Raw genomic sequence first — 132,387 nt, forward strand, 5'->3', positions numbered from 1 at the left:
GCCCTGTGTGGAGCCAGGGAAGATCTTACAAAGGATATCCGTTCTGCTCTGTGCCTTGCAAGAGGCTTTGCTAGACAGCTCTCTGCCCTGAAGGCAGGGAGGGTGCGAGTGTAGCTGGCGTTGGCACAGTGAGTAAACAGCCCTAGAAATCTGCCCCAGGATACCTCACAGTTTTCTCCTATGGGACTCCAGCCACCACCAAGTTTAACTCAATAACCAGCACTAGGCAACAGTTCAAGTGCAGATGATCATAAAAAATATATTAATCTAATAACTCCAGTCAACATGCACAGATCTGTCTCTTAAGGCAGGAGGTTGCTTAACAGTAGTCATTTTATAATGGTTTCTCTGCAATATGTTGTATCCTGGCCCATCCAGGACTTGTTCCTGTATCAGGGCAGTCTTCTGAGCAGCAGCTTCTAGGATTAAACTGATTTTGTTTACTCTGTCTTCTAAGAGGCATTTTTAAGCTCACAGAGCATCTCTGCTTTTATTCAGGCATGCTACGAACTCTGTGCATCACTGTTTCCATGTGGAAAAGATCTGCACCAGTTCTGGCCCTTCCATGTAGTTTGCAGTAAATCTCCAGGACCAGACAAAGTCTATTTCAGATTTCTGGAAGGAGTAAAGAAAGAATTCAGCTGAACTCCTACCAAAATATGCAGGGAATATTATTCAAGATAGCTACTTCTCTGTAAGAAGAGCACAGGAAAGCTGTCATTGCACCCATCTTTTTAAAAAGCACAGGCACTGATTGCAGGGATAACCAAGCAGTAACTCTCCCTATGCATCAGGATCACTAATAACAAAAACTAATGATTAGCAGACCAATTGGGCAAAAAAGCATCAGAGAACAAGGAAGGGAGAAGGGAGGGGTAGGGACAAAGAAGAGGGAGGGTAATGGCAGCGTAAGGAACAGAAAATCAAGTTGGTGATGAGGGCAGCAAGGAAGGCAATCCAAAGAGCTAATGCAGTAGAGGTAATGAAAACAGCAGCAAACAGGCGTTGCACAAGGTGAACGATAGTGGACCGGGTGCCCGACAGAAGTAGGACTGTTACTTTTGGGTTGTGGCTCAGAGGGGAACACACAAACATTGGTGTCACACTCCAGCCACCCCTGCCCCGCTCCAAAGCTTGTTTTACGTGGCACTGTAATTCTCACACCCCAGGAGCTGGCTTCCCCCCAAATCCACAGCTTTGCTGAGCTTTTCCAGCCGCACCCACGCACAGCCTCTCCACCCCACCCCCCCCCCCCGCTTTACCAAACTGCTGAGGTTATTTTGGCTTGCCCACGCACTGCTCACCCCTTCCCACGCATACCAGCCTGCCCAGGTCACTGGTACTACTGGGGTACTTGTAATGGTGGCTGGTACCAAAAGCAAGGAAATGTCCTAGGTTTCCCTGTAGTCTGGGGAAAGAGGGTTTCTCACCCCCTTTCTCCCCCCCCCCCCCCCCCCTTGGAGCAAAAAAAGGATAGTAGCCTGCAAATGAGTTTAGCTCTAATTCCTGCAACTTTCAATCAGCAGGGCCAGTGAGCCCTAGACTAGCCGACTCACTTGTATCAACTAATCAGTTTTTCAAGACCTATGAGATCTATCTGAAGAAAAGTATGAAAAAGTAAAAGGCTGACAATATACTCATTTACACAAGATGAAATAAGAGTCAAAGAATAACAATAGACTTTTGCCCCTTGTGTTCTCTAAAGTTAGTTATTTTTTTCTTTTGGAAAGCAGTGATTTCATGTGCTTTTGTTACAAATTCATGTTTCTGAAGGTAAGCACTTAGCTTCTAAAAAATCTACTGATGTCATGATTTGATTGTATTAAAGTAGTGCTCTTCAAATAGAACACTCTTTTTTTACCCCCTTTTTGTTCAAATACTTGAGTAAATCTGAAACTTTTACATGGACAGGTTGTGTCCAACATTCACTTCTGTTCACAAAAAATCTTTAGTTTTGCTTTAGCTTTGTGTTATGTGTGCAAAAAACCCCAGAACTGGAATGTGAGACTATTTTAACATATCAGTCTCCATTGCTTTTATATATGCATTTCTGTGAACACAGAGCATGTGCTCATCTAACTAACAAAATCCTATTAGAAAATGCGACAACTGTAAATAGCTAGCACTGCAAATAAACCCAGTTAACGCGCTCTGTTATCCTTGTGAGTGTTCAAACAACTCCCACTAATGCTTACATGCTGAAACTCCATAGAAGATTTTCTCCCTTGAATGCCTGATCACACTGAGGGCAGAGTCTAGTTCAATAAGCTTTAAATAAATTAACATTAATTAGAGTCACATATTGAGCATGGAAACTCTGTTCTCCTTGCCCTCTCTTCCCACCCCTCATTTTTAAATGCCTCATTATAGGTCTCAACTGCTCTTTATGCTCCTTTTTTTCTGATGTGTAGCCTGTATTACCCAATAGGACAAAATAACTAAAGATTCTTGTGTTAACAGAATTCATTTACAAGTTAATTATAGTAAGAGGAATCAGAAGCTAACATTTTCCTCAAGAAATAAAGCATACTGCACCATGAAAATTATCCATATATATATATATATATGAAGCCCTGCTGTGACTTGACTGACTGCATTTTCTCCTCAACTTTTCCAATTTTTGTGTGACTTGGTTAGTCTAAAAAATACAAGGTTGTTTTTTATTCATTTTAATTATTTAGCTTTCAGGTTCACCTTCTGTATCATATCAGCTTTCTGTTGTGTTCTTGCATTTTCCACCCTTGTATTCACCTGTTTCCGTCTGGCTAGCTATAACATCTCAACAGACAATGAAACTCACAGATTCTGAACAACCAGGAAAACTCTGTTCTTCCTTCTTACAAGTACGGATCATCAACAGAATAGTTCAATTCTTATTTAAGAATGATGTTAGGAATGACTTTGCTGCACCAGGCAGGCTCTTCCAGTACCCTGTGAAAATGGTAGCCACTGTAGGCTAGAGAAATGCCACAACAGGCAATCTGGGATTGCCTCTTTCCGGAGTTTCTTTTGTAGCTGACTCATGGATAAGAGGAAAGCCTCTTTCACCTCATGAAAACCATATCAGTTGATATGGGGTAATCATGAAACTCTGCTTTCACTGTTGATGTTCAACAGAGGTGTGCACAGTGTGTCAGAAGATAAGAAAAGGCGTATGCTCATTGAGAAAAACTGCCAACTTAGGTGCTGCATCTCTGTCTGTGTAGATATTAAGCAGTTCACTTTAAATTTGAACTTTCTATTTTATTAAGCATTTTGGTTTTCCTATCAGGAGTTCCAGAAAATTAGGCAAGAAGCAGTGGAAAACTCTGTGGCTTCCTAGTCCTTTGAAAATGAGAGAGGAATATCTACAACTAATCATAAGCATGTCAGTCTGGAAGAAAGAATAAAAATTTTATCGGGTTCTCTGGTCACTATTACTGCCTAAATAAACGCTGTCTGACTAATGCTGCTCATCTGCACATAGTTTTGGGATGAAGAAAGTTAAGCTTTAAAACAGCTGCTGTTACTGAAAATAGTCTCTTAACAAGAAAAGGCTAGTATCTGTGAATGCAGTCAATCTGCCTCTCTAGATCGATCTCTTTCATTTAGCACACACACAGTTAAAATGTAAGTGGAAAAGGAGGTGAGAAATTCCACCGACCTCCCAACCACACTTCAAACACAATTTTTCATTAGCAGCATTTATAAAACAGTTAGCACTCCACCAGAGCATTTCTCAGCCACTTCTGATACATGTGCAGAGCTTGAATTCACAACCCAATTTTCTGCCAATCTGGAGCTACAGCCTGCAGCCAGCTAGGCCCTGACTCAGTCTGCACCTAAAGCCAGTTGGCTTCCAGTCCAGTTACCTTTAGCAGTTGAACCTGCACTGTTTATTCACTTGAGAAGTCTCACCTAAGCAAGGAGCTGTGAGATTTAGGCTACTGATAGACTTAAAGTTAGGCACATGTCTTAGTGTCCTGCTGAACTGGAAGCTCAGGTCAGCTTTATTAACCCACCCCTCTCCCTTCCAAATAATTGGTTAAAGGGTAATACTGATACAGAATTAGTCATATTAAAAGTTTCTTTTTCCTGCTCTAAGTGTCACAGACCCCAGGGGCAAGAAGTAAGGGGAGCTTGTCAGGAAAGGTTGTAAACAGGAGTGGAAAGTTGAAAATACTGTCACCGGCTTAAGTACAGAAAATGTCTCTGCATCACTCCTCTTACACTCATGGCGAAGTCAAATGTTCTTTGTCAAGATCTAAACACAGAAATAAAGCATACTAATTTATCACTTGTGCTTCTCACGCTCTTCAGAGTTATTTTTAAGGAAATGCTGTTGACTTTGTTGAGAAACATTGACCTAGCTCAAAGTATATCATAGCGTCCCTGTAACAAAGTACCAGATGTCTTTTGCACACAAAGTTCTTTACACAGTCAAGACAAATGTAACCAACTAGAATAGAAAGCGCTTCTCTCAATTTCACTGAGGTTGTAAGAGGTGATGTTAAAAACCCACAGCTACTTTCAGAGCAACGTTTTGAGCACTTTAGCCTACAAGTGTTGCAAATGCTTCTCTGTGGCAAATTCGGCTTTAAATAAAAGTTATTCTAATATTAACTAGAAAATGTCAAAACAATAAAAAGTTTTGCCTATTAGCAGGAGTTACTAGTTGTTTTGAATGTCATGTGCAGGAAAAGCTGTGCTGAGGTATTTCCCCTATTTCTTCTTTCCTTACTGAAGTAAAAAAATTGTCATAAAAGGCAAAACCCAAAGTCTTTTCAATTACCTTGTGGGCACACACATTTCCTGAGGAATCTGTGACCACTGAGGCTGTGTGCAAGTGGCCAGAAATCTCCAGGAAATGCCATCACAAGTAATCTTTTATATTTAGGCTCAGAGCTTTAAAAAAATTACCATTGCTTCCAGCAGCACAGTACTGGGGGGACACAGCTATTTTTTACTTGTTTCTACTGTGTATCACCAAAGGTTTTTGTACAAGAGTCCCAGATTCCAAAGATCACTCAAGAACACATAGAGACAGACAAGTAATACTACAGGGATGTTCACCCATTCTGTGCCCCAAAGTCTAGGATATGAGGTTCACACAGCTCTTCCGGACAGCTCGCAGGCAGCTAAGCCCAATACATCCTGCTCTCCCCAGTGCTGCTAAACTCTGGTTTGTAACACCCCTGTTGTTCCTTTTCTGATGCATCTCCAGACGGACATTACAATGCCACCTGCTAAGATCAGCATTGCAAGACTCTTTTTCATTAAGGCAGTTACTCAGACCCTGTAAACATCCATTACTATACAGACCTGGGAGCAGGAGTCACTATAATGCATAGCATGCTTCAGAGGTAAACAAGGGGCTGGGGAGCGGGAGGGATTGGAAATGTGAACCAAACTGAATAATGACTTGGAAGAAGATAGAAGCATTCAGAAATTACACTGAGGTAATTTCTGCAGCTGAGATAACAGCCGAATTTCTAACGATAGGGAAAGAACTGTGCTTAAAAATCTGTTTAAACACAGTGTGGACATTATCTTCAACACAATTAATGCCACAGGTGAGTTAACAGGAACTAAACTTTAGTAGCTGAAGACTGTATCCTCCTACCACGGAGGCTGGCCCTCTAACATATCAGTGCTGCAATTTTGTTTGAACTGCTTTTCACATAGTTCTGCAGTCAGCAAACATGAGATTTTAAGGATTCCTTCCCTTCTGGTAGGGAGAGAGAAGGATCTCCCTCCCCCTCCTCTAAAGACAGGAGCTGAAAAAGGAGTTGGAAGGAGAAAAGGAAAGCAAAGGAGCACTACTACTGAAAAGAGATATTCCACCCCCCCAAAATACTCCCACTATTCTGTGCATGCAGAATGGTAGAGATAGCCCAGTGACCTGTTGCTTCTCTCAGCTGAAGGCTGCAGAGGCAGCGGAAGATCACCTCCCACTATTTAGCTGTGGGAACGTTCAGAGAGCAATGCAAAGTATCTGTGACTGCTTAGAGGTAGAAAGAGTGATAAAGAACCTAAGATGGGAGTGTGAAGAGGGGCAAAGAAACTAGTTATGATGAAACTATCAAGGCGGAAGATTAAAGGTAAGGAAAAATCCAATGAGAAAGAAGGATGAAATGAAAACACGCTGAGGAGTTAATGAGGGTGTACGGCCTGGGTGAAAACAGATGCTGCGGAAGAGGGAATGAGTTCACCTGAGGGACTCCTCAAATGACTACAGGAATTAATCAGTTTCAGTGATACTCACATACAAATGCTCCAGAGCAAGACAGCTTAACTCCAAATGTCAGCTAAAAGATAATCTGTCAATCTCAACATTTTCCTTTAAAAATGGACTTTCAGGTATTCAATCATAGTCAGTTCGGTTACATGAAAAGATCTTGAGTGCCATAAATTAAGGCAAGGGGAGCCTTTGCATACCCCCCCTAATATATCAAGCAAGGTTCCTATCTGAGCCCTCACTTTGGATGTCATTCTGTGTGAAGGAGGTTTGTAAATTGTATGACTTTATTCACCACTCCTCTTCATCATTTTCTGATAGTTGCTTTCTCAGTCTTATGTTTCTAAGGTAACTGACCTGTGACACAAAGTCTTAATTAACAGTCTTACTGCTTTTTCCGTAATCATGACATCACAGCTTTAAAAATGCATCTTTCCATGCTGTGGATGTTTTGTGACCGGAACCATCTGAGAAGATCTGTTTGTAACAGATTAAAAAAGACTCACTCAGAGAGCCACCTGTGGAAGAAGTGCTTTGTCATACACACTACTAAAGGTTTCAGGTTTTCCACCTTCATCTGAGTTTTCCTCTCACACCTTCATCTCCTCATACTGATTTGAGGTACTGAAAAAAATTCTATCCCAGGTGCACCAGTCCTTTCTCTAGTATTTTGCCCAATAAATCTGACAGCAAGTTTTTTATTAACAATCCTAAATAGTGTGTTCTTGGAATTTGCAGTGAAAAGCACTAATGACAAAAATTACTAATGAGTTACAAGCACGGGCAATAGAGTGTGACATACCAGTGTCCTCCAAGTGACAGTTTACTCTCATGATGGAGTTTAAAGAGGACTATGAAGTATCATTCCTCAAAGGCAAAGGCACACACACAAAAAAGAGTGGGGTTTTTTTTGTTGTTATTTTTAAATACGTAAGTGCATCATCCAGGGCAACTTTTTAAAATCATATGTGACAACTGTCTTAGGCAGCTCTGATTGTTTAAGTGATACTTTCAGTATTTCATCTCAAGTAAGCACGTTTCTGTAGGGAAAGAGGTCACGGTAAAAGATGACAAAAACATGAACGGATTCTTGGTCTGCCATTCCCATAGGATAGCTGTAAGGAAGGCATCCTTTTTCTGTTTAAAATTGAGAATGGTTAATTCACACTCTTTCTTACACCCTCTAAAACCCCCAAACTTTGAGCTGTGTGCCTTTTTCGTCCTGGACAATTTCTACAGTTTCTGGGTCATTTCTTTTACCTTACCAAGCACTCTTTATCTCACCCTACATACTGTATCAAAGATTAGAGTCGGGGAAAAAACCAAGCCCTATGCAAACACCAATCCCACTTTCCCTATCAAATCCTTTCAAAATGCTACGTTTTAAGAAGGCACCATAAATATACCTAAAATTAATTTCCTCTTCAAATTACTACTAGTTGTAAAACAAATAAAAGAGAGGTGTGTGACCGGAAAACAGTACCCGTTTTTCAGTTTGTTTCCATCAAGTTCAATGGGGGCTGGGACTGTTATATTCCACCTGGCAGAGCACAGCCATGACTGATGTCCTCAACAATGTGAGACTAGTAACGGATGGTAGTTTGGGTATTTTGAATTTTGCAGTTTTCTCTACATATAAAGTATAGTTCTGCACCTATAAATGTAAAGTATAACCCTGCCATATTACCCAATTAGAACTGTGCTTGATTTACCTGCATTTAGGACGAGAGGAAATGGGCTTAGGACGAGAGGAAATGGGCTCAAGCTGCGCCAGGGGAGGTTTAGGTTGGAAATTAGGAAAAATTTCTTCACAGAAAGGGTGGTCAAGCATTGGAACAGGCTGCCCAGATTGGTGGTGGAGTCCCCATCCCTGGAAGTGTTTAAAAAACAGGTAGATGTGGCACTTCAGGACATGGTTTAGTCTAGTCTACCCTTGATTGGCTTGGAGTAGACTTGGTAGTGTGGGTTAATGGTTGGACTGGATGATCTTGAAGGTCTTTTCCAACCTAAACGATTCTATGATTCTATATGAATAGGACTACGCTTTCTGCTAGAACTTACAGCAAGTTTTGTCTCCTCTGACCACATTTGTGTACCTGTGCCTACCTCCTCAATCCATTCCTGATGGCTGAACTCTGGAAAAAACTAGCACTTCATCCTGTACAGTCTCAACAGGGAATTGTGACGCGAATCCTACAGTATGGGGGGGGGGGGGGGGGGGGAAGGCACGCACTTTTCTATGCAGGAACACTGCTTTTTAATCACTGGTCGACCTAAAACGTGCATCGTGCCTTTTACCCGAAACGCTTTATACACAAGCAGGCGGCTTTCTAGGCACAGCCGAAACGCTCGGGTGCACCCCGGGGGCAGCACCCTGCCCGAGGAGCCGCGCTACCTACCCGCGTCCGCGGCAATCGCCTCCCCGCCGGCCAGCGGCGAGAGGCAGGCGGCGGGAGGCCGGCCTCTGCCAGGGCACAGCCGGGCAGCGGCAGCAATTTCGGCGCCTCAAGGCGTTTCGCTTCTCCCGGCCCGCCTCGCCTCACGCAGCGCGGCCGCGACGGCGGGGCGAAAGGCCGCTGGGCGCTGCCGGCGAGGCGTCGGCGGGCCCGCCGCGCTGCCCCGGGGGCTCGACGGCGAGCTTCGCCGCGGCCCGGACGCGCCGCCGAGGGGGTGGGGAGCGGCCTCGCCGGGCCGGGCCGGGCCGGGCCGGGCCGGAGCCCGTAGAGCCCCGCCGAGCGCGGCAACGCGGCGCGGTCGTTTGCGGGCGGTCGCGGCCGCCGCTCCTCCTCTCCCCTCCCCCGCGGGCAGGGCGGGTGGCGGCGCCTTGTACCTGTCCCGGAGGAGGAGGAGCCGCAGCCGGGGAGGCAGAGGGACAAAAGTTAACTGGAAAGTTTAGAAGGGACCGTGGGTGGGAAGAGAAAGGAGGGGAGGAGGGGGGAAGGTCGCTCCCGCGCCGCTGGCCGCAGCCGGGGACTCCCCGAGGAGGAGGCAGCGGCCGAGCGGCGGGGCCGCAGGGGACGGGGAGAAGCAGCGGCCGCAAGCTCTCCGTTCCCTTCACCGCTGGGCACCCCCCACCGGCACTTGGAGGCCTGCGGAGGTGACCGGCTCCCGGGAAGGGGACACGGCCGCCTCCTTGCCCGCCTCCCTGGGCGTTCTCGCCGCCGGGCTGCCAGGACCGGGCACCCCGCGCTCGGACGAGCTCCCGCGGGGCTGCTGGCGGCCCAGCCGAGGGTCCTTCGCCCCCGGCGCCGGGGGTCGCATCCCCCGCTTGGCTGGCAGCCGGTGCTCTTTCTTCCCTGCGACCGGCGGCTCCCATGGCTCTGAGCAAAGGGCTGCGGCTGCTCTGGAAGCAGGAGCCGGGGCCGAGCGCCCTGCTGGAGGCGCGCAGCCGCCAGGACTGCCTGCTGCTGGAGGCCGGCACCGTGGCGGCGCTCAGTAAGTGCCCCGGGCCGGGCCGGGCCGGGCCGGGCGGCTTCCAGCGCCGTGCCTGCGGGGGAGGCTGTGGCGTGGGGAGGTGGCGTGTCTGTGGGTGGGCGCCTGGTGCCTCTGCGGTGCCTGCCCGGGACTCGTGTGGTGCAGGCGGAGGGGTGCCGGGGTGCGGTGCCAGCGGCCGGTGCCCAGGTGGTTTGGGCACTTCCCCTGAGGCGCGGAGAGGGGACGGGGAGGGCGCAGACCCGGGCCCGGTGGGACGCTGGCCTTGGGGAACTCGCTCACCTCACTTGGCACCCCGGCCTCCGGCATGGCCGGCCCACTTGCTGCCGGTTTGGGGTGACCCCCGGTGCCCTGCCATGCGTGGGGGGTTGGCCAGCAGCTCCTCGCTGCGCGACTCCAGGCCTGATCCATGTCCCACCGTCTGTTTTTCTGCTCCGGATGCCTTTCGCCTCCTCACCAGCAGCTGGGGTGGAAGAAGCAGCAGAGGCCACCTGCCTGCCGGCCTGCCTGCCTGCCTGCCGGTGGCTGCGGGGTCTCGGCACAGGGCAACTTTACTGTGCAAGCCTTGCGCTCTGCAGCCTGTATCAGCCTGACCGACAGCAGGGCAGGGTCCAGTGCCTCTTGAAGGAATTTCTGTTCAGCTACACTGGGTGCCAACCACCAGGTGTAGACATCCATTTCACAGCAGAGTTTGGTTTGGGGCACTGACTTGAGATTCATGTCCCGTAAAGAAAACCCGGCTTCTTGCTGTGGTGCCGTACCTGCCCTCGTGGTTTGCACTGTAGATGGTTACTTGAGTGTCTGGCTCTTACTGGAGGAACTGGAGCCTTACCCGGGGCAGTGGAAGTCGTAAACATGCTCAGGGTTGTCTCATCTTGTGTTTTGATACTTGCAACCCATGAGTTAATGCAATGCTAATGTTGAGGCAGAGACAGAAAAATGAGGTGACTGAGAATGTAAGGTGCAAAAAGTAATGCAGGGGAACGCGTTGTGCTTGTGCTCTACGTTCCTAAAGTGTTTAGTGTGTAATACTTACCTGTTCCTGCAATCATGCAACTGTTCGCAGTGTTGTACGAGTCCATATTCAAGCAGCTCAACGGAAAAAGGGAAGACTTAAACTGTGAACTCTTTGTAGTAAGAACTGTATGTATGTTGTGGTTTATACAATGTCAGTCACAATGCCAGATCAGGATCCGGGCCCACTGAGCTGAATCTTCCATGGTATACGGTGGCAAGACATCCAGACTAAAATGCTTACTGTTCAGGTATTGGGGACTTTATGAATGAAGCAAGCCAAAAAGGTCTTCATCTGGCAGCTGGTTTTCACAAGAATAGTTCAGATAGTGGAAAAATTTTCACCTGTCGTGAGAAAGGTATGTCGTTGCCACACTGTGGTTTTGTGGTTTTTTAAATTTTATTGGAATTTTATATTGTGTGATACTTCGGGGGTTCAGTTTCTTGTTAAATTCATTGGCAATAGTGGACATGAATGTGTTACATTTTTCTAGGGGGGTCTTGTGCCAGTTTTTGGTGAACTGACAAAGTGAAAAGTCTGGTACTACTGAGCAGCATTTTACTCGCTTTCCCTAATTCAAAAAACTGTTGACATTAATGCTCTCCACTGATACTGGTGGGTTTTGGTCTGTATTTCTTTGTTCTGATACAAATCTAAAGCAGCTCCGCTGCCTAAAGCCAATGTGCATGAATAAAATTGAGACACCAGTATTCATCTAGCCGACCCCAAGCCATTTGTATGACCAGTAGTTGGAAAGATTATTTGCAATCTCAATAATTAAGGGAATCATCAATTTACAATAGATTTTTCTCCCCCAGTGTTGCCATCCCCCATTTGAATTGCTATAGCTAAAAATGATTGGAGAATTTATATAGTCTCTTTGAAAATGTGTGTTAGAAGAATTTTGAAGTAGTAATCTGTATAGTGGCTGGTGTAAAAGCCTGTTTGCCGTGCCTTTTGAAAGTCCAACGTCACCTCTTGAGATAACTGTAATCATGCATGTGTTGGCATCCAGCCCACTCTGTGTTAGTAACTTTGTCATTTAATTTAATTTGGTTTCTCTTTTCCTGCCTGGGTTGGTTCCTATATTGTAGGAAAAGCTAGTTTATCCAGTTGAGCCTGTTTAGTTTGTGTCTTCTGTTTATGCAGTAAAGGACCAGAAAAGGAGGGAAAACCAGCAGTAGGTATTGTGATGGTAAATTTAGAATAATTGTGAAGAGGAAGCTCCGCAGTTAGGGTGGTAACAAACAACATTAATTCTGTTTTGTTTGACTGGCCTTTAGGTTGTTACTAACCATAGAACGCTTCAGTGGAAGGTTAATGCTTTGCATTATGTGTGGTTTCAGATATACTAGCCCTAGGATTGTGTTAATTTTGGCTTCTTTGTCTAATTTTCCATTTTGAAAATAAAGTTTTTAAAAAATAGCATGCCTGTGGTGAGGAGGAATTACGCAGCTGTGCCTTATGCAAACTTCCACACTAAATAAAAGCAGACATGTATACCTGGAGCACTTACAGTTTATGCAGTTTTGCAAATAGCAGCCTTGTGTCAATAGAACTGTAGAGAGGAATAATCATGGATGGGCAAGAAGGCCTGAGAACAAATTTTATTCATTATTCTTCTTCCATCATTACCAAGTATCTCTTTGCCCTTGAGCAGGCATCATGTCTGCATGTTTTTGAAAGTTCAATTGCTTCTATAATACTTTTGTACTAGAAGAAACTTAATTGGTGAATTTAACCTAGTTCAAGAGGCAGAAGGGAGTGAGAATCATCATAGAAGAAATGGTGTTACAAAAAAGATATCTGAAAAACTGCACACTGGTATAGACACTGGGTTCGTACAGGCCATAAGCCTCTGGCAAACTCATAATTAAAATAAACCCTTTCAAATATGTAAACAAAAAATTTGATACAGTCTTGTGAATGGATGACTTTATACTTTTTCCTCTGTCAGTACATTATAAAGATCATGATGACATTTTTAGTCATAAATTTGTTATATTTCAGAATTTCCTTATTGCGTATAGACATTTATTACTTTTAACTTGAAAAAACATGAAAAAACTTGAAAAACATTTGACATCAGTAGTGGGAAAGTATTATGGAGATCTCTAATTGTCTGAGATGTGAGCAGTTTATAAAATGAGCGTACTTGGGCTGTAATGGCAACCTAACCAAAGAAACTTCTGGAAAACTCAAGGAATCAAAAATCACAGTGGGCAACCTAGCTACATAACCCCAAACACCTTAACTTAATATTTGTAGTGATAAACAGAACAATTTTCTATCATGACTTAAATAGTATTTTTGAAGATGGAAGTTTTTCTTCCTCTTCCTATGACGTCACTGTAGGGTGGAGGGTAAAACTCACTGTTTTGAATTTAACAGCACATTTTGCAAGAGGCTTTTTTTTGCCACTGGCAACCCTGAAGCTTCAGTCATCTCCAGAAGGATGGGTGACAGCCTGAAACAATTCTTGCAGGAATTCTCTGAACTAGAACATCAATAATTAGATTCTATGGGAGAAACTTAGGGTCATGAAGGATGAAGAAAAATTGTCATAGATTTAGAAGTTTTTGCTTATACAAGAGGGAGTATAGATACAAATGCTATTCCTACTTTTAACACATTATAGTTTTAACGCTTTATAGATGAAGTGAACTCTACAAGGCAGTTCTGAACAGCTGTCAAGGCAGTCACTGAACTAAACTAAGGCTACAGTGCTGAAAATACAGTTATTTAACTTTATTATAGCAGGTAATCTCAGTGAAGTGATGTCAATAGGAGTACTCTGTTATTGAAATTCAGCATAAACATATGTTTTTGCAAGGGCAGAGCCAAAGGGTGCACAGAATTATTATTTTTGTTTGTAAGCACTTTGATTCTGCAATTGCTTTCATTAAAGGAAGTTGCAACACCTGTTACAGTGGATCCTAAATGACCATGGTCTTTTGAAAATACTGAAATTCAAAGCTGATACAGTGCATGTTTTTGCAAATTTGGCTGAAGTTCTTCCTCCAGACTTTCACCCACAGATCTGGGAAGTAAGCCTTTAGTAGAGACAAACTTGCATAGAGGTAAGGGGTGCGTACACTCTGCAGAGTAGTTCTGTGCAGGTATGTGTGTGGTTCTTTGCGGCTGAGTGAAATCAGGGTATAGCTTTGCAGCTGGAGGGATGCAAACCCCGGAAGTGGCAATTATTTATCCAAGTATCTTTTTTTGTACAGAATGCAGTTTCTGTGCTGTATGTACATTCGCTGTTCACAGTAAGCTTTAGTTTTGTATTGAGGTGGATGAATATGCCACTGAGTGGGGTATGGAAATCAAAACACCAATACTTCTGTAAATGCATTGTGAATGTCTTTCTAAGCACTATACACTATCCAAAACATTGAGCCCTACAGCATGCCTCATTTTTACTCTTATGCCAGGATATTTATATAGCTAATCTCCCTATTCTATCTGTATTCCTAAAAATTTTTGTTTAAATTAAAAAAAAAATCAAGTAATCCAATTACAAATTTTTATGAAGTTTTCTGTAGTTTAGTGGTGTTCAAACTTTCTCCATTTGTGGATCCTTACAAAACTTGTAGTGGAAGTAATCTATGTAGCAGAAACCTTGCTTTTCTTGGTTACGCTGGCAATGGGCACTTGCAAACTATGGTTTCTCAGGCTGAAATTCACTGCTATAGGTTATAGGAACAAGTGTGTGTTACAGTTGCTTTGCTGTTGCTGAAATGGAAATTGAGCACACAGAAGGGGGAAGGTGTATTGGTATAAATGTAGAGTGTAGATTACAAGGCTCGTTATCTCTTCTATGAAACTGTTAGTGGTTGTGAGGTATAAATTCCGCTTGGTGGTTTATATCTGTAGTGACTACAAGTTTCTATGTTAATATATGTAATATATGACAGGAACCACATAAAGATAATGGTCAAGCACCAGAGAAATGACTTAGAAACTTATCTTTTATCTTGACTGCCTGCAGACCACAGTGCTGGCCAATAGAAACCTGGTGGTTTTATGACTCCATTCTTCTGCAGATGTGGATGAAAATATGCATATATACACATGCGGCTATGAAAACATAGTCCCTTGCTAGAAACAGAATGTTTTCAATCTAATACAGGAAGCCAGTGATCTGATCTTTCCTAAATGACACTTTCTTGATTTGTTTTTTGTGTTTTCAACCAGAAATACCACTTTATAGAAAAGTGGTAAATATATTGCTTAACGTTTTGAATATCCAGATACTCTTAACTGTAACTCTGACCACAGGCCTCTTGCCAACTCTGTATTGCTTGACCTATATGGTATTTCAGAATACAGTATGACTTGTATAATGCCTGCGTAGCTCAGATTGAATGTGAACAGAAAGATTTTAGTGATGAAAGATAATGAAAATAAGAGAAAATACAACAAAGTGCTTTAGGCCTGTCCGAGAAGGACAGAAACCAGAATTTGGAGGCAAGTTAATTATCTAAACTGATATAATACCAGACATTGGACATATTTCTAGCTAAGACGCTAGGTAGTGTATATATTTTTTTTTGTCACGTGTCTTCTGGGTTTTTTTTGTGTATGAAATTTCTGTTTGATTATAGATTTGCTCTTTCTAAGGAAAATTCACACCTATTTCCCCAAAATGCTAAATGGCACAAATAAAGGAAACAAGCTATTAAGGCCCATCACATCAAATCTATATTTCTAGAAGTTCTTAGAAATGCTTCAGAATATATACGTATAGCAGCACCTACAGCTAAGCCGGTTTCTATTTCCAGAATCAGGCTTAATAATTAGAGGGGAGAGCCAGAATCTGTAACCTGGTCCCAGACTTTTTTCTTCAAGAGCTCTTTCTTCAGTTTTATATTTAAGTTGTAGGTATTACTGTGTCTGTCCTTAATGTTGGACTTGGAACTATGGTGCCTTCAGCCCTCTCCCTCTGGTCATTGACCTTTCTGGACACTATATGTTTGAGAGCCGTGTGGGTTCCTGCTGAAGTCTGGGGGATCAGCCCTAAGGAAGGGTTGAATAAAGGAAACTGCATACATCTGGCCAGTTTCTGCTAGCCGCTAAATCAAATTTGCAGCTTTTACAAGCAGGAAGTCACACTTGGATAGGCCATGTGGTGCACGCAGTTGTGTGTCTTTTCATGGTGTTTTTCTTCGGCTCTAAAATATTTTACACACGGAAAAAGATCACTTTTAATTGCATTTATTGTAGCTTAGTTTCATTAAATTATTGTGTGCCTCTTATTTTGCAAGGGTTAAAATTTTGAGCTAACATGCCAGCTGTATGCATGATTTACATCAGCAGCTTTTACATAATTGATACTAAGAAAAGTGCTTGAGGAATGCAGACAGTGTGCGGATCTGTAAAGCTGTTATGAGTACAACACAACTGTAATTATTGCAGAGGGGTGGATACTCAATTGTATGTTTAGTGGAAGGAAGGATTACTAAAACTATTAATGGAAAGCTTTAGTGGAGTTTGATAATGACTATGTGTGCTCTTTAGTACCTATAGCTGCTATTAAGTAGTAAACAAATGCACTACGTATTTGCAAACTCAACTTGTTCTTCAAGTAGAAAACTTATTCATTAGTTTATTCAACTTCTGTAGCAGTATTGTACATTAATTATATATGTATGTATGTATGTATGTATCTCAAGCTGTCTGGCTTGCAAAAGGAGGGATTTTACATGTGAGCAGAGTATAGTTAAACATCCAGTCCTTGTCCTAGGTTTTTGGGCAGACCACACTCACTGCCTCTGCATTCAGAGCTTTTACAAAAGCCATTGCAGAGTAAAAACTCTGACTTTGGAACATTTAACAGAGAAACACGGAAATAATTTTCACGTTATCGATTAGAAAAAGTGTTATGTCTTTGGACATATCTAGCTGTCAAATGTTGTTGCTAAAACAGTATTTTCAATATTGTTGAAACTTGTCAGACATGGTTTATATTTTCCCTGTTCGTCAACAATCCTTTAGAGTTTTGTAGTAATTTTTCCCTTTAACTCTCTTCTTCATCCAGCAAAGGTGGTAGCACATCAGTGAATTTTGTTCTCTGTCTAGTCATTCTCTTCCCGATTCTGGCTCTTGTGTCCTAGTACTGTTGGCAAATGCTCTAGGAGATGTTTCAGATGAGGTTTTGATGACAGTTATTTGAGATTTCAGTAAGAAATTTTTAAGACTTATAAATACTTCTTTTTACTAATAAGATATAAACTTGGCTCAAGCCCTCTGCAATAATGTCCTTTTAAAGTCACGCTTTAGTCATCCTTTCTATGTATTGCTTTTCATAATGATCGTTGGGGATTCTTTGTCCTTCTCTCTCACCCACTCAAAAAAAAAAAAAAAAAAATCCATGGGGTGTGTCAGAATCCAGCTAGGACCTCGCAGTGCTGGAGGGATGACACCTGTATCCTCGCTTGCTCACTGGTAGGGCATGGAGCGAGACAGCACAGTGGTGCTGGAGGCTGTGAGGGGCGAAGGATGCATCCCCCCAGTTCACGAGGGCCCTTACGGAGGTGGTGCAGTGTGCGGGAGCTGCTGCCTGACCTCTGCTGCCTGAGGCCCCTGCCCTGGCCCACGCAAAAAGATGGTGCTCACAGTGCATCTCAGGAGTTTGTGCAACATGGAGGAGTATAATGGGACAGTAGACTTCAAATTCCATCACTATCTATAACAAAGGGATTCCCCTCCCCCCCCCCCCCCCCAATTTGGTCTCTGTGCACTAAAATGTTCTGGCCTGCCCATTTGTGTGACCCACCGGCGTAGCTGTGTCTGTTTGGCATGTCTCTTCCCTCTTGGACTATCCACAGGTGAGGTCTTAGAGAGTGCATGGAGATGTCCCGGAAAGATCCGTTTGTCGCTTTTTTGGTTTCTGAGTCTAAATTGCTTCAGGGAGCAAAATGAACCCTAGAATAAATAATATAAAATAAAAAAAAAAAAAAAATCTGCCATGTGGTAGAAGTTATTGGCAAGTTGTTAACCAGCCAAGAAGAGTGGCAATGCAGCCCAGAGTCCTCCTGGAGCTTTGTGTTCGGAGCCGGCTTCTGCCTTCCAGGCAGCTCTGCTGGTACTGATGCCCTGGCTGGTGCTACTGCGCAGGCAAATGTTCTGTCAAATGGCCTGCCCAGAATGACGGGGTATTTCTGTACCACTGCTGGCAAAATTCCTCCGTGCATTTGGAAAAGTCCTGTGCCAGGAGCTGATGTGCGTGTGATGCCGCTGGCTTGACATGGGAAACTTTGGTGGCTTCGGCACGTGCCAGCGTCAGGTGCATCTTGCCGTTAGCAGCATGAACTGTGTGTTGCTGAAATAAATTCCATTCTTTTGGATTGTGCTCTTACCGGACACTTTAACAGCCAGCTTTTCAACCCGTAATTCTTTTTTGAAGAGTATTACTGTGCTTCCAAGATGTCTTTTAAATGTTTTCAGGTTGTGCCTAGCCTGCAAGTTTGCCAGCTCCTGCATCAGTCTGAGATCTGAATCTCTTGCTATTTCTGTTGCTCTCCATGTCTTGTTAAAGGTGGAATATTTGGAGCAAGAGTTTTGTTTATGGTTTTTCCTTTATATTTTAAAAGGAATGAAGATAAGCTTTTAAGGCAGAGAACAAATTTAAGAAAAAAGTCAGTATGTTGTTGCTGCTTTTTTCTAGTGAATGTGCAATGGAAAGCAAAATGTCACTTTTTTAACCTTTTTTTTTTTTTTTAATATATAAGGAAGGCCTGAGAAGGACTCTTTTTTAAAAAAAATGAAACATTGTTATAGTTTATCTAAACTGTTTTTGCTGAAGTTTTTTTGAAGTGCCAGAAAACTGAGCTTCCAGACCCTCAGCTCTTAAGGGGTGCTGACACTGAATACTTAAATTGTTGCTGTCCAGAGGTTTACCTTACCCAATAAAAAAATCCCTTTATCTTCTTTCTGTTGCTTATGTTTTGTTTCACTGGTGTGTGTGCTATCAATGTTTTACTAGTTTTTATAATTCATTCAGTGTTTGTAAGAAAGCAAAATAGGTAAGTTGTGAAATTCTGATGTCAAAAATAAAATTAGGAGAAAATTAACAGGTTTTCTCTATTTGTCATGGATGCAAAAATTGAGACAAATGTGTTTTGATTTCCGCTGGGACTTGCCTCTACTAAGGACTCCACAAGAATTATGCGAGTGGAAGCATCCTTCCTTTCACTTCAAAATGTCAGTGATATAAGAGATATTTATTTGTTTTCCATGCTTCTCACTGAGCTACTTGCCTCTTGAGGTTTATAAAGAGAAGTCTGTTTCTTTTTTTTCTGGTCTATCATCCATTGCAGTCAGTTCAGTTTGTCCTTTTTATGCCTGGAGGTTTCAGATTTTTTTAACTGCTGAAGTTTATTAGGAGCATAAGATTCTAAAGTATGAGCTAACTTCCAGAAGTACCTTGTTGTTGTTTATCTGTGGTTTGAGAAATAAATGGACGTTTGAGGGTTGCAGCCTGCTTTCCTCTTTCATGAGGCTAACCTTGCTCCTCATTACGAAATATATACAAAACGCAGACTTACTCATTCAGGAAGTGCTTTGGTTTTACTTTAAAGTAACCAGTGACAAGTTTGAGCCATGTCCTGGCTTAATACCTAAATGTTCAGTTTGTGCCCATTGAAGTCAGTTGTTGCAGAAATACACAAATCTAACATCAGCATCTGACCCTTTAATTTATTTATTTTTAAACAGCTAATTCTTACTTCACTAAAATATAAGTTTAATTCCTCTTGAAATCAACATCTGATGTGTCTACATCAAGTTATGTTATCTTGCATAAAAAAATTCTGATTATGTCTGAAATTAGACTGTGAGAATCTGGAAATGGAAACCATCTCTTTTTGTACATTAAGAAAAGTTATATTACATTTTAGCTTATGGCCAGACAAATTATTATTTTTGTTCTTATTTTAGAGTGGTGTATGGTTTACATCTGCCTGCACATTCCTTTACTTATTCTGAAACTGGTGTGGCATCTTTACCATAGAATAAGGACATTACTAATGATCACGTTGTTTGGAAGGGTAGTTAGTGCCTTTCTTTCTTCTAGGCTGGTGTGTGGAGAGGCTATGTATTTCTGTCCCATCACTTTTTTCATCACTGTATTCTTACAGTGTTTTAACCCTACCTTTGTACTGTGGTTTTGTTTACTGAGCGAAATCAGCTGGAAAGCACTTGTGTAGGCTGTAGCAATCTGAAAATTTTATAGAGACTGAAAGACTAAGGTTTGTTGCCTTTCATTTTGTTTTTCAGCTCCAGAAGAAAAGGATGCAATTAAAGGACAGTATGAAAAACTCATGGATGCTTACGGCTGCTTAGGAGAGCTTCAGCTTAAATGTGGTAAGTGACCATCTGCATGACTGAGATTATAAAATGGCCAGACAATACCAAACGACAAGAAGTGGCTAAAGTTGTCTGATTCCTTAACTCATGAAAGCTAATTGCACCTTGTTATGTTCAGTCTGGAAAAGATCTATTTCTTTTTCTATGCTGTGTCAAAAGCATACTGCCAAGTGATAGTCTAAGAATTTTGGATTTTTTCTAACTTGTTTTGTCACATTCTTAGCTGCCTGAAGATAATTGTCGTCTTTTTTTTCCCTACCACATTTGTCCAAGGCAAACTGTGATGTCTTACTTCTTTTTGAAGGATCGTGTTTAAACAGTGATTAATCATGGTCATCTGAGACTGCAGTACTACAGATTCCCAGTCCTTGCTATAGTGCCCAAGTGCCTTTAATTGGGTAATTCACATGGATAAAGATTTGCAAAAGCATGCCTTTAACTTCAGCTAGGATAGTAAGGAATATTTATTGTCATTGCTGTAAATTTCTGTACAGTTTGGGAATCTTGATTTAGCAAAGGACTTGCTATTACACTGCCTGCAGGAATGTTAATGGAAATAGCATGTTTTAGGAAAAGAACTGCACTGATTTGAAGGTAATAGTACCTTACACAGCAGACTTCAAATTCACTGATGAAAAAAGTGTGTTAAAACAAAAAGCACTATATGCCTTGTTCCTATGGTCTTCTTACAGTAAGCCTTAATTTTGACTTGGAGGAATGACAAGACTGTTTTCCATATAACTCAATGCTTGGTCAAGGAATCTGCCAAAGGCAGTGGTGGTGTGAGCACCGGTGTATTTAGTCCAGTAGATATAAGTGTATCTTTTTATAGCCCACTTACCATTTTATGGCATGAATAATATGACTTGAGATTGATCTGAAGAGGCAACTGCCATCTGAAAGGTTTCTGTATCATAACAAAACTGTAGGCCCATCCAGTCTTTTTAAATGAATGTGGGCTTTTTGTTTGTTTTGTTTCTTGTGGAGTTAATTAGGCATTTCTATGGAGATTAATATCAGTTTTTTAATGTAATTAAAAATGGAGGGCTTTTGATTAGTTTTTCTTGGCACTTGGACCTGTTTTTCTTCATAGGAGTCTAATGAATCCTATTGTAATAGTGAAGGAATGTAGCTATTGAATTCAAGCTCTTCAAGTTACAGAGAGGGTAGTTTCTTGTACGTGATGGGAATGAAATATATCCGATTTTAGTCTTCATATTAAAAGGTGAATGATTTCAGATGGGGTATGAAATATTCTCAGCCTTATTTTTTCTCTTTTCTCCTTTTATTTGTCTGTTTCCCATGCCCTTACTTCTTTTTGAACGACACCTGCTTAACTTCAGTGCCCTTAAAGTGTGAGGTTTTTCCTCTCTGAGCTTTGTCACTGCACCTCTGTCTTGTTCTAGCATTAAACTACAAGTCCTGGTACAGGACTTCCTTTGGAAAGGATTGTTAAAAATTTTATTGGTAATTGGATAAAAAAGTTAACCACTGGAGGCAAACTTCTAATTGCGATTGAGTGAAAAGTCAGGAGGGTCATGCTGTAATGGTAAGCAAGGGTAAGCAAACATTTTCTGCTGCTGAACATGTTTAAAAAACTAAAGATGATTGCGTGCCTTCTCACCATTCAAGAGGTAGCCCAGTTTTTTTTCACAGTCTTACTTAGATCTTCCGTCTTACATATAAGTAAGTTCCATCCCTTTAGCTATTGCTTACATAAAAGATTAACACTAGAAAGGAATGCAGTGTAACTTTTTTTTATATAATGTATTGTAGCAGCTGCAAACAAGGGCATAATTGGCCAGCTCTTCACTGAGCATCAGCAATTACATAGACTTTGTTCAGGAGTATGAGTATTTTTTTCTTACTACTGGAATCCTGCAGACCATAAGTACTAAATTAACTGAAAATATTTGTGAAAGTACATTCCACTGGGATATTAAAAGAGTATATTTGTAGAGCAGAAGGGGAGACTTTTTTTTCAAGACATGAAAGATGTCTCTGAGCACTTTAATTAATCTGTAAATATCACTACTTAGGAATCCAAATAAATCACATTGTATGCCTGCCAAAGTAGATCGTGCTTTTCACAAGAAAGTAGATGAAATACGTGAAACTGACTCACAAAGTTAATGTTTCCCACCAGTAATAACATTCACTTCTATGTACTTATGTCTGTTAACATGACTCACTAGGTTCTTCTGCTTTCTTTTGTGAGATGGATGGCAGCAGGACGAATTGTACAGTGTTTCTGAGCTGTATCTCAGCCAAGATTTTGCTGCCAAAGAAGATCTAGCAAATACATCTCAAGCAAAGTGTTATAAGAGCTGGCTTTGCAGTGTTTGATTTAGACACTGTGACATCAGGAAGGGGTCCATACATAAGGATTTATTTTGACACCATCACCATGTAGGTTGTTTAGTTTAATACAGCTGCTGTATTTGGGGAGGCATTCTGAATTAATTTGACTGTGTATATACTCTTGCTCGTGCACATATACAATGTGTAGTTGAAAGGAAGAAGTTTCAAAGGCAAAAAGGACAACTACCTACCTGTTTTCTATTCCTTATGAACATTTCCTAATGTGTAATTGTATTTAGAAGAGGGAGGAAGAGTATCTTTGAGACTAAAACTGTAGTTTGGAAAATCTTGGTTCTTTTCATAATTTGCTATAGATTTCTGCAGAGATTTTCAACTAGATGCTAATTTTGAAGGCAGATAATACCTTGCAAATTGCCTTTCAGTGGACTATAAAGTGAAGTGGAGGTATGTGTGGGGTGGAGATGGAACAGGCTGAGGGAACATAAGGCAATGGCATGACTGTGCTGGAATGGAGAAAGAGGAAAAACTGGAGTGAATTAATTTTTAAAAGGAAAAGGCAGTCTTGGGTGAAATATTTACAGTTAAAAAGGACAAAATAAGAATTGGATATCTCCTCCTTTTCACTGCAGCTCAAAATAAGCAACTCTGAAGTCATCCCATAAACTGCAGGGGAAACAATTGCCTTGAGTCATGTAGACAGGTTAAATACAGAAACTGCAGCTTATTGTTGTGGGGTGTGACGTACCAGAACCATGTTTCCTGTTCAACTTGGATTAAGGCAGTGGGTTTCACAAGAGCTTTTGAAAAAATGGATGCAAGTTATTTTTGTCTTGATGCTATGCCAAATATTCTCCATCCTCCATCTCCCTTGTGCAACCTGATAAAAGGGCATTCAGCACATCGCTGTGAGCAAAACATTTCTTACATTTCTTTGAAAGTGTTCTTTACAGACGGTTGTGGTGATTTATAGCTGTAATGGGGCAAAATAATGATCTTGGTCATGATGCATGAACATTTATACTCATCTATCTGAGATCAAAATTTGGTCCATAAGCTTTGAAAGACTTTTTTTTTCCTGTAGTACTTGCTTTTTCATAGATGTGTTGCTGTAGAAAGCATGACCAGTAAGGACCACTTCACTCTTGCTCTAAAATTGTTTCAGAGATTTCTTTAAAACATTACAGATTGCATCCTAAGGAAACGAGGGACATTTCCACAGGTATGATTGTCAATTGCAGTTCATATGTTCCTAAATCACTTCCATCTATGTGTAAAATTTAGAAAGGCTAATATAAAGCAGAATTGCACATTAAACTACTTGTAAAAGTTTAAAAAAAAAAAAAAAAGTTGTTTTCTAAGGTGGGGGACCCGGTAAATAGTCTGCAGCTGATGTGAGGTGTAAGAGCCAGAACTGGAGCCTTGATTACTTCACAGAAAAAAGTTTTTCCTTTTTTTCAGTTGCTTTTTATTGGCCCTGGTGCTGGTCCCATTCATCATGCATTTTGCAGCTGTCAGCTGAATATAACATCCTTTCTGTTACTGTACTGCACATGAAATCAAGGGAAAATTAGTATAAATTTTCCACCCAGCATACTTCCATTAATTACTTTTTTTGATGGGAACTGTTGGGCTCCTGTTTCAAGAAATAAGACTGGAGTTTGGCCTGTCCCCTACTCCAGATACGCAGGGAGCTCTTGAGAGCAGGAAGCCTACATAGGCTGGCTGCAGTGGTAGTACTGGCAGGGCCACTGATTTTAGGGAATTGATTTAGTGTTAATTCTCTCTTTGATCTTGAGGATGCACTGCCAGCGTTTTAAAACTTGGCTTCCTGACTTATTTGAGCTTACACTTAAGCAGTGACTGCTCATTTCATGGCTTTTGTATTTTTTTTCCATGTTGCTATTGATGTTCTGGACAGAAGAAACATAAACACCTTGAATACTGTTTAGCTCCTTTCGAAGGCTGTAACTCCATAATATGCTTCCTGATGATGCTGCCAGGCGGATTTGACTGGACTATCTGATGTATTTTTGCTGTGATGTTTTGTGGTGTTAGTCTGGTACTTCCAGTGTGGCTTGCATAAAAACAGTTTCACTGGAAACTTAAAAGGAGTGGTATATTTAATATAATTACAGAATTGGAAATGGTAGTGAGCTGCAGTTTTGAAAAGTTAAGGCTGCAGGGATTAATGGAATAGTCTCGACTGTTTTAAGGGGAAATACCTTCTAGCTTTAAGGAATGTCTGGGTGTTTCAATTTGATCTATTTCATTAAAGCTGTGATATTTTCACAGTTTGCTCAGCAAAACCAATTCAATTAAAAAAATCCTCTCTTTCTTGTGCCATGGCCTCACAAATCCACTCACCATAGGAAATTCCATGTCGTGTTGATAGCAGGATTTTTTGGGGGGTTTTTGTTTGCTTGGGTTTTTTCTTGTTTGGTTTGGTTTTTTTTGTTTTGTTTGGGTTTTTTTGTTGGGTTTTTTTCTTTTTTTGGAGGGTGGGTGTAGTAAACCAGTGCAACTTCTTGCATTCTTTTGTGAGATTTACTGGATAATAAAAATGAATTGTTTAGGAACTAAAAGAATTTTTCAGTAAATTCTTGTCAGCTAAAAATGTTGTTTTCCTTGCAATGAATGAACAATTGCCAAATAACTTGGTATCTGCAATTTTTAGAAATGGAGAAAGTTGATTTTAATTTTGCTTTTTATAAAAATTACTTGCTGCAGTAGCAGCATACATCCTGATTGAAGCAATTGAAGCAATTTCTACCCTTAAATTTAAGTGCATTTAGGTAGGGTTGTGGTTGATACAGCTGTTTTCATGTTAAGTATCTATTTTCAACAGGAAAGATTATGGCTTGTTGACATCTACATGCCAGAAAAGAAACCACATTGACTTTTTGAAGTTTAAATTTAGAAGTAAATGGACTGATTTTTTGCTTTAATATATCCATAATAATAATAATCAGACTTTCAGTAACTGGCAAATAAGCAGCAGTGTTTTCCCTGTGGCTGGTATGTTAGGTTTCTGCCATATTAGGTACTATTTGAATATGTAATGCTTTTGGTTTATTCCTTGGAATAGCATTTTCAATTTAAAATGCCTAAGTGAAAGCATGAGTGGAGGTAGCGCAGTTATAATTTCCATCACAAACTTGTCCAATGTAGTTATCAATATATTTAAAAGCACTGGCAGCCTGGGTTGAGGGGAAACTGTGAGGAAAAAAGGTTTGGGATTGAAAGAAGAGATTCTCAGACGTAAGCTGATGCTGCTGGCAAAGAAGGGAAGACGGGGAAAGCTTTGTTTCACTGTGTTTAGCTGTATAGCTTAGTGGTAGGTAATTTCTTAGACCTTAATTGGAGACATGAGTAAAAGAGGAATAGCGGAGTAGTGTTTTGGTAGCATTAATTTTGCCATGTGAGGTTCTAAAAGGGTGAAAGGCTGATGGGAACCCTACCTCTGTTCAGGACCCTGGGGCTACATCTGTGCTATGAATAAAAATGGGGCAGGGCACAGGCCTGAGCGCTGTCAATAGCATACTGTGATTAGCTTGCTCCCTATGCCAAGAGTGGCATGCGCATCGGGCAAGGATCTTCATCCCCCAGACAGTGCAGTGATAGCCTAGAGCTGATTCCCAGCAACACAGTCCAAATACCACCTGGGATGAAGGTGATATTAGGGGATAGAGCTTGGGACTTTTTTCCAAGGCACAGTCAGAGATATTTGTGTTAAGCTGAGTCTCTGGTGTTGTAGGGTTTCTGCATTCTGTCTGTTTTGTAGCATATCCTGAGTGATTTTAGCAAAACAGAGAGGTTAGAGTTGATCTGAAGACCACCTCAGTTCACAGAGCAGTCTAGGAGGACAAAGTAGCAAAGCAGGCTAGCTTTATTGTAGCTTAAATCTATTTGTGTCTCTACTTCCTTTTTCTCCAATTTACTTACCTGTAAGTGTGATCTCCTTTGCCAGCCTGCCTCTGTTCAAAGGCATCATGAAAAGTGCATGAAGGATGAAGGCTGCTCCAGAATTTGGAGTACTGTAAAGAGACTTACCCTGTGTATATACAATTATAGAATGGTTTGGGGGTTTGGGTCAGAAGGGACCTTTAAAGATCATCTAGTCAAATCTCCCTGCCATGGGCAGGGACATCTTTCACTAGATCAGGTTGCTCAAAGCCCCGTCAAACCTGACATTGAAAGCTTCCAGGGATGGGGCATCCACAGCTTCTCTGGGCAACCTGTTCCAGTGTCTTACCACTCTCATCGTAAAAAATGTCTTCCTTATATCCAATCTAAACCTACCCTCTTTCAGTTTAAAACCATTGCCCATTGTCCTGTCACTACAGGCCCTGGTAAAAACTCTCTCTTTCTTATAAACCCCCTTTATATATTGAAAAGTTGCAATAAGGTCTCCCCAGAGCCATCTCTTCTCCAGGCTGAACAACCCCAACTCTCTCATGTGGGGTTTCTGCACAGTGGCAGGAAAGAGTATTACAGCTTCAGAAAGCCATCAGTCTCCTGATGCTTCAGGGACAATGCAGTAGCTTCTTAGCTGTGACTACTATTTTTGAGCTCATTAGCTAGTAATTTGGGGGAGTAGAGATGCTCTGGTGGAGTAGAGATGGACCTCTGCATGTGTAGATGTGTCTCCCATTTTGGGGGTGAGTGGTTGAGTGGAGGAGGTAGGCTAGAGTCTCTGCTAAGGGATAGCAAGTTTCTAGGTAAGGCAAAACTGCGTAGTTTTGATTTGCTTTTCTGTCATGATTTATTCTTACTTGTTGTCGTCTTAAACTAAAGAATTGCTCTGTTTACATCCAGTTATTTTCTGCCAGTTACAAGCTCCTCAAAGGATGGAACCACAGATAAAAAGCCCACTGTTATTAAAATAGCCAAAAGGAACAAAAAATTAATGTTGACTTTCTCATTTGATCTCTTCTGAACCCTTTAGGAAAGTCTAAGGTCACTGAAGCCAATGAAAGTGCTTGTATTCTTTGCCTCAGCATCCCAGCCAGCCAGCTCTCAGAGTCTGTCACTATTGGTTTTCTGTCCTTGGAGCTGACTGATAAGGGATAAGGCATATTAATAGTGTTTCTATACATTGCTTCCAAATTCTCATGAGTGAAGTTTACTTTGAGCTGATGAGTTTTGCATGGTTTCAGCAAAGTCACAAAAGCTATTAGCTATCCTGAGAGACAGCTAACTCCTCCTAACCCCTTCTGGGGGCTGCAAGACAGTATTTAGTCAAGTATGAACTACCGTGGTGATAACTGATGTATGTCCTACTCTTAATCCTTTATAATTATGCACGCTTGTGTGCAAAGGAGGAATAAACTGTCAGGTTTTATTTATTTCTGTACCACCACTACAGTGTCATCTAGAAAAGTACAGAAGACATACTTCTTAAAAACACTCAAGAAGGAGAACACAGCATACCCTTGTTACAGAAAGAAATGTGATGAATGGAGCTTTTTAGTAAATACCACCTACACTGGCCTTTATGCAAAACTGGAATCAGCAGAACAGAATGAATAAGATCTAATCTCCCACCTAGTCCTGCCATTCCAGTCCCATGTGCCTACACAAATATTCTGGCCTTGCTGCAAACCACCCCTGACTCAAGTTTCTGTGGACAACCTGCGATCTGGAAGCAAGGACTCCCCTGCTGGTGTTTCAGAAGAAAAACTAGTTGTTGCATGAGAGTTGGTCTGCGTTTTCAGACAGCGGGCACTGTGGGGGGTTGAAGATTAGTCCTTTAAAGTGTTCCCTTTTGCTGTCTGAAACCATACTGTCCCAGATTGTTACTGTGCCCATAGCTAATTAGCTTGCTTTTGGCAGGTCAGCTGTTGTTTCTGCTATGCTAGAGCAATAAATCTTGGCTCACTCCTACCTTTTCTTACTAACTGGAGTGAATAGGATGACATTGTCTCCATTAGAGGCTAATTGAAGTGAATCAAACAGTTTCTTCCTAGCAAAACCAGTGTTTCCAGACAATTGTTCTACTGTTTCTTAATTACTTTATCATTTCAGAGAGATTGAGCAGAGGTTGAAATCCTGCTGTGTATGAGAGTTCTGATTACAGTGGTGTTCTCAAGCTTCAGAATTTATCTTTTAGTTTTGGGGCCCTGAAATTCAGCTGCTTCATGATTTCACACTTTGCTTCACAGCCATGAGAGCTGGAATTCTTTTTAGTGATAATTGAGGTTGTCATCTAATCATGTACACTCTTGTGACATAAAAAGCAAAATCTCAAGAATTGGTAATACAGAAACTTTCTGAATGGCTGAACACACTCAGCTTCATCTGAAGCCAGTAAGAAATCTGAATGCTTCATGCCTTTAAAATTCAGAAGTCAGCTGAAAAATCCATAGTGAGGAATACACTTTATCTCATAAATGACCGTCTTTCACCTTTCCCTTCAATCAAATCCAATGAAAACTTTATGTTCTCTAGAGTGGTGCAGTTTGGTTTTTGAGTAGTGTCCCACCACCAAGGTCATTGCACTTCATAAAGTCAGTGGGAAATTCTAATGCAGCAAAGGATGGGAATGTATAAGTATTGTGGAATATTATGCAATAGCGCTCACTTACCTGCAGTCAAAAGGAATTCAGAAATGAGAATGAACATAGGCCGTGTTGTGTCATTTGTATTTGTTTTCTTCTGAAGCAAAGATACTGGCCTCTGCTGGAGCCCTGTCAGCATTGCATACAAGACTGATGCGAAATGGCATAGCCTGTGTCCACCTGTAACCCTTTTGTAACTATCTATCACCTTCTAGGTAACACTCGGCTGCACTTTCTGGTCCTGGTGACAGGCTGTACGTCAGTGGGAAAAATCCTGGACGCTGAAGTTTACAAAATTACTGCAACAGATTTCTGTCCTCTCCAGGAAGAAACCAAGGAAGAGGAGCGTGTTACTGCCTTGAAGAAAATACTGAACTCTGGGATGTTCTATTTCTCCTGGCCTAATGCAGGCTCAAACTTTGACCTGACTGTGCGGGCTCAGAAGCAGGGTGATAACCACTATGAATCTGGTAACTCGTTCTTCTGGTTAGTACTGCGTGTTATACCAAAGTCTTCTGTCATCCCCACCTGTATCTTATTGGTCAAACGTTATCAGAGGGAAATGAACATATGCATTTCAGGTGCACCTCCTTTATTTCACTGTCATGTCATTTTGCAGGGCACGTGGCCTTAGTGAATTCATGGTAAACCTGGGTCAAACAAGTAACTTCTGTTTAATTAAACAGAATCTGAAAGTGAAATGCAATTCTAATAACTAGACATTTTGTGTTTTTAAGAAGGAAACACAAGATGTATTGCTCACACTACAGAAACTTGTCTCTACACGTCACAAATAGTTTCCCCTGCAGTTCTTTTTAATAATTGGCTTTAAAAGTTACCTAACAGAAACCTGCACTTGAACTGTTCATAAATCCTATCATCCGTGCTGAAGTATCTTCCATTTCTTGAAAGTGTGTGTGTTTAAAGTCTGTAGTTTAATGTTTCAATAATATGCCCTAGTTTCTATGTTGAAAACATCAATATTAATATGTTTGCAGCTCAGTGTAAATGTGTGTTGCACAGAAGGAAACTCCTGTGATACTCTGCTCTGTACCTCTTACTTTCTAATAAAAAGAATTTCTTGTTGTGGTAAGTATTGGTTGAGTGGAAAGGAAAACACAGAGATGATGGGTTTTGTCTTCCGTAGGTGGGTTCACCATTGATGTAATTCAGTTTGCTTTATAAGTTCTGGCAGAATGCTTGAATTCCTGTACCCTCATTTTTTTCTTTTTAAACAACAAGATAGTCACACAGGGAGCATAGATGTACTGGAAATAAACAAGGGTTATATGCTGTGAGTGGAAAATAATTGGCAGAGTTAAATGTGGGTGTGCTGCTAGAATGTGTGATAAGTCTTGTCGCCCAAAGTAGGTGAATATTAAATAAACAAAAAAAGTTCATAATGGATGATAAATAAACATGAGAGCGCAGTTCATTCAGGCTAAATAACCTTTTTAGCTGTGATGTGACTTTGACTGGTAAGATCTAGTGTTTTAGTTTAACTCAGAAGAGAGATATATAAAACTTGCTTTCAACTGTGCTAATTATGCATTCCTCTCAAAAAACTCTCCAAGCATGTCAAGTTAGACACATGGCACAAATGAGCTGTATTCCAGTGATAAAACTCCTAAGGGGGCAGTATCCCTTAATAAAGAAACAACCTTTAAAGCAACTCTTTTTACCTGTACTGTCTTGAAACTTTTCTTCTTGGAAGATAAGTATTTGAACTTTCCTCCTTTGTTGCTTCTGGCTAATCTAGAAGTAGCCTTTGAAGAAGTTCCATTCTCTTCTATGTTGTAGAACAGGGATCAATGATGATAATATCACATTTAGGGCAAAAAGATGTGCCAAAGAAAATTTATCCTGAGGCAGTTATGTGATATGGGAAATGTCAGACCAAACAATAGATTCTTGAGAAAAGTAAACAATGGGATAAATAGTTACATGATGAAGAGTGTCAGGCGATCTTAGTTATAAGCAACATAAATTGCCTGTTAAATGAACTGCAACAACAACAAAATTCTACTGAAATTTGCCTGAGTGAGGCCTTCCTCTGTGAGTAGAGCTAGGAGAATGAGGTGGAAGAGATACCAAAACTTGTTTTAGAGCTGCTTTTTCAGTTACATATATAGTTTAAAAATGTGAGAATGACTTGCACCTTTTTCAGAAAAATGCTGTATTCTAGAAGAACAATTCTTCAGGGGTTTTGCTAGATATAATAAGTCTTATACAGGTCTGCTGTTGAGCAATAATAAATGATCATAAAAGGGATTTTCTTAGCCCTCATCTGTGACTAAAGGCACATTTTGAAAAATGAAGTGAGGAAAACCATCGTAATAGAAGAGACTAGCATAACTGTTAACCAGGCATGATAGGTTTCTTGGGTTGTTGATCTTAAAATAAATTGAAGCTTAAAACAGACATGCCTCTTAATTTTAGTAGCCCTTTTTGCAATATCTCCATTGACTTCTGGTCCAGTTTCTGCTTGGAAAAATTTTCCTGAAAATCCTGGTGGGTTTTAAAATGGCTCTTCATCCTGTAGTGTATGCTAAAGTCCGGGCAGTACTGTTCAAAAAGTAATTAGCTTGACAGCACTCTAATTTATGAAAAAGGTTACTAAATATAAATGTGTTTCTGGAGCTGAAAGAAGTGCCATTTGCATCTGAATTTATAAGACAGAGGTACAAGATATAAGGATGGCACTTTGGTGGTAGCTGTGCTATTAAAATTTGCCATGTTCTGTTCACTGTAGTAGTTCACAAGGATTTCTTCCTGATATTTCCTGGTTTTGTATAAAGTAAAGGTACAACAGAAAAGGGGTCACAAAACATTAATTGCTTAAATTCGTGATTGTTGTGGGGTAGCACCCATGCCTGTCTTATTTTATTCAGTAATGTATCTGTATGTTGTTGAACCTTTCAGGAACCAGCTATTGCATATGCCCTTCAAGCACTACCAGGTGAACTGCTCTGACTGGTTGCTGAAAGTGATCTGTGGTGTAGTGGACATTCGCACTGTTTATGCGTCCCACAAGAAGGCGAAAGCCTGCCTCATCTCTCGCATCAGCTGTGAGCGAGCTGGTGCCCGGTTTCACATTCGAGGGGTCAATGATGATGGACATGTGTCTAACTTCGTTGAGACAGAGCAGGTAAGCGGATATATCTGATAGCTTTGAATAATTTAGTCCACTCAAGTTTAATTGGGGCAGAGTTTCCAACAAGAATTAAAAGAGTTCAGCAAGTGTTTTTTCCAAGAATATTTAAAATATTATTGCATGACAGATCTATTTGTTCTTGCCCATTAAGTATTTCTTTGTGATCCATTCTTTTTCTGTGTTTCTGACTTTTCCATGCACACAGTTTTCACTAATGCTTTTGATTTTTTTTCCTGAATGTGAAAGTCTGGCCATTTGATATTGTAGTGAGATACAGACATGGCTTTTTAAGCCATCCAGAGAGCTTTGTGTGTTAATTCATGCAAAATTGACATGTGTAACAATAAGTTTCTCAATTGCATGAAACTTGCTTAGTATTATCAGTCATGACACCCATGTGTTAAACAAAAGAATGTTTTGAAATGTGTCCCAGAATAAATGTAACACTTCTATACATTCTGCATACGTTTTAAAGTACATTTTTTTCCTAAGATTTATGATGTTTCCTATGCTATAGAATGTTGGAGAAGAGCTAGTTTGAAAGATTTTCTATAAAGTAATGGTCTCTACACTTCATTTCATAGAATCATAGAATCATAGAATTGTTTAGGTTGGAAAAGACCTTTAAGATCATCTGGTCCAACCATTAACCTACACTACCAAGTCCACTCTAAACCAACCAAGGGTAGACTAGACTAAACCATGTCCCAAAGTGCCACATCTACCCGTTTTTTGAACACTTCCAGGGATGGGGACTCCACCACCTCTCTGGGCAGCCTGTTCCAAATCTTGACTACCCTTTCCGTAAAGAAATTTTTCCTAATTTCCAACCTAAACCTCCCCTGGCGCAGCTTAAGCCCATTTCCTCTCATCCTATCGCTAACTACCTGGGAGAAGAGACCAACACCCACCTCACTACAACCTCCTTTCAGGTAGTTGTAGAGAGCAATAAGGTCTCCCCTCAGCCTCCTCTTCTCTAGGCTAAACAACCCCAGTTTCCTCAGCCGCTCCTCATAAGGCCTGTGCTCCAGACCTTTCACCAGCCTTGTTGCCCTTCTCTGGACATGCTCCAGCACCTCAATGTCTTTCTTGTAGTGAGGGGCCCAAAACTGGACACAGTATTCCAGGTGTGGCCTCACCAGTGCCGAGTACAGGGGAACAATCACCTCCCGGCTCCTGCTGGCCACACTATTCCTGATACAAGCCAGGATGCTGTTGGCCTTCTTGGCCACCTGGGCACACTGCTGGCTCATGTTCAGCCGGCTGTCAACCAACACCCCCAGGTCCTTTTCGGCCAGGCAGCTTTCCAGCCACTCTTCCCCAAGCCTGTAGTGTTGCATGGGGTTGTTGTGCCCGAAGTGCAGGACCCGGCACTTGGCCTTGTTAAACCTCATACAGTTGGCCTCGGCCCATCGGTCCAGCCTGTCCAGGTCCTTCTGCAGGGCCATCCTACCCTCCAGCAGATCGACACTCCCACCCAGTTTGGTGTCGTCTGCAAACTTACTGAGGGTGCACTCAATCCCCTCATCCAGATCATTGATAAAGATATTAAACAAGGCTGGCCCCAAAACAGAGCCCTGGGGAACACCGCTCGTGACCGGCCGCCAACTGGACTTAACTCCATTTACAGCTACTCTCTGGGCTTGGCCACCCAACCAGTTTTCTCTTTCATTCATTTTAAGTATCTCTGTTAGTCCATACCACCAGGTTTGCTGGGCTAGCCATTGAAAGTCCCTTGCACTACAATGGCATCACTGTGTCTACACTGATGTAAAAGAATTTGGTTAGGGATGCTGGGAGTGATTTTCAGCAAAGACTAAAGGTGAGATATGCTTTTGGCTCTAAGGAAGTCACTTAGAATCATATAAAATGTTATTATCATAAATATTCATGTTTCAAGTCACTCCTGTCTGCCTTATTCGATTGAAGCCATCACTTCTTTGTACAGTAAGTTTTTCACCTATAAAATGAGGGTGATTATTAACTTCCTGCCTCACAGGACTTTTGCAGACTGGTGAGGACAACATTTATAGAAGGCAGGTAGTGTATGCTGTGCTATTGTCGTGGTTTAGCTCCAACCAGCAACTAGGCACCATGCAGCCGCTCACTCACTCCCCCTACCTTGATGGGACGGGGGAGAGAATCGGAGGAGTAAGAGTGAGAAAAACTCCTGGGTTGAGATAAGAACAGTTTAATAATTGAAATAAAGTAAAATGGTAATGATAATAATAACAATATAATAATGATAATAATAATAATAGTAATATACAGAGCAAGTGATGCACAATGCAATTGCTCACCACCCGCTGACTGATACCCAGACAGTTCCTGAGCAGCGATCGCTGCTCCCTGGCCAACCCCCCCCCCCCCAGTTTATATACTGAGCATGACGTCGTATGGTATGGAATAGCCCTTTGGTCAGTTTGGATCAACTATTTTGTCTGTGCCCCCTTCCAGTTTCTTGTGCACCTGGCAGAGCATGGGAAGCTGAAAAGTCCTTGACTAGCATAAGCAGTACTTAGCAACAACTAAAACATCAGCATGTTATCAACATTCTTCTCATACTAAATCCAAACCACAGCACTATGCCAGCTACTAGGAAGAAAATTAACTCTATTCCAGCTGAAACCAGGACAGCTATGGTGAAGAAGTACTCTCAGCACTCAAATATATCATTCTAGTTAAGAGGAAGCTGCCCAGTAAAGGACCTGTGTTCGCTGGGAGTCGAATCATTTTTGGCTAGTAAAGCAAATGGAGAAAAAACACCATCTTCTCAGAGTTAGGCGAATTCCAGTGCAACTCGTTTTGCAAGAGACTTTGCTTTATATTCCCCTTTGCTTTGTGGGGGATTCTCTCCAGTGAGAGGTAGTATGACACAGTTTTTATACATACGTGGTAAAACCCTTATTTCCAGCTGATGCTGAGACAAAATATATGGGTGAAATGCGTTCAGGAGGCTCCCTTGATTGACACAGCCAAACAAAATAACACAAGTCAGTTGGTTTTATTACATGTGGTTTAGGTTACTACCTTGAAAGTGAGGAATAAGCAGTGGACCCTGAAGAATCTGAAATCTTCTGTGCCAGCTGAAATGAGTGCTTTCTTGTTCAAGTATGATTACCTTTTCCTTTTTGAATAGAAGTAGTAATTACTAGCAGTCAGAACCATCATACAGAAATGGATGTCTCTATAAGCAGAATAGATAAATGGCTGGTAGTAGTTATCAACAAAGGACAAGGATCTGCTCCTAAAATTTGGTGGTTTTCAGCATCTTCTGGGCAGATCTACAAAACTGTATGTAGCGTAGTTTTTTTATGTGTATGTATGTGTCTATATATATGTAGGTGCACATACAATGACAGTAGATTGCTTAGATGATGCTCATAAGGGGACGCTGGTGAGACATCTCTACGTGACACAGTGAGTGTAGCGTAGAGATACTTAAGCCAGCTGTGTCATTACTTGTTCCAGAAGAGTTATAGCTGTGTCATTGTAGGACTGTGCCTGACTGCTGAGGGTGGCATCCCCCCTCAAAAGTGCCCATACTTTAGCACTAGTATTTCCTCCTGACATTGTGTGAGTGTAGCAGCTCACGCTCAGTGCTGTCCTTTCTGTTATCCCACTGCATGAGGTAGGCATGCCTTCAGGCACCCGTTAGTCCAAAGTTCAGCAATGTTTAGGCATTTTCAAAACTTCCTCTAAGATGTTGCCTTGATGGTACAGCTTTAACCTCTTCACCTGGTTCTGTCTAAGGACACATGTAGAGCTGCCTTAGACTTGACAGTGCTGCGTTGATCAGCAGAAGGCCTGCAGGAGTTGCAGACCAGTATTCTCCAGTCTGCTGGTGAGGTTTGATCCCCAAGACATGCTCAAAACATGCATGATGTTACACATGTGACTTTCTGCCCAGTGGTCAGAGTTCTCATCGTGGATGTGGGTGGCTTTTTGCTCATGTCCCTCCTTTTCCTGGTTTGCCTGCATTTTCAGTAGGCTGGCCTGGCAGCTTTCCACTTAGTATTCAGGCTTCCACAAATTCTGCTTGTTGGATGCCAAACTATTCCCCTGCAGTGCTTGGGTCTCTAATGTCAGCCTCTGAATTCTCTGCTAATAATTCTCTTTTGTGCCTCTGCTCCAAAGCAACTGCAAGTCAAGTCCTGCAGCATCTCCATCTTTCTAGAAAGTCTGTCAGTGCATTGGGAGATGCAGATAGGTTTGCTCACCGAAAAGCAGAATTTTCCCCTGGAACTTGGGAACAGAAGAAGGGACATATGCCATTTTAAGTAATGACTTCATACAGTCTGCTATTTTAGTTGAGTGCCTTCTCATGAGCATTAGTGCAAAGTATGTTACTCAGGATTTGAAGAATGTTCTCTTGCTGAAATGCAGAGGAAAGAAATGTTAGAAGGGTTTGTCAGCTTGCCTTCAGATCAGTCTCACATTTGCAGCACTGCACTTAGCAGTTGTCTAATCACGGGAAATAGTTCTGCTATCCTGCTCACCAGTTGGGTCAGAAGTAACTCATTCTATTTAATTATATTCCTGGAGTACATTATGTTGCAAATGATTAGCATGAAAAACAACATGGCCTTTGCATCCCAGCAGAAAACCTGGGGATTGGCTCCTGGTGAGTGGCTCATGCTTCCCTTAGTTGGGGCTGGGTCAGGGGGGCTCTTCACAGGAACTGCTGTGCTTTGTCCCTGTTCAGCCAGGGGCTGCCGTGAAGTGGGAGGACTGAAGGCTTTTGAGTATTTTGCAATTGGGTAAGCAAAAGCACAAGAGTGAAATGGTTATAGGGTGAAAGGCTCGAGTAGGTTGAAAATTCTAACAAGGGTTTGCAGTTTTAAAGGATTTTTGTGTTTTTGTTTGTTTTTTTGTTTTTAAAGGAGAAAAGAAGGTTGCTGTTGCTATTGGTGGTAAACACTAGTTTTACCAAACTGCGTATCCTAAGAAAGTGAAGTTGGGCTAACCACTGGGATGCCTGAGATCCAGTTCAAGCTGGCATCCACTTACCATTAGGAAGGAAGAGTCCTAGAATAAACTCTCTCCTACTTTCATAGTAGACAACTGACTAATCGCCTATGAGGTAATATCTTGGCTGAATAACATTTTGTTTCCATTTGCTGCAGCCTGTACAGTATAATGGCATGCTGGCTGTGTGATTTCATGGATAAATAGCACCCTAGGATTTTGAAAAGCCAGGACTTTTCCCCCCTTTATAGGAATTGCTTCTAACATTTTTCTGTTTTTAGAAGAGGGAGAAACAATTAGCCTTATCACCAGGCAGCTCTTTTATGCATAGATGGTGTGCTTTTGTCTCCCACTGAGTTAGCCTTGTGGCATTTTAGCTCTGCAATGAGTCATTTTTTTGTGGGCTCACTTAACTGCTGTGACTCACAGTGTTTGAGAAGAAGGGGGGAAAAAAGTTAAATATCTCACTTCACTTTTGCTTTTCAAAAAAAAAAGCTACTAGTAGATCTTTCAGATATTTGATCATTTGGCTTGCATCTTTACAAAGAAAAAAGAGGAAAGAAAAAATGATAGGAAACACTTAAGGAAAAACAAAACATGATGGGAAGAGAAAAGAGGGCTTTTTTGAAATCTCTCTAATGTGTACTTCCAGATTTGCTGCCAGTATTTTGTAATGGGATGGCAGCCCTTTCTATTTGCAGTGTTGCAGTTAATCCTCAAGTAGTTTTAAAATCACACTGTTTCCCAGTGGTAGCTTAAATGTTTCCCTTCACCCTTTCTTCCTCTCCTACTAATCCCCTAAAGTTGAGACTGTATCGCATTCTTTTAATTCTTTTCTGCTGATAGTGTTGGGAAACAAGCATGCTTTCTTCATTTAGTTTGTGTGCCTGTTGCTGTTTACATTTCAGCTCCTCCCCCGGTTATCCTCCAAAGAGTTGTGCTAAACTCTTAATATCTTAATATGTGACTTATGGGGAACAACTCTAATTTACCGAAGAGAAATTAATGGTTTCAGTTGTTTTTCCCCTTCATGGAACTGTTCAGTAAAGAAACCTTGACAAGGCATTAAAAGGAAATGCCATGAATTTGGATTAACCATCCTTTTCTTCCAGTTTATGAAAAAAATGTTGGGCATGGATTAAGACAAATGATCCCTATTTCACAATAACTCCTAGACCATGTTGGATAGCTCTCCAGGAGAGGAATGGATGCAATCATGTGGTTAATTTATTTTCTGTATCAAGTTTTAGTATGGCCCCAGGCGGGGCAAAGAGGATTATTTTGGCAAGTATGTCCTTGGATCCCGTGGTCTGAGTTAAAGGGACTCACAGAGAGGTATGTTTAGGCCATCTGTTATCCGTGCTCTTTGTGGGTTGTGTTGCAGAGCTGGGGATCCCAGAACAAGCCATGTGAGTATCCATTTCATCATGGACTGTGTCTCTGTGCCCCTTGAGTCTGTAATGAATTTTGCCATTTGAAGTTGTAGCTGGATAATTATTTCCTTCTAATGAAGCTGAGTGGTGGAGATTAGTGAATAAATTATTCCAAGCGATGGATGGGAGCAGCATGCTGGGATTAGAACACCAGCTGGTTGATGTAGATGTTTGCTTCTTGCTCAGAAGCTTGGTAGCACCACCTGTGCGTGAAGCTTGTGTTACCAGGAAAGGTCTTTGGATCACAGTGGCAAGGTCTGGCCTTATGCAACAGGAGAGAAAGATTGAGAAATGACCTCTTGAACTGTCAGCACTATCACCCTTGATCCTGGAGTTGGAGAAAGAGACCACAAAAAGAGTCTAAGACAGCAGAAGTTGAAAGAAAAGCATGGCAAATTCTAACACTAGAGGTCAGAGGATAGGCAGTCAAGGCGAAGAGGTCCTCCACATGGGTTAAGTATCCAGTTGCTATTATGTTGTCTGATGGGAAACTGCAGGAAACGTGTCTGAAAATCCATCCAGCTAACTGGGTTGGATTGTTCTATGGGCTAGACCCTTTGATATTAATAAAGTAGTCCTTGAGTGTTTTGAGGATTTGGTAGGAATGGACATTTTCCCTGTGGCAAGTAGGCAACAACTTGCTGTCATTTTGGATCTAAGACAAAAGATAAGACTCCACAATAGTTTTATGAAGCCCAAAGACAAAGATTTAGCAGTATGTATCAACCCTAATGACAAAGTGTTGTCCAAAATGTAACTGATTGTTGTTGAACTGTTAGAGGAAAACTTGTGTGGTCTTCTTGGATGTATTTCTTGTCCATGAGTTAAGGAAAATGGAGGACAGGAAAATTCTGGTAATAAAGTGCTTTATAAGAAGGAATAGTTTCTTTTCTTAAAGAACTGTTTGTCTTTTGTGCAGTGCCTTAGAATAAGAGAAATGGATCTGCTAGAGGATGGGGTAATAAAATCAAAACTAGAATGACAAAAAAGTGGGACAAGTATGTGCTTGTAGAAGACATGACATTGTGAACAAAAGATTATCAAGGCTTGGAAGAATATGAGAAAAGAAATTCTGTACTTAACCATGCATAAAGGCTGGAATTATATAAGTAATGAAGTTGGAATCTTTTGTTTATGAGTGTAATTTTAACCTGGAGGTATTATCAGTGCTTATTTAAGATTTTAACAACTATGGTTTCTTATAGTGTATATGGATGTTAAGATTATGTCTGTTCCTGAACTGGAAAGTTGTCTTAGTCGCAGTCTTCCAACCTGCTCACTTAAGACGTCTGCTGGTAGGAAGGCTGCTGCCACTATTATTGTAATGTCAAGGGGCATACATAGTAGAAGGCAATGTCAAGATCAGTGTCATGTTCCTTGGACTGGTGAATGAAGGAGAGTGCTTATTGCTGAAATTCAGGGAAGATTTGCACAGTTGTTATGCTTAGTGAAATGGTTACAGTCTGTTTAGGAAGCAATGACTGGCAGAAAAGGGTGTTACTCTTCCACTCATTAAAAAATACTAGGTCTTCTTCCAACTCACTGGCGGCTTTGAAGAAAATAATTTTGGATTCATCTGGGTCATGAAAATGGGGTGAGAGGATTGTGAAAGACCACAGAATTGCTCCAGAGAACAGAATGATGAGCCCTGTAAGTGAAAAGAAAAAAAAATATGTGCTAATGTGGAGAACTTCCTTGTGAATGACTATGTTGCAGAGGCCATGCTCACAGTTCAAATACATCTGAATTTCTAAAAGCATAAAAATGTCAGTTTCTTTAAAATGCCCTATCATCATAGGGGATTCTGTATTAGACCTCATCCTGACAGAGGATGTCCCCAGCCCATCACATCAGGATGTGGGCATCCTGTTTGGATCACAGGAATGATCCCCAAATAGTTTGAAATTTTTTTGTTGTTGTTCAGTTCTCCAAATGGACAGCTTAATAGAGCAGAAAACAGTTAGAGGAGGTAATGGGTGAAAACCAGCGTATAGAAAATGTGAGTGATAGTAGTAACAAACATCTGTTAACTCTTACAATGTTGAGTCACTAGTAAGTGGAAACATGAGCATCTGTTAATGCAGAAAGGCAGAAACGTTTGGTCATTTTTTTTCTTCTGTATTTGGCATAAAGAAGGCAGGTTATATATTCACCGTCTGTAACTGTGATGAAATACTTTCCATTTAAACTGTAGCTCAGGAAGATGTTAAACTGCAGGTACTAAAATCGGAATTATTATTATTATCTTTTAATCAGTGGGTCTAGAGAATTTGCTGCTGGGACTTTTAAAAGAGCTGGCCAAGGAGATACTTGAGCTCTCAGTTTTTCAGTTAGTTATGGAAACTAGGATGTTCCAGAAGATTGTGAAGAAAACTGATCGTCTGTAGCAAGCTGTTTGTGCGGTCCAATTGTAGTTCATATGAAGCTTTGTCTGTAATCATCATCGCTAGATGTTTCGTTTCAGCTCATCGCATCACTAAGGCGATGATTCTTGTCAAATTTTGAAGTGAGCCAGTCCTGACTCTTTTTTGCATAGATTCAGGACCTGATCATCATTTAGTGTGAGTCAGGATAATGCTGGGGCCGTCAGTGGAGCTACGCAAATTTGCTTTACATTAGAATTGTCTCCTCTGGGTCCATGACTGTGAGTGAAAAGATGATTCAGTGTTTAGAAGTCCTTGACTCATCTTGGTACAACCTGTCTCAGTGAGGATGTGATAAAGAGGAAGAAGGTGGGCCTGCTCACTCTTCCTGTAGTCCAACTGCAGGATGAACTCTTCTGAGCACAGAAGTGTAAAGAGAGGAGCACCCGTGTGTTGCCATGGTAATTAACTCCTGCACTCAGATACTGGCAATGTTCAGAAAACTTTACTGGGAGAGTGTGTTTTAGAGCCAAGTTACTCAAGCTGCGAGGCAGGCCTTGCAAGGAAGGTTCTCTGAGCAACCCCCTCTCTTGCAGGGGGTTGTGCTAGAATGAGATGCAACAGAGAAGGGTCCTTAATTCATTGGTGTGAGGCTAAAAACATCAAAACATACAGTTTTGCACTACATCTGGGCTAGACATCATTCTAACACTGACCTTGTGTCCTTGACGAAGTTCATCTTAGTGAAATGGGGATAGTTTTAAGTGCTCTGCAAAAATATTGTAAAGATTAGTTAGATAAAACCAGCGACAGACTATTTAAATACCTACTTCTCTGGTGTAGCTATACTTCTTCTTTTCACACGTGTCGCTCTAAAAATTGTGCGTTGGTAGCGATCATAAAGATGAGAGGTCAAGGTAAACGAAGGCACTTCCCCTGAGCCACCCAGCCAGCACATCTAGTGGCAAATCCAAAAGCACAAACCACATTAAAGCCCATAGAGTAACCCATTTTCATGTTCTTTCCTATTTTGGGAGCTACTAGCCAGCTGGCAGCAGTTGTGCTAAATGATATGATGCGGTTAGAGAAGCAGCTACCTGGATGACCTGGATACCATTCCTCTGCAGGGCTGCAGAAGACTCATTGTCATGCATGAGATAACGGACATGTGTATCATGTGTATCATGTATCCCCCATGGAAAACAGCCAGGATTCCACTGCTAAGTATAGGCCAGGGGAGTGAGCCGGGCTTTGCACAGTTGCTCTGTGGTCGTACTGAATCTGAAGATAGTACCTTTTGTGCTAAGTTAACATATAATGTAATGCTTTGCTTGGGAGCTGGCGGAGGGGGAAATCAGTCTTGGTACTTCACATAGATTTGACTCAAAATCAGCTTGTTAGCAGTGATCATAAGAACAGGTATTAAGGGAGAGTTTGAGGTCTGGTTAGGGAAGGAAACGGGGAGTTTGGAGCCTCTCCCTCCTGGAAAAGCAGTAGGTCACATGCTGTTCACTGTCTCTCAGAATGGGAGTGGCGAAGCTGCTGGTTTCACTGAGATTTATTTGGACACTCTGACAAGGCACAACATGCAGTGAAATAAGAAATAGTAAATAAAGCTAGAGATAAGCTTATCCCACACCTGACATTACCCATCATCAGTCACAAGGAGCAATGACATTTTGCACAGTTAAATTTTGTGAGAGAGACAGAGGGAGGGTGTATGTCTGGTCTTCCTAAGTGTCTCCACCAGATGAAATCCATCTTCATTTTGGATGAAAGATTTGTTTTTTCTTGCCAGTGGTGGTGTTTCAAATTTTCTCTTATTTCTGGTGAGTAGTGAATTGAATCTGCTGTGATGACATGAAAGCAAATACGCTGTGCTTTGTTCCGCTGCCTCTGAGACTATGGAAAAGTGGCTGAGCGGTAAGTGGATACAGTGAGATACATGGTTTACTTTTTTTACCCTTTGAGTTCAGTGTCTTAAACTGTCACCTGATGAAGGGGTCATGGACTGATAGATCTAACTGCAGAACTCCTTCCCTTTATTTTTTTGCAGACAATTTACTTGGATGATGACGTCTCTTCCTTTGTGCAGATCAGAGGTTCTGTTCCACTGTTTTGGGAGCAACCGGGGCTTCAGGTAAACAGATAACCAAAAAGCCTATCTTACTTATCTCTGTTGTTACCTATAATTTAGAAGTTACTTTATGGGTTTTTTAAATGAGCTGCAAAGCTCAAAATGCTGAGCTCTTTCATTTTAGGTTTACCTTGTAGGAAATTTTGCATGTTTAGATAAACAGAACTAAACCAGGCAAATGGCTATAGTTAACTGAAGTTTAACATTTTCATGTATTCATGCGCCTCTACAGGGAAGTATTTGTAAGGGACTGTGTCTGAGTGTCCTAAGCTGAAGCTTACAGCAATATCTCATAACGTGTTCAATTTGATTTGGAATAACCTTTCCTTCTGAAATGCCTGGTTGGCTTGATGATGTTGACCTCCACAATAAAACTGGAGTATCTACAGTTACCAGGAGCTCTATAGGAGCGTGTTACCTTGAAACAAAGTATCATGTCTGGATGGTGTGCTTGCTAGATTTCAGTCAAAAAGGTGATGATTATCAAATCTGATCTTCTGCAAGGTGGAGATGTAGGATTTCATCAGATGATTTCATCAGATCAGATTACTGCATCAAGCCTAGTGGGTTACATATGGTCTGTGACTTACAGTTTCTATACAGTTACAAGCTCAAATAAGAATCATCCTAGCACTCTTTGCATTCTATGAACAGAGAGATAAGCAACTGGAATGAGTATGCACATATATACATACATGTTAGTAGAGAGAATACATAATAGAACTGGGTTTTTAGATTCTTTAAAAGACTATATGATACTTTTTTATCATTAAATCTAGCACCTAGGTACCATTCAGAACTATTGGATTTAGCACAAAAGGAAGATGACTAAAGGATCCATGTTGTTGTCTGTTAGCAACGTCCAGTGCAATACTTGCTTCTTTTTATAAAGCAGGTCTGCCCGTATGGTTGTGCACACATCCTGCCCATGCTGTAGCTATATCCAGCACTGTTGTTCTGCATGTTATGAAGCCATAGAGCTTTTCCCCAAGTATTTTCGGGTAGTTTAACTAGCACCTCTAGTTAAACAGAATTTTCAACTTTTTAGTAGGGATACAGTCTGCTTTTTTGCCTAATCTGGATTAGATCATGCAGCTTTCACTTATGTTGGTGAATACTCCTGACTCTTATTCCTTGGATGTGACTGTGCTGGCACTGGTGTTAGAAAGAATTGCAGAAACCAACCTCATGAAAAACAAAGGAAGATGGTGAAGTACAGGAAACAACATATAATATAAATAATTAGCAGTGTAGTTTTTGGAGAGTAAAGAAACCCTCTGCATACTGTAATAACAGTAGCTAGCATTCAAAAGGAGCTTGAGGCTACTATTGTTGACATCCATATTAAAAGTCCTATTAGATTGATGACACAGGATTTCATCCTTCATGTTTTCAAAGGACGGTTCTGATGCTTTTTAGTTTCTGTAATGAAAGATGAAAGAACTCAGGACACACAACCCATGGAACTGGCATAACTGCAGCCTTTTCTGCCAAGGGAAGGGCAGGAAGAATGCTGGGCATACAGCATGCTCGTGTGAGGCAGTGTGGGATATTTGCTAGAGGAAGCTGGTGAAGGGATGTGATTTGCTTGGCCCTAAAAAGATGTGTAGGTACCCCTTGGCTTAATGATAATCGTGTTTTCACTTGTAATTGTAAATGTTGTTGTGTAATAAAAGCTGTGGCTTTTGTATTAAGGATATTATGTGTGTGGGTGTGTGGAGTCTGTTAGAGGTGTCTGGTGCTGTTAGAGAGATGTTTTTCTCTGAAGGAAAAAGGGAGACATCTAGTGATTTAGGACTCTAGCAATTTAAGAAGTTATTTCTCTCTTCTCTTTCCAATATTTTATTTTAGGTGGGTTCTCATCATCTAAGGCTTAACAGAGGTCTGGAAGCTAATGCTCCTGCCTTTGACAGGTAAGCTTCATTCCACTTTGGCAATAGCACAGCAACCTGGCATTTAACCAAGATTCCACAACTTTATGCCTTCCTAGTAAATCCTGAGGGATGTGAAATATCTCTCAGATGATGTTGCCAATCCCCCAGGTGTGGCAGGATTATTAAGTGGGTTTACTTTATTTATTCACTTATTTTTGTGGATTTTCCTTTCTGTTTTCAGTGGTAATTGAATTAATTTGATCTCCTGGCTTGTTTCTGTAAAAGCTAAGAAATACTGAGTGGTATGCAAAAGGAAGGTCTGTGTAACCCTTGAGCCAATAAATGTGAATTTACACTTGAGGTACACAGAACATATGTTCTTTACCACTGTAACCCAGTAATTAAAAAGTAAACACTGTAAGTAACAGTGTCTTATTCTATGATCAGTATTGTGTGATGCTGTCATGCTGATGCTTTTCTACTTTACCCAAAGACTGGCTTGTAAACCTTTTTAAACCATTAACACTGTGCTTGTCAACTAGAAACTGTAAAAGAAGCCATACACTTGCTTGATTCCTTTGAATGTCTGACTATGAAGTGCTATCCTTTAAGGGCAAAGTCCCATGGACATCACTGGGGAACATTGCCTGAAAAGGGCATGAAAGGTTTGGCCTGTGGGAAATTTTCAACTTCAGAGTGCCAGGCCATGTGATTAATTTCTATTTTGATTTGGTTTTGGCAAATCAGAGTTTATGTTAATTTTGGGTAAGGCCTGTTAATTCCTTGATTTCCTTTACTGCAACTGTTAGCAAACATGACATAAGCGACTGTTAATAGTTTTGCAGCACTGAAGACCCCAAACAGGGATTAGAATCTAAAGGGACTATGTACCATAGCAGTCCCTGCTCTGAAGGGTCTTAGCCTACATTCTCCAAGCTTTTTAAGGCTCTTAAATCCTACTGAGTTCAAAGCCTTTGAGACTCATTGTCTTGTGCTCATCTGGTGCCATGATAACTTGCCCTGTCAGTGTCCCTGAAGCTCCATCTTAGAGGTTTGCATTCCACAACAGAGATAATTTATATAAGAAGAAAACAATAACTTACTCAGCATCCTCTTGTGCTGCCCAAGAAATTGAGAGTACCTCAGCAAGGAACAACTCTGTAAGACCATTTAGCTCAGAGAATCTTTTCTCCCTGACCCTGATGCAACCGGTGAATAGCTTTCTTGTAAGAAACATGAACATGAGGATCAACTTGCACTATTCTTTCTTTCCCTTGTGCTCAGTAAAGTCTTTAGCTTAGATGAAGTTAGGGATCTCTGCAGATCTTACAGATCTGCAAAAGACAGTCCTTTGAAAATGGACAAGAAATAAGTGACTGCTTATGTGGAAAAAGACGCTGAAACTTAACAACCTGCTACAGCTTTTCTAAGAGTGTTAGCATGGATTTAGCCTGTTACATTTTCCCATCTGATAGGTTCATGTGTTGAGAAGCAAATGGTAGTCTTGTTAGTGGATCTTTTTTGTCCCCTCTCCCTGAGAAGTCCTCGAGGAGCTCTGCTTAGAGTACTTAAGCAGGTGACCTGAGCTCCAGCAGTTTTGTTTTAAGGAAGCAACATTGGCAGAGAAGTAGGATCTTGATGCTGGGATCAGAGGGGTGCAAATGCATGGGAAGAGTTGGCGTACAGAGAACTGGTTGCAGAATCAGGAACATAAATGGCACCAGAAAATATATTTAGCCATGTTTCTTGAAGGCCACGCTGACAACTTTTTCTTTCTTTTCTCCGCTTGCATGGTTTTCTTTGTGGCTTATTTCTGGTTATAGGTGTTAAAGGTGCACGCCAGAAGATGAGTGCTTGCTGTTTTTCTGACACTTTGCATTGCATGTTGCTTTGCAGCATGTAATAGCTTTTCATTTGTGTGAGTGTTTATTTTATTTTTCTTGTCTATTTCTATCCAGCTTCCTCTTAAGTACTACTACAATGTTGTTAGGACATGATGGAAGATGGCTTTAAGATCTAATTGTTTCTTGATGAGCCAGCACAGCTCCTGTAGCACACGCATGCCAACTTGAAAAAAATTTATTGAGGGGAGAATGGGTGCCTCTGCATCTGGCTAAAAGCTCTTGACTTGCGAGTCCCTAAATGTCAGGCTTTGAGAGGTTGGGGATATATGCCAAAAAAAATACCACTTTATACTTGTCGTATTTTGTGTTTTTCCTGAAGAATCTGGGCCAGGCCACTTGGCTAAAAGAACCTTTGGTCTGATCCAGCGCAGCAGTTCTTACGATTACTAGTCTTCCTGCTTAATTTAATTGAGAGTGAATGTCTCAGTGTTGCAATAGCTCAGAGATGTTTGAACCCTGTTGCCTGTGATGTGTGTTTGTGCCTCTCTGGCCTTGGCATGGGAGTCCTAAGCCCCATTGCTGCTGCTGACTCTTTGTAGGCTCAGCCTTGCAAGATGATGGGCAATTCCTGTTGAAGTGTATCATGTTTTCCTCTCTTCTTGTCATTCCTATGGAGTTCCCAGGCTGACAGCCAAGAGATGGGAGTATACAAAGGGCAGTATCAAAGCTAACAGTGACATAAAAGATCTGGGGCCTGTTTCCTAATATGCTTGCTTCTTTAAGTTCAGTACAAAATACTGTGTCCATTAATTGTGTACTTTCACCATTTGTACTATTTAATAATTGCTTGCAAGGAAACTGAGGAAGATGTCTGTAGCTGTGTCTTGGTTTTGCGTGTCAAAGTTTCAGTAGGGGTGGGGCTACAGGGGTGGCTTCTGTTAGAAGCTGCTGGAAGCTTTCCCTATGTCTGACAGAGCCAATGCCAGCCGGCTCCAAGACGGACCAGCCGCTGGCCAAGGCCGAGCCTGTCAGCGATGGTGGTAGCGCCTCTGGGATAACATATTTAAGAAGGGGGGGGAAAAAGCCTGCACAACTGCAGCCAGAGAGAGGAGTGAGAATATGTGAGAGGAATGACCCTGCAGACCCCCAGGTCAGTGGAGAAGGAGGGGAGGAGGTGCTCCAGGCACCGGAGCAGAGATTCCCCTGCAGCCCCTGGTGCAGCCCATGGTGAGGCAGCTGTGCCCCTGCACCCATGGAGGCCCACAGGGGAGCAGATATCCACCTGCGGCCCAGGATGGACCCCACGCTGGAGCAGGAGGATGCCCCTGAAGGAGGCTGTGACTCCGTGGGAAGCCCATGCTGGAGCAGGCTCCTGGCAGGACCTGTGGACCCATGGAGAGAGGAGCCCGCGCTGGAGCAGGTTTGCTGTCAGGACTTGTGACCCCATGGGGGACCCACACTGGAGCAGTCTGCTCCTGAAGGACTGCACCCCGTGGAAGGGACCCACGCTGGAGCAGTTTGTGAAGAACTGTGGCCTGTGGGAAGGACTCACGTTGGAAAAGTTTGTGGAGGACTGTCTGCCGTGGGAGGGCCCCCACGCTGGAGCAGGGGAAGAGTATGAGGAGTTCTCCCCTGAGGAGGAAGGAGTGGCAGAGCCAACGCGTGATGAACTGACCGCAACCCCCATTCGCCGTCCCCTGCGCTGCTCGGGGGGAGGAGGTAGAGAAAATCAGGAATGAAGTTGAGCCCAGGAAGAAGGGAGGGGTGGGGGGGAAGGTGTTTTAAGATTTGGTTTTATTTCTCATTACCCGACACATGTTCTCATTCCTCTCTCCTACTCAGTTTTGATTGGTAATAAATTAAACTGATTTTCCCCAAGTTGAGTCTGCTTTGCCCATGACGGTAGTTGCTGAGTGATCTCCATATCCTTATCTTGACCCATGATCTTTTTCATTTTATTTTCTCTCCCCTGTCCAGTTGAGAAGGGGAGTGATAGTGTGGCTTTGGTGGGCACTTGGCATCTAGCCAGGGTCAAACCACCATAAGCTACTGTGGCTGAAATTTTCTGCTGGATGGAACAACCAGTGATCTCTACTTCTGTATTTTGAAAAAGGTAGTAAGCAACATAACATGATTGTGTTCAGTACTTATTATGGTTACTTTTGCTGCAGGCATATGATGCTTCTGAAAGAGCAGTATGGAAAACAAGTGATCGTTAACCTGTTGGGAAGCAGAGGAGGGGAGGAGGTGCTCAACAGAGCTTTTAAGGTAAAAGCAAAAATTTTATTTTATTTTAATTTTTTTTTAAACTGCTGATTTCCTCGGAGCCCCCATGTTCTTCTGTTTCCCTTCTGGCCCAGTAGGTGATGAATAGCATATCTTAACAAACGATGTTATCTCTTTACTAGATGTTACATACTGAGAGAATAGTGCTTCATAGTCTCATGGCGTAATTTCCAGCACTGCCTTCCTGCTTATTTCTTCACACATTTACGCACATTCTCTTTAACCAGACTTTAAAAAAATTGCCCTAATTCTCCTAAGAGTAGTTTACATTTGCAAAAAATGAATCGTGGTCAGCTTTGTCATAGTATGTAGTCACCTGTGCAGTCAGGTGCCTCACGGGATTGCCAGAACTGCTTGGGGGCTAGGCCCTGACCCCGACTCACTGAGTGTAAGCAAGTTGTCTTGCTCTGACTGTAATGGAAAACAGCTATCTTGCACTGATTGTGATGGGAATTGGCTGCCTGAGCACCAGATGACAGTCTGGTGTACAAAGAGAGAGGTTTTCCTGGCCCCTACATGTCCCTAGGCACAACTAATACCTGAAAGCATCTGGGTTGTGCTTTCAGGATGTCAGGCATTGTAGAATTAAAGCTGTGCTGAGTTCTAGTGCAGTATTCTCATGGCCAGATTTTAAAACTAATGTGTACTTGAAGCCGCGATTGGCACTGAGCAGGGTTTGCAGCAGTGCATAGCTGCCTGTATCTGGCTGGAGGCTGATGGAAGTGTCTGTTGCTTTAGAAATCTGGCAGAGGTACTTTGGAGTATATCTTCCTAAGAATAATATGAAGAATGGTTTAAGTACACACCAGTAGTAAGTGGTATGTATTTATCATTGGTAAAGAAAGACAACAGTTCTGAGATCAAATGATTACTGTGTGAAACTAAGCAAAATGAATATTGTAGTTACATAATAGTTCCTGATTTGTTTCCCTTTCTATTGGAATAATGTACTTGAGACAAGGAGTGTCTTGAGTTTTTTGGCAGTTTTTCTGTGTGACAATTTCCTTCTCCTCCAAAAGAGCTGGGGAGGATTGTCAGCTTCCCCAGTGGACAGCGACAAAGTGAAAGTCTTCCCCTGTACAGAACATGGCCAAAGCAAGTCATTATGACTAAAGCTTGCAAGGTAATGAGGAAGGTACAGAAGTGAAGTCTGGTCCTAGCTTCTGTTTTCAGCTTCTTACTGAATTTCTGCATGACAGAGATAAGCTTCTATAATCTCTTGATTTCCCTATCTTTAAAATAGTTTTTATAGTTTATTTTGCAAAAACACTGAATTTAGGGGCAAGAGGTGATCACCTGCAAAATGCTCAAATAACTTAGGACGATACAAATCTGACTTTTCTTGTTAATTTAATACTGATATTTTATCAAACACTTAGATTCTCGAAGACAGCGTTCTGGCCAGTATCATACAAACAGAGGTTATGTCAGAAACAGGGCATCTCTGGAATAAAGACCTTGCATTCATTCATTTATTTTAAATAAAGATCTGGTTTAATTGTTAAACGTTATTGATATTTAAAAATAAATCAATTCTGAAAGCAGTCTGTGAGCTGAAAGAATTTAGACTGACAGCACTGGAAACTGAAGTTTTGTATCCATTCAAAACCACCACCTCTTGGTCTTTTCTTTACCTTTGTGTTTTAATGAATGGATGTTTGGAAAGAATATATAGTTAATTTTTACTTTGATTTTAAAGGGCTTGAATTAAAGTAATTCATAGGGGAATGATTAGGAATGAAAACTTTTCTCCTTTTCTGTCATTAGTTTATTTCCTTGTTTCTCCATCTTCCTTTGCTTGTATTCCTTCTTCTTCTCCCAACTCTTGCTGCAATCTTAATAATTCTTACCAGAGTTGGTTCAAAATATTCTTGTAAATACTGCTGCTGGGTTTTCTTGATCAGACTATCACTGCTACCATTCATTTATGCAACAGGAACAAATGAAAAACTGTAACGGACAAACTTACCTTCAGCTGTTACCTGAATCAGCTGTTACCAGACCAAAAATCAATACTGTTCCCAGTAATGCTCTTCCTCTCGTAAGCATCCCCTGTAACAGATGTAATTATGTGTACAGTAAAAGCAATGCTGTAGTGTAGAGTTACAAATACTCTGACAATGATTTGCACTGAGGGAGTAGGTACATATCATCCTCAAGTGCATTACTAGTGCCAGCAGCTGTAAAGGCAAGTTGAGGTGTCGACAACAGAGAAGCAGATACCAAGTGTTTTGGCTTTTGTGACAGTGTAGTGAAATGTATTTTGTACGTCTCTCTCCAAACACCATGCAACACCTTTACATTTATTTGTTTCTGTGGGGAAGGCTTAATGGCTTACTTTATACAATTATACTGGTGTAACTGCTGCGTGTACACTTTTACCATAATATCAGAATTGTTTTGTTCAGTTTGTGTCACAATCCAAGTGGAGTAAAGTATCCATCTCTTGAGATGAGAATGTGCAGGAGGGAAGGGAATAGACAAAGGCTTGCATAGCTAGAGTTAATAATGTAACGGTTCTCTCTGGCTTTGTCATGGAGAGCAGGATGTATTATTGTCATATCTATTACAGATACCTTAATGAAATTTGTGGTGATTACAGAAATGCATGTGAGGTCATGGAAATTGGAGATGAAATAATGAGGCTATTTGTGCCTCTTCTTTCACTTTTGTGGTTTGCCACAAACATTTTATAATACGTTTCCTGGGACATTTCTTTCTTACTTCCTTCCCAGTCACCCTCTACCTAAATTTAGGGCCACATTTTCCCATGTCTTGGCACTTCAGAACAGTTCAAAAATACACCCATGCACTGTTACGCACCTGTACCTTAAGCAGCCTTCCCATTGGGGTCCTGGTCCTGAGCCTGCCCAGAGCATCACTGTTGCCGTACACCCGCGCACACAGAGGTAGCAGCCCACTGCTGCAGGGCTGCCACTAGCCAAGGTGCAGAGAGCAGCAATCCTGAGGTAAACTTTGCAGTTGCAGTTGAGTTCCCCTGCAGAAAACTTCGTCTGACAATCCAGTTCGCTTTTGGAAAGAAAACAAACAGGGAACTTCAGATACTTTTTTCATGTCTGGCCTTTCAAAATTCCCTATGAACTTCTCAACATTAAAAATGTGATAAACAGTCAAAGTTTAGTAATGATAAGAGCATGCTGGTATCAATCCTTACAGTGGGGCTTGAGCAGGATTTGTTTTCCCTCATTCCCTATCTAAACAGAAACTACTGTGGGCCTCTTCCCATGCGGCAGACACTCCCATGATAAACTTTGACTACCACCAATTTGCAAAAGGTGGGAAAACTGAGAAACTGGAAAATTTGCTGAGGCCTCAGCTGCAGTTGCACTGGGAAGACTTTGGAATCTTCACAAAGGGCAAGAATGTAAGTCCACGGTGAGTGTCCCTGCCCCTCTGTCCCTGCCCCTCTGTAGCCAGGCACCACCTGTCTTGGCCTTCCCAGGTTGCTTGCTGTGTTTGGACCATGAGCATGAATGACCATCTTGGAATACAATTTTGAGACAAAGGGTAGTCTTGGTGCTAAATAGATCATTTAGCTTAACTGCATCTCCATTGTTTGAAATCTGGAAAATTACCAGTGCATGGATTTGCTAATACAGTTTTGCAGGTGTAGTCAAGTAATTAGACATGTTAATGGAATAAAAATGTGCTTGCACTGTCAAAATGTGGGTGGGTATATTCAGGCTGAACATTTGATGATCTTGTTCAATCCACTCATGATTAGATGATATTTTAAAATATACCTTTTTTTTTTTTTTTTCCCCTCCCTCCTCTTGTGTTTGGTTATCAAAGTCTGCAGACAGGTACTTTTCGAATGAATTGTTTGGACTGCCTGGATCGTACTAATAGTGTACAGTCCTTCATTGCACTGGAGGTGAGTTTGTCAGAGGACCTTTCGTGGATGCCTGTACTGTGTACATTGTCTGTTCCATGGGGAAGACAGGAAAGAGGGCATAAGCCTCAGTGATACAAGTCTGTCTTGCCAGCTCTACGATACAGAATGGTTCTGGCTGGAATACTTAAACTGAGGATAAAAAGCAAAAACACATTTAAGAACAACGTTGTTTTTTCTCCTTCTGCACCTAATCTAGATCCTGCTTGCTCAATTAGAGAGCCTTGGGTTGAACTCTAAATCTATAATCGAGCGCTTTGTGGAATCCTACAAAGCAATGTGGACTCTCAACGGTCATAATCTGAGCAGAGTATTTACTGGCAGTCGTGCCCTCGAGGGGAAGCACAAGGTAAAGAAAAATGGCAAAACTGTTTATTCACCAGTAAAGAAAGATGTCCGATTTACTCTTCAGTGTCACTTGCACTGATGATTCTTGTCTGATATAGGTTGGGAAACTCAAGGATGGCGCCCGCTCTGTGTCTCGCACCATTCAGTCGAATTTTTTTGATGCAGTAAAGCAGGAAGCCATCGAGTTGCTGCTCATGGGTGACTTCTTCAGCGAGGAATATGCAGACAAAGGCAAGATGCTCATGGACCAGACTGCACTGCTGGGTAAGGCCAGTGTAAATCCTTTGCTTTTCTTTTGTGTTCTGTTTTTAGCTGTGTGATATAAGCAATTGGACCCTTTTGAAAAAATGAGTAAATAAGCTACTTCTTGCACAAATCTGTTGTTTAAAACACTGCTTTCAAGTGACCATAGGACAGCTCTGCGTTTTAATTCCACTGTGCTTATTTCTCATATTTTGTTTTGGACCCCTGAGTATGTTTGCCTGCTGTTTGATGATGATCATCTCTGACAGTTTAGAGGAGTTGGACCAGAGGGAAAGATTTTAGGGCTATATTCCCAGTCTGGTCCTGTCTGAGTTTGTCTAGAGGAAGTAGTCTCTTGGGCTCAGATTTTTTATCTTCTTATTTTTGACCTGCAGATTGCACATGCTTTTAGCCTTTTGGATCTTTAAAGGCTCATTTATGTTGTTACGTTCATTGATTCCCTGCTTTACTCCAGGCCCTGATAGTCCACAATATATACACATTTGTTTGCACCCATCTAGAATAAACCAACTTAGTTCTCTCTGAGAAGACACTTGTGTGCAAAGTATAGGGTAATTGCACCCACAAGCAGTATCAGGTGGTCAGTTTGCCCCAGAGAACTACTGGATTTTAAAAGGACAGACATGAACCATTCAGCACCACTTCAGTCCTGGGGATGTTCACTGGTGTGGACCACAAGAAAAATACAGGTAGCTTTCTCTATGCCTGACTGCCAATGCAAATCAGGTAGTTCAAGATTAAGGTTACCTCAGGTGCTCACACAAAAAAAGCGCACTGCTGATTTTCTATACTCATCAAAAATAAATTAATATAACGGTTTCCTGTGAGGAGTTCTGACCAGGCTAGAGAGCCACGACACTGCTAGTTTTGGACTGATGTGAGATTCTGTGCTGCTCTCCACCTTTCCCCCCACACTGTAAACTTCTTAGGGCTTCAATTTAAGTCATAACTCGTGATGCGCTTGATCTCTGTAGGTTAAACTGAAAAGTTTAAGGGAGGAAAAAGAATTTGTTTGCTTATTACTTGAAGAAGTGCAGGAAAATGCATGCTGAACGTGAGTGACCAGCCCTTCACAAGTTTTCAAAAGGTACCTGGTTTCTGGAAGACACATTGCTGACGTCAGCCCCAGTTATCTTGCAGTTATTGCCATTGCCATTGGAATTATTCCTTAGCTTTTGTGTTGTTGCTGCTGGGGTAATGTCATTATTTCACAGTGACTGTGTTGCTGCTGTCTGTATGCTTTCTGTCCTTTTACAGAACTTTCTTCTTTTACACACCCTCTTTCTGTCTCCCCTTTTCCGTCAGTAACCCCAAGTATTTTGAAGGCCATGTCAGAGCGTCAGTTTGAATTCACAAGCTTCAAGCGTGTTCGTGTTGCCACGGGGACCTGGAACGTGAACGGAGGGAAGCAGTTTAGAAGCAACATCCTTGGTACCAGCGAGCTGACAGACTGGCTGCTGGATTCTCCCAAGCTCTCTGGAGTTTCTGAATTTCAGGGTAAGACTTCACAGTCAAAATGTGTAAGCGATATTTGCTGGCATCTCTAGGGACAGTGAGTTGGGACACAGATTTGACCAGCTGTTCTTTTCAAAGGCAGTGCATCTTGGAGCGCATTTTCGCATTTTTGGAGCGCATGAGTGAGTTCTCAGGGGTGTATTCAGCCCCGTGTAGGCTTGTGCTGCCTCCTGTCAGCAGTGGAATGGTGTGTGTGAAGAGCTCCTGACAGTCAGAGTAATTCATGGGTCTGTGCTAGGTGACTCTGCTTTGAACCTTCAGCAGGTCAGAATTCAGAGGTCTCTTTCACACCATCATGGGGTGTATCTGCCTATTCTGCATCCCATATTTTGTTTTCTTCTTCAATATCTCTGTCCTTTGTTCTTCATTGTGAGTGGGAGCTATGTGCTTAGGCGTCCTCCGAATGTCTCCTTGATCTTTATCTGGAGCTAAACTTACCTGTACAATCTGGACTCCAAGATTGTCTGGAAATGTTACTATGAAAACCTTCAGACAAAAAGAGTTATTACATTTGTTGAAGGCAATTTCCTTTCTTTAGCAGCATAGAAAACTCTTGTGCTTGTGGCTTGCTTAAGTTGGCTGCTTAATTTCTTATTTACGGAACAAGGTCAGGTACTGTAATTGATTTACAGATTTTATTAAGGAAAATGAAAAGCATCTGTTCTGTCATTTCAAAGTTGAGTGGTTGCAAAACTATGGCAAAACCTGTGCTTTTATTGTTACAGTGGAACACTTAGCTTCCTGCAGGCATCACAGGGATATTCCTGTGCCTAACCTTCAAGCTCAGGAATTCATTCCTCAAATCCTTGGCCACTTACATGAGTTGTGTCCTTTGAACCCTTAGTGCTTGAGTTCATGGATATGTGATTAGGAGCAGACAGCTGTACTCTGAGCAGCTTGGGTGGGTGATTGGTCCAGTCTGTTTCAGAAACAGTTTAGATGTGTTAGTTCATGACTATGCCCCTGATACCAAAATTTGTTGAGAGCCTGTCATGTGCTAGCCTTGCCAAGTCTTCCCCTGAGAAAACTGGAGGATTAGGACTAAGTGGTACAGACAGCCACAATGTGATAGGTCTAAGTAGCTTCTAGAAGGGGGCTGAGTTATGTGAATGGACAGAGCTAGGGTATGACTATGCAGAAGTCTGTGTTCGTGGTAATGTAGTGCAGTGCCTACACCAATGGGTAAGTGTTCAAAGACAAATGTCCAAAATTATTAATGGGAAAGGCACATATGACAGTGGCTGTCATGTTAAGCCAGTAAATGAGGCTAGCTGTCGTGTGCTAGTTTCACCCTTATGTCCATAGAGAGTTGCTGCATCTCCATGCTTATTTTCTGAGGCAGGTCTGATTTAGGTTCCTATGGTTGTCTACTATTTAGGTCTTCATGTTAAATTAAGTTACTTTTACCTTGGTGTTATGACAGTTTCAAAAATAATAAAATCCCTTTAGGCAGTGGACAGACCTGATAGGTCAACAGATATGCATCCCACTATTTTATGAGAGCATTGGATCTTTGGTGTTATACCAGGTTAATATCTACAGGCCTGGGCCAGGGAAGGGAGAGTCACTGTGTTCTAGAGTGACCTAACCTAACCTTAAGTTAGACTCAGAAGAAAGAAGATAAGAAGAAACTTCAAAGACTTCCTTAAATGAGTAGATAAATTTACTAAAGACATTGAGAGGGAAGGGACATACTGGTGTGTGGACAGTAAGTTCAGTTACATAGCAATCAGTGTCAAAAAAGAAAAGGAAAAGGAAAAGCATGGGTAAAATGACAAGTGGGTGAAAGATGGTGGGTAGTGAGATGCTGTGGCTTTAGTGATGAGTGGGGTGAGGGAGAGAGAACATTGAATATTTTCTCATCTTAGCACTGCTACAATATAATGCTCTGTTCTGAACTGCTTCTTGCAAGAGAGATGGAGACCAACTGGTGGGAGAAAAGCAGGAAAAAATTTCAGAGGAACTGCAGGGGTTGTTTAGTGAGATTAGATTAAAGAAGCTATGAATATGTATAGCTTGGCAGGGGATACACAAGATAGAACTACAGGAATGATCTCTGACAGAAATTAGAAAACAAGTCATTAGAAGAAAAAACAAAATAGTAACTCTTATATGACTTTTTCCTCTTGCCAACAGATGATGAGAACTGCCCTCCTGACATATTTGCAGTGGGATTTGAAGAGATGGTTGAATTAAGTGCAGGGAATATTGTGAATGCCAGGTAGGTTAAAAAAAATCAAAATAACAGAAAAACCCCAAAGCTCACAACCAAAAAGCCCCCAAAAAAAGAGCACTGTCTTCCCCAAAAGGAACCAGCCAAACAAAAGCCTCCAGAGTTGTGCTTTGTATGGTCAGGTGTATAGAATACTTCCTTCCAAGCCTGTTGCTTGTAATCGTAGCTGGAAATATGTTTTCCATTAACAAATGGCACTGGGATGGTATTGAAAGTGCTGTTTCTCTGTGAACTTCTGTACAGTAGAATGCACTGTGTTTTCTAAGTCTCTTAAGTCTTTGTGTTGGCAGAGAAGGATTCTGGTGGTTGACTTTGATTTAATGCTTGTCCTTAAACCCCTGTCCAACGTTGGAAAAATGTACTCAGTGACTACAGACATAATTAGCATTCATGTGGGAATTCTAAAATGAACGAAATATCTCTGTGGCTAATTGTATTTGTGAAAATTACGGCTAGAGGAGTTAAAGGCAAAGCCTGAGATTGGCTTGTCAGCATGTACAGTAGGCTGTGGTGTATACCCGTCCTTTTGAATCTGAAGGAGGAATAGGTATAGAACCCTGAAGATAATGTTACCCATGCTGATTCATCAGGCTGACCAGTTAGTTGTCTGTTTTGGGAATGACAAGTTACAGCAGTGCTTAACATGGCTGCTGGGCTGGCAGTATAGCTGCATGTATTAGTTGACTTTGGAGATAAGAAAACGCTAGTTCTGCAGAAGTGAAGGTATATGCACCCACCCACAAGCCTTCAGCTAAGAACAGCCAACAGCTGTGGGTAGCCAGTCATCTCCCAGTCAGAGAAGATCTCCTCTTCACTGTGAGCACAAGAGATCTTACAAGTCATGAGATCGACACAGATTTTTGTTTTTATGGTTATGATTACTACAGTCAGCTTCCAGTTACCCCCAGTGAATGGGGATATCAAACGTCATGTCAGCATGGATCTTTCTAAGCATAGTGGACAAAATCCCTCTCACGTCCAGAAGCAGGATAACTATATTTGTGTGCTGTGCCTGGGCTCACTGACCCTGCTAACTCTGGGCTGGCTCACAAGGAGGTATTATCTGTCTCTGCCATGCATCCTACAGCACTTCCAGTTCTGGAGCCAGCATGTGTACAGCCTAATGGATGTTTGTAAACCTAAGGCACGGTTAATCTGCTCATTTGATTGACTGTATGTGGTTTGTTTTGATTCCATTAAATGATTTTATGTTTGTTCCAGTACAACAAATAGAAAAATGTGGGGAGAGCAGCTTCAAAAAGCTATTTCCAGGACTCATCGCTACATTCAGCTGACATCAGCACAGCTTGTTGGTGTTTGTCTTTTCATCTTTGTACGACCCTATCATGTCCCCTTCATCAGGTAAAAAACGAAACCAAAACAAAACCCCAACCTGTGTCTTCAGTAACATCTGCTGTTGGAGTATGGCCAGAGAGGGTGAGAGTGATTTTTCAGCTTGGTGGGAATTATGCAAACCTGGATTCTGGTCTCTACTCAGTGTGGGAGACACACATGTTTCCAGGCAGCAGTAGTCTGGAGTCCATCCTCCTGGCTAGCACAAAGGACAGGCAGCTCAAATATCTTCCTCCAGGTCAGCTGCAAAGCCGGGCATGCATGCTCCAGGTGGGCAGTCAGGGTGTAGCACCTTGTTTGGGTGCTGTTGTTCTGGAAAAGGAATGACCTGAGCTAGTAAGTCTGAGAGTGTTTGGAGCACCAAGTGAAGGCAAGTGCCTGCCTCTGCCGAAGGGCAGGTTTTACTTTCTAACCCTGTCCTTAGTGTTTCCATATGGAAACGGCTGGTTCCAGGCCTGAAACGAATGGTGGAAAAGGTGGAAAGGGAGGTGGGGAAAAGAGAGCCCATTTTGCCCCCTGACATTTTACAGAATTGAGAGCTATAAGGGCCCATTAAGTGTTTGTCTCTCCTAGATGTTGCAAGCACCAGAACTATGTGCCTAGTCAGCAGGGTGCAGAGCTGTGTGTCCTCAGCTCACTAGCATCCATGTCCCTGGAGACTGATCAAACTCCTCTTGCCCCTAGAAGATTCTCATTTTTATTAAAGAGGAAAGATAAGAGTACCAAGCCACAGGGATTTCTGCATTGAAATGCCTTTGCCGTGAGCAAGAATTATGCAGGCTAAGTGTGAATGGGTAGGAAATGAGTAATTAGCCCAAACTATCTTTGGGCATCACTCTGTCCTTAAAGTCTAGAGTGACCCAAACAGCGCTCTCTACTCCATGTTAAGGGCACTGATTGGCCACCACATTTTGTGATTAAAATATCAAAAGCTGCCTCCTTCTTCCTTCTGGTCTCATACCTACTGAGAAGATGAGTGCAGAGCTTGTGCAACATCAAGTGCTCTAGGCTAGGCAGAGTAATGCAATCCAGGTAACCCTGATGGTCTTGCATTGCTGGCTTCCCAGTAATTTTTCTTCAACATGATTTTTAAAAAGTACATATTTTTGGTGATACGAAGCAATCCAGAAGAGAAGTGTTTCTGTCAGTTTTTGACTTTTCACCTGGCTTACAAGAAATTTGAGTAATCCAGCAGGAGATGCATGGTTTAAATGGAGATCAGAAGCAGAACAGCACAGTGGCTCTGTTGCAGCTGTCAAACGCCTAGGAATTGTATGTAGCCCTTTGAAACTCAAGAGAAAAAGGGAAGAGTTTGATTTTAGTGACCAAGTTTCATCATTTAATGCTAATGTACTGCTACTTGTTATGTGAGCATAATCAAACCTGACCTGTATGCTTGTGTAGTTTTTCCCATGTCTAGAAAAGGAAAACAAAAATGATCAGAAGTGCAAAAAAAGGCTTCTGTGCTTACAGAGACTATAAAGAGATTAGGACAGAAGTTAGAGAATAGAGAAATGAAATGAGAGAATAGCTGAAGCTTTTACAGCAGTGAAAGGATTGATGAAATACAAGCAGTTGAATGTACAGTGGGTTATCTAAACATAACCTTTGCCATGAATGCAAGTCAGATAAATATCAGTGAGCAGTTGGGTAGGCAGGCAGCAGGAAGGGAGAACTTAGAGTGAAAAGACTGAACACATGTTTCTTTTGGAGCGCTTGAAACGCATCTTTTCATAGAAAACATTGATGGTCCTCTTTTGCCTCCCTGAGGGTGTCTTTTCTGGAGGTTTTCTGCAGTCAGGAAAAGCGAGGAAAATAAACAGGGGAAAAAAGATAGAAAAGATGGGGGGTGGGGAAGAGAGAGGAAAACGAAGAGGAGGTGAGAAAGAGAGCCTGTAACATCTTGCATTACTGAGATCATGAATGCTTGACAATAACTCACATAAGACTTAGTGGTTTTCCCCCTGCCCCTTGCTTAAAGCCAGTAATATTCTAGTCCAGATCTGCTTGACTTCTGTCTGGAAAGTAAAATGTTCTCCCTGGGAAGGACTTGCGTGGTGCTGGGGTTGGTTACAACAATGATCTCATCATTTACTTATCTGATCAGACAGGCATGCTTTATTCTCAGAGTAGACTGGCTATCTGGGAGAAATTATCCTGTGAGCAGGTGGTCTGCTCTGCCAAGCAAGTCATCTTTCTGTAGTAAAGTATATACTAATCATGACATTGAAATACTATGTAATTAACAACATAGAGGACCTAAGCAATTTGCCATCAGTACAGAACTCATTTTAGGAGTTAGGTATAAATAGTTGTATCTAATAATCACTGATTTTATTGCAGCTGATTTAAAAAATTATGGGTTATGATCTGTTGCTCTTTAATTGATTGAAAAATCCAGCAACAACTGCGAAGTTGGGTTCAACACATAGTAACACTAATTAAATTGTTAACTGTCTGAAAAAACAGATTCCCATATGTTCAAAAGTAAAAGGAAACATAATAGTAAATTTAGTTATTGTCACTATTTTAAAGATCGTGGTAAGGGTAAACTTGAAAAGTATATTCTGTAGAAATTCCCAGTATTTCAGAAATAATGTCTTGCAGGTCTGTTTGGAAGGGAAAAGAAGAGGAGGAAAATACTTTCAAATAGTCTTATTTCTATACTATTGTATTATACTTAATTTGAAACACAAGTACATGAACATCAAGAAACTAAAAGGTGCGCCTAATAGCAGCAAGCTTTCTGGAGGGGAGAAGACATAGCATTATAAACTGGCTTTTCCTTTATGTTGCAGTCAAAGCTAATTGAATGTTTGTCCCTGCAGCCCTTTACTCTCTTCTCTTTTGATTTTTTTTTTTTTTTTTTTTTTTTTAAATACAGGGATGTAGCAATAGACACCGTGAAGACAGGAATGGGAGGTAAAGCTGGAAATAAAGGAGCAGTGAGCATTCGTTTTCAGTTCTATAGTACCAGTTTCTGCTTTATATGTAGTCACTTAACTGCTGGGCAGACTCAGGTGAAAGAGAGGAATGAAGATTATAAAGAAATCACACAGAAACTCAGCTTCCCAATGGTAAGTGCAGGTGTGTATGTATGCTGAAAACACTGGAGACAAAGGCTGTATCTTTACAGCTGGTTTCAGGCTGTCTTTGATGACAGGTTGTCAAAGAAGTCATCTCAGTGCCATGGAGAGTGGGCATAAAAGAAAACGGTAAAGAAAATGTTAAAAAAAAAAAAAATAGAAAAGGAAGCATGTTTCACAGGAGACCAGACACCACCCAATATAGCACTTGCTTTACAAAAGTTCTACGCCTTTCAAAAAATACAGTTGCTGCAGTGCTTGAAAAGTCCTTGCCTTCGAACAGTTTTCAAGTTGATCTTTCAGAGCGGTGCAACTTAACCAACAAATCTGTAAGGCCTCATGTATAGGTGACTGGTGTTAGAGCTGGAGAGCAGGATAGTGATAGCTCTTGCAGGCAGTAGTTGGTAAGGGTTCCTAAAAGACCATTCCTGTCACTCAGTATATCAGAGCTTTAGCTGCCCCTGCTTGGGTACAAGGTATCAGTTCCTGGTCACTGATAGGGTACTTTCTGTTTCCTTCATTTTGTCCTCATGAATGTGTTGCTGTCAAGGAACTGCTGGCTTTTCTCAGAGTGTGGCAAGTAGGCACTATTGGTGTGTATGAATAACTTTTCCCCTAAATCGTGTCAAATCAATCACCCTAGTGTTTTATTTCACACTTGTCTCCTCAGTACAGTAGATAACCCATGGGATTTGTAGCAGTGCTTCTTTGCTTCCCTTAATGTTCGTTGCTTTAATTTCCACAATGCTTTCTTTCTCAGACCTCTCTGGAGAGGTCCTAAACCACGGAGGGAATAGACCAGTTTGTATATTCTGGTTAGTCAGCAAAAAATGGCATTTAGGTTGCAAAACATAAAATTTTAACTCCCTGTTTTTTGCAAGGTTTAGAGGCTTGGCCCATGCAGCATATCAATCAGCTTTTTTATGTAAGAACTAATACTGACAGTCTGAACGTCCTGCATAGAATATCTGTTCCAAATGGCCATAAAGTTGCGCGTATGGTAGTTTTCCCTTCTAATACCTCATTAACTATTTTATGTCCTTTACATTTACAATAGCTAAATGTACCTTGTGTGTATAATGCATATAAAGAGTGCCCTCTAGTGCTGTGACAGCCACAGTTCTGGAACATTTCCTTTATGAATCTCTGGGTTTTAGAGGTTTATAGCTTAACTGAAAAAAAAAAAAAAAAAAAAAAAAAAGACTGGTTAGAGGATAGGATGTTAAACTTAGAATTGGAGTGAATTTTCATTGACATTTTATTTCAATGCATTTACAAAACGATAACATGCATGTAAGATCAAATTTAGAGCTTGTTCTTACTCAGGACCTTTGTTGCTGAATGAGCCTTGGTACCAGAAGCACATTTTGTGTTATATTTAGAGTATGTAAATATATGTTTGTGAAATGTGTTAGGGAAATAAACATATATTTTAATTCTCATGATAGCCAAATTGTGAATATAAAGCTGGTGTCCCAGCTTAGACATACCTTCAGGAAACAGGGGTCAGAGTCTGACACCCCTGTTTACAAAATTCAGCTCAGCAGGATGCAGAAGATAGTGAAGGAACCATTCCATTTTAGCACAAGATGGATTTTAACAAATAGAATGTGGCAAGTAGGTCTGGTATTTAGTAATTCAGAGAGACTGAGTTGTACGTTTCAGTGCATTTAAAAGGGGTTTTCATAAATGTGATTTAACATTAAGAGTATTCTGTACCTCTAAACTAGGGACGGAGTGTGTTCTCACATGACTACGTCTTCTGGTGTGGTGATTTTAACTATCGCATTGATCTAACATATGAGGAAGTCTTCTATTTTCTCAAACGTCAAGATTGGAAGACACTTTTGGAATTTGATCAACTGCAACAGCAAAAATCCAGTGGAAAAGTAAGGCAGTGTTTCTCATTTTCTTGAATACTTGCATGTTGGCTTGGTCTAATTCCTTGAGAGAGTGAAAAAGTTGCATTTTCAGACCCTTGTTTGTAGTACATGAATGTAGTAATTTGTTTAAAAATCAGATTGTTGTTTTTTTGCAAGGAAGTTGATACATCACAATGGCACCTACCTCATCTGTAACTTAATCAAAGAGATTGTATTTCTTTTCATAGATTTTTAAAGACTTCCATGAAGGGACTATTAATTTTGGACCAACATATAAATATGACGTTGGCTCAGAGGCTTATGATACAAGTGATAAGTGCAGAACCCCAGCTTGGACTGACAGAGTGCTTTGGTGGAGAAAGAAACTGCCTTTTGAAAAAACAGGTGTGTAGGATCTGTCCTCCTCCTTTATCTGAAAGTTGTTTTAGATTTCATCCAGAACCCACGTAAGGGGATTTAATCTAGTGAACGGTGAGGAAGGGAGTTAGTGAGTTCAGGGATGAGAGCTGTCTTTAGATATGTCCTGTAGGCTTAGTCAAATTGCAGTGGCTTTACTCAAGCAGATGTTCTTTCAGCTTCACTGGAATAACTGGCAGAGATAGAGAGCCCTTTCTTCTTGCACGTGTGAACAAAGGCTTCTTGCTACAGGTTGAAAAGGTGCTGGGAGCTCGCTGAGGAATTGAAAACAATCCAGCTGTAGGAATCTAGAAATCAATTCTGTTGCTTTTCAACAGAATCATTAGTCCACATAAAATTCCCATGTTACAACAGCTAGATTGTTATAACTGTTGTCCTCAGTAGGCGTATAAACACTTTTCTGTAATTTCTTCTGCCTTGGTAGTTCTTAGGAATATTTCTGCTAGTTTCTGGAATTGGAGGAGATTTCATTAATTAGTGCTTATAAAGTACTTTGAGATCATGAGTGGCCAGCACAACAGAAGGGCTGTTTTCACTTGTTATTCAAATGTTACAATAACAAAATAAAAAGTATTTCTTTGCGTATCCAGGGACAGTTTTCATAGCCATTCTCTCAGTTTCCGGTACATCTGTCTCCCAATGTTTATAAAATCTGAACAAATTCATATTAAAAGTGTAATTGCTGGAGAAGTAATTTGGTTTGTGCCTGCAGATGTGATTTTTCACATGCCTGGGAACTACTGCTTGGAATCCAAGACATACCATGAGTACACTAAGTGTAAAAACTACAAAGCAGAACTAGGCCAATCAGAGGGTACATGTCAATGTGATACAGAGTTATTGACTCTTATTTAAGGTATGAAAAATAAAGTAAAATGAGGAGCTAAAACCATTGATAGAGATGTAACCTGGGAAAGAAAAACTGCGTAAGACATAATAAGGAAGTTATAACAGCCCTTTCATGCTGGCTCTTTTCATTTTAGGAGAAAGAAAACCCTTCAGTATTTTCAATGCATATTCCTTATTTTGCATGGCAAGGCTTGCCCCTGGGAGGACTTTTGTTGATGGAGTACATACAGAACGTAGGACCTATCTAGCTGGTCTGCAAGAGCTGAGTTAGGTTCCTTTCTTTAGAGCTTGTAGGCCTCCCACAGCTAGCTCATGTGGGTATATAGCTGATGCCATGTCTGTTCACTCACCTTCCCAGCCCTGCAAAGCTTTTCTAATTAGTTCGCTGCCAGAGTTCCTCTCCTTTACTGCTGGTGGCAAGGCTCTTCTGCCTCTTGGCTCTAATTCTTTTGCCTTGCTTCTTTTTGCTGCTGTAGGCTAGAGGACTATTTGCCTTCTGAGAAGAAAGTGTAGCCCCAGTGCAAGTGATTAGGTGAAACGCTATATTCCATATTAACTCATTTTCAACTCCACGGAAAAGTGATAGAGTTAGCCATTAGCCCAAACAGTGACCTAAAAACTTTCCTGTTATTGACAGCAATATAATACCTCACTCTAGCATAATGTCTAGAGCACTTTCTGTCACCTTAATGCATTGCAAAAGAAGTATTTGGAGGTTGGATTTGCATGGGTTTGCCTTCTCCCATCTCTTGTGTATTATTTCTCAAATCCCTATGTATTATTCAGATTTGCAGTGTATTCTGCAAGTACAGTGTCTGTTTCTGTGCTCAATAATGGGGCAGGAGGAAAATACTAATATGACTCTGTCAACCCAGATTGTACAGGTAATTGATTGGGTGACAGTCAGGTTAACCATTTTGCAGGTGTCTTATTCTAGTGATCAGCTGTCTGTTGCACTCCGTGTCCTTTCTGTATTTTTTTTTCCTAGTCCCTAACTTGTAAATCTTTTAGGATACAAGCTCTTCTTTGAATGGTATATACAAGAACAAAAAAAAACCCACCTCCCACTACTAGGGTCTGTGAAGTGCATCCTAATAAAATAGCTTTTAACTGTTAGTAAACCTAGCTTTGAGTGAGTTTGAAATCATGTTTTGTGCTTCATAGCTGGAGAGATCAATCTTCTAGACAGCGATCTGAATGCTGACTCTAAAGTCAGGCACACCTGGACCCCTGGAGCCTTGATGTACTATGGGAGAGCGGAGCTGCAAGCATCTGACCACAGGTAAAGTCGTAAGCAAATAATCAGAGAAAGGGTTGCTAGGTTAGAATGAGTCATACTGAGTTACACCTTCAGAGTGAGGGACTGAGTCTGATAGTAACAGGAATTACACGCTTATTCTGCATTCAGTATCTGTTTGGTGGGTTTTTTTCCCCTCGTGGTGGGTTTTATACGAGGGTCGCAAGTATCTACGGTCCTGTATTGATTTTTTTTGCACTGTGATCTCAGCAAGGGTTGGATAAGTTGCAGCAACAATTATAGAAAACTGAGGGCTTTCTGTTGCTTGGGTTTGAAACGCTCCAATACCAAAACAAGCTGCTCTAATGGACTCCCACTCAGCTTGCTGTGGGAGAGGAGGAAGTTGGGACTGTGTGACCTGAAGAGGCGTAAGCCACGTACATAGGGCCAAGTGTGACCTCTTCAGAGTAGTGAAGTGTTGGGCTTCTGGGCTTCCCTTAGAAAAGAAGATGGGAGGAGATAAAAACAAAGACCAATGCCTCTCGTTGGTCCATATCACTAAATTCTCTTTAGGCATATGAATGACCTTTCTTTGTTAAACTTATCACAGCTTCACTTCCCTGAAACAAATTCTGTCATAAATACACCTTGAAAGCTCCCTTGCACAAAGAATAATCTTTGTCTCACCCCTTGCATGCCCTGTGGAAATGCCACAATATTGTTCCTCATAGCAGCACTCAGTGGTCCACAGTAGCTGGCTCTGTGCTTCTCATGGCGCTCTTGCACGCGAGGACTGTTCTGTATTCCTCCAGCAATGGAGGAACATGCCTCTTGCAATCAATTTCTCTGTGTCAAGGCTTTGACATTGCTGCGTTCTGCAAAGCACAGTGGAACTGCTGCACGCATTGTACAGGACCCTGAGGATGCAATCTGTGAAACATGGCTGTTGTACATTGGTTTTCTATTTCCGCAAACTTGACTGCAAAAACTGCTTTTTAATTACAGTCAGCAGGTTTGCTTTCCCAAGGTTTGTGCTGGAAAAAGGGCTTAGCTATATCTTTGTGACATATGGAAATGCATTATGATTCACTGTGCTTATAGAAATAGTTAACGCTTCCTATACATTTTTTCCCCTTTACTATTCCTTTCTAGCTCTGCTGTTGTTGCTTTCATATGTTCTGGTAATGCGTATTCCAGAGCCTGCTCTATTGCAAGTAGGAGGCAGCAATTTTGACACGGTTAGAAGAGCAGCCATCCCAGTTACTGCTTTGTGTGTATGTGCAGGTGGAAATCTGAGAATGTGGATTGCATCCACTGAGATGAGACAAGCCTTACTCTTTCAGACAGCTTTCTCCATTTTATTTAGATCTAACACACAGAGAGGTTGTTTGTAAGAAATGGCTGAAGAAGCAAGTTTGCAGTGTTTACTGCTTATAATGTGATGGATTGACATATGTTTGCTACATAACCACATTATACACTTAGAGTACCTTGGAAGAAAACATCTTTATGTGGCCTTGTCTAACAGAAAATAATATATTGCCTTCCTGATCTATAGATGTTTTGGGAAACAGCTGTTTGATAATGAGTGAAGTATCCTGGTATTTTTAGACTGCAGGTTTGCCAGAAGTGCTATACACAATTGTTATTTTAATTCCTTTATGGTGTGTCCTCGCTGTTACATTCAGCTAATGCAGGGCTGGTAAATATAATTAACAGGGCTCAAGGCATGATCTTCCACTGCAGGAAAAATGAAACAACCCACTAGACTGACTCTAAACTTCTGGGTTGTCTTGCCAGCCATAGTGCTTTTTTTGTAGTGAGACCTGAACTAATTTGTTCCGCTTCTGTTTCTGTGTAAAATATACGTAATAATCACTTCCTTCTAAGGTATAGCAGGCTTAATTAAATATTTGCAATGAGATTGGACATTGTGGAGTTAAAAATGATCGTAGATGTATAGAGTTTAAACAAGACACTGTTTGTCCTTCACACAACTAAGTTCTTACCTGTCCTACTGCTTGACATTGATTTTAATTTTACATAAGCATTTCCTATTGGGTGATATCGATCTTAATGTTAAATACGCATTTCTCCTTTGTTTCATGTAGGCCAGTGTTAGCTATTGTAGAAGTGGAAGTTCAGGAAGTTAATCAAGCTGCCCGTGAGAGTGTTTTCCAGGAAGTATCATCTTTCCAGGGACCACTGGATGCCACAGTAGTGGTAAATCTGCTATCACCAATGCCTGAAGAGAAAAACGAATTTCCCGAAGACTTGCGTACAGAGCTTATGCAAATGTTTGAGGATTATGGCACTATTGTTCTGGTCAGGTAAGTTTGGGATGTCATCTATTCAGGAACACGGACTAGAAATTCCCTTTTTGTTCTGACAGAATTACCTTTTTTTAGAAAGTAGTATGCTAAATTCCTTTACTGCATGTTGAGTTCTTAATTAGAAACTGAATACAAGTATTTTGAATATCTCTCATCAGCCTTTTAAAAGAAATAGTCTAACAGCTCTTTTGGCTGAGTGGAGGAGAATTTTATTCCGTATAGCACCATAAAGCAGAGGCTTTGATGTGAATCATCACGTTTAGATTCAGGCCTCATTTCCATGCATTGCTTCTGCTGGTGGGTCCTTGGGGCCCTGCTTCACTTCCTCTGAGGAGGTCTGCACTCTTCCAGCACTCTTTCACACTTACTAGGATTTCCTGGCTGGCTCTCCTTTCTTTTGGGGGTCATTTTACTTATTTTTTAATAGTATGGCTTCTCATAGTTTGAGAGGGAGAGTGTGATACCTTCTGGCAGAGCAGTTTAATTTCATTCTGGTTGATTCTGTACAGGGCTCCAGCATAGCTATGAGACCTGTTTTGAGAAATACAGGCAAAAGACCTCTGACAGTTGACCTGGGAAGCAAGACCAGAAACTTGTTCATGTTGCACTTGACCCATTTCTTAATAGAGAAAACTGATGACCTGTCGTTGTATGGTTTTATGAAGTACCAAATGTAAGTTGAGGGTTCAAAAGCAACCCTGCAGGAACAGCAGCACTACTTTGCTTGTGAAGAAAAGGAGCACGAAGAGAACATGCTTTGGTGGTTTGGTTTTGTTTTGTTTTTAATTGCCTTAGAGCTTGATGGTATATTAGTCTTTGGGAACATCACATGTCCTCTGAGGTGAGGGATATGCAGAGCCATGGAAGTTGGTACAGAGAGGGTGTGGATATCAGACCAGGTATCCTGTCAATGGCTGCAGAGATGTTTGTACTGCTGCTTCAGGAGTGACCCAGTAAAGGGCAGGGTGCTGGGGTCACACAAGGGAGGATGGGAGAGAGGAAGAGCCCAGCTGGCATTCATAGATCACTTGCTCCTCCTCAAAAAATAGAGTTGTAAGGAAAATAGAACTAAACCCAAATACATAGCCGTACAAAACTATCATGCTTGCCTTTAAGGCTTTTCACTCAATGGGGAAATAAAATGCACTGTTTTCTCTCCTCTGCCTTTTTTTACTAGGATCAGTGGAGGTCAAATGCTGGTGACATTTGCAGACAGCAAGTCAGCTCTTCGTGTTATGGATATAGATGGTGTCAAAGTAAGACTCTCTCAAACCTATAATAATTCATGACAAATTTCTCAAAAGTGGTTGCTTAGAATGAGATAGTTGAGTTTCTAGCTAAATCAAGTAGCACTATTTTAAAGAAACTTAGTGCTCACAAAGTCTTTAGCATTCACAGCTGCTGAAGCTTTTAATGCAGTATTTCAGTTTCAGGAGGGCAGGAGGTGACTTTTCTTGGAGCTTGTAAACAGTGCTTAGTATCTGGTCTCTGATACCACTGCAGAATACATGGACTCGGTCATTGTTCTGGCACTTGAAGCAGTTCTCCTGAGATTATGTGTGACTTTATACTGTTGCCAAAGCATCCTCACAATTGTGGTTTGGAGATTTTTTATTTCTCTTAAGTGTATCAAATAAACTCTTTCGACCAAGTTGGAACAACATGATTCATTGGCCACCGTGGCAAACTCAGCATTAGCAGTAGGCGTTTACCTTCCCATCCCCTGCTCTTCCTTCCCACGCACATACTCTACAATTCATCAACCCCCTCATTTATGCTGACAAAACTGTTTGTGGGGCTGCACTATAAACTTAACATTGAAGTAATGGATTTAACCCTCATTCTTCTTTCATATTTGGAGTTTTATCTATTAATTTGGCTTATTTCATTGATGTAATTTATAGCACAGACCCAAACACAATTGTATGTGCACAATGTGTGAAGGTGCTGGGAACCTGATTCAGGAACTTTCCAAAGTAATTTTGCTGCCAAAGCTGATGCCTTGGATACATCTCACCCCAAATGTCATGGAGCAAGGCATATAAGCAGCTGTGGTCTTAATCTGTTTAATAATATACTTTCCATGTGTATCAATCATTATATTTGGGATTTTTTGAGCAGAGAGTTTCCTTACAGATGGCATCAGGTAGCAAATTCTTGTGTGTTTTAAAGCTACTGACTCAAAAATGGAACCCTCCCACACCATTATTACCATCACAGCATCATTTTGACGATATTTGATGTTTCACCTATTTCTCAAGTATTTCCCAAATGCAGCAGTAGTGCTTTCAAGCTGTTAAGCTGATTTTCGTTCAAGAACATTGTTACAGTCTGAAAACTTGGTTATGGGGATAGGAAGAGTGCTTCCTTCTCATTTAGCTTCTGAAATGAAGCTTTAGTTATATCAGTTTCTGAAGCAGTTATACAATAGACTGGCAGCACTTGCTTATTCTGTTCAGGTGTTCACATTTTGTGAAGTTGCTTGGCAAAGGGGAAACAATTCTTTCTTTGCGTTAGGTCAGAGGCAGAACAGTGAAGATCCGGCCCAAGACCAAGGACTGGCTAAAGGGCCTTCAGGAGGAAATTGCTCGAAAACGGGACAGCATTGCCCCCATGTCCCCCACAGCAAACTCCTGTCTTCTGGAAGAAAATTTTGACTTCTCAAGTTTGGACTACGACTCAGAAGGTGAGAAGCAGGTTTCTAAGCTAAGTTGTGAGAAATTGCTTCACTGACTTTGGTTGCACAGAGAAGGTACAGTATGACTGTTAGTGGTATCTTAATTTGTAATGAAGCCACACTTCTTAAAAAGGGGATTGTAACTAAAGCTGTGACCCAGCACTGTGCCTGGGCAGAGAACTGTTGCTTAGATCATCCTATCAATTTAGTGTTACAACATATACTAGCAAATCCAATGTATGGTACAGTTGCCTGTATAGAAACAAACTGTAATGAAACATATGGGTTACACAAATAGCTTGCCCAACACGTGTATTAAATTAATTGATTGCTAGTAGAGAGAGACAGGGAATGCATTTGCTTATTAAATCTTTGTTATCTAATATTTTAATTCAGGTGATATAGTGGAGGATGAAGATGATTATTTAGATGATGCTTTGTGTCAACACCTAGTAGCAGAAACAGCAGAAGATATGCCTGAGGGCTGTGGACATTTTGCATCCATAGGTCATTCAAACAAATCTGGACAAAACCCACAGCTGTGTAAAGGTAAATTATCTACATTCCTTAAAGTAAGACCTGAAGGTTTGTTGTTTGTTCTCCTTTTGTCTCTGTATCCCTGTGTCATTTATATTTTCATTGTAGGTCCTCTAAAGATAAGGATCATCTTTTTGGTACATGTTCATATAGCGCTCAATCCCCCTTGAGTCAGTGACTGTAACTGAGGCCCTCAGGCACAACAGCAATACAAATAGTAAAGCTTAGATCCTCCTTCTCTCTAGCCCAGGGCAAGGCAGGAGTGCTGAAAAATGCTGGATTCCTTTTATAGAAATTAAAGAAATTCAGTCTTTTTATCCATTTGGTGGTGTTTGGCACCAGAGCATACCACAAAACATTGTCCGTTACTTTCTTATTGGTGAGGGCCAGAGCAAAATCAAACCCAAGGAATGCTGTTGATTCAGTGTTGGGCTTGGCCCTGTCCTGGGAGCAACAGCTGTGGCAGTGTAGTCAGCTGTAAGCTGGGCAGTCCAGGAGGTGGTTGTGCTCAAATGACTTCAAAGCAGCCTAAAGTTTCTCCTTTGTTCCTATTTTATTTATTTCTGAAGAAGTTGAGGTTCACACAACAGGTATATATATTCATTCTTTTAGTGTTTCATAAACGTGTTACCTTTTTTCCTGGTCACCTGGCTTGTTTGCACATTATTGTGAAATGACTTGGTAAAGAGAAGATAAAGCTGTGAAGAGAATACGGATAAAAACTCCAGCAAGAACCAGCCAAGCCAGTGGTGGTCTTATACTGGGATGTGATCAGGACATGCTTCGGTGACCAAGCATTGACAGGGTGGGTCACGTATTGAACACTTCATCATGACAGCAAGTGATTCAGTAGCTGTCTTTCTGCACTCTCTCAGAAGTGCTTTGTCTTCTGACATAAAGTCAAAACTTTAATACCTTCAAAGGTTGAGTCAGAAGTACAGTTCAAAAAGATTAAATGAAATTCATAAGTTTACACAGACAGATTTTCCAAACAATGAGTGATACATGGCTTTCTTGCCCACCTTAAATCACAGGCTGGGTGCAGTGTGACCAGACCCAGAAACCTAGCCCTGAGCCAAGGAGTAATCTGTCATTATTAAATACTGTGAAGCCAATCACTTTGTATTATAGGATGCCTTGCCCTCCAAACACCTCTGGCCTACTGTGTGATGATTCATTAAGCTACAGAGAATTGCAGTGATTCTTTTCACCCACACTAACTCTTCTCCACAAAAAATACCACAAAGTAAACGGAGATTATAAAGTAGAGTTTGAAGGAGGTCAAGGTGGGGTCATGATCTCACACAACTCAGAATGTGATATATTCAATCCATCTTGAAAATCTCTGCAATTCCAGGGCCTCCATAAGCTTCCAGTTCTGCCCGAGTAATTCCTAATCGAAGAAATGATGATTGGATAGCTGGTGTTAGACACAGACAGAAACCAGTGATGGGCAGAACAGTGTGTATGTGCACTTCTGAGGTCAGAGAGGGGCATAGCCTCACAAATCTGATGTCCCTGGGAGCCGTTGCCTAAAACCAGCAGCCTTTTAGGGGGAGGGATAGAGTGGTGGTGGCTGTTTTTTGTCTTGTGTTCAGTGTTACTGCCAGCATTTCAAGCTGTGCATTTAGGTGCCTGCATGACTCCTTGGACCCTACTGATGAGCCTGTATCTGCAGCTTAGAAGTGTTGAAAATGCAGAAAGAAGGGGGAGGGCAGGTTGGGTAGATCACAGGCTGTGTCTCTGTGGCTGCCATCCGCTGCTGAGTGGGAGCAGGAAACTGTGAGGCAGCTCAGTATTCCCTGCAGAGCACAGCTTTCTGAAAAACAGGAACTGGTGTAAAAATGCCTGAAGCATGAGAGTCTGCTGCTACCACAATTCCTTCCCCATCCTCTCCAAACCACAGGGACAAAACTAAACCCAGTGGATTTTGGAGCCCTAAAGAACAGAGTTGCATGGCTGGGCAGGGAAGGACGGTGAGAGAACCGAAGTGAGAGCCCTCACTTCAGCAGACTGGGAGACTAAAGCAATCCCTACTCCTCACCTCTCCAGCTGTTGGAGAGGCTTAGGTGGGACAAAAGAGCGTGTAATAGCCTAGACGTGTAAGGTGCAGCCAAGCGCTATCAGATTGAGGCAGGTGTACCTGTTTAGAGACATTGCGGGAATGCAGAGATGTGAGCGAGCCATTCAGACAGATTTTTCTCTGGCATAAAAAGCAGTTCTCCTGAGCAAGGAAAGTTGTCAAATTTTCAGAGGGAATTCCTGCGTTCAGGAAGGAAGAGCAAGGGATTGACCGTGACTAGCCTCCTCATGACTGCCATGACACAGTTTGCGTGAGAGCAGGTTGCCACCGAGTCTGGCTGTGAAAAGCTCAGAATCTAACCAGGTAAACTAGTAACCCTGAAATCAGGTGCAGGCAGTCTTTGTGTCAGCACAGTCAGTTAATAAATGCTGCAAAGGGAGAAACATTTGACAAAAGGGTAGATGTTTCCTGGAGTAGGAGCAGGGAGACATTCGGGGAGAGCAAAACAGTATGAAAGGAGCCATGTTGTGTTGCTGAGACACCTGGTTGAGGCTTGCCATTCACAATCACCTCTCTCCTGACCACCCAGATTTGGTGCATCTCACCCAGCGGAGATCTAATACAGATCCTTTCTAAAATTTCCCTAGATGATACAGACCTGGCCAATTTGAAGCGAGAACTGGAGGCGAGCGAGGAATGCCACCGCCGGACTCCAAGCAGGTCTCTGTCCATTCCTCCCAGGCCTCGGCCACTTCAGCCGCCACAGAGGCCTCCCCCTCCTGGTGAGTTTAACTTGCTTTAATGTTGTGTTGGCCCCAGCTGAACAGTTTCGCCTGCCATTTCTGGGTGATAAAGAAAGTAATAAGTTGTTCTGAAATGTCAGGCTGTTGAGGTACTTGTACTTGCTTCCCAGTCTGTTTTAGGCTGACTGTGGCTGCAGTTAGCAACGGGAGAAGTTTGTCTTTAGGATGACAGATACTCCACAAAAAATGCCTTTAGTGAGGATGGAATGGCCCGTATGTTTCATACTAACTCATCACTCAGGTTAGCGAGTTGACTAGCCACTTTGTGGCAATAAAAATAAGTATCACTATTTGTGCCTGCTGACTTCCAAAGTCACTGAGTCAGTGTTTTCTTACAGTTTGTTTTCTTCTGACTTAATTGTAATGTTCCTTTTAAAAAGCTTTGACAAAATGCCTGTTCTGGACAGTTTTTGTTCTTTCCTGCTTTGCAAGCAATTCTTGCTTGCTTTTGTGTTTATGAAAGAAATGCAAAGTGGCTTATGATTTTCAGTGAGGCACAAAGAGGAAGTGATGCTCTTTACCTAAGCTTTACCCACCTGAGATGCCATCAGTGCTATGCTGTTCCTGTTTTTATGGCTACTTCTGGATGAATGCTGGTTGCTAGATCAGCATAATCATCTTTGCCTTCTGTATGACACAAGCTATACATCACGTTTTTCTTGCAGTCCAAAAGTCTCTCTTCGGTATGTATTTTCCAGCCTTAAATTAAAGGTTCTGTCAGACTCACTGCTGGAAGATGAGTTCTTCAGGGTTATTCCCATTCATTTCTGAGTCTGTTGCACAGAAGCGACAACACTGGTATCTGTATTTCTGTGCCTGGAATGCAATGTTAATGCTTAGCTGAGGTTATTGAATTGATTAAATGAGAGCAAGACTAACAGGAAACTGCTTCCTTGAAACAGTTCAAGATTTCAGCATTTTATTCTGTGTTGAGATTTTTTTCACCTTCACCAGATTAGACCAGTAACAGTTCAGCCCATCACTCCTCCTAGATCAGAGTGTCTTGCTCTTGGCACTGAGACAGAGAGACTCAAGGTCCCCAGTGTCCTAAAGGAAGGTCTTGCCTAATATGTCTGTCCCTGGAGGAGCAGGGAGGGTGACAGCGTCTCTTCTTATTTATCACAAACAATTTCAAAGCACATTGGTTTTGCTCCATTGCAAATAAAATGTTGTACCAGCTCTTGAACGTAAAAAGCTATTTTTATTCCTCTTTCAGCTGGAACATCAGGCAAAAAGTCCCCCTCAGACGGTTCCCTCTCTCCAGGAAGCCACTCCACCTGCTCCATCCTGGCAATGGCAAAGCTGCTACCCGGAGCCCCTCAGCAGCCAGTGAGTCCTGCCGCTCAGCGTAGCCACGCAGCATTGTCCTGATCTCCCCCATCTGCATAGACACTGTAGACACTAAGTATCGTGTACATGACGCACCTGTCATACGAGGAAGGAAATCCATCACATACCGGAGCTGGAAATGCTAAGATGAATTTGCTGTAATGTAATATTAGACTGTAGGACCTGCTAGACACCAGAAAAATGTTATTAAATTGCCAGGAATTAGAAAGGTCAAAGAGGGAGAGAGAGAATGGTGCAAGACCCGAGTACTGTTGGTTTATTCCACGTGCTGCTTTCTGACAGACGCTAACTTGAGTTTTCAACACCATGATAATGTGCTTTAATTCTTTTCTCGCCTCTTTTTTGATGGGCCGTGCTAGTGCCCAGCGTGCAGAAGAAGTCTTGACCATTGCTAGCAAGGCTGCTAGCCCTCTGAGGAGACCAAGACTGGAATGTGGGAACACCTCCCCACTCCTGTCTTGTTGGATGAGAACCCTAATGTATTGAACAAGGGATGGCTAAGGGACTAGCTGTGGCAGTGAGCCATCGGCCTGTCTGTCAGCTGGTAACAAAGATGTAATATCTGCCAAAAGACTCCCCACCATTTCTATAGTATTTATAGATTGCTGAATAGCCACTGGCAAAACCAGAACTTTACAGGTGTGTGAGCTTAGCTGTAAGATTACAGGTGTACAAGAAAAAAGAGTTCTTTCAAGATTAATAATTCTCTTTTTTTTTTTTTTTTTTTTTAAAGCCTAAAGTCCGGACTGGAATAAGTAAACCTTACAATGTCAAGCAGATCAAAACCACCACAGCTGAGGAAGCAGAAGAAGCTATTAGATGTCTTATGGAAGCTAAAGGAGGTAAGCACAGCTTTCTGACTGACTTCTAAAAATCTTTAAATAAAGAAAACTGTAGGTGTATTCATCCTTCCCGTCATAGCCCAGATGCACATATTTCTATTCAGAAGCTCACCTGATCACTGCCATACACATTCTTGCAAGATGGTACCTGGTGTTCTCTGTCAGTTTTGATAATACTTTTTTTTTCCCCCCAATATGACTCAAGTTGTATATTTTGTTGTAGAACCTGTTACTAGGAGCACCTTGGGTTATTTATATCCAGATTTAGTCTGAAATATTGAAAGATAAAGATGGGATCTTACTGAACTGATGGTGCCTGTGTTAGCCCAGAGTTGCATAAAGGATATTTGCTGCTTTATTTAGTGAATACTCACTATTCCAAGCAGAACTAGAGAGCAAATACAGCTGTGGGAGAAATAACCTGGATTCTGTTCACATTTGGACAGCAAGTACAGTTGTAACCTAGATAGAAGCTTGCACCACTTCAGCTTGAATAGCTAAGCTAAAAGGCTACTCTGTGTTTAGGCTCTCTATCTAATGCCTGCAAGGGCAAGTTAGAGCAGGAAACTAGCTTAGGTATTGAAACTTAGGCAGTGTGAATGTACCCTCCAGGGCTGCAAGTAGTCTTTCTGCTGATGCTGTATGAATGAGAAAGAATGCACCATGACTCTGAGATCGCTACCTGAGTTTCTAAGGCTCTCAGTTAAGGGGAAAACCATCCCTTTTCATTTGTAAATAGAGCAAATGCAGTTTGGAATAATCCAATTTAATTAGAAATATCATAAAGTCATCTTGATGTTTGTTCCTTAGAGAGTGCTGTACATTTGTTTCTTAAATCAGATTTACTTTCTGTTAATTTTGAAATTTACATTAAGTGTTCTACTCAGCATTGGTAAGGAAACTAGTGCGGTCAGCAACACTCTCAGTCCCTTGTGCTGTAACACCTGTTGGCATTTACAGTTCTTCCTGAAGTACAAGACACACTCGGTATCACTATCTGGATTATCCAGATAAGGAAACCAGGGCAAAAGGAGACTCAGGACTTGGAGTGCAGTGCTGAACCCCCAACCCGCGTTTTATCCACTTGGCCAAATGGTGGCACAGCATTGCTGTTTTGGAATGAAATTATTTCAGACAGGGAAAGTTTTTCCCTAACTGCCTCTTATAAATGTGACAGGATTGCAAAGGTCTGTGTTCACTTCTAAAACCTACCTTCCTGGCCTGAGCCCATTCCCTGTAGGCATGCACATTTTAGGAAACATGATTGTAAAAGAAATTGTCTTGAAGCTATATTCTGATCAAGCCAAGATGCTAATTGACATTGCTTTTCAGGACTACAGGAAGATGCAGTAAAGCCTACTCTAACTAGAAGCCAAATGGTCACCAAACCCGAGCCTCTTCCCAGCATCACAAAGTCAGCATCCTTTCAAGGGTCGCAGGCAGAACCAGCGCTTGTGCCCCACCGCCCGCCACCCAAAGTTCCAACTACGAAGAAGCCAGTACCTCTGCAAAGGACCGGGGTCAGGGTGGAAAATGTAAGATAGTTGCAGCAAAATGTATCCAGCCTCCAATACACAGTGTGAATGATGGCAAGAGGCGTGGACTGTTAAACGATTTGTATGAAGTCCTGTCATTTACAGTTCTGAGCCAGCAGGAACTAAAATGATTTTTGTGTATGGTAGTCACCAAGGCATAAAAAGATACTAGGAGATCAGAAAGAAAAAAGAGCCTCAAGTTCCTTACTCGGCCATATTCAGCTTTACTATTTGTCAGTCCATTCTCTTAGATTTTGTTACTTTTTCTTCTGGTTTGTCTAAACCTTGTCGGGATTTAAGACTCATCTGTTTATCACAGTGTTTACTTTTGACCGTGTCGGGAGTGGTCTGCTCTGTATTGATTTGGGGCAGCTTCTTGACAGTATGCTGTTCTGTGTCCTGTTCAGAAACATCTAACTTTTCTCACCTTATAATGGGATTCAGCCTTTCACTTGGGATTCTGGATTCTACTCAAGAGTTCAGGTTCTTAAAAATACCAGCCTGTAGGTGTTGGGGTTTTAATCTATCTCTACAATGGAGATAATAGTTCTTCACCGCTAGAGCTGCTAAAATGAGTATTTAATGGTGAAAGCAATTTAAGTACAGGAGAGAGATAAATACAACCTTTTATATTCTTCCTTTGACAGAACCTTTGCTAGGAAGCTCTGTTCTAAGTCATTAGGACTCCTGCCTTACCTTCCTGTGTAAAGGCATTCACCCCTTCTCTATCATGGACTTTGTGCAAACTCTACTTAGCAGATTCACAAAACAAAAAATCCCACGGTGCGTGCCCTTTCCTTAAACATTCAATAACAAGGCTTCAGTTCCTAGCATCAGTGAGACATGACGAGCCATTAATGCATTTCTTGGGTTAGCTTAAGCTAAATGTCCTTCACCCTTATATATCAGAACATACCCAAAGGCATGTGCTAATGGCCCCATTAATTTAGCCCTCCCTATGCAGTCTTGCTTAAATAATATCAGTCAGCAGAGAGATGTAACAAATAAATAACGCTTCACAGCTGTGTTAATTTGGCCCAGAGCAAAATGCTCAGATGAAAGAGAGATGGTCAGAAAGAGATGTGTTTCTCATACAGGGAGTGAACAGGCTGTAGGATCCTTGTCCTCAAATGCCACTCTGTAAATGAATACTGGTCCAAGGCACGATGCATGAGAACAGAACCAAGCCGGTACAGCGTAAACCTGTGCTGTCAAGCCTCCTCTTTGTACTGCGTGTTTTTTTTTTTTTTTTTCTTCCAGTACTGTCAGCTTTTCTCAGTTATGCCATCAATAATACTCGGACTAGAAGCGACTCAGAGTTTGAGGTACCCTTTTTGTTCTCAAATTTCTTGTTCTGTTTCTTCCTCAGGCCAAGCCTACAGAAGAGCAGTTCGACCAGCAGCCAGTACAGTCTCTTTTTGGCTTGCCAGAGCCCTGTCTAGAAGCCGGAGCTATTCTTAGTCCGACCAGGATTACTCCAGTCCCTAAACCCAGAACAGCACAACCTGGGAAGCCCCAGGAGAGCAGGGGGAGCAGTGAAAGGCAGCCCCCCTCAGCAAGCGTGGCCGAGGCCAGCGCGCTGCCTCCCCCGAATGCTTCCTTTGCCCCAAAGGTGCCACCACGAAGAAAGAAGTCGGCTCCTGCAGCTCTTCATCTGCAAGTTCTCCAGAGCAGTGACAACCCACTCTTTAGTGGGTTAATGTTCAACTCCAACAACAATCCTGGGTTCTGCCCGCAGACTCGGGACTCTCACGTCCCTGCGCAGTCTGCTCTCTCAGCTCCTGTGTCCTCTGCGAGCCCAGAAAACACCACAGCTAAGCCGCTGGCACCAAATGCTGCAGAATTGATGGCTAACCTTCAGGGCCCTCCTGTACCAGAAGGCCAGCATCCACAGCTCTCAGATACCAGCTCCCTTCCAGAGAACACCAATTTTTTGGACCTGGACACAGATTCTTCCTGCCCTCTTTCCATACAGGCAGCATCAGCTGCTTCTCCAGCACACACTCCAGAAAATTTAAAACGCCCCAACTTGAAAGATTTCAGTCACTGGGTTACATTTAGTGATGACGAAGAGAGTGGTGCACTATCAGAAGGGTTCAACAAAATGCTTGTCTTGGAACAAAACAAATATACCGTGACGAACACAGATACTGATTTAGAATTATAAAATTTGTCCCCTTAATGTTCCTATAGAAATCATAATTATGATGCAAAATGAAAATAAATCTTTTGTACAAAGATTTATATCTAAGGAAATAGAACATCTGTCCATGCTCCATTTCAGTCTCATGTTTAAAGATGCTGCCCCTGGAGGGAAGTGTATAGAGTGTATACGACCTAACATTATCTACAGCTTGTTTGAAAAGTTCTTTATTCTAAGTTATTTCTTTTTATTAATCCATCTTAAGATGTTTTATTTCATTTCAGGTACAAATCATATGTGATGTTGTATGGAAAAAAAGATGTTAAGAAAAACATTTTCCTGTGAAATGTATATTTTAATTGATTTCTGTCACTTGAAATAAAGAACCCTTATCTTTAATAGTTAGGCTGCTACAGTTATTCTGGAACTAACAAAAGGGCAATATATACCAATATAACTACAGCAGTAGCACTGGTATTGTTCTGCTACTAAGTTTCTGCTGTGAAAACAAGTCTTAGATGGTATCTTCTTGTACATCTTAACTCGCTGCAGTGGTGGCAGGACCTAGTACTTACCTTGTTAAACTCATGCCTGTGTTGAAAGTAAAATGAAAGGGGGGTACTCTAAGGCTGTAAAGCAGACCCATGAGAGGTGGTGCCCCTGCATCAGGAAGAAACACCTGTTCTTATGCCAGACCAGGCAAGTGCCCCCCCCCCCCCCCCCCCCCCCAATATCACAGCAGAGCTCTTCTAAGTGCTGTGCTGTTAATGGCACTGTAATAACATGCCTCAGCCATTCTAAAAGAAGGACTGGGTAGCCTCTCAAAATACTGCTTCGACCTACAAGGAGCTCAAAGGCATCCCTAGTTGGTTTTCTACCACAGCTCCAAAATGTACCCTGGGTTTTGTTCACAGCAAGCCAATGCCAAACAATGTACTTTACAATGAAATAGCATGTGGCCAACACCAGTCCCTTTTCAAAGAACCGCTATAGCCTGCTTGTATATTATCTACGTAAATACTGTGGTAATACAGTGAATAGTTGAGACCTGCTGATGACATAGGTCGTTAGCATCCTATGTCTTATGCTAAAGAAAGACAGTTTAGTAAGTTGGTAGTTGAGTCCCTGGTCCCATGCTGCTTCTTTGTAACAAAAAAAATGCCATGTCAGTCTCTTTCTTACTTCCACAGTACAGATGAGGAAAGCACTGGTCTTGGAACCTAGCTTTATGCACGTGCAACACAGGCTGTTAACGCCCCGAACCTAAGCCACAAGTGCACGGCTGGGGCCAGCAGAACCCTCCTGCAGAGAGGACCGGTCGCTTACGGCCTGATAATGAATGGGTCCACTCACCATAAAGCTCAGCTGGGACACCAAACTGGCAGGGGGCTGGAAGCGTGCAGAGCCACGGCTCTCTCTATGCAGTTCTGCTGATGGTCAGCTCTGTGGCCCACTTTGTACCAGGGAAGGAGCAGCCGTGCGCTTCCCATTCGCCTTGGCAGCCCTGGTAAAGCCGTGCCGCAGCAGAGGGACAGGCAGCCCTGAGGAACAGCACGATTGCTGAACGGGAGCTGGGAAGGCTAAGGAAGGGAACTAGACACGGGCAACTGCATCTAAGACAGAGGACAAATTTAAGAAGCATGTGCACCACTGCAAATAAAGCTGGCTGTTGCTCAGGCGCACTGAATCCGCGCAGGGAGTGTACCTAGGAGGCAGTTACAACGCACAGAGCAAGACTTAACAGGCAAGCAACTGCAATTACCTGTACTGTGTAGGTTCTTGCAAACAGGTTTAAAAGGTGGTCATGTTCAATGGCTCAGACAATGACAGCCCAGCTAGGGGAGGCACTCCCTGTTAACCACTGTAGAAACTCCAGGCAAGTACTCCCACGTGCCTGCTTCTCCCTTACACTTACCCAGTATTCCACCAGGACCTACAGGACAAGTGCTTCAGGCGGGTCCGTAGGTCACTCACTCACCCCGCTGGGCTGACTCATGAAGTACTGCTGCTCAGCTCAAAGCAGACTGGATCTTCACAATGAAGTCATCTCTCGTTTATTAGCAAGCCAGCAGTCACGCTTCTCAGAAGCCTAAGATTTTGGCAAGGATAATCCATGGTGCTAAATGTGTCTGTTAGCTGCTCAAGCTGCGCAGGCTTTTGCCTTGCACGTGCAGTGAAACTGTACGCTATCGATGCCGTTTGTTCAAAGCCAGCAGTTAAAAATGATAAACAGATTGCAACTTGTCATGGTAACTCATTAAGAGAAGCATCAAGATCTTTTATTATTAAAGGGAGGAGACCATTTTTAAGCACTTGATGAAGCTGAAAAGCCCCTCTTGTTTTCAGATGTTTTTTGCAGAAAAAGTGTATTAAAAAAAAAGTTCAGAGATGTTTGGGTTTTTTTTTCCTCCATAGGAAAAGTAATTGACTGGTTCTCAGCTTCTTGGAACTGGGAATTAGCCATTTTCTTACTTGTAAATGCCTACCTGTTTCACTGCCACTGCCAAATCTTGAACACAAGACATCCTGTAAGAGAGGATGCTGCCTCTGTCTGAGCTCCTGCTGCCCTCCTCCACTCCCCTATTTGCCAGACACTTTACAAAAATCCCCAAAACCTTCAAAGGCCAAACCAATAAAACGCAGTGCTAAGCTTCTCATGGGAGTGTCAGTTTAACGTGGCAGCAGGCCAGTGAATAATGCTGAAGCAAGATAGTTGTTTCCCTACAAGATGACACTGAGCCTTAGCCTCTGCGTTCTCCTCTTAAAAAAAATTACAGTGAATATTTATGTGCACATTTCAGTATAAAACATTAAGAGCAGTAAAAAAGAAAGAGGATGTTATATGACCATATCCAACATTTTCTGCAAAGATAATTAACAGCTCTAGGACAGCTAATTTACATGTTAATGAAAGTGTTAGCAGGAAAGCCAATTAAAGTGGATTTATACAAGTCAAATAAAATCTGCTTTATTGCTCTTCTTGAATAAGAGAAGTATGTAGCCTTTAGCATTATATCTTATGTCTATGTATGTGGCAAGCTGCCCATTAAAGTATGAATCCCTGCAGCTAGCTGGTTTATACTATCGGTGACAGCATACACTGCTCAATCGCAGCAAATGAAGGGAAAGGAACAGACAGTCCAGCTGAAAAGGTTACAGCAAAGAATGAGGAATCTCCTGTCTCAATATATTATCTTCCATACTGGTGCCCAACACCCCAGCCAGGTGTTTTTCAGAGGCAGGTGCTTGTGACCTGGCTTCTGGTTTTAATGCTCAGCAGCTAAGCAGGGCCAGACTTGCTCTGCCTTTAGGAAAGTGCTGCCAAAACCTCAGACTGCAGGAGACGGTGATTCTTTCCTTCTCACTCAGGATTAAGCCAGGCCCCAGCACAATGTGAAAAGAGGCTGAGTAACCTGAACCATCGTTAGCTGGCGTCCGCAACTAGGGAACCCACAGCACAGCTCTGCCCTCAGCTCTGCTGCCTGTTCTCACTGGGACATTATCAGTGGAAACCAGTGCCCTCAGTGATAGCTACCAGTCTTGAGGGCCACATAGTGGGTGGTAGGGAGCAGCCATCCCATGACAGTTTTCAAGTTGTGAACCCAGCACTTGGAAATCTTAAAACTGCTGACACTGGCTATGAAGCCAGGCATGACTGGTTTACCAGATCCTAGATGCAAGTACATAAGCGTCTGTGTGATTATTTAATGTGAGAGACTTTGGCGAGGGACTAACGCCATGTGAGCTTGCCCAGGACCCTGTAGTGCAGCAACTTGAAGTTGCTACAGGCATCCGGGTGGTTCAGCTGCATTCGTGTTTGGGGTGGGTGTGGTTCTCTTTGGTATAGCAACTGCCCAATTTAGCTTTTTCAGGTGGATGATCACTGAAACAAACAAAAAGGGAGAGAACCAAGCCCAAGATACTGTTCCGAATTTCCACTGTGCACAAAACAACACTGTTGCTTTTTCCTTTTTGTCCAGAATTGACATTTTCACCAGATGGAAAATTTCTAGCTAGCTGCTCTGCCTGGCACCATGGAGCACAAATCACAGTGAAAGCCAGTTTGCTCTACTGTAATCACAGCAATTAAAAACCTGATGATTGTTGCTACTAGAAATACCAACACAGTTATACAAGAGTGCTGGACAACAAGTGCACGAGGATTGACAAACTCCTATTAGCCCACGCTTCCTGTCTTACTATTTTAGTCTCAGATGCCACAATGCAGACAAAATACCATCTTCTCAGACAATTCACACATACCTGCTAGCTACATCTGCAGCTGGGTTCCCAGCTAGATGGGATTAAGGGCATAGTTTCAGACCTAAGAATTTACATAAAGGCACTATTCTGAATTAACGTGACAGCAGGGAAACACGAAAGCACACATTTCTAAAGGGCAGCAGACATGAATGCTACGCAACAGACCTTCTGGCCCTCAAACCAATGTCTGTACATGGTTTAGAGGGCACTTTTGCAAAATCTAAAAGCACAACTGAAAAACTGTTCGGTTTGGCAAAACTGATAACCGGCTGCACCCCCCTGTACTATGCCTCTCACAGAAGATGAAGGGTAAACATTACATTCTTCCAGCACAAGACAAATAATTAAAAAATAAAGCAGGTCTTCAACAAAAGTGAACATGATCCAGAGCATTCATTTGGCAGATCATTCCCCTTTAATACATTTTGTGGCATATCTAATACATTTTTAAAAACACATTTCATTACTATATTCAAAAAAAAACCCAAACCAAACAAGCCCCCCCCAAAATACTAGCTTTAAAAGTTACACATATATACATACAGTTACAAAAAGGAGAAAGTTGCCTCAAGAGTTCCAGTTACAGTAGCAAAACATAGATGCATTTACTGAGATTAATGTGTAACGTAATTGACCCGAATCCCTGTAAGCCACAGAAGTCTATTAAAATCAATACAAGATTTGTCACGCTAAACACGCATTCAGTTATTAGAATTCTTGTCTATTCACAACGAATTCCACATATCCTGTACTTTGTGAATACAAAGTGTTCTAATATATTTACACTCTGAAGTTTAAACCACAGTGTAAAAAGGATAAAGATCTTTAGAAGTTATGACAGTTCTGTTAAATTTTCTACCTGGAATACTGCCATGCAGTGTTCTTACCTACACCTCAGTTAGGGGTCAAAATGCTCTTTTTACTAGTGTAGTGCTGTACGTTCTCTGTACTACTCTCATGAATTTTACTTTGCAACTCCAGCGGGTCAAGGCACAACTTCCAGAAGTGCATTTTCAGATGTAGCGTCCTCCTGGGCTGCAGTGCTCTCAAGTGGGAACAGCTGAGGTGGCCTCAGGACCTGGCAGGACTGCAATGGCCGCTGGTGCCTGCACCAAGCCCATGCAGAGCTGCGAAGCGCATCCCGCCTCTTTGGTAGCTTTCATAGCCATAACGTTAAGGCCAGTGATATTAGATCCATCTCACATAAGTCATGCTAAGAGACATCTTAAGCCTGTCATCAATACAGGCCCTATTTAACAAGTGGTCACCTAGGGCAGTATAGCCTAATCACAGCCTACGTTTGTTTTCAGAGAGGGTTGGGGGTGGAAAGAAAGGAAGGAAAGAGACCACAATTAGACTAGGCTGCTTTTAACTACATTACAAACTATTTAAGACTTTAAAAAACAGTGGCTGAGGGCTGCCATTTTTTTTTTTCCTAAAAATACTTATTTCTCACCAGTACTGTTAAGGTATCCTTAACATAAACATAAATAAGACAGTTTTTCTCTATATCTACACCAATAAATACACTCGGACTTCAGGAAACCAAAACACCTGGGATCTTCTGCATTTCAAGTGGGAACTTACGACCACCTGAATTTTTTCCTGCTTTACTTTTTCTCTACCTCAGCTCCAAACTCGAAGCATCAGCTTTTTTGTCAGGGCCTACATTTGTGTTACTCCACTTGAGCATTTTCAGTGCTGCTCTTTAAATCAGCTAAAGAGTTTCTAAATTAGTAACATGAGCCAGGGATTTGAATGTACCATCTTCTTGGTCTGTCCCAAGAGTAAAGCAGAAGAGCTAAGCCTCTGTTCTATATTTTCCATGTTAACAAGCACAGAACTGCCCTGAGTCTGACCAGATACACACTGTCCTAAAGAAATCAATCTCACAGGTTGCTAAGATTGAGAGAAATGTACAAGAAGGTGAACAATTCTTTTGTTTTGTTTTCATTTATACAAACAGATTAAAACAACTACAGTTGTCTATGCAAGACAATCTACCAACCTATCTCTTTCTCACACAGAAAACACATGCCATATTTGTTAACAGATCTGGGTGGTCTATTAAATGAAAAAGGCAAATTTCAAAAACTCCTGTAATTGGGCCACTAGACCAAAACGCTATCTTCATTCACTTGGACAAATTTCTTCAGGCTCCAGTCAGACTACCTAACATGGACAGGAAACCAAAGCTTTGAGGCAGCCACATGCTGCTTCTCCCCTTACAACAAATAACCACCTCAGTTAATTGTTTCTGATTATCTCTATAAGACTTTAGTCCTAGATGTATATTTACCTTAATGAGACCACCTACCTCCAGAGCAAGATTTTTTTTGCTAAAAGACAATATCCCGGGCACTCTCCATAGTCTAGCTGTGTTGCTCCAGAGGGATATCTGTAGACAAAGTGAAACTTCTCTTCACTGAATCCCCATCCCCTCCCAGCCAAATTGCTGGAGAATTTACACACGTTTTATTGACAGATCATCATCACTCTAAGCCAACACACATTTTCTTTTTGCCAAGTTTATAGGACTTCAGTTTGTATTTGTTTTGAATATATTTTATAAATAAGTTGGAGAGGTGTCTAAGTCAGAGATGTACTGAAAATTATTTTAGCAGCAGATACTACTGACATAACATCTTTGTAGTTCTGCAGATCCCCTAACAAATGTTAGGAGAACTTACTGTGTTACACCAAATGGAGGAAATAAGCAGACAAGGATGGCAAAAACTCAGTCTCCAAGTTCTTGGGCTAAAACGTCCTGAATGAACTTCAATGTACGTTGGTACAGGAAAGCATCCTTCTTCTTTGGCTTACAAATATTTAGATGATTAACATCCACTGGAATAAGGTCTCCAATTCCTAAGTCTGGGAGAGGGAAAAAAAAAAAAAAAAGAAGAAAAAACTAAAGTTCGTAAGATCACCTAGACTGAAAAGCACATCTTGCATTAGCAATTTCTCTCTCAAAAGCGACTTCTCCTGTCTTCAGTTTAACTGCTTTGTCTTCATTTTTTTTTAATGTGCTAAAAGCATCAGCACACACTGTTATAGTCAGATAGAGCTATACATTGCTACAAACCCCACACTGGTAAACCATTAGGTCAGAGTTCTACTATCTTTATTGGGAATATACAAACGTACTTTTCTCCATACAGACAACTTTGAAGAATCAAAACTTTGTTTACCAGCACCTGACTGACAGCGAAGCCCTGACCGAAGTTTATGCATTGACATGAACAAGGATAGGGTTTAATCCAGGGTATCCAGATTCTGATCACCACTAATTGCCCATATTCCTTATGAAATACTTTGATGGGGAGTTTAAAAACGAACCTGAAATATGCCACAAATCACTACATACATATCCAGGGAAATGAAAAATTTACATTGCTTAATTGTAGAATACAAGTATTCCATTTTCTGCTACTGATTTTGGGGCACACTACAGCGTTTATTCTTTCCTGACAGCTATCATTACTAGTGAACTTTCCAGTTAGGATGCTGTGACTGCCACATTCCAGTTTATTATCTATTCACTCAACCTCCTGAGAAATCCTCCATTTTGCTTGGAACTCTGTATCTTTAACCACATAAAATTACATTAGAGCAGGATGAAGTTTGCTTTCATGTGCCCAAGCATGCGTGTAAGAAACAGTAAGCGTACAGCTTGTCAGCCTGGGTTTTGAACAACATTAGCGGTGTGCCACTGAACCGCCACGTACCCTTCTAAAGGCTTTCGAGAGCTCATGTGCTGCATTGTGTGTCATCTCTAGAAGAGAAGAAATATGCTACAAAATTACAAGTGCACAGTGCTTATTTGTGCACTCTGTTATTCAGCCCTCTTTTTCATTTTATTTTGTTAAATCAAAAAAAGATGAATGCCCAGTTTTTCAGTCCTCCCCACCAAAGTTGTATCAGCACCATTTTTGCAAACAATTGCTTCATGAGAAGACATACTGAAAAAATACTGCTAAATATCAACTCAGGAAAACAGGGATGTATAGCGTGCCTTTTTCAGAGCAACTAACCTTGCATTTAACCTAGTGGATTTAGCTGGTGGAAAGCCTAATCTAACACCCAACGAAGCAATGGTTTCTGTTCAAGGCCTTACAAGTACCTTGGGCAGTGCAGAAGAGGGTTTTGCTCAGGGAAAACCTGAAAATATCAGACTTAAAACAATTCTCTAAGTTGAACACCCATAAACAAAGCAAGAGAAAACTGTCTGGTTTTCCCTTCTCCTACAAAAGGCAAAAAGATGGAGGGAACTCTTCAGGAGGAAAACTCTATTGCTTGAGTACCTGAGATATGGAAGATAAAGGTTTCTTAACACCAAAAAACAGCTTTGTGACTTTTTCCTTCCATTAGCAGTTTACTAATTTTCTTTCTTATTTTTTAAAGGAGAAAATAGCTGGAATTTGCGAGAGCTTCTGAAACACTATTCAGCCTACCTATATGAGGATAAACAACAGTTACTCATAATTACAGAGGAAAGGACTACAGCAATGTAACATTAGACCAGGGTCTACCCTGCTTTTTCAATACGCAAGTGTTACTCACATTTAGAAAAATCAAAACAAACAATTGCTATTCTAAGATATAAATGTAGCTGCCTCTGATCTCAGCAGGGAGACTGTAGTTTAAACACAGCCAAAAGTTTAAACAAAAAACCCCACAACGTAACAGATGTATTTTTCTAGGTCCTTCTACCATTGCATTTACAATCCTTCCTCATTATCAATGCTTACATGAATATATACAAAATTAAATAAATTAAATGGCTTTTTGACTTACTTGCTGATTCCAGAGGTACAACATGCAGTTTTATCATGCTGCCTATGTGTGTTGGTAAGGTTTCTGCAAAACTTAGCACTGAAAATTTCTTCTCTTTGGCAAAAGACAGGAAGTCATCATTCAGCTCTTTAAGGGCAGGAGAATCTGAGAAAGAGCACCATAATTTTTGCAGTGTTATCTTGAACATAAGATTATAGCATTTGTCTGGCAAGACCGCATTCCTAAAGAGATGTTTTGGAAAAATTAATACTCCAGTAAAAGGAGTAGCATTTTGTTTCTAATCCCTTTTTCCAGCTATCATATGCAACAACTGTTTATTTGTGCATAGCATGGAATTTGTTTAGAAGAGTCTAAAGTCCAGCACATGTTGAGTTACTACATTGCTAAATGGCCCCAACTACTCTTCTATAAACTTGCTCTGACTCCCTTTTTCCCCTCGCCTCTGCAATCAAATGAAACAGTTACTCAGAATTACTTACAGTAATTCAACACACAACCCAAAACATAAAAGCGGGTTTGTTATTTTTATCCAGCTTTTTCTGACAGCACAATAAAAAAAAGCATCATGAACAGATTAGCATAGATCCCCACTGTTAAATGATAGCAAAGTGAGCGTACCCTTGCTGAGTTCTTTAACCTCCACAGATGGAAAGAGAAGATATCTGGCATTTATAGAATATTCAGCCAGCTGGGAACCATGGTGAGGTACGCTATAAAATATGATTCCTCTGGTGTTGTTTACGATTTTATCCATTTCTGGATTCTTGGAAGCATCCACCAGCATCTTTTTGACTAGAAGACCTGGCAACAGAAACTGAATTAATGCAGGGATTTAAACCACTGTGAAAGTAATGATTGTGCTATATTTTCCATCAAACAACTAACCGTATTCTTGCCTCGGTTGATAAGTCCTTAGTTTGTCAAATATGTGAGATTAAGTTGAAAAAAACCAAACCAAAACTGAGGAGGCATAAAAATAAAATGTCAATGAATGATGCAAATCCAATTTTGGTTTGCTTTAAGCGTTGCTAATGACATTTACTATATGCCTGATCATGGAGAAAATTTTGCCCCTGGATTCCCATTTACATGAATTTCAACTCATTGATTTTGTGTTTTTAAAATCAACACAGTAAAAACAAACAGCAATAAAAATCCTTTCAAAATGTATATGCTACTGAATATAATGTATTAACAAAGTAGAAATCTATTTTCCATTTTTAGGTCTTTGCAAAGTTTTTAGATAAACTATTCTGCGTAATTGCATTTCAGACTGAATTTGGTTAACAGCTTATTCTGAAATATAACAGCAAATAAATCCTTTATATCAAACAGGCAATGTCCTTACCACCCATGCTATGTGATACCCACACCAGAGGTCTGTCTCCAATCCCAGCAGCTCTGAGCTTGTCAAGAAGCTCATTGCTCCTGTAAGCAATAGACTTCCTGCAAAGAAACACACAAGCATGATGAAGCATGACAGGTTAAAACACAATGTTAAAACAGCATGACTTTTCAGTGCTGCATGTTCATGAAAGTGAATTAGGTACATAAAACATTACTTACTTAATTATTGTTGCTACATTGAAAAGTGCCAGAAACTTTTGTAAGGTTGGCTTCACAAGGACAACAGGAATTGAGCTAAATTCAGTTTCTTGATTTGGCTAGAAAGTTTTATTTTAATTTCACTCACCACTCATTTCCTTTAGCTTTAGTTCGACAAATGTCCTTACGGAGTTTTAGATAGTTTCATTTACACATTGTAACAAAATTATGCTTCCACTTTATGAAGCATCATCAATGCATAATGAACTTTATCCCCTGAAACGAGAATATACCTAATGTCTGACAAAAATGTATTTTGCTAAACAACGCTCAAAATGTGGAGCAATGTATAGGAATTTAGTAACTAAGTGCATGATCAATGAATACATTAAAAAAATCACAGATAATGTCTGTTATACTTTCCAGACAATCAAACAGAAGACCTTTGGACAATGAAAACATCAGGATATTGGAGCAACCACTGTCCAAAGTAATTCACTTCATCTCTATTGGCTCTCAGCATTCTCACTAGAAATTGCTTTTATAACACATAAGAAAAGGTTACTCGAATGTGTCTTTTTCAGCTGAACAATAGGCTTTAGGATAGCTGAGAGACATAAAAATTCACTTTTGAAACAGTGAATGAGCCTATACATTTAGAGCAATCATAACGTTGTGATTCTACTGCTACATCTTTGTTCCTGCTAGTTAAAAATATCTTCAATATCTTTCACTTTTTATTAACCATATCAAATTATAAAATAATCAAATACTATGCTTGGGTGACCATAAATAGCTGGTAATGTTATTTTCTATTTTGTAATAAAAAAGACATTATCTTAAAATAAATACAGAAATCTTTTTCAAATTTTCTTCCATTATAGTTACCCCAGATGGACACAGGAAAAAAGTTCTCTTAGAATCATAGAATTTTTTAGGTTGGAAAAGACCTTTAAGATCATCCAGTCCAACTGTAAACCTAACACTGCCAAGTCCACCACTAAACCATGTCCTTAAGCGCTACGTCCACATGTCTCTTAAATACCTCCAGGGATGGTGACTCAACCACTTCCTGGGCAGCCTGTTCCAGCTCTTGACAACCCTTTCCGTGAAGAATTTTTTCCTAATATCCAATCTAAACCTCCCCTGGCACAGCTTGAGGCCATTTCCTCTCATCCTATTGCTTGTTACTTGGGTGAAGAGACCAATACCCACCTCGCTACAACCTCCTTTCAGGTAGTTGTAGAGAGCGATAAGGTCACCCCTCAGCCTCCTCTTCTCCAGACTAAACAACCCCAGTTCCCTCAGCCCCTCCTCATAAAGAATTGGGCTCTAGACCCTTCACCAGCTTTGTTGCCCTTCTTTGGATGTGAAACAAGGTACAAGGTCCCTCTACAAGGCCCAGTCTTCTTTGGACCTTGTAAAGGTAACCACCTACGTGTTTTTTACCGTCATTGTTCTGCCTAATTTCAAATAGGCATATTAACAGCCTGTGCTGGTTTTGGCTGGGGTAGAGTTAATTTTCTTCATAGTAGCTAGTATGGAGCTATGTTTCAGATTTGTGCTGGAGACAGTGTTGATAATACAGGGATGTTTTAGTTACTGCTGAGCAGTGCTCACACAGAGCCAAGGCCTTTTCTGCTTCTCACCCCACCCCACCAGTGAGTAGGCTGGGGGTGCACAAGAAGCTGGGAGGGGACACAGCTGGGACAGCTGACCCCAAGTGACCAAAGGGATATCCCGTACCATAGGATGTCATGCTCAGCATATAAAGCTGGGGGAAGAAGAAAGAGGGGGACATTCGGGGTCATGGCTTTTGTCTTCCCAGGTAACTGTTATGCGTTATGGAGCCCTGCTTTTCTGGGGATGGCTGAACACCTGCCTGCCAAGGGGAAGCAGTGAATGAATTCCTTGTTTGGCTTTGCTTGCATGTGAGGCTTTTGCTTTACCTATTAAACTGTCTTTATCTCAACCCACAAGTTTTCTCACTTTTGCTCTTCTGATTCTCTCCCCCATCCCACCGGGGGGGAGTGAGCGAGTGGCTGTGTGGTGCTTAGTTGCCAGCTGGGACTGAACGATGATACAGCAATGTCTTCCTTATTTTTTCCCTGTTTACGTGCTTTCTTTAATGCAATAATTGCATTGATCCTTCGTATATCCATAGGGAGGAGGGAATGAAAAAGTACCAAGTTCCCAGCCTATTATATGCATGCTGAATTTTTTTCTCCCCTACACAAAACATCATAAATTTTCAGATTCTTAACCTGTAAGCAGTCATGTATATGCCTCCACTGAGTACACAAGTTGAACCTACAGTACTAGTTACATGCTTAAGTATCTGCATAAGTGTTTGAAGGACTCAGCTTAGGATCTGATTTAAAGATCACCAAACTCAATTACTAAGCCTAAAATCCATTCAAGACAAATAACCTTTACAGGTTCAAAGTATTTTTATTTTTTCGAAGGAACGTGTTTGGAGGTAGCATCTTCCTCTGACCTACCTGGTTCATGTCAGTAAAAATACAATTCCTCTGACACGGACAATTACAGTATCTGACCAAACCAGATACAGTTGCTGTATCTTATCTATCAAAGACTTATATCAACCTCTTCCCAGGGATTAACACTTCTTGAATAAAATTATATGCTTCATTTTATCGTGAGTATAAAGGCAGAGTACAGTGATTTTTTTGCTGTGCTTATGAAGTGTTATTGGGTCATTTTAAGTTTAAGAAATATTCCCCTTAGGATATAAAATTGATGTTATATTTACATCAACTAATAGCATAATTTAGTGTCTCCCCTAAACATGAAGCAGAACAGACTGTAAGAATTTAGGAAGTTGCCACAAGTAGTTATCCATGAGGCTAAAAAGCTCAAGCACACCATGACTGTACCTAATGTTTTTCCAAACTTGATTTTCAAATGCAACAGGAAAAGTTAAATTCACTGTTTCACACCAGGTGATTCCAAGATCAGCTTTACAGGTCTCCCTCCTGCCCCCGCTCCAAACTGTGGACACTACATTTGTTACCTGTGAGCCTCAACAGGACATTTTGCTTTCCAGTCACTCAAATGGGTGTCATATTCCACAGATATGATTCTAAGGGCAGGACAGTCTGAAGCCAGCCATGTCTAAATTAAAGAAAAGCGAAACCAAAAGGAGCTTGTAATTGAAGTACTTAAACTCTTGAAAGCAATTTATCAGCAATGGAGCAAAGATGTTACTATGGGGACAATATCAAGCAAGATCTCTGCTCTTCAGGTAGTCCCCAAATACATCTTGCACCTAGACTGTTAGACTTTTATTACATGCTGGTGAATTCTATCTAGCCTGTTCCCCAGCCACAAAGTAGGTAAATGATGGAGATGGATTACTAACTCATGCATTCCTGGCTCCCTCTCCTGGGCGAAACAAGAATTACTAAGATTACCAACAGGACCAATCAGTTCAAATTTTACAGAGATACTTCGGTGGTTATACCAATTTGAGTTGCTTGAAGCAGTTAATTATTTATTTACCAACAATATTTGAGTAGCAATCTGCAAAAATTGAAGTACCCAGACACCTATGTGAGAAAGGATACTTAATTTAAAATGCAATTTTATGTATCTTATTCCTAGCAATAACATTCCATCAAAAAAAAAAAAAAAAAAAGAGATCATGAGGAAAGCAGCCATTGCCTCCTCTTTCACTAGCAGAAGAATGATGGTGAGAACATTAAATTCAGCAGGGATTTTCCTTTGTAAGAACAACCTGTTCAAAATTTCAGCTTGCTAACAAAAATCTGTCAGGAACTTGGAAAATGCTACTTGTATAACAGATTAGAAATCATTTGATTCAAAATAGACAACTGCAAGACAGTGTAATTCTAGATCCTCTAGATAGCTCTCATTAACAAGAAAACAGCAGCCACATATGAAAATGTTATTGTCTTTTTACCTTTGGCCAGCACTGACTATAGTCCTCTTCCCCTTCTGAAGCCTTTTTATCCAAATGCCGGTCAATGTCTTGCTGTCGCCAGGTTTTAAATGCTGCTCCCAAAAGACCATGAACAAAAAGGATGTCTGCTCTGATGGGCTGACTGATACAGAAAAAGGAATTTTGAAGAGATGCATGGTACATATTCTTTAAGCAAATTAAATTTACACAGAACTTTTAACCTAAGGGATGCCTTGCATGGTTGCATGGGATGGTTGCTATTTTTAACACTATATGTGATTTCATATCTTACGGACAACACTTCATGACATTTCATATTTCAAAGAGGATACTCAGATCAAGACAAAAAACAGGGATCTGCCCAGAAGACAGAGATATAAAAAGAGGTATGGAAAGTACCCACCTCACAAGTTGTATTTTTCTATAATGAAAAACACCATTCTCTCCAGCTACTGCTAATGCAGCTTGATAGTTCCAGCTTTATCATCAAATTAGATCCTCACTGTAACCTGACTAACACCAGTGACCCAGGCAATAGTTGCTACTAAGCGCCTTACCATGTTGGAGACTGCTTCAGTCCCAGATACACAATCACTATTAAAAGAAGCTGAAGCTGTAAATTTACTGCACCTTAGGCCAACATGTGCTGCTGCCAACAGAATAATTACAAGGCACTGTACGCCAAGACAGCCAGTGCAAAGGTTAAATGGTTGCAACATGTGCAAAGCAATAATTCATCTCAGTTTGTGTTTGGACTTTTCCATGCAGTACAATAATACTCCTTTCATGGCTGCAGACTGCTCCCATCACTTCTATTGTTCTCCTATTTGAGAATCTAAATTCAGTCCTCTCAACCCACCAAAGAACAGGAGGAGAAGGTGACGTGAGTACAGCAGCACTCTGATGTCAACTCTTCCAAAGTTTCATACCTGAACAGTATTAACAAGTAAGTCAAAGCACAGCATGTTCAGTATCTCCTTCTGCTTTACCTGCTACGATATTGTGGATGCAAGACGTAAACACCATCTGGATACTTTTCTTTCACTGTGTCCCTGTCTAGATTAGCCAAAGCTCTGGATGCATGAGAAGACTGAATGACATGTGGGGATTTCATTACTTCAGCAAGTACAGAAACCCAACCTACATTGAAAAAATAAAGTGGCAAGTTAACTAATTAGAAACATCATCCAAACAAAAGAATTCAGAAACATCATCCTTCAAAGTATACTTGTGAAAATAGATGTTAAAACTTAAGAATGGTAACATCAAAACAAATTATTTCAGTCCACTCTCTTTACTGCAGGAAAGCCAATGCTAGATAAGTGGAACCTCCTAAATGCAAAAATCCAGAGATCTGAAGGAGAACCCCTTCTCAGAAGAAAAAGAAAGTGTATCAGCAGGTCAGTGCAGTTGTCAGAGAACAGATCTTGAGCCTCTTTTTGCAGGTAAAATGCAAGAAAGACAGAGAAAAGAAATGTCCCAGAGAGAAAATGAAGCTTAAAGCATAAGAAAGACATAGAAAACAACCCACAGGAATAATGGCAGGTGGAAAAATTGACGCTTGCTGTGAACGTACAAGCATTTCTAATTTTAAAATCCAGTGTGTGAAAACCTGTTTAAGGGATTAAAATGTCCTTGCTATTCTAAAAAGATTATACTATTTATACCTAAGAAACATAAGAGAATTAATGAAGGAAACCTTTGAATACATTCCTCAATAAAATTTTAAGTCATAGCTACCTCAAGAAAAAACAGACACTTTATAATACTTTACTGAAGATGTAAAATATAGTTTCTTAGACATGGATGGGGATGTTCACAGACTACTGAGAAATGCAAAGGACTACCTTCCCCCCTCCCCGACACATATATTTCTTTATAATCCTGATAAATCTTGTTGCTGCTAGTAAGAGTAGTCTACAAATCACAATTACATTAAAGTCAAGTTCATAAATAAAACCTGGGAAGACTTGGAAGAGAGATTTTTCCAATGGAGGTTAATTTGAAAAAGAAGAAACAATTTACTTAATGAGCACTGTTTCAAAATCATGCACAGTACATTGTTATTAGTATAGCCAGTATGTTGCTAATTCAAAAGTAGTTCACTGTGGAATTAGGAAAAGAATTAATTGACATGTGAGTTTTGTTTAAATGCAAGTACCTTTGAGAACTGCCAAAAAATATCTTTTTAAAGAATTATGTATTTAAATTACATTTCTAAGCAGAACAGATGTTGACCACTGTGCAAATTCTCCTTAAGAAGAACACTACCTAAAAATCTGTTTTCAGTTCTCTAAACACAATGAAAGACTGCCAAGCTAGTCTGCTTAAAACTAGCAAGGTCTCTGGTTTTGCATTTCTCTTAAATGAGCCAAGATGAAGGGTCAAAAATAGTGTTCAGAATGCTTCTGCCCCCAGATACCCCATCACAGCTACTACACAGTGCATCATTGCTTTTCTTCCTCTTCCTGTGCCAGCAGTTTTTGCAAAGGAAAAGAGCTTTAGAGGTTCTTTCTTCTTATGCATCATCCAGCAACAAAAGAGAAGTCCTATCAACTCTTGACCAACAGCATCCAACTGCTCACCTCTGGAGTCTGGTTCACTGTCTAAAATTCCATTTGTACCGAGAGCTCTGCACCAGGGAGCTGCTGACTATTCTGTTACAATCTCTTCCTCTACATGTACGATTTTAACAGTCATCATAAGAATGTAAAATGGTGCTAGAGCTCAGATCAAAGGCCTTTGTAGTTCAGCTGTCTTTCTCCAAAAGTGAGCAGTAATGGAAGTTGCAGAACAATAAAAGAAGAGAGCAATAAAAGGGCAAGTATATAGTTCTGATTCTCCACTATACCCTCTGTTTTCTACAATCAGCTTGACTTCTGTGTGTAGAGCTTTATTGCCTTTTTTTTCCATGAATTTGTCTAATCGCTTTTTGAAGCTTTGTAAGTCTTCAACAATCACAATGTTTTGTGGCAAGTTTTAGTTTGGTCATGCACTGTATGGAAAAAAAAAATTTGTTTGTTCTGCCTCTTGATAATTTAATGTACAAGAACCTTTGGTCTTGCATTATGAGAAACAGCAGATGCTCATTCCCTCTTTGCCTTCTCTACGCCAGTGAAGATTTTACAAATCTCCATCATAATCTCCTTCAGTCACTTTTTCATACTAAGTGTCTTAGTCTAGTTATTTGCTCTTTCTACCATAGCCATTCTGATTTTTCATCACCCTCACCTTTCCCTGTGCCTTTGCTGCTACTTCTTTTCGAAACAGGGAGATTTAAAATGCACACTGTGTTTAATAGGCAGACACCAGCTCGGACGTATACAAGGGCCTATTGATATTTTCTATTTTTCTTTTGATTTCTTTCCTAATAAAACATTGGGAATTATTAATTTGGTACAGAACTAGAAGGAATAATTTCATTGTGATACTTAGGGGGTATTAGAAAAAGGCGCATCAGAGCAAAGCTTAGCAGAAGTTACCAGCGTAACACAAAACAAGGGAGGGCAGGAAGGCATGTTTCACTTTGTTCCAAAAGGTAAGGACTGAAAGCTGGTCTGTTCCTTTACAAGACTAAAACACAGTCAATTGGGGGGGAATTAAAAAAAAAAAAAAATCTGCAAGGTAGATGATCTGTAAGAGTAGGAAACTCAAAAGATTTTTGCCAGTAATGTGAGCCGAACATCAACCAAGTCCCAATTTTCACCATCCATCAGACTTAGAGCACCTCTGTAGCACTGATGTATATTGGCTAGAAAGCATACAGGAGTTTTTAATCAACACCATCTAAACTGTCTATATTTTTTGTATTTAAAAAAAACCCCAACATCTCCCCACCCCCCCCAAATATAAAAAAACATACCACTGCCACAGTCTGTTGCATTTTACAAAAGCACTGAATCCTCCAAAAATTTTAGAATAGAAATCTGACATTCAGACTGCTTGCACTTGCTTTCCTTTTACCTGCACGTACTATGGATGAATGAAGGCGTTCATCCAAAGCCATATTTCCAATAATGCGAATTATGTTCCTTTGTATTTTTGCTGAATCTTTACGCAGCTGGTATATCCTCTGTAGTAGCTGGAGGCCTCCTTTAGCTTCAATTTTATCACAGTGAGAAGAAACCTACCATTATACAGTAAATACAATGACAGTAAGTAGATGTTCTGCAAAAGGTTCTTTGAGATGCTGTTAATTCACAGATTAGGGAATTTTAAGGAGCCGATAATGATGCAGAGCCCTTATTACATAGAAATTCTTATTAATCTAGAATTTATTATGCCCCAGTTGAAGAGGAAGTAAATATTTAACATGTTAAATGCATGATTTCTATGGATTGACAACCTGAAAGATGCTAAGTACCATGACTCTACTCTCCTCCACACCTGAGGGAGGTGAGATTGCTCTCACTTGTGTGATCAAATTTCAGCTGAAGTTCAAGAGTCTGAACAGGACAATTGTATGCATTTGTTAAAGCACTATCTCAACCAGAGCTACGTGTCTGTTTACTTCCTAAACCGCAATCATTATAATCCCTTCTCTTTGAAATGTGAAGGTATGTCTACACTCCAAACAGTACTGCTATCATTACTGATCTTAAAGGCAACAATAGATTCTAGTCCAAGCAGAATGAATATGCACTAATTAGTTGCAGTGTCAACTACTGACATTGGCCAAATGCTTATGTCTTGAACATGTTGTCTACAGTGCTTAAAAATGTGTGGTAGTTATGGAACTGCTGATGTCCTCAAGCCTGTGGCTTTCAACAAAGACACACATTCGGAATGAGTACAGTCACAACTTTTTTAAACCAAAAATCTGGAACATAACAAATTCTAGACTAACTCAGAATTTCTAGGTATATGGAAGATGTGAAAGGAATACTGGCAAACTGCACTTCACCCATCCCTACTACCAATAACAATCTGGTATTCTCAACAGTGTTTCTCAGTGTTCTAGGCTTCTGAACAATTAAGTGCACACTGAAGAGTGCAGCAACAGGAATCAAGAAGAATCATTGTTACACAAAATCTTCCATACTCTTCATCTGTGTCTGCAAAGAACAGACTGGTCCTGGGAATGCACTGTACCAGCTGCATGCTGTGCAACATTCTGCCCAAAGGCAGTGACCTTTGTGAATAGCCAAGGTTTGCATTCCACTCTAGCTTCTGATTAGAGTGAATTCATGAGGCTACTTTGCTTTCTGGAAACGTGGCATTAGAGCTAGATTAAGAGCCATAAGAAGAGACCGCTTGTAAGCTTTCTGAACTGATGTACACCAACTCATACAAATCCACACACACTTTGCACTGAGAATTTCACATCATCAGTATCTTTCTTACTGAGAAGCTGCAGAGCAGAAACACTGTTTCCTCATGGTATCTATCTCCAATGACTTTGAGTGTGAGTGGGAGGTAGCCCTACACAGACAAGACTTGTTAAACCCACCTGGACTTCAGGCATTCTCTCCTGCTTTTCTGTGTCAGAGCTGCCCTTTTACTTCTTGAAAGACATACACAGGTATACTACAGGGGAACTTATACAGGCTAATGGGAAACAATAGCAGAACTTACATACACTTCCCACGAGAAAAAAAGAGTTTGTTACGCTGCCTTCCAATTCACATCAGTCTCGGTTGTCTGAACATCCTTACAGAAGGGGTGAGGGGTAGGAGACAAGGAAATGGCAACTGCTTCCCAATATATGAGACAGCATTGGAAATGAATGTTTATAAACATAGCTTTTCAGTTATAGTTTAAAGGACAAATTACCTTAGAATGCTGTACTAAAGCTTGCAAGCAAAAGAGTTCCACTGTCTCTGAAGGGATTTTACTCAATGTTTCACAATATGGAAGCCCATTTCCTCCAAAACACCATAAGCCTCCCTGAAATGAGAATCAGTAAAAATTACACCACATTCCAAATGGCTACATAAAATAAGCACTTCTAAACTAAAATGTTAACTGTGTAATGATCTATAGAAATTGCTATAAAGAGTGCACAGCATGCATGCATTTTTCAAAACGTACAAATTACACAACAGTACACCATAAAAATAGATATTTTTAACTGAAAATATTAAATAGATTTCCAGTCAGTAGTCTCCGTAGTCTATTAACTTCAAAACATACAATAAAGGAGGAGAATGTAGGATTTTAATTTTGTTAATTAATGTTGTCTTTTAAGATCGTTCGCTTAAGCATAAAAAAGCAAGAATCAGACTGCATCTAGACAGACTTCCATAGTTGCAAAAATGAGAAGATGAAGAAAGGTCTTCAGCACTTAGCATAGTCTCTGAAGACCAGTCTCTCTCAATCATGCAGTAGGAAGACCAGCATAACCTCAATAAAGAACAGTTTTCTAGAACAGCGTGATTATCAAAATGCCTCCATTTGTGGTGTCTTACCAAAGCTCCCTTTGTAGCAGGAGCTCTGGCTGTGAAAACAATAAAGGAGTCATAGTGTAAAAATAGTACACATAATTGTGTCATAGGAAACAAAGAGTTATTGCACTCTGAAACCTCTAAATAAAGCCTGTCAAGCATAATTATTAAAATATGACAGTCATTTTTGTTATGGTATGTTACAAAAAATAATAATCACCGATTTAAAAAGTCACAACTTAAAAAAAAAAAAGAAAAGCACAAGAGATAGTGGATGACACTGGCATTACAATTATTATTTTTAAGCAATAACTGCACTTTAAATAACATTCCTAAAGCCACTTAGGAAGTTGTTGGACAGAGAGAGTTGAAGAATTCCTAGTTTCCAAGTCCAAACAGACCACTAGACTACTCCAATTCTGGTTCTGGCAACAGTGTCTTGTTACAGGGAGGTACTTCCATGTATATAGTATGTAAATAGTAACAGAGTTTACTATTCAACGTGTGCTAACAACTTATCAGTTTGCTAGTAAGAATTAACAGAGGTTTAATCATCTCAGCAGTGAAAGAACACTCGAACAATGGTAAGATAAAATGTGAAAAAATCATTTTATGAGCACTGCAAGGGGAAAGAAATGTTCTGAACAAAATGTTGAAGTATTTGCTCTATGGGAAGGCTTGTAAGTAAAGATATAATCTTTCACTAGACCAACTAGTATAGCTGGGAAAGATAAACAAGCTTTCAAGCAGACAGACTGTATGTAGAAGAGATTTTACTTATGTTGTATGGTCACAAAGTCTCTGTATTTCTCTTCCTCTTATACTGCTCAAAAATATGGAAACAAGTTTGTGTCTTTGAGCTCTGCAGGAACAAAGAATCCAAATAGTTCTATTCTGCAGGTGGGAACTCACCCTTTGCGCAGCAAGAGTCTGACTACTTTCACGTAAAGCAAGAGATGTAAAGTACTGGACACATGGATCAAGACCACCAGTCTGAGGTAAAGATACTAACAGCAAGCGAAGTTCATCTTCTATGGGATAATCCTGTGAGAAGTAAGCACAAATAGCTTTTAGTTCTGTTCAAAGCATGAAGCAAAACACAGAGAAAAAAGATCTGAAATAATGGAATCAACCACATTAATAAGGCCATAAAATACAAATCCTGGACTTGAGTGCTCTGCAACTTCAGTTTAACAGTTATACCTGTAAAGACTTTGGAAACCAGTAATTCTAAAACCACTGAGTGATGAAAACTAAGCTTTAAACTTCATATTTTGATGGTCTTACTCTAATAGGTCCAGAGGGGCAAAATAAAAAAACAGTTCCTCTTGGCACAGGAAGCTTAAAAGTTCTCCCTTAACTACACCGTAATTTTGGTGCTGCTTCATTAAAATGAATGTATAAATTACTAGTAAAAAAATACAGACATTTCTTTTCATCTTTTATCTTCAAAATATTCATATAGATATTCATTTAATAATCCAGGGTAGGTGACAGGAAAACAGATTCAAAGTAATTTTATTTGCCTACAGTCATGGAACTTGCAGTTACTCTAATCATTGCTACAGCCAGAGATGGAGACATATCTGATGTGCAGAGCAACACTTGCTGCCACAATGATTTGCTTCAACTTCCTAAGTGGCAGACTGGGAACTCTTAGCTTCAATGACACAGCAATCATACTGCTGTAAAGTATATACAGAACCATATACTAGTATAATCTACTACTTCAGGGCTGACAGGTACAGATCCACTATCATGTAATGTTACAAAGATAAGAAAGCAAAAACTGAGAATATCACTACTAATCAAAGCCGGTTTTCAGAGTTTTATTGGTTAAGATGTACAGGTATTCTCTGACAGTGACCTTTGCCAGCATTCATTCTATTAGCATTACAAAAGACCTCTTACATTATGCTTTGTGTGCCAAATCTGTTTATTGAAGAAGTTGATATGATGACATGATTGATCAAACCATCATATATATACACACACACACACACTTACTAATTGACATAAAAACAAAGCAAGGGCAGATCTATCCAATATGGATTTGCTGGTACCCAAAAGCTGGCAATAAAGAGGTGGTCCTACAGCAGGCTTAGGCATAAAGCAAACAAGGCTGGTAGATCTTACTGTAAGTAAAGAGGATGGGGAAGAGACACATCTCCACCTCAGAACCTCTGGAGGCATTTGGGAATTTAAGACAGATTACTTAAAGCTGTTCCAGATGTTACATATCTGCTTATCTGATTAATTCTCAAATTATTGAGAATAATTCTCAAATTATTTCTCAAATGTATCGAGGTACAATGCATTTTGCAGCTAGAATCATACTTATTGAATTTTCTGTTAGAATACTATCCAATTAAATCTAACAAGTACTGTGATAACTGAAATTAAATAAAACTTAATAATAACACTGAAGATCATCTCCAAACACTTTCTGTAACTTCTAAATTCACACATAAGTAGATTAAGATGTCAAAAGGAGAAGACAGCAGAACTTTTGGTGAAAGACAGTGAGTATGTCTACATTAGTGATTCAATGTGTTGGAGGAATTTTTCCAGGCAGCAAATCTGCATTGCATCTGCACTTGGGAGTCACATGGTGCACTCAGAATGATTTCCCTACTTACACAATCAAGGTTAAAGCTGAGTGCCAGAACACTACCTAGAGCACCACGCTAGCAGTGAGGACGAAAAGGCCTCCAGCAGCGTTCTCTATGCAGAGGATTCTGTCAGTATCAACAAGGCAATCTAGGACGACTTAATATAAGACTGCTTTGCATTGCCTATTAGGTACAGACAGGCAGTGCATGCATCAGACTGGTAACTGGCTCAAAATCCACTGCTAGTAAATGTGTAATATGGACATACAGTCTGAGAACAGTAAGTGAGCAACCCCCCATCCTTCCTTCCATCATGCTGTTCACTAATGCAGATATACCCCGGGGTATATCACTATATTATAGTTTCGTATTTTGGTCTTAATTTTACTACTTGTTAGTTACTTTAGAACTCCACTTTGGTATGGTTACCAACAACAGCAGCACTAGAAACAAACAAGCAAGCAAAAGTCATCTAATACCTACTTTATAGGTATCTAATATCTACTTACATTCTTTATTTTTGGCAATGGTGGTGGAGGCAGGAAAAAGCGAAGGTCAATATCTTTGGATCGAGCCAAACCTATAGCAGTCCTTTGATCACAGGTTTGGGCAACTGTACCATACTGATAATCTGTAGTACAAGAATTTCAGTGTTAGGGTTAAAACTAACCTTAAATGTGTCATTTGGTTTTAAATGTGGTTTCTGATGTACTCTGTTAATATACTTGAAAACAGAACTACTTGTCTGCAATCTACATAAGTAAGCTCTGATTTTGTAATGACAAATCCAAAAGATTAATACTGCAGTTGTTAGACCAGCACTATACTGAACTGAAGACCCCTGGGCACTAATTGTTCATTATAAACCAATTTAATAAAGGTCCTCAGATACAAGTTGAACACAAGCAAAAGCAAACATTCAGTACTGCCACTGTGAAAAGGAGTATAAGGACTACAAACCCAAACTTAATCCCCTGGGCTTGAGTCAAAATTTCAAAGGCATATGCATATTTTTTTCTGCATATAGTATTAAAAACCAGACCCTTAAATCCAAATGCTGCCAAGACACAGACACCTAATTCTAAATGATACAAAAGCTGTGTTTCAATAAAATTGTTGAAGTCACAAAATCAGGTGACCTCAGAAAAGGCAGGATAGCACCAAAGTATAGTTTTAAGTATCCCTTCCTAACTGAAGATACAAGACAAGACTTTCAGTTACCCTGCTGAAGGGAAACCAGACTTAAACAGTAACTACTGTTCCTTTCCAAAACCTACCTATTTTGTAACTGGAGAAATTGAAAATTACATACTAAAATTAAGTGGCAAACTGAAGGGAAAGAAAATATAAAGTGGATCAATATTTATTCTATAAAAACTAGTTTCTATCCTTGTTACTGTTATACAATTATACAACAAAACTGACAAGCCATCTAAAATATACTTTTCACAAACAGTCACAGATTGTCCATCTTTTTTCTTTGGTGCAGACCACTTACAGCTGCAAATTGAAGCCACTGAAGTGGTGCTTTGGACAAGCAGAATACTGTATTTATGATAACAGGTATGCTGAACCATTTGGTCCTAGCTGTGAAAAGTTAGCCCGTTTTCATTCTTCCTTGGACTCAGTTTTTTGGAATATCAGGTTAAAAAAAGCCCATTTCCCTCATGTGGTAGTTGGCAAGAATAATTAGTGTTTGCAAAACATCCAAATACTACAGCAATGAGCACTACAGAGAAAAGGAGATAACAAAAAGTAACTAAATCCCCACGTATTGGCCATCTTGTGCACTGAGATCACCTGCTAACAGTATTCTCCTATGAACACAAGATGGTTATACTGAATTAGTACACATAGCTTCAGTTTTGGTACGGCCTAGCTTTCAAATGTTTTGAAACACAGCTTTTTGATGTAAACTGCTTGGGGTAATTAATTAGAATTTTATAGAGGCAATCTGAAACCAGATAAATCCCATGGCGTGGAATTGCACTGGAAGAGTGAAACGTCCTCAACTGACTGGATTACCAGAATAACGAGAGTCAAGATTAGAGTGTCAGCTAGTTTATGCGGACTAGTGATGGAGGGGGGAAGAGGCCACACATATACACCCCTCTCCCCCTTTACTTGGGGGTTCAAGGATATTCACTGCTAGAGAACAGGGAGGACTTATTACTACCAAATAATAATAACTAGGATGGAAAATGGCTTGCAAATAATGCTTGCATATACAAGTCCTCTACCTCTAGTTTGTCATTGCTACCTATTAGCTCCTAACCAATTTTTATTAACTCAACCACGGTCTTAAACCCACTCCCCTACAGAGCCTTGTAAAAATCACTGCCAGAACTAGTGACCTTGTTAGCAGTTCCAACAGAAAAGCTAAGGAACTAATGAACATGAACTGCTCTCCCACACCACAGCAGTGGCTGCAATTCTCTAGTGGGGAAACAGAGAGAGGCCTGCGCTGCAGGTACACACTCTGTAGCAGAACATTAGGAAAGAAGAATTACTTGAAATGTAAATAAACCCCCCGCATTTCAGGCCAAATTTCAGAGCGTATTTACACTCCTTGCAGCTACTAGCCTTTTTTCATGTTGGTAGCAGACTTGCAACAGCTAACTGAGACTTTGTCATGTTTCTGGGATGAATTAGGCTACATCAGCATACGTTACCACGCCAGTGACTGTTGCTTGCCAGGTCTTGTACAGCCTGCAGTCGGACGTCTTTGTCTTCTGACTGACTTCTCTTTAACAGGAGCCATAAGGCACATTCATGATCTTCTCCATCAAATGTACTGAATTGTTCTTTTACCAGGAAACAAATAAAAGCCAATTTATTAATAATGAGCATTTTAACAGTCACGTTTCTATTCATTGAGTAAAAAAAAAAACTGTTTCTTTTAATATTTGAATATTAATCATTAACAGTAATTTAAAGTGTAATGTTTTAATATTGAATTAGTACAATAAACAATGACAGAATGGCATTAGTAAAATGGTGATCCTTAAATTAATAGGATATCTTTGATTCATTTTAGTGGCACCAAGTTGCCATTTCATATATATGTTACACATACACACCCTGGCTGGCACTTACCAACCAGAATTGCCAGCTTCCTGCAGGAGCTGGAAATGATTAGCAATTCTTGAGGCTCTGACCTTGGACAATTAATTTCATAGCACCACAGTGGAGGTACATATTGTTATAACCATTTAACAGACAGTTAAATGAGAACAGATAGTATGCCTCAGGAGTGCAGTTTCTTATATGAATTGAAATTCTTATTCTAAATTACTCTAAAAAGCAGTGACACACTGTTACAAAAAGACCATGCTGTCTTCTGTTAATATTGGCAGTTCTGATGAAAGCATAACATACTTTTCTAAAATGAAATTTTAAGAGTATTTAGTTCCCCAAACACCTGTTGTACACAAAACTGGTATCAAATATTAACCTGGTATCTTAAGCTTCAAATCTCTTCTGAAACAGGAAAGAAAAAAAAAAAATCTCAAAACTTTTTAACCATCAATTCCATTTACTTTAAGAAAAGGAATGGGTTTAATACACAGAAATGACACTAATATTCTATATTAATAGAGAAAATTATAGTAATATTACCACCGTTTCAAACACAAAAGAACATGTTAAGGTTGTAAAAAAAATTATTTTACTTTCTAAAAGGCTTATGTTTTACTATTCAAAAATAATTATCATAGATAAAGCCATGCTTTCAATACCTACCATTAAAAGGTCTCCGGAAAATTTTAGCTTCTGTTTCTAGAATCTTCCTCACAGCTTTATGGATTTCTTTTCTGGCTTGGTATGTGATCCCTATGAGAGTATTTTTAGATTACTGGAAGTCTGAAAGACAGTTCTATTACATTATTTTTCATATATGTGTGTGTATATACAAAGACAAACATAAGGTCTTGCACCTGGGAAAACATAATCCAGGAGTGCAGAACAGGCTGGGATCTACTCAGCTGGAGAGCAGCTCTGCGGAAAGGGACCTTGGGGTCCTGGTGGACAACAAGCTCAATATGAGTGAAGTGTGTGCTGCTGTGGCAAAGACAGACAACAGGATGCTGGGTTGCATCAACAAGGACATCACCAGCAGAGATAAAGAAGTCATTATCCCACTCAGCGCTTGCCAGGCCACACCTAGAATACTGTGTTCAGTTTTGGTCCCTGCTATACAAAAAAAGATGTGGACAGGCTGGAGAGGGTCCAGAGAAGGGCCACAGAGACGATCAAAGGACTGGGAAGCCTTCCATACGAGGAAAGGCTGAGAGAACTGGGTTTGTTCAGCCGTGAGAAAAGAAGGCTTAGGGAAGACCTTATCACCATGTTCCAGTACTTAAAGGGTGGCTACAAAGAAGATGAGGACTCCTTTTTTACAAGGAGTCGCATGGAAAAGACATGGGGTAATGGGTACAAGTTACTCCTGGGGAGATTCCAATTGGACACAAGAGGAAAATTGTTCACAATGAGAACAATCAGCCATTGGCATATCTCTCCAGGGGAGTGGTGGATTCCCCAACATTGGATGCTTCTAAGATTTGGCTGGACAGGGTATTGGGCCATCTTGTCTAGACCATGCTTTTGCCACAAAAGGCTGGACCAAATGATCCTTGAGGTCCCTTCCAACCTGGTATTCTATGATATATACATGAAATATATCTATACACACACACGTATATGTATGGACATATATATATACACACACATATAAAATTATCTCATATATAGAGAACTGTATGTATAGAACTATCTTAAAAAAACACAGCCACCAGCTTAAAATAAATTTGGTGACGTTGTGAAGAATATTGTTTCTGTAACAGATCTCAGGAAACATATCTTTCCTTATATAAGGGTGACTTCCAGAAACATTCTATTCTCTTAAAATCCTATTTTTAGAATCCAAACAATTATGAATCTTACCTTGATATTCACTTGGATTTATAGAAGTTGTACGTATGTATACATAGGATTTAAGTTTTTCTTGATGTATAGCTTGAGTATCGATTTGCAGTAACTTCTTCAAGGACAGGACTTCATATGTAATGAATACAAAACCTCTTTAAATAAAAGAAAATTGCATATGAATACCAATTTTAAAAATTATGATGGCAAAAATACGTTAACAATCATTTTGGTATCAGTCATCCAGATCTTACTACATAATAGTCTGCAGATTATTTTGATTTAGCAAAGTAGAGAAAAAGACTCTAAAATACTTAAAATGAGTAATAACTAACAGAAAATATGCTTTAAAACTATATTCTACGATGTCTAAAGGTCCCCTAATATAGTCACTTTTTTTGAAAGATACATGAATTAAAATTTAACTGTATATATGTTACATATATGCGTGTCAGTTACAACTTACCCTAGTATAAGAGATCCAGTTACCTTTGCAATTTTTCCTTGAAAAAATGAAAAATTCATGTCAAACAAAGTTGTGTGCATCACCTCAATATAAACATAGTTAGCATTTGATTACCAGACAGCAAGAATTTCAGCCATTAAGAGTAAGCTTTTTAGAATTTTTGTATTGCTCTTTGGCTTTCAGGAAATCATTACCTAAACTTACAAACAGAGAAAACATTACTTGATTCAAATTTCCTGCTCTCCTAAGCGAGACAATAAAACATGTATCCTGCCAGTGCTATTTACTTTGAGTATTGCTACCTATCAATTACATTAATTGCTCAGCTGCAAGAATCAACAGTAAACTTTCTCTGCCTGCATCACTAGCATTCATTTGGAACTCCAGATTATTTTAAGGCGTTAACTTTTTCTTACATGGTGTGGATATTTCTCCAATCTATATGAATACATACAGGAGTATGTATGTTCTTTGAAAAGTCATGCAGGAACTCCCTAGGAAAAAGTACTTTAAAAATAATTCCACTGAATTTAATTTATAAAGCAAATAGCTGTAAACACATGGCACTTACAACAATTTCCCTTTTGAGTCTAAGGATTCCTGTCAGATTTGAGCTATTTTGTCTGGACAAAGTTGAGGTGATTATCTAGATGTAAGGATCTCAATACAGGGAAACTCTATTAATAATTACCAGTAGCAGCAAACCCAATGGAACACATCTCACCTATCATGAATAATTTCTTTTCCTCAGCATGAATTGGGAGATTCGCCCCACAACCACCACCACCAGGTTCGGTCTTCATGAGACCATAAGAATTTTGGCATGCAGACAAGAGGCAGCTACATGTTGAAGAAATAACTGGTAGAGAAGGTTGAAAAGGCAAAAAAATGCAATGCTTCCTGCAGAGCAGAAAGGGAAATATCCTATCTCTTGATGCTCAAAAATAAACTTTGGCATCATAAGAATTGTCATTCTATACAGAAGGCACCAAAGAAAGAAGAGACTAAGCAGGGAAGAATGCAGAACTAGTATCAGTAAATAAGGAGGAAGAAACAATAGAAACAAACTTTATTTAAACTTTATGGGTGTAATTGTTTCATGGCTCTAGAGTTTAAAAATAAATCAAGCACAAAATGCAGTTGAAGACAGTTTAACGAGATTGTATCTGGGGGGGTCCCTCATCTCGTGTTCTAATCCCACATATTCTGCTGGTGTCATTTTACATATCACTATGCAAAGCAAGGTCAGAAGCAGACACCCACTTTAGGCAAATAAAAGCTTTTGATCACAAAGTATTCAGGGATTTAGATCTTTAGTATCATTTAATTATGCATAGTGTCATACCAACACAGACTTTCCCTTTTTATTAAAACCTCAGATCAATACATATAGAACTGTACTTACTGATATCATTCCATGGTAGATGTGTTTTTGTGGCTGGACCAGAAGTTCCTATTTGTCTATAGCAAAATATACAGTAAGCGGCCACTGACATTCTGTATATTAAAAAAAAAAAAGTAGTAATGACTGATTTGAGAAATACAGCAGAAAACCTGTAGCAGTTTTCCTTCCTGTCTTTTTACAGCAAAGGTCATGATTTACAGCAAAGGTCACAATAAACCATATTGATATCATTTCTCTCCATATAAAATGCTCTAATTAAAGAAGTCTATAAAATCCTCAATTTAATAGGTTGTATTTCAATTTCAAGAAAAGTTTAAAGCAGTTTTTCATACAATTTTGCATTATTGTTGATTTTAGTGAGTATGTATCTCCAATTAACTTCTGTGCTTCTAAGTCTAGTAGCTCTTCCTTACATACCAGATACGGTCATATCTCCATACTCAACATGACACGGGCTTTAATACAACTCAGTAACCAACTGCTTTTAAAGTTCATAATTGATTGTGTTAGCAAGTAAGTCTTTTATTTTGACTAACAAGGCTCCAAAAACTACTACATATTTTTGCCCTTAAAGGGCAAATCAGACTAATGCTTCAAGAACGTAAAAACTCTGCAGTTAATGAAAAAAAGTATTGGTTCTAAAATGCTCTGACACCATGGGCTTGTGAAACTCGTAGGGCATGCTTACAGGTAAAACATAGAGGATGCATCTCATTCTAGAAAAAAAAATCTCACATATGCAAAAGAATGAAAGCATAGCCATGCCCATGAAGAAGAGGAGAACCCTTCCTAAAATTAAGACCTTAGCAATTCAACACTATGAAGACACAGAATACTGACAGGCTAATTGCACTGCATTCACTGAATGCTGAAATCAAACTAAGCAATGTAGAATTTTTTTCTGAATAGTCTCAAACAAACGCACGTAACGTATTTCAGAACTACCAAAGTTCTGAATGTAGAAGTAACCCAATGCAAGCATGAATCTTCTTGACAGTAATATGGTCTCCATGAAGGTAGTATCCGAGTGCTTCAGAAATATGAAAGGATTTATTCTTCTGATGGATCTATGATACAAGACCCTGAATTTTCCCCATTTTACAGGGAGAAAAGTGAGCTACAACAAGCATGCTGCAACTTCCTAACACATTCTAGATATTACCTTGCCTCTTTGAACAAGTGGGACTATTCAAAGGGACTGTAAAGGAGCCATGCTGTTTAGCCCACTGATCAAGGCTGCATCTTAACCACTGCACAATGAGTTCAAAGAAAGTATACTTGTATTAGCCCGGCACTGAAAACCAAGGCAATTTAGGCCAGGCAAAAGCACCAATTCCTGTTTCTACCCCTTACATGTATTTACCATTTTATGTATCAGCAAATGTTACTGCCTTTACATTTGAGTTATATAAGAAAAACTTACCTGAAGTTAGGAAAATATACAAATCGGCTTTGACAACCCACCCCAGTCAAATTCTGTACATTACTTCTGCTCGACTTCATCTCAAGTCTTAATAGATAGAATATGTAGTATTTTTAGTGCAAGAATTATGCCAAAATCCACAAAGAATATTAAACTTCTGTAACAATCACAAAATACACAAAAATCTGTTGCTGTACACACTGCAGAAGTAACACAAAATTCCTATTTTATGACAGGTGAAATTTTAGTGTCTGCACTGATACACTTATGCTGACTGAAATACTGAATTAAGTTAATCTGTTTAAACAGATTTAAAACCGCACCACTATCTATCATACCTTTAAGAAATTATTGTGTTGGAAACATAGGCATCCTTATTAAATGTCAAATTAAGTCTGTACCACCACAATGACAATTAACTCAAAATGATAAAATGCCATGCGTGTAAATCTTGACCAGTAAATCTGATCTTGAAATATGGGAGCTCCTGATATTCTCCTTGAATTTAAGGTAATCTCTACAGACCAAAAAAGAGTTTATATCGCTTTTAACATCAGTGTCCAATTTCTCTAAACAATGTGACTTTTTTGTTTCCTTCCATTAATGTGTCTTCCTTCTTTTCCTGTTTCCCCAAAAGTTTTAATTTTTCCCTGTTCTCTTGCTTGTGTTGGAGAGATTTTGGAAAAATGTCAGCATTACCCCAGCACTGCCACAATCACAACAGACAACTTTTTGGCTTCTGTCACGTTTATACATTCACTTCAACAGAGTACACAACACTACAAAACACTTTTAAGACATTAATAACCAGTCCCCTGGAGACATCACCCCTGCCTCCAAACTCTCTGCCTTATCTACGGCAGTTCCTTTACTATCTTTATTCATAGAACCACAGTATTCACGTTTATTCTTCTACCTAACCGCAGTCTGTAACTGCAATAAACATGCACTTCGGTGACAGCAGGCATCACAATTCCCTGAATTCAAAACATGCACCCGCAAACACAAGAGGCCAAAGCGAGTACCATTTCTTTGTCACCAGGAACCTCTGTTCAGGTCTGGGAGCAAATACGCTTATGTATATAAAAATATAATGCAAAAGGACCTATTCTGCACCCTGTTTCACAAGCGGTTCAGGAAGCTCTGCAGCCTGCACCAAGCTCATGCTCCAGCCCATGCCGATGAGGCTGTGTGGTGCCAACGTTTCTGTCATTATCCCAGCATGGGGCAGGAGCACTGCTGCCTCGCAACTAGGGTACATTTCAAAAAAAAAAAAACAAAACCAAAAAAACCCCAATTTTAGGCATCTAAATGGCCAAGGAGCAACGCAGGGATAACTCTGTGCCTCTTTCCAAAGGGGAAAAAAATATTTGTTACCTTTCACGCGCTCAGAGGGAGCAGGTGCAGCCTGAGGCACCGCTGCTGTTTCTGGAGGTTTTTAACAAGCGCGGGCTCCGCGGGGCCTGCCCGGGCGGGGCAGCGCCGCTCGGCAGGCCGAGGCCGGGGCGCCGGGGAGAGTGGGGGCGGCGCAGTGGGGCGGGCGCCCAGAGCGACTTCGAGGCCGAGGTCGCTAAAATAATAACACACGTTAAACGGAGAAAACACCCCGCAAACCCTCTGAGGTAAACAAGCACCCCGCTTCGGCAGGCGGCGGCGGCGGCGGGGCTGAGATCCTCCGTGTCCCGCCCCAGAGCCCGACCCCCCACCGGGCCCGCCCCGCCCCGCTCCGCCCCGCTCCGCTCGCCATTACCGAGCCCCCCCGCCCGCCCGGGCCAAGGCTGCCGCTACCTTCCGCCTCCGCCGCTCCTCCCCGCGCCGGCGCTCACGCGCTCCCGTGACGCCAGCACGCTGCGGGCGGCCCGGCCAATCCGGAGGTGATGCCGGGAGCGGAGGTGGGAGAGAGGGGAAGGCTGCGCGTGCGCGTGGTGCAGCGGCGGCGGCGGCGCGTGGGGTGGCTGCGTCGTCAGGGAAGCGGCCGGCGGTAGCGGCGGAGGTGAAGGGCGGGTGGGAGCGGGTGCGGGCCGGAGCCCGTGGGAGCGGCGGGACCTGCCGGCCGGGAGCCGCCCCGCTCGTTCAGCCCCCCCGGCCGCCCTCAGGGGCGGGTTGGGGCTTGTCTCCCGCTGCCCAGGCCGCCTTTCGCAAGGCCGCGGCTCGCCTCCGGCGGCGGCGGCGGAGGGGCCGGTAGTCGGCTGCAGCCGCTGGAGGAGCTCGGCGGGGCTGGCGAGGGGCAGAGCTGCCCTGTGACTGCTCTCAGGGCTGAGGGGAGGGGACGGGAGTGTATAATTTTTACAGCTCGGCGCCACACCTGAGCGGGCCCTGCTACCCCGGCCTGGCCCTGCGCGCCTCGCTCCCAGCCCCGGCCGCTCGGCCTAATAGGCGGGCAGCGCTGCTGGTCCTGGGAGGCGAGTTGTCTCGAAGGATCGCTGAGCTCAACTAAGGCGTTGTTTCTTTCTCTTTCAGGTTCCCTTTGTTTACGCACGTAGCCCAAAGCAAGGGTTGTTCTTGTCACCTCTTCCTTTCAGTGCTTGTAAGAGAAGTGAGAAGATGGTGAATGTTCTGAAAGGTGTTCTGATTGAATGGTTAGTAACAGAACTTACTGTTTCTTGCTGTGTCGAAGTCTACTTATTTCTTTAGGGCTGGAAATATCCTAAGTAACTTCGGAGTCTAGACTGAAAAAAAAAAAAAAAAAGGAATTGTTGTGAGGAGGGGTGTTGCTGAACAAACAGGCAAAAGAAAAATGCAGCCTTTAGGGGAAGAAGGAGAAGAGGCAGTTGTAGGTAATCCTAATTCCAAACTGCTCTTTTTTCTTTTCAAGATACTGTTTTCCACTTTTGCTTCACCATTAGATGTTCCCTCTTAGTTTTTATATTGCTAAGCTCTGCTATAACAAAAAGTCTGTCTTCTCAAATTTGGCTCCATGCTAGTACATTGACAAACCTTCTGAAGCACAAGAAATTGCCTGCATGCAGCTGAATATGTAAAGCTGACCAGAGGAGAATTCTTGACTGACAAGGCAAGAAGTTCTAAAATCTCAAGCAGTTAGCAAAATATTTTATTCTGCACCTTATGTGTTTATTTTACACATGCCTAAAGATTTGTGTGTTTTTATTCAGCCCGATGGCCACATCCCACTTAGTATTAGCATGGAACTTAATCATTCTCCCTGGAAGGGAAGGGAATTTTCTGTCTGATAACAAATCTACGGCATTTGTTATGCCATCACATGGTTTCAACAGCACCCTGGGAAACTGACCTTTGAGTTTGTTTTGCTAGCTCTTGGTGGTTTGGTTTTGTTTGTTTGTTTTCTCCCCACCTTTGCATAAGGGTAGCCCATGACTGAGCACAAAATTCCATCCTAGGAGAAGATGCAGATTTACTATAAACCTGTCCCCTTGTTTACACTTTAGATACAAGTTTTTTAAAACCCAATTTTCTGAGGATGTTTAAGATACCAAATGGACAGGGAGTGGAAAAAAAATAGACAGTTGTGAACGTGTAAATCGTGCAAATAAAACAGTGAAATGTTGTGCAGGTCTCTCTTTCCATATTTTTCCAATAAATAGCTAAGCTTTTCTGAAGACAACATATCAAGGATTATAATCTTCAAGTACTGTAATGAGATCAGTGTTTCTGCTGTGACATACATCTGCTGGCACTGATTACAGCTCTGTGTGTGTTGATTGTATGAAAACCAGTCTCTGGACACTGTCTAACATCATATAAGCTGGTTATGCCAGCTAGGACAAAAGCTCGTGCCATCTAATACGACTAATGCAACTCGCTCACTAAGGTCCAGTTGAATAGAACAACCAAAAAATAAACCTCCCTGCACCCATCCAAAAGGGGATGTGGAAGAATGCTGGGAACCACATACTTCTGCTATCTGATTTTTCTCAGCTCCTCTGTTTCTCCTTTGTTTCTCTTCTTACGTGCCAGAGCACATAAATAGTGGCTCTTCTAAAGAAGATGCCACTTCCAGACTTTTCCATTCTCCTTTCCTCAAAATTACTTTGTACTTTGAAAACTTGTCTTACTCTAGTCATGCTTCTGCAGGTTTGAGGCTAATAGTAAAGATTGTTTTTTGAGTCGCTGGATGGGGGGCAGGGGAAGGGTTTGGTTTCATAGTGCATGTCTTTGCACCGTATATTGCTTTTAGGTAAGGGAGAATTGGTCCTCCTACTGCATTTAAGAGAGAGAAGATTAGCCAAAGAATTCTTTTAAGATTTACTATGTTATTAAGAATTCCTTTAGGAACAACTATGTTCATAATTTTGAAAGTGTCCTGAGCTACCTGATTCCAAATTTCTGTATTTCTAGTGCATATTCTTTACTAGTTGTTGTAATCCACTCTGTGTTACCAAAGAGCATGTTTTTCCCATTTTGTAAAAACTAGTATCAGAATAATATTGCCCGAATTCTTCAAAACTTCAGTGGATCAAAGAGCTTATATTTTGAAGCCACTTTATCTAGTTGCTTAGTACAATGCGGCTGTTTCAGTTGCCTGTAATTTCCATACTTCCAAAATGTTTTCTTCTAAACACTTAAATTTAAACTTACAAGCTGACATCATGAAAAAGAAGAGTCTGTTCAGTTATGGTGTGATAAATTTACAATTCATACATGACTACTTTTTCTCTGTGCTATACTACTTTGAGTGAGGTCTATGTTCTCTTGGGTTTTGGTTACCTTTAAACAAAAATATGCTTTAAGAAAACATGTTTTTGTGGTGCTATTTCTGAAGATAGAAAAGTGAGTTCAAACTTGCCTTATTAAGGGTTGTTTTGGGGTTTTTTTTTAAGCTACTTTAACAGCAGCATGGGGCACTTCTTTGCCAATTAAGTAGCCAGTTCTTCTCTTTAGACTTCGTTTATTTTTATCTCTAAAGTAACCCAAGCAATTACTATTGTGAAAGAAACAACTTTTTGAAAAGCTTCATAAACTTTCTTTAAATTGTGAGCAACTCTTGAAATTAATATTATCTCCCAGGGAAGTTTGGGAGTGTCTTTGAAGGGTGGGGGTTTTTTGTTTGCTTTTAACTGTATCTTATTACAGTGAGGTGGGATCTGATGTGTGTTTGTCTCTACAGTGACCCAGCAATGAAGCAGTTTCTGCTCTACTTGGATGAGTCAAACGCATTGGGAAAGAAGTTCATCATACAAGACCTGGATGAAACTCATGTCTTTGTATTAGCTGAGTTGGTTAACTTCCTTCAGGAGAGAGTGGGCGAGTTAATGGACCAGAACTCTTTTCCTATTACTCAGAAGTAAAAAGACTAGAGAAATGAGATTACTGCGAGTTTTGGAATAGTGAATTTCAATAGCTTGGGTTATTACTGTTTTAATAGATACACTGTGGTTAATATGTTGTACATGGAAGTGGCTACTCTAGAACATGGATCATTTTCATAGGCAAAATACTCTTGAATTGGATTTTATTTCTCATTTTGAAAGATTATGGTATCTTTATTAAAATCCTTAAAATGATATGCTTGAAGACTTGCCTAGAGAATTTTAGATGCGTGCTCTCTGTTCTTCCTTTAGGATTTATTTTCTTGCAAGATTGTATGACCCAAAAATTAGAGTAGTGTTTCTGTATTGGAATGCTATATGAACTCCTCTGATGTGTTACATTCCTGTGGAATTGATTAAATATGGTTATAGTGTGACTGATAGAATGTAAAGAATGTCTGTTAAAAGTATGATCTGTGCTTGATGGAACATCTCCATAAGTTGAAGGCATGGTCAGATACCGCTTTAACTTAATGGGTTTTAGACACCAATATGAAAGTTGGTGTGAGTTTTGTTTTGTGGGGTGTTTTTCTGTTGTTTTTTGTTTGGTTCCCCCCCCCCGACACACACATTTTACAGATGCCTCATGCTACTTGCCTACTTTTACCAAGGCTATGCTTTCTGTGGTGTTCTGGGTTTAGAGAGTGATGGTGGGGGGGTCTAGGAGTTTGGAGGAGGGGGACACACAACAGAATCCATTACCCCAGATCATCACATTTTAATTGTAAACTGATTACTTGCATATCAACAATAGCAAGTTAAAGGGGTAACATAAATGGGAGACCAATCCTTTACATATAATTGCTTGTATTTTTCCACTGAAGCTGATACCTAGTCACAGTAAGCTATGTGATCAGGAAGGGGAAATAAAGACTTGGTTGTTCTACCTGTGAAGAAGAAAGCTGGTTTGAGGTGGTTTTTGGAAAGGGGGAGGGGTGTTTGTGGTTTTTTTTTCTTCCCCTGTTGCACCTTGCTGCAAACAAAAAACCTCATAGTTCCATAGTTGGGTTTTGGGTTTGGGGTTTTTTTTTTGTTTTGTTTTTGGATTTTTGTTGGCTTTTTTTTACACTGCATTTGTAACTCACTATTGCAAACACTGGCTTATTTAGTAAGTCAGCTAGTGCATGATAAAACCTGTGAAGATTTCTGTCTACAAATATGGCAGATACAGATTACAGAAACAAGAAGAATAACATGTATTACCTTTTCTTTTATCCCATGTCCTACTCAAAATAGTTGAATTTATTGGGTCTATAAGTAATCATTATAAATGAAAGACTTCTAGGATATTACTTCAAAGGGAAGCTTGGTTTTCAGAGCTGTTTGTGTACATGAGAAGCTGTCTTTTTATCTTTGGGGGGAAAAACAACTGTAAATAGAAAGGCTTTTATAAAGAACAGGTTTCTTTACTGACTCTCCCACCGTTGCTTTTTTTTCTTGTCCAGTAGATATCAGATTAGTTGGTGGTTTTGGTTTGTTTTTTTTTTTTCCCCAGGAATAGGGAAGCTTCAGGAGGAAGTTTCATTAGATGTTTCTAATCAAAAAGCTGTCCAAAGAAAGTTCTGCAGAATTGCATATATTCCGGCTCATGTGGATGAGTAAATAGCTCTGTGGAACTTAGCTTTGTGTAGTTTCTGGTACCCCCGCTTCTCTCTGAGCGTATAGAGCAATAGGGTTTGGTCCAAGTTGTTTCATCTCTTTCTTTTACAAGTTGATACTTCCCCGGTCATGTAGATCAAGAACCAGCTACATATCTTCACTTGAAATAAAGTTGAAATCTTCTGTGAATGGTTTATGATTCCTTACCTGTTTCTTGAGATTGGTCAAATGTTGACCTCATAACTGTTAATTTTGTGAAAAATTATTGGATGCTCATTTAATGGCAGGATAGCTTAATGCAATTTATTTAAGTGTGTCTTATCCTTTCTTTGGAATCTGAGTTTATTTTCCATCCAGATTTTGACGAAAGGTAAGTGATCCTTCACCCTCTCTTCAAGTGACAGTATTTGAGAAGTCATGCTAGAATTACAGCTGTTAAACTTCTATTTAGCATGTCTAGTGCTACATTTCTATTGTGATTTTCCTTTTAAGTCTATGGTAAACTTCTTGCAGTTCTTGTCTTTTTCTCCTGGTTAATTGTACAGCTTTATTGTTGCATTACCTGTGTTTTAGCTTATATTTCAGTGATAAATGGCTTATGTAATACAGAGGGATAGACGTTCCAAACTGTATAAACTAAACAGTTAGGCATTCATTCTTATACTCTTTACTCTCAGTCTTTTTTGAGCAAACATGTTTATGGATTTCAGCTTCTAAACCTCTCAAGACAGATCCTTCCTGCAATCTAACCAGGCCTAGCTGATTCTATGCTGGAAGAATAAACAAAAGATACAAAGAAGCAAATTGGTGTCTCCTTATGGGGTTGAAGGAGCCGAGTTCTTTGTAGTTTGTTGGGAAAAAAGGGTGTTGAATCATGTAGTATGGTGAAGGAAATCCAATGAGGAAGCTTTTAGAATTTGAGTATGTATATGTATTAAAAAAAGCCAAAACACTCAAGGGTTTCTGGAGTTGAATAAACTTGGATCCCAGAAAGCTTTTTTTTTTTTAAGTGCATATAATCCCGTTTTTAAAAAAACATGTGTGTGTGTGTATATATATGTATTGCCCAGATGGGAGAAAAGTAGTTACTAACTTTCAAAATATCAAGACATTTTGTGACAGTTAACATTTACACTTACAGATTTTAAATGTTTTTGCTGGCTTTCATTTAGATGTGAAATATTATTAGTGAATGGTGCTCAGAATGAAACATTGTGTTAAGAATACCTTTTTTTTTTAAAGGCTGGAAGCATTTGAGAATAAAAGGTTAAGGAGATCTTTTTAAATATATACATGTTTTGCTAATAGAGTTGATACAGGGAGAACATAAGCTCTCGCTGTATTTGGAATATTGTATGTTAATTTGACATTTCTATCCATAGCTAATTAGTCCACTTTTTTTCCCCTGGTGTCTAGCACAGGGACTGTACTCCGCTCAGGTCCTGCCTGAGCAGCAAAAATAGCTTGAATGACAGACTTCTTGCTGAAGCAGCAAATTTTATCTTGATGGGTTTTTGCTAAGGTTTGAGCTGGTGCTTCTCCTTTTGCTTGCATTCTGAGTTGGAGGTATCTTGTCTACTGGAGGAAGAGCATGGTAGAATACTTACCTAAAGGACACTTCTTTGAACTTCATTTCTTATCTGCTACTTATTTATACTTAGCTCTAAAAAAGCTTGCAAGTTCACTTGTTTGTGTTTTGTGATGTAAACAGTTGCTTTTGGGTAGTTACTCTAACTTTGAATAGGCTTATAAATACCACTTTCATTAACAGAAGTGCAGAAGCTAAAGAGTAATATTTGACAGACAGATGAGAGAGAACTGTAAAGCTAAGTAAGAGAATTTGAACAATGCAGACAAAGTATTTTATGCTAAATGGGAAGAGAGGGGTGAAAACTGAAAAGGCAGCTTCCTATTAAAATAAAGTAATAGCACTTCTTTTTGTTTTATTGAAAATTATGCTATTTGGTGTTTTGGTTTTTGTTCAAGCCTCAGATTATTTTTTTGAAGTTTGTTTATTAATGGTCTTCAAAGAAAGCTGTGTAATATGACCATAGTGTACCACAAAAGCAAATAAGCCTAAATGCTGTCACATATTTAGATAGTTACTTCACATATTTAGAAATTGTGGGACAAGCTAATTCTGGAGGGTGGGTTTTTTTAGCATGGGGGTTGGCAGCATGAGGAAGATGACCCTGAGTTAGTCAGTATAGATAGGGATTATAATTAATTTCTTAGCTTATTACCAATGCATAAGTCCCCTTTCCTTCTCTCCAGTACAGTAGTTAGGGAGAATAATTGTCCAGTGCAGTACAGAGAATGGATGTGGCCTCAAGAAAGAAAACTGTGTTGAAAGAAAATAAAGAATGCTTCAGGGAATTCTACTGTTTTACCTGAGAGAACCCAGATTGAGTGGATCTGACTTTGTAGCTAAACTGCCTGTGCTGTTTCATAAAAGGGTAGGCATCTGAATCCATTTGGAACAATGAATGATTGAGTGGTTTTATTTGTTTGTTTAGAAATTTAATGTGCTTATAATGATAGTTTGGTTTTTGTTCTATGTAGCACAGTGCTGAGTGCTAGATGGCTAGTGTGATATGCTATACAAAAACTTCTTCAAGTGCTGTTGTACATTAAGAAATCCTATTTTACAGTCTTTCCGGAATTGTAGGGTGTATTTAAAAGGATATCTTCTGATTCTTTTTTTTTTTAATGTAGCATAACAACAGATTTTACTGGTTTTTCTCACTCAAGTTAACTGTAGGGCCACCTCAAGCATGCGAGAACAAACTAGAGAACATGTATTTTGTGCATTAACAGGATCATTTACTGTGAATTGAAGATAATGGTATTTCATGGTGTCATTTAAATGACTTATTTTAACTTTTCTTAGTTGGCACCATCACCATAAATATGTCCAATTTCAGTCAGCCCCTAGGTTGAGCTTGCAAACATAGGGCTCTAAAAACTATATATATGTAATCAACAAGTGTCTAATCATATAAACCAACACAGGCTGAGAGGTATATTTTGCTCTTCCAACCAGACAGTAGGCCATTGAAGACAACAGTAAGCTTTTGTAATAAATCTTTTTGCAGTTCCCAGTTCCACAGGAGATTCTGATCCTTCTCCCATACTGACTCATTGATTATCCCACAAATGATCCGATTAAAGCTGGTGGTGGTTACTGTGAAATGAGGCATGACTGAGTATGTCAGAATTGGGTTTCCATGTTTGTTTTGTAATTCAGACTCTGGCAAGGCTTACATGTGCTATACAAAATTAGGGATTCAATAAATTGGTGAAGTTCATAATGATGGAAGAAGATATTCTTCCTAAACTTCCATTATCTTTGGTCCTATGACTTAACAACTAACAAGAAATTTAAAAAATAGGGTCTCTGATAGAAATATGGTGTGGAGCTTTTTTTTTTTTTAAGTGGAGCAGAAGTAATATTTTACCCACCTTTGTTTCATATAAAAAGATTTTCAGGACTGAAGACTTTAACAATTTGAAGGCAGACCAGTAAGGGGAGCTCTTACCAATATTTTAAAAAATTGCTGCAGCATGGGCAATGGTGGGTTAGAGACTTACCATGCTTTGGAACACTAATACCTTTCTCTCTGGATACACTTTCAGTGGGAGATGAACATTCAACTTCAAAGCATCCTTCTAGAAAGATATTTGTGGTAGGAGATTTTGGAATGTAGTATCTTTAGCTCTGAAATTTCTTAGATGTTTAGTTATCCAATGTTTGCTTTCTATGCTTAGGTGCACAATCCTGTTACATTAAAATGATGTGTCTGAAATGCGGTATTCCTTTCAGATGTTACTGGTAGGCCTGTGTATCTCCACACCACTAGCCTGCTTTAGGAGTTGCTGTGTATTAAGTTACATCATTTTTAGTGAGCATAAATCACAGGAAGACGTTGATACAGTCAGAAGTAACTTTTATGAAGTTTTTTCTCTTTATTTCCTCATCATACAAAATGCATGTGATTGTAGGGTACCTGTTCCTCAGAGCACACGCACCATACTGTATGGAAGACACATACTACAACTGTTCAATCTTACTGTATTTCAGTCTGCACTGGGGATTTCTGTATCCCTACAGTGTTGCTAATAGTACGTAGAAGTGAGACACATAGAAAGCTTTTCCCTCATTACCCCCAAAAATGAATAGCTTTATTGGTTAATAGCTATATAAAGGTAAAATTCAGTATGTTCCCTAAATGAACAAGAAACCCACAACACCTAACAGTGAAGTTTTAATATGAGGGGGGAAAAAACTCCTAATACCTTGGATAGTAGCAGTTGTAGTTTCCATATAGACAGAAAAAGTAGTTTTCTCTCCTGATTGTGTAGCAGTAATAAGCAGGTTAACTGTAGAATAGAAATGGACTATAAAATTGCTGTCCAGTGAACAAATTTAAAAAGTGAAAATTTTAGAGTATTATTGTTAGCTTTTAACTTTTTGTGCTTGAGCAATTCTAGGTGTTAGTAACAACAACAAGTATAAGGTTCCTGGAAGAAATCTCATTTTCAAAATAGTATTTTTCTTTTACCAAAAGAAAAGCAGACTCATAATACCCATGAAGGAATGTGCTTGAACACACCAAAGAAAACCCACCCAACACCAAAACTGACAGGTAATTGATTAGCCATAAAATTAGCCCCTCAAGAAAGAAACAGCAAGCAAAATTTCTGGATTATGATAGATTGAAGGAATTGGCTGTCAGAGCTATACAGTTGTTCACTTTTCTATTACAGAAAAGATGGACCCAGTCGTAAATTACGGGACACACAGAACAATGGGTACACTTGAAGCTGTGAAGAGATCCCTTGCAGATAAAAAAGTATTGCACATTTCTATGGTGTTGGCAGAGCTGACGTATGTCAGTAGTAAGAGGTAAACATACTAAGCAAACCTCTAATCTGTCAGCATTTTGTGTCATGTTCCTGATGGTTTTGAAGCTAGAGGAGTGAGACAGGAGGACAAAAGAAAAAGAAGGTAGAAAGGGAGGGAAGAGTATTTTAGGCTTGTAACTAGCACTTCCTGTTAATTCTGAAATTGAACAAGATCACAAGGAGCATAAGGACAAAATTGAGATAGATTGCACTCAATTTTAATTTTGTATCCAGAAATGTACTTGCAATTAATTAGAACTTAATTGGTTTACAGAAGGTCTTGTATTTATCATCAGAGCCAACATATCACAAGGACTGGGAGAGCAAGTGTTCTTAATGTTATGTCTATTATTCTACCTTGCTTCTGTCCTGGATGGGACCACTTTTCCATGTGGAATGATAGTGTAGTTTTGCTTCCTTTTAATCTCTGGATTCTCCTACATTGGCAACTTTATCGGGTGTAAAATGTGTCTTGCATGTGTGTCGTATGTGTATCATTAGTCCAGAAGCTAGAGATTCAGCAGCAATAAGTAACGCTGGAATAATGATAGCCCTCTGTATCATCAACCAGCTTGAAATTAAGATATGAAAGAAAAATACCTCTTCAGCTGTAATATGAAACATGCTCCCTGCATTTGATTTTGCTTTTGGTCTAAGCTGAGACTAATTGTATCTTTTAATTTGGGGAAAGTTATGAAGTCAGTATAAAAGTGAAGAAAAAAGAGGCCTGGTTTCTTAAGGAATATTTGAAAAGGATATTGTCAAGCACAGCCATGGTGAGGTCAGTGTGATAGAGGACTGTGACAGCTTTTTGCTGCCAGCTGGGTTGCCATTTGGGCAAAGGCAGCTGCAAACAGTGTTTGAGAGGAGCAGGAGAGTAGGGATGAGGAATGGGCAAAGCTAAGCATCTGAACAAATCTGTCAGGAGGACCAGGGAACCTGAAGACTTGGAACTAGAAAATGTTTCCCCTTTTGGCTTTGAGTAGCTTTTTTTAAAAGCCATTTCTGCCTGCTTAGCCTGCTGTGTGACAGCAGGAGCCAGAAGGAGCTGTAGGGAGTGTGAAGGAGGGATTCTGAGGGTATATGTGTTTCAGAAGGTGGTTCCTAAAGTTGTTTGCTACAAATATGAAAAACTAGACCAAGCTGAAACTGCCTTTTCAATATACAGTTATTCTAGCTCACTTCTTTTTTTTTAAAATGTACCACAAAACAAAAGGAACTGTGAAGGTGCTGGAAAGAACTTTTATTGTTCGAATTGCTACCTACAAGAAGCAACCCACTACACCTCTCAATTTAAAACCATGAAGGAGGCTTTCATGTAGTGCATTTTTTCATTATCATCATAGTTACATGAAGATCATAACCAAAACAAGTCATAGAAACAAAGAGAGAAGACAGATATAAATGGCCTAAGTTTAAGACTAGTGGTCAGACATTGGCAACACTTCATCCTTGCTCAAGCTTGAGATTAATTGCTTCTGCCAATGTTTTATTCCTACTAGTCAGGAGGATTGCCCTGGGACATCTAGGGCAGAGCCATAAGTTGGATATGTTGGAAACTTGTCACTCTTGGGTCGAGGGAATGTCAAAGTCTGGATTTTTCAGTCTCAAAAACTGCTACACTCAAACATGTCAGGTACTTTTCTCCATTGTCCTAGTACCCAGTGTGTAATGATGATGGTCATGCACATTTGTAATCTCTGTGACGACATGAAGTAATGCAGTGATGAAGTATTATGTACAATTAAAAGGGTGATGTACAGATTTAATTTTCTTCTCTTTTAAAAGTACAAAAATAAAAATACATATGAGAATAACTTGTGCATGCACCAGTAAGTATTGAATGCAATTCATTCTAAGTATGATCTCTGGTACCAAGTGATTGATCTTTTTTAATGAAGCAGCCATTTAAATATATGTAAATTGAGTAACAAGTGCTGAGAACATAGACAAAATGCCAAGTCATTAGTTCCAATTTCTTCCACATGTTGGTAAGAAAATCATTAAAAAGTAATAAATATACAAAGCAAATATTAGCAAAGCAATTAAGGGTTTGTTCACACAAATGTGAAGTTATTACCAAGTACAGTGAACTTCCTTCTCGGAGTTGTTCTGCTAGCTTTCAAGACCTGATCATATGTGGTACTAAGCACTACATTTAACAGTAATGTTTTTATTTCTATCTTACCACTAGAGCTGTGAAAATTGTTCTCTCTGAGAAGGGAAGACGTTGACAACGTTATTTTGGTGAGACTATCTCACCATTTAAAGAATAGCTCACCTTTAAGTTAACTAGTACAATCCAGTGGAGAAGTGAAAAGTCTGACATTGCTCTATGTTCTCAAGCAGGTAGCTTTCCTTTGTCCTACTGTAGATTTCCCCATCTGTAAAATGGGGATAAAAGTACTTATTTTTCTGCTATTCCTACTAAGCAGGACTGTGGCCTTGCTTTGTATTCTATCTATACAAAATGCACAGTGGAAGACTGTCCTGCTCTCTGTTGCTATTAAAATATAAGTATTCTCTAGTAAAAGTAAGTGTTGGGGCACTTCATAACATGCATAGGAAAATATGCATTCAGTTGCAGGAGATCTTCCTATGCTAGTATGTTAGCTTGCATGCATGTTAAACATTGCTGTCGATCAAAGATTCTTAGGTCTTCATAGCATCACATCCTGACCTAACCACAATTCTGAGTGACAGGTTAGGAATACTCTGTGTGTGTGTGTGTGCATCTATATATTTGCATATATATATAAATATAAATGCACACAAAAAAACCCTGTGTGTGTGTGCACATATGTATGTATATGCAGTGTGTATATATAATCACTGCAGCTACAGTATGCTTACCTCATGGGAGAAAGATACCCTTCCTTGCCCAACAATATTTCTTACAATTTAGGGAGGAAAAGGATGCTTTTGCAGTCCTTTCACTGAGTAGCATTACTGTAAGCCTCAAGCAGGTGGTGGGGTTCTGAAGGGGGGACAAACATAGGAAATTGGGGTGCTAATAAGGATAACCAGACCTTTCACATCTGGAATTTGTTTTGTGTCCTTCTAAAACTGGGGTTAAAATAATCAGTGAGATCCCTAATCAGGCATTCATGAAAGTGAGGGTTTTTTTTCCTTTCTTTGTACATAGAGCTGCTTTTTATCATTGTATTATATTTTGTTAAAACTAAAAAATGCAAAAAACAATCAGTATATTCATTGTATTCTTGCATTGTATTTTCCTACTGTTAAATATAGATTGAAATTATTTTTTCAGTGGAGTAAAAGGACTTAAATATTTATCATGTTCCTTTATAGGACTACCCACAGCAAATGCAGTTATCATGCTGTAATTATGTTATTTTTTTAAGAATTAATATTTGCTTTTGCAGGAATCTCTGTATTTGTTGTATTTTCTACTATAGAGGGTGATAGTACAGAGGATACTTATTCAGGACTCTGGTGATAAACTGTTGCTAGAATTCTGGTGCTCAAAACCGTGGATATTTTGATGGCTTTTCTCTTATTCTTTCATATTTTTCAAGAATTATGTCTTTATTTTTGTATTTGAATGTTGTCTCCATTTAATTTTTTTAAAAAAAAAGGATTGCTTAAGCTTTGCTGTGCTGTCCTCTTACTTGAACTGCTCATGAAACCACACTTTGAAATAAGAGGTTTTGAAGAATGTATATATATGGCATGGATCTCTGTAGTTTTAAGCTAAAAAAGATATAAATTTATATCTCAGCCTTTAAAGCACCTGTCTGAAAAGCCTAGGGACCTTGGAAGTATTTCCACCAGCTGCTATTTATTTCAATATTCTAATGTGGGCTTTGCTAAGAAAGTTATATTAATTGCTTTTTTTATATTGTAGACATATTCAAAGGTCTCACTTTGAACTAGGGTTTCATAATGCTAAACTTCTTATGAAATGCATATAAAGGGGGCCTAACCTGATGTAGCAGATGAAATAGGCAAAAATTGACTGTGTTTGTTTAATAGAGTAACATATAGATAGAATCATGTCTGTTTTTCCTGGCCCTTCTCTGTACCCGTTTCAAGTTTATCATTCTTCAGTGTAATTGATCACAACTGTATGCAGAATTCTAGGTGAAGTCTTCCCAGTACCAGTGCAAGAGCATTTATATTCCAGATCGCTCTTGGAAATCCTGGGAGTATTAGCCTCTTTCAGATTGATGCCTTATGGATATTCTGTTGCTGACTGGCAGAGACAGATTTTTCTCTTCCTCTCTCTTCAGTTGATGCCTTCAGTTTAAAATGAACATTTGTAAGTCCTTCAGTTCATGATTTTGAACTCTGTATTATTGTATTTAATCCAATTTTTTTTATTAGTCTGCTTCTGTGGGTCATCCATTCTTTTCTGAATTATATATATATTCTGGTTCTAGGCTGTATTGTTGATTCTCAAGTTTGTGTCATCAGCAAATTTTATTAGCACACTCATGTTTTGGTTCTAAGATCAACTAACAAAAATATTAAAAAGGTCAGTATCATGACTGATTGTTCAGGGACTCCATTTATAGTATCTCTTCAGTCTGTTTTCTGTGGAGCACCATCCACTGCCATCCTTATTAGCTCCTATCTCTTGCTATCTGTACTAATCCTCATCTCTTCAGTATAATTAATATCTTGTGTGGCACCATTTGAAATACTAAGTAAAGTTTTAAAAAAATATATACACATGAATATATTTCCCTTGTTTAGCACATCAGTTATCTAAGAAAAAATGCAGAAGTTGCATTTCTATTCAACTTAGTGCATATTGTCCCATTTTCCCATTTACCAAAGTGTCTTTGTTCTTATCTACAAAATGTTTTTTAAATCCTTATGTGCCATTCACACCAGATGGATAACTCTGAGCGTGCCCTTATTGTTCCCTTTCTTAAGTACAGGTACAATGTCTTCTCTTGTGTATGCTAGGGTTGGCAGACTTAATTTAAAAAAAATTGTTGCAGCTTTTAATGTGTCAGTTCTTTGAGTTCTGTCATCCTGGGATGATATCTTGTTTTCTATGTTCAAGTTACATTAAGCTCCTTGAAGAAGCAGCGGGGGGAAAATATATCTGGAGGCTTGGAGCTGTTTCCCCAACAAAAATGAGGCAGGAGGAAGCTGGAGTGAACAGCCAGTCGACTGGAGGGTTTGATTAATCAACAGTCAGCCTGGCTATTCTCCTCAGCTACTGAGGAAATCCTCGCTCTTTTGGGGAATCTGCCCAGGCAAGCTGGCTTGTTTATCTTCCTCTGATGTGTTCCTCTGTGGTGGAGGAAAATTGCAAGGTTAGGTACATCAAAAGGAAAATGCCTTTTGGAATCAGTTGAGTGTATAAAGCAAACAAAAATTAGTCAAGTTTGTGTGTAGAAAAAGGATGAGTGAATAGATTTGTATGTGGAAAAAAGTGAGCAAGTTTGCATGTGAAACTCTCCAATGCATTAAAAATGGGACAGTCATTCATGCTGGAAATCCAGTCAGAGGTGAAGGAGAAAGATAGATTAATGGAGGCATCTACAAGAACAGTTTTCCCGTTGTGACACGAGACACTGAAGTACCTATTCTAGTTTAGGTCCTGTGAGGTAGTGTTCCACAAGGTGAACTGTTCATGTCCTTTTTTTTACAACACATAAAGACAATTTGCAATTTTTTCTATTTCTTTTAATTTAGGGTATTTCTCAGCTTCCCTTTCTTTGCTGAAGGACTGAGAAACTGGAGTGAGATAATGGCATACCTTAATTTGAGTTCTTGATTGTGTAGGAGATGTAGTTGAGTTGGGAGCCCTTTAAAATCTGTACTTGATTATTTTTGTTACTAATTATATTTAATTTTAACAGCTTGTAATAGAAATAAGCTGAACTAAAAGGCTAAATTTCAATGCCTTTATACTGATGAATAGTACCACTGATGGACTTTGGGTTCAAAAGAAATCTGTATTTGCTCAAGCATAGCAGAATTTCCTATGGCTAGGAGGGGCAGGGACATTTGAAGAAATCCATCCAGTACTGCCAGCCTGAGACATTTCAGATTGGGCAACTGAAATTGGAGAATTTTGTCTTCCTGAAACCTGTGAATACTAATGGACTTTCTATGGTGTTTGGCCTATGTTTCTAAGAAATTCATACCAAAATCTTACCGTGAGCTCGGACATCCTTCCATGTCCATTCTCCTAAACACTGGGAAGTCCAGCTTGGGAGTTGTAGAGCAGCAATACTGATGCTGTCTTCTGAAAAGTCACTGGCCAGCAACAAAAAAAGACAGTTGTGGTCTGATGGAGTCAGCTCTTGTAGATGATCAAAGCAATGAGAGGTATGAGCAAGATTTTCCTTTACATCTCTGTTCTAAACTGAAATGGAATCAAATAAATTTTTCTGTTGGCAGTTTAAATAGAATTTAAAGGATGTATTTTTCAGAAAGTCAGGGCGAACTTCCAATGCGAAGACCTCAGTCCTGCAAATACTTAGGCGTATTAGTTTGGTGAACTCAAAGATACTGATAAGTTTTTATAACAATGAGGCTTGAGAGTGGATTTAACTGCGTGCCAATGTTGAACTCGTTTTGCTTACCTGCTAATGATTACACCTGAAAGAGGCAAGAACTTTTTTTTTTTTTGGTAGAAATAGGCCACTTTTCCCTTAGGTAACTCAAGAACTGGTTTTTGGTTTTCCTTTTCCTACCTTAGTTATCCGGACTTACCAGATCTGTATCTTTAAATTAAACTGTCTTTAAGGATGAGATTAATCATGAAAAGCTACATCCCCGAAAGAGACTTAAAAAACAACCAGACAAAAGCTCTGAGTTAAACTAAGGGATTCAAAAGGATCTTAACAATAACGGTTACATTTGATTTTTCAGGTGTGCTTTCCCCTTCCCATAGAGCATATGGAACACTTCTAGGAAGTGATTGTAGTATTAAAAAAACAACCACCGTTGACTTTACATATAGAGAGTATATAGAGACCTATCCAGCTCACCAGTTCTGGGAATATAATGCCTGCAGAAATCACAGTTTTGTTCTTTACAGTGCTAATGTTGCTTGCATTTGGAAGGCAACCAAGTCCTGTGCTTTGTTTTCTGTCCCAACATACCCAAGTTGTATAAATGGGCATGAACAGAGTGAGCTTGTGAATGGGGAAGAAATCATGAAAAGTGAAATGACATGGGGAAAAAAAAAATTGTCTGCAGTGAAAACATTTAATGTGAGAGCGAGTGAATATTTTACCTGATGAGAAAAATACTGAGATGTTCTGGTTGGGCAGACTAAGGAATTAGTACCTTAGTACTTACTACTTACTAAGTACTTAGTACTTAGTACTTACTAAGGGCAGAATAAGGACTAAGAAATTGTTTTCTTGTGTTTTCTTTTTGAGATCAAAAATTTTGACATTCAAAAAAGTTCACGTAGTTGCTCATAGACAAATGGGATTTATCATCTGCCTTCATGAATTGTCATAGCTAGTTATTTTAAAGGTGTCTGCCTTAAAAAAAAAAATAGGAGGTATTATAAGAAAATCTTCCTGGAAAAGAGGCCAGCCTTTGGTTCCATAGAGGGTTGTGAATATGGGATTAAGTGTTTATAGAAATGGGCAGATACTGGAGTAGCTGCTTACTTTCACAGCTGGGTAAGATGTAAAAGCATAGGCCAGGTCATGATTGAAATGAACAGAGCTGAGTTCCTCCTGAAAATGCATGTCTTACTGACTTTGACCTTAAATTCACAATATTCCAATAGTAAAAATCAATTTACAAACTTTTCTGTACAGATTCTTGACTGATCTTTTATTATCCAGTCAAGTTGGCTAGGTAACTAAGCTTTTCTTTAGATCAGTAATAAAAAGCTTTAAAAAAAAAAATGTGGGGTTTTTAGGCTTCATAATAAAATTAACAATGTTGCATGATATGATGATTTTGATAACACAATTTTGGGTTAATGTCTGTATTCATTTGTACTGCTGAAGTTGCATTAAATGTTGCAGTTGGACTATTGAAATGTTTATGCTGTTCGCTCCATAAGATAATGAACTGGTGCTTTAGGTCAAGCTTATTACACTGGGAGAAGGGATGGAGTAGACTAGTGAAGGAAAAGGTTGTATCTCCCCTTTGAATTTTCCATGTGTTGTACCTATCTTCAAAAAATATGTTGGAGAGTGAACTAAGTGGGTTTTAAAATGCTTGATTATTCTAGAGATGTACCTTTAGTAACAGAAAAAGTGCAAAATAGTAGCTGCACAAAACTGATGCAATACAGCAGTTGTATTTTCCTAAGTGTGATCTGCCTTTGCCTTTATAGAGCAGCAGTGTCCTGGAGGCAAGTTAAAAAAGCAAGTGCTATTGCTATGAATAATAGAGGTTTTGACTTGTGCTTTTACTTTGGAAGCTGAGGCCTTACTCCTGGGTTCCAGTCACTCAGGTGATGGACTGGATTTGAGATTGCTGTTGCTCCCCTTCTGCACATGGGTGAATGCTGTGGTCCATCCCTGATGTGGAATCAGGTCTTGTTGATTCACGCACGCAGATGAA

General features: G+C 40.4%; 3 protein-coding genes across 5 annotated transcripts; 2 read left to right on the forward strand and 1 right to left on the reverse strand.

The window, feature by feature from the left end:
* The first annotated feature begins 9,531 nt into the window (after positions 1-9,531).
* SYNJ2 (synaptojanin 2) lies at positions 9,532-80,336 on the forward strand. The gene is made up of 27 exons (XM_075707269.1): positions 9,532-9,652; positions 19,944-20,030; positions 29,128-29,398; positions 31,835-32,060; positions 42,887-42,970; positions 44,819-44,880; positions 48,857-48,953; positions 52,195-52,367; positions 52,785-52,866; positions 53,084-53,233; positions 53,331-53,496; positions 54,802-54,993; positions 57,148-57,232; positions 58,466-58,606; positions 61,482-61,674; positions 63,414-63,572; positions 63,794-63,950; positions 65,997-66,114; positions 68,181-68,399; positions 69,580-69,658; positions 70,920-71,088; positions 71,476-71,628; positions 74,287-74,421; positions 75,659-75,771; positions 76,526-76,634; positions 77,967-78,169; positions 79,539-80,336. Exons 1-27 carry the CDS (start codon positions 9,532-9,534, stop codon positions 80,334-80,336), a joined length of 4,542 nt encoding a protein of 1,513 aa, XP_075563384.1.
* Positions 80,337-86,079: 5,743 nt separating this feature from the next.
* SERAC1 (serine active site containing 1) lies at positions 86,080-113,525 on the reverse strand. 3 transcript variants are annotated; one of them, XM_075707899.1, is made up of 17 exons: positions 113,450-113,525; positions 110,650-110,741; positions 109,245-109,281; positions 108,797-108,933; positions 107,597-107,686; positions 106,528-106,659; positions 104,365-104,486; positions 102,156-102,287; positions 100,633-100,746; positions 98,824-98,986; positions 95,850-96,000; positions 94,861-95,002; positions 93,952-94,052; positions 90,721-90,818; positions 89,991-90,173; positions 89,373-89,516; positions 86,080-87,449 (listed from the first exon to the last, which is right to left on the reverse strand). In XM_075707899.1, exons 2-17 carry the CDS (start codon positions 110,738-110,740, stop codon positions 87,313-87,315), a joined length of 1,974 nt encoding a protein of 657 aa, XP_075564014.1. In that variant the 5' UTR covers position 110,741; positions 113,450-113,525; the 3' UTR covers positions 86,080-87,312. The 3 variants fall into 3 exon arrangements, with proteins under 3 accessions (XP_075564014.1, XP_075564016.1, XP_075564017.1); XM_075707901.1 differs by lacking the exon at positions 113,450-113,525 and adding an exon at positions 109,969-110,084 and having other exon boundaries at positions 110,650-110,681; XM_075707902.1 differs by lacking the exon at positions 86,080-87,449 and adding an exon at positions 88,906-89,029.
* Positions 113,526-114,018: 493 nt separating this feature from the next.
* On the forward strand, positions 114,019-117,912 carry GTF2H5 (general transcription factor IIH subunit 5). The gene is made up of 3 exons (XM_075707425.1): positions 114,019-114,065; positions 114,533-114,651; positions 117,159-117,912. Exons 2-3 carry the CDS (start codon positions 114,617-114,619, stop codon positions 117,337-117,339), a joined length of 216 nt encoding a protein of 71 aa, XP_075563540.1. The 5' UTR covers positions 114,019-114,065; positions 114,533-114,616; the 3' UTR covers positions 117,340-117,912.
* Positions 117,913-132,387: the final 14,475 nt, after the last annotated feature.

Source organism: Pelecanus crispus, chromosome 3, assembly GCF_030463565.1.
Source record: "Pelecanus crispus isolate bPelCri1 chromosome 3, bPelCri1.pri, whole genome shotgun sequence".
NCBI lineage: Eukaryota > Metazoa > Chordata > Aves > Pelecaniformes > Pelecanidae > Pelecanus > Pelecanus crispus.

Bases quoted from the DNA above. Each gene is read 5' to 3' on its own strand.
- SYNJ2 (XM_075707269.1), top strand. From the start codon at position 9,532: ATGGCTCTGAGCAAAGGGCTGCGGCTGCTCTGGAAGCAGGAGCCGGGG. The intron at 54,994-57,147 runs GTAAGACTTCAC...TCTTGCCAACAG, and splicing joins TGGAGTTTCTGAATTTCAGG to ATGATGAGAACTGCCCTCCT. The intron at 68,400-69,579 runs GTAAGTTTGGGA...TTTTTTTACTAG, and splicing joins GGCACTATTGTTCTGGTCAG to GATCAGTGGAGGTCAAATGC.
- SERAC1 (XM_075707899.1), bottom strand. From the start codon at position 110,740: ATGTCAGTGGCCGCTTACTGTATATTTTGCTATAGACAAATAGGAACT. The intron at 100,747-102,155 runs GTGAGTTCCCAC...TTCTCATTTCAG, and splicing joins AGACTCTTGCTGCGCAAAGG to GGAGGCTTATGGTGTTTTGG. The intron at 95,003-95,849 runs GTAAAGCAGAAG...TTTCTGTATCAG, and splicing joins CATCCACAATATCGTAGCAG to TCAGCCCATCAGAGCAGACA.
- GTF2H5 (XM_075707425.1), top strand. From the start codon at position 114,617: ATGGTGAATGTTCTGAAAGGTGTTCTGATTGAATG. The intron at 114,652-117,158 runs GTTAGTAACAGA...TTGTCTCTACAG, and splicing joins AAAGGTGTTCTGATTGAATG to TGACCCAGCAATGAAGCAGT.